Here is a 144,179-nt window from a genome sequence, read left to right as displayed (position 1 = left end):
CCATGGTCACAGTCATGCAAAGGGCCCTTTCCCATGGTCACAGAAATGCATAGGACACTTCCCAAGAGTCACAGTCATGCACAGACCTTTCCACATAGCCACAGTCATGCATATGGCCCTTACACAAAGTCACAGTCATGCAAAGGGCCCTTTCTCATGTTCACAGTTTCAATGAATCTCTGGGGTTTTCCCTAACTCTCAATGGAATTCTGGGAGTTCCCCAGGGTCACAATCATGCACAGTACCTTTGCCATGGTTGAAATAATGTATAATATCTTCCCCAGGGTCACAGTCACACATAGGCCCTTCCTCAGGATCACAGCCAAGCATTGCCCTTCCCCAGGGTCACAGTCATGCAAACATCCATCCTCAGGGTCACAATAAAGCATAGACCCTTCCTCATTGTCAGTCATACACAGGACATTCCTCAGGGTCAAATCATGCATAGGGCCTTTGTGCAGGGTCACAGTCATGGATAGGCCCTTTTCCATGGTCACAGTCATGCATTGGGCTCATCCCCATGGTAATAGAAATAATAGAAATGCATTCAGCCTTCCCCATGGTCACAGTCATGCATAGGGTTCTTCTGCATGGTCACAGTCACATTAGGGCCTCCCCAGGGTCACAGTCTTGCAGAGAACCTTTCCCCATAATGACAGTCATGCTTAGGGCCCTTCAACAGGGTAAGAGTCAGGCATAGGCACTTCCCCATGAACAGTGTCGTGGATAGGGACCTTCTCCAGGGTCATAGTCATGCATTGGTACCTTCCCCAGGTCACAGTTATGCATATGGACATTCCCTTGGGCACAGTCATGCATAGTTCCCTTCCCCAGGGTCACAGTCATGCACAGGCACTTCAGCAGAGTCACAGTCATGCACAGGCACATTTCCAGGATAGCAATCATGCATATGTGCTTCCTCAAGTCCAAGTCACGCATACAACCTTCCCCATTGTCACAGTCATGCATAGGCACTTTCTCATGGTCACTGTTATGCTTAGGCCCTACCTCAGATTCACAGTCATGCATAGGACCTTTCTGTAGGGTCACAATCATTCACCATACCATTCTGCAAGGTCAGTCTTCTGCAAGGAAGTATAGTGCCTCCCCAATGACACCGTCATGCATAGGCCCTTCCCCAGGGTCACAGTCTTGCTAAGGCCTTTCCTCATGGTCACAGTCATGCATAGCCCTTCCACAGGGTCACAGTCATGCATAGAACCTCATGGTAACAGTCATGCATAGGCCTTTCCTCAGGGTCATAGTCATGCATAGGCCCTTCTCCAAGGTCACAGCCATGCATAGGCCCATCCCCACAACTCAGTCATACAAATGGCCATTCCCTGGGGTCACAGAAGCATAGGGCTCTTCCCGAGGGTCATAGTCAGTCATAGGTCCTTCCACATTGTCATAGTAAAGCACAGAGGCCTTCACCAGGCTCACAGTCATGCACCAAAATTCCAGGGTTCACAGTCATGTATACGCCCTTCTACAAGGTCACAGTCATGCATAGGATATTCCTGAGAATCACAGTCTTGTTTAGGGCTCTTCTGCAGTGTCACAGTCATGCATAGGCCTTTCCCCAGAGTCATAGTCATGCACAGGCCCTACTTCGGGGTCACAGTCATGCACAGGAACTTCCCCTTGATCACAGTCATTCATAGGCCTTCCCCATGGTCACTGTCATGCATAGGCCATTCCTCAAGACCACAGTCATGCATACATTCTTCCACACACTCAGGGTCATGCATATGGCCTAATATGCCATGGTAATAGTCATGTATCGAGACCTTCTGCAGGGACACAGTCATAGTTCATTAATCAGGGTCACAGTCATGCAGGCCCTACATTAGGGTCACAGTCATGCATAAGCCCTACATCAGAGTCATGGTCTTGCATAGGCTCTTTTCCATGGTCACAGCCATACACAGGGTCCTTCCACAGGGTTACAGTCATGAATAGAACACTTCCCATGGGTCACAGTCATGCGTACAGCCCTCCAAATAAAGACAGTCATGCTTATGGCTATTCCCCAGGGTCACAATCCTGCATAGACTCTTCACCAGAGTCACAGGCATATATAGACCCTTACCCAGGGTTACAGTCATACATAGAGCCCTTCTCCAGTGTCACAGTCATGCATAACCCTTCCACATGGTCACAGTCTTCCATAGGGCCTTTGTGCAGGGTGACAGACACACACACAACTCTTCCCCGGGGTCACAGTCATGCTTAGGCCTCTTCCTCAGGGACACAGTTATGCTTATGACCTGTCCCAGGGTCACAGTCATGCACAGGGCCATTCCCCAGAGTAACAGTCATGCATAGATATCTCTCCAGGATCACAGTTTTAGTCCCTTTCTTAGGGTCACAATCACACATAGACCCTTCCTTAGGGACACAGTAACTCATAGGGCCTTTCTGCAGGGTCACATTCATGGTTAGGGCCTTTAGAGGGGCACAGTTATCCACAGACCCTTGCTCAGTGTCACAGTCATGCATACGGCCCTTCTGCAGGGACACAGGAATGTATAAACCCTTTTCCATGACCACAGTCATGCATAGGCTCTTCCCCAGGGTCACAGTCATACATAGAACCCTTCTGAAGGGTCAAGTCATATATAGGCCTTTTCCCATGATAATAGTCATGCATAGGCTCATCCTCAGTCTCACTTTCATGTATGGGGCTATTCTGCAGGGTCACAGCCATTCATAGGTTCTTTTTAAAGGTGACAGTCATGCATAGACCTTTCCCCATGGTCACAGTCATGCATAGGCCCATCCTAAGGATACACTCATTCATAGGTCCCTTCTGCATGGTCACAGTCATGTTTAGGCCCTTCCTCAGCATCATGGTCATTCATAGGAACTTCCCTATGGTCAGTCATGCATACGGCCTTCCCCAGGGTCACAGTCATGGTTAGGTCCATCTGCAGTGTCATAGTCATGCATAGGCCCTACCCTAGGCTTACAATCATGCATAGGTCTCTTCTCCAGGATCACAGTCATGCATAGGGAACTTCCTTAAGGTCACAGTCATGCATAGCCCCTTTCGCATGGTCACAGTCATACATAGGATTTTCCTCAGGTTTACCATCATTCATAGGGACATTCCACAGGGTCGCAGTCATGGATAGACCATTCCAATGGTCACAATCATTCATAATGCCATTACTCGGGGTCTCAGTCATGCTGAGGGCCCTTCTGCAGAGTCTCAGTCATGCACAAGGCCCTTCTGCAAAGTCATAGTCATGCATACAACCTTCCCAGGTGTCAGTCATACATAGGGCCATACCTGGGAACAGTCATGCACGGGACCTTTCCCCATGATCACAGTCATGCATAGGTCCTTCCCCATGGTCACAGCCATGCATAGGTCCTTCCCCATGGTCACAGCCATGCATAGGCACTTCCTCAGGTTCACAGTCAAGCATAGGGCAGTTTCCAGGCTCAAAGTCATGAATAGAATCTTCCTCCTGGTCACAGTCATGAATATGCCATTCCTGAGTGTCACAGTCATGCATATGACTTACCTCAAGACACAGTCATGCATAGGCCCTTCCTTAGTGTCACAGTCATGAATAGGGCCCTTCCTCAGGGTCACAACATGCATAGAACCTTCCCCAGTTTCAGAGTAATGTACACACTTTTCCTCAGGGTAACAGTCATGCATAGGGACCTTCTACAGTGTCGCAGTCATGCATGGGCCTTTCCTCAGGGTCACAGTCATGCATGGAGCTCTTCCACAAGGGTGGCAGTAATAGATAGGTTCTTCTGCAGGCTTACAGTCATGCATAGGGTCCTTCTCCATGGTCACAGTCGTGCATAGGCCCTTTCTCAGGGTCACAGTCATGCGTAGGTCCTTCCCCAGTCAGGATCATGAATTTGGCACTTTCACAGTGTCACAGTAATGCATAGGCCCTTCCCCAGGTTCACAGTCATGCCTACCACCTTCCGCAGGGTTAAAATCATGCAGAGACTTGTACCCATGGACCCTGTCATGCATGGGGCCTTTCCCCAGGGTCAGAGTCATGCACAGGCATTTCCACAGGGTCACATTCATACAGGCTGCCTTCACCTGTGTCAAGTCAAGCATAGGCCCTTCCTCAGGGTGACAGTCATAAGTAGGGCCCTTCCTCTGGGTCAGAGTCATGCATAGGACCCTTTCCCTGTATCACAGTAATGCATTGGCCTTTCCTCAGGGTGACACTCATGCATAGGCACTTCACCATGCTCTCAGTCAGCATAGGCCCTTCCCCAATGTCAAAGTCATACATATGCCCTTTTCCAGGGTCACAGTCATGCAGAGGCCCTTAATCAGCATCAGAGTCATGAATAGCATCCTTCCTCCAAGTCACAGTCGTCCATAGGGCCCATCCTCTGGGTCACTGTCATGCATAAGGCCCTTCTACCATATCAAAGTCATGCATATCACCTTCCCCAGTGTGACAGTCCTCCATAGGCCCTTCCTTAGCATCACAGTCATGTATAGGGCTCTTCCTCAGGGTCACTGTCAGGCATAGGCCCTTCCTCTGTGTCACAGTCATTCATAGGTCCTTCCTCAGCATCAGTCATGAATAGGGCCCTTCCTCAGGGTCAGAGTCATGCATAGGCCCTTTCCCAGTGTCCCAGTGATGCATAGGCCCTATCTATGATCACAGTCATGCATAGGGCACTTCCCCAGGGTAACAGTCAAGCAAAGGGACCTTCTGCAGGTTCACAGTCATTGTCCCTTCCTCAGCATCACACTCATGCATTCGCCCATCCCCAGAGTTGCAGTCATGCATTGGCCCTTCCTCAGGGTCACCATCACGTGTAACCCTTCCTCAAGGTCACAGTAATGCATAGTAGATTTTTCAGGGACACAGTCATGCATAGTGATTTCTGCAGAGTCACAGTCATGCATATACCTTCCCGAGGGTCACAGTAATACATAGGCAATTTCTCAGGGTCACAGTCAGGCATAGGCCCCTTTCCATGGTCACAATCATGCCTATGGCATTTTCCAGCGTCACAGTCCTTCTTAGGGCCTTCCCCAGCATCACACGCATACATAGGCTCTTCCCCAGGTCAGGGCCATGCATAGAACCCTTCCCCAGGGATACATTCATGCATAGAGCCATTTCCCAGGGTAACAGTCAAGCATGGGGACTTTCTCTAGGGTCACAGTCATAGTCACTTCCCATGGTCACAGTCATAGTCCCTTCCAATGGTTACAGTCATGCATAGGCCCTTCCTTAGGGTCACAATCATTCATATTACCCTTCTCCTGGGTAACCATCAAGGATAGGCACTTCCACAAGGTCACAGTCATGTATAGATCTTCCCCATTGTCATAGTCATTTGTAGGCCATGCCCCATGCTCACAGTCTAACATAGATTCTTCCCCAGGGAAACAGTCATGCATAGGGACCTCCTCCAGAGTCACAGTCATAGTTCCCTTTTGCAGGGGCACACTCATGCATAGGCACTTCCCCAGGGTAAGAGTCATGCATAGGCCCTTCCCCATTGTCACAGTCATGCATAGGCTCTTCCTCAGTCTCACAGTCATGCATAAGGCCTCTCTGCAAGGTCAAAGTTATGCATAGGACACTTTCTGTCATGCAGTCATGCATAGGGCCCTTCCCCATGGTCACAGTCATACATACAGCCTTTTACAGGGTTACAGAACTGAATAGGGATTTTCCTAAGGTCACAGTCATGCATACCCCTTCCCTAGTCAGGGTCATGCATTCAGCCCTTCCGCCTTGTCAAGTTAATGCATAGGTCCCTGCCCCAGGTTAATAATCATGTGTAGGGACCTTCTCCAGATCACAGTTGCATAGGACCTTCTACATGTTCACAGTCATGCATAGGATTTTCCTCATTCATAGGGTTGTTGGATCTCATTGGGACTAGATTTGCCCAAATATCTGTGAAAATCAGGGCCTTCACGAGGGTACCTGAGGGACTCAGAGCATTCAACAAGGTCTCATTACTTCCACAAATCTCTCAATTCTCAGTGGGTCTTTCAACCTTTCTGAGGGTCTCTTTCAAGTTGAAGGTCTTTTTTCAGGATTTCATTGCAGCTCAGGGTCTTTCCCAGAGTCTCAGTGGGACTCAGAGACTTCCCCAAGTGCATGCTTCATGATCTTTGTGGGTGTCTAACTTGTATCAGGACCTTCCTAGTGTCTCACTGGGCTCAGTGCTATATCCACAGTTTCAGTGAGGCCTAGAGGTTCCCAGTTGGGATAAGGTACAAGTCCAGAGTCTCAATGGAGGCTCAAGGACTTCCCCAGATTCTCACTGAGGCTCAGGGGCTACATAATTTTCTCACTGGGCTGAGGGCCCTCGGGTCTCAGGGCTTCCCCAGAGTTGCCTTGGGGTACTGGTGCCTTCCCAAGGTCCAACTGGGTTCAGAGCCTTTTCCAGAGTTTCAGTGGGGCACACAGTTTTTCAGATTTTCTCAGTGGTACTCAGGAAAATGTCTATAATCTCAGTGGGGAATGGGGACTTCCACAAGTATCCAAAGGGATGAGTATTTTGCCCAAGTCTCACTGAGTTGCAGGTCCTTGCCCAGATTGTCAGTGGGGCTTAAGATCTTCCCAGTGTGTTACTGTGGCTGAGGACCTACCCTAGGTTTTCAGAGGGATCTGAGGCTTCCCAAGGGTGAAAGTGGTGTTCAGGGTCTTTGCCAGAATTGTACTGATCTCATTGACCTCCCCAGACCCTCAGTGTGGCTCAGGTGGAGTACAGGACATTACCCAGTTTCTCAATGCAGATTGATCCTTTCCCAGTCTCAGTGGAAATCAAGACCTTAGCCAGAGATTCAATAGAGCTCAATACCATCTCTGGGGTTCTCATTGAGGCTCAGTGTTTCCCAGCAACTCACTGGAACTCAATATCTTTCCCAGAATCTCATTGAGGCCCACAGACTTACCAAAGTTCTCTGTGTGTCTCATGAACTTTGCAGGTTTATAACATGTATCAGGACCTTCACTAGCATTTCACTGGGGCTCAGTGGTTTATCCAGAGTTTTGGTGGAACATAGATCATTTCACACATTTTCTGAGGGGCTCAAGAACTTCTCCAGGGTCTTAATAGAGCTTAAGTACTTCCCCAACCAAATGGATTCAGGGCCTTCCTTAGAGTCTTAGTAAAACTCAGGGCTTTCTTCAGAATCTCATTGAGCCTCAGACTCTCTGAGGTACTTAATGGGGCTGAGGGCCTTCCTCAGGTTCTCAGTGGGACTCAGATCATTCCCCATTGTCTCCATGAGGTTCAGGACCTTACCCAGCATCTTAGTAGAGCTCATTTACTATGCCAGTATTTTATTGTTTTCACAGTCTTTCCCAGAGTTTTAGTGGGACTCAGAGTCTTTCAGAATTCTCAGAGGGGCTCCCGAAATGCCTAGGTTCTCAGGGACATTACAGAGTTCCCCAAGAATCCAGAGGGATCAGAGATTTTACCAAAATCTCAGGGAATCCCAGGTTTTGCCAAGGCTCTCAGTGGGACTCAGTGCCTTACCTCAGAGTGGTAGTGTTGCTCAGGGACTTTGACAGGGTTTAAGAGGGAATAGGAGCCTTCCTCAGAGTCAAAGTACTTTTAAGAACTTTCCACAGATTCTCAGTGGAGTTAAGTCTACACTAGGGAAAGTGGGCTCAGAGTTTTCCCCAATATCTCTGTAGTCATCATGGATTTTGTGGGTGTCTCACAGGACCTTCCCTAGAGTTTCACTCGACCTTGGCTCCATTCCCATATTCCCACTGCATTCAGGGTCTTCACAAGGACTCAGTGGCTCTCAAAATTCTCCAGGGTTTCAGTGGGACCTACAGTCTTCCCCACAGTCTGAGTGGGACTCAGGACTGTTCACAGGTTCTCAGTAAGGCTAAGATTTTTACCTAGAGTCTCTGTGGTGATTAGGGCCATTTGTCAAGTCTCAGTCCAAGCTTAGGGCCTTGTCCTAGGTCCCACCACATTCAGGGCATTTTATATGATCTCAGTGGAGTTCCAACTTTCCCCAGATTCTCACTGGGTCTCAGGACATTCCCCAGGTTCTCTGTTGGGCTAAATGCCTTGTTCTGGGTCCCAATGTTGCTCAGGTTCTTCCCCAGGATTTCATGGGGGAGAGGGCCTTCTCTACATTTGCAATCGTGTTCACAGCTTTTCCCAAGAACTCTGTGATGTTCAGGGTCATCCCCAAGTCTCAGTGAAGATGATACTCTTTCTAGGATGTGACTGTGTGTCCTAGTCTTCCTGGGGGACTTATGGGGCTCATGGCCTTTCTCATGATCTCAGTGGGTCTTGGGACCTTCCTTGAGGTCTTCGAAGCTCTCAGAGCCTTCTCCAGGTTCTAATTGGTTTCTATGTCCTTCCATAAGGACCTATCACTTTACTGTTTCTCACCTGGGTTCATGAACTTCCCCAGAAATCAGTGGAGCTGGTAACAATTGTAAGTCTCATTGTTTCTCAATGGTTATCCCTGATTGTTGGTCAGGACCTTCCCTAGTACCACAGTGTCCCTCAGGGCCTTCCCAAGTGTCTTAGTGAGGCTTATGGCTATCCCACTTTCAGTGGACCTCAGGGTGTAAAAAATTGAGGTGCCACAAGAAATGAAACTTGTGCTTGAAAATGAGAGTGTGCAGAAGCTTTACTTCTGCCTGAAAGTCATTCTATAAAACCCAGCTAGGAAAACACTTATCATTTATTCCTATTGTGGCACTATGCCTGGCCCGACTGGGGGACCTCAGGGTCACAATCTATATTATTGGTGAATTTTAAATTTGTGGCAAAGAATGGGGAAGGCTATAAATAAAATGACTACAGCTTGCTCTTACAACTCAATTAAGGCTAAATACTATGTTTTGAAAATGCACCATTTCTCACAAATTCCCCCTTTAGCTTTTAAACATTTAATTTCATTTTCATTTTGCTGATGTCCCCATTGGAGGTATCATCCATTCAAGATATATAAATTTTCTAATGTGGAAATCCTCCACCATAATGAGTTCTCCCCACGTTAGCCATCCCGGTAGCCATCCCAGTGATTGCTAGCACTTGTTCAGGTCTTTTGCAGTCAAGTTGAAGTTTGTGTCTTTTCTAGGTTTTGATTAAAATCAAATCCCCAGGCTGGAAGTGATGAATGGCAAGCTCTTGAAGGGGTGTCTGAGCAACTATTCATCTGAAGATAATGAAAAAGCAAAGCACTGATAAATCTTTAATTGAATCATGCAGCAAATCTCTTCCTGTATAATTTCTCAGTTTTACTTACTTTTGGGAGCACTGACACTAATGAACTCCTCTGGTTACATGAAAAGAAACATTGCATGTATTTTAATTGCCCTTGTGTGCCTGTACTTTGGTTACGTCCTCCTGCCAGGTGTTTAAGGACAAGTTGACAAAATTGACTTGTTTCTATGTACTGTTAGAGTCAGATCAGATTTGTCATGGATCATTCATAGGAACATGTGAGAGGCTTTTGGCTATATTAGCTATTCTTCTAGCAGTTGTACCATCTGTCATGGTGGACCAGGGTCTTGCAGACCATATTTGACTTCCCTTGGAAGCATTAGAGATATTTCCTTCTCCAGAGATCCTCCTCCTTGCAGACTGTGCACTGGTTGCCTCCTGCTCTCTAGGGTCCCCTTGAAGCCCCTGATTGGGAGACCATGAAACCCAGAATTGGAAAGCCCTTAGAGAAGCCCCAGTGTTCCTGGGTCCTAGCTGACCTCAGAGGGCAAGGGCCAAATACTTGTCACTTTTCCTTGGCAGTTTCACTTCCTTGCCTTTGGTTTCCAAGTTTTGGGTTTAAACATCCATCAACTCAGTTTTATTAGTAAATTTGATGTATATAATCTTATACTTACTCCTTCCATTGAAATGGGGTTTTATATTAGTACTGGAAGTCAGTCTTTTATCCTATTCTATGCTATATGTAATGTCTTATTATCTCAAATTAACTCAGGTTGCTGTGTTAGGAGGAAAACTTCTTCAAAACCCTAACATCGAAAAATTACAAAGTTCCATGTGGAAAATACAAAATGAAATTTAAAAGAATAAAAATGTATTCAGTTTTCATAATAGCTTTAAACTAAGCAACGTAATATCTATAGTACACTGGTATATCTTGGTGTCCATATTGCCTCCTCAGAGACACATGAATGTATCAACTCAATGACATACAAAACCCTTTACAAATTTCAAATTCTTTTAAAACTCTCTTACAACCTGACATACCTTTTATAATTTATCCAAATCTTTACTTAGTTTTGTGTGATATTCCTTGATAATTTTAGGATCATAGTAATTTTCTTTATACAGGTGATCAAACCCAGGGGCAATTAACATCTGAGCCACATCCCCAGTCATTTTTTGTATTTTATTTAGAATCAGCATCTCACTAAGTTCCTTACAGCCTCACTAAGTCGCTGAGGCTGGTTTTGAATCTCACAATCTTCCTGCCTGAGCCTCCCAAGCTGCTGGGTTTACAGGTATGAGCCACCAGGCCCAGTAGGATTACAGTAATCTTTCAACAAAAATCTCTCTTTTGAATATAATTTAAAATGAGTGGAAGTCTAACTTTCTTTGTAGTCAGTCTAACACAGGGTGAGAGGCTGAGTCTTATTTCAATAAGGCAGGGCTCTTGACAAATAACACAATGCAACCTTTCATCTGAAAGATAATCAATAAACTAAGAGAGATCTGAACTTACTCTGTGTAGAAAAAGTGGCCAAAAGTTTCCCTATTTCACCATGTCAGCTTTTAAAGGAATCGGGCTCTCATTATTTTTTAAGACACATTTAAATTTCCACCCTCGTGTAAAAATTCACAAAAAAGTTTATGCCTATCTTATTGAAAAACAGGTAATCAGAACATGAAATGAAATAAATAACTCTCCAATTAAATTTGCTTTTTCATACAAATCTGAAGGCCATTACCACTACAGAAATCTTTGGTTTGGAGAACACTACCGTGGTAAAGTGCTCCCCTAAACTGATTCAATTCATCTTTTAAAGAGTCATCCAGGAAATTATGGGTCACCATTAATGCCTCTCTCTTAAGGTGTTATGTCTATACTTTTTGTGGCAAGTTATTTTTTGGTTGAACAATATCTTGGTTAATATAATTTGATCAGGGGCTAGGGTTGTGGCTCAGTGGTCCAGCACCTCGTAGCATGTGTTAGACACTGGGTTCAATTCTCAGCACCACATTCAAATAAAGATTCCTTGACAGCTAAAAATATATTTTTTTAAAAAAGATAACATGATACTCTTTCTCAAGAACCCTTTAACCCAAATGAACTTATTAACTCCATGTACACCACCACTCAGCAGAATTTGTTTCCCTTTCCTGGGAGACCCTTTCCAATAAAGTTGTTACTCTATGTATGAGAATGTCATCTGTACATTTCATTTACATACAAACTTATCACAGAAGAGAGATCCAGCGTTAGATAATATGGCACTCAAAAAATAAAATATGTGCCTTAAGAATTCCCCCAGCTTATAATGTAATAGTGCTGGAACCATTCTTTGTGACTGGCAGTTTTCACAGCTTGGATAACATAGGACAGTTAATAGTCTGGCACTCAGAGTAATGGGACCCAATTAAGGTTTTAAATTTTAATGTAAAGGCCAACCCCATGATATTAAACACTCCAGCCAACACCTTTATCCCAGAGAGGTAGAGGGGGGCAGATGGAAATGAGGATTTATCCATATGGAGATTACTAAAAAATTCCAATCGGGGACTAAAAGCATAGTCAATTAAAAAAGCATGAGTGAAGCAATAACCACAGTATCCTCCCAATGCCTGTACAACATAGATTTCAACCTTAGGTCCAAAGCTTTTGAATTTCTGTTCAGCACAGACTTTGATCAATGCCTTCATCCAGAAATCATAAAATATTTCTTAGGTTGTCCCTTCCATTACAGGAGTTCCTTCTTCTCTCATTCACACAAGTCTTACTCCCTTATAATAAGATATAATACTTCGATCCTTTACAGTACTTTAATTAAAACACAGCTGAAACTTTTTTGTATGCATACAAATTTACAACTGTTAGAATTTTAACCCATATAATCTTGCTCATAGTTAGGACCCAGAAATGCACAATCATAATTCCTTTTTAAAATAAACTGATTTAAAACACATTTAGTAGACCCAGATACATGTTACTGTGAAAGTGGTGACTTGAACCATGACTTCTGATAGTCTCATCACTGTCTTTGGCCTGGGAACTTCCTGTGCAAAATTGCAGGTCAATATGGCCCAGTTGCTGTGGTGAAAATCAGCCAAACAAGGCTCTGTGCAAAGGCACCGAGGTTCATCAGTTGGGGCCTTGAGATCAGGCACCATGTCCTAGAGACAGATCATTCTGGGCATAACAAGATAACCCCAATGTCTCCCAAGTTTCACTGTGATCTTCAGGTCTGTCTGCTTTGCTGAAACTTTCTCACAAATAAATTTTTGATGAAAAAACCTATATAATAAACATGCTGACCTTGCTCTGAGTCATTCATCTTCCATCAGAAAATAAATCACCCCCTGGTCCCAGCTTTTTTGCCCTCTGTGGGTCTGTCTATCTTTCCTCCATCCCACATCACTCCTCTCTGGTTTCTAAATTAACTGCCAAGCTGCTCTTGGCATGTTACCTTATGGAATTCAAGAAGCCAAGAGTCCTTGAATTTATATTTAGTCAATGTGTTAGCATTTTATTTTTGTTATTTTTTAAGCATATTAAGCAGGTTTTATTTAAAGGTTACAATACAGACTTCTCCTGGCAGGAAGAAGGGGGACATGGCTGATGTTCTAAATTCCCAAGAAGTGAGCACACCCTACATCTTTTATAGGTTAAAGTCTCTTTTGTTCTCCAGTTCTCTCCCCCCTTATCTCTCCTTCCTGCCTACATGACTAGGTCTGGTTTTGCATTATGTGAGAAGCCATGGGCAGGGGTAGGTCCAAGGTGATTCAGGTGGTAAGAGTCCAGGGGGCATTAACTAGCAGCTCCATGCTTGCAGTCCTTGATAAAGACAGATAAATTTGGTAACCAATGGGTTCTGGAGGTCCTTGACATTCCATTCTTCCAGGAACAATCTCCAACTTCCAGAGGCACATGGCTTCATGACTTCATTTCCTCCATTTGACTGATCCCCCTATTACTACACTAACTACCTGTCCTTAATTCTGGCTTCATTCCACCCTTTTGCTTTAGTAACTCCTAACTACTGTAAGGAAAACAAATGGGGTGCCGATTGTCCTGGCTGCTTTGAAACTGAAAGGGGGCAGTGAGGGGCAAGCAGTTTGGAGTTTCTTTTTTTTAAAAATTGGGTCAATCGAGGGGTCCAAGGTAGAAGTCTGGTTGGGGAAGAGCAGGTTTTAAAGCCATTGGAGGTGGGTGTTTCTATGATAGAAGAACAAAAAGACCTGAGTACTGACATGAGATTAATATAATACAAATGTTGCAGAATCTGGAACATGTCAATGAATATCATAAAGATGAGAGAAGTCAATAATTACTCACCAGGGGGTGGAAGAACTGAGAAGTTGTTCCCATAACAAGGCCTAGCAAATGCTGGAGAGAACAAGGCCTTTATTTGGGAACTTTAACATTGTCTAGGTTATCAGGAATATAAACACAACATTTAGTAGAGATCTCTGTACTTCTGTTACTTAGGGCTAGATAATCATACGAGCAAACACAGATTAAGTCTATCTGTGTAGCTTAGGAAGGTCTGCAGGCCTTAAACTGACTAAAAACTTCTGACTCTGGCAGTTTCTCTTGATAGTTATCAGACACATTTGCCTAAGAATCTCTCTTTTGTATCTTTTAGTCTTTATTCTAGTGGACTAACACAAGTGTACATCTTAATTTATGTTTAACTACTATTTCTTTTAAATGCCCAAGAATGGCTATATTTTGATTTAAATGTTTTTTCTGGGAGTCTAAGATCAAGCTGGTCAAACTGGCTTGTTCCTGTCTTGTTAAAGAGTCAACTGAGTTCCCACAGGGGTCACTTGTAGAGAACTTAAGAGCAGCTTCTTAGCTCCATTAGTGCCATTGGCTAGGCAAGGTCTCCTTGATGAGGTGGCTTCCTTTGGAAGCATCAAGGGATATCTCACTTTTTCCATGACACTCCTCTGCAGCAGATGCACTGAGTGATTTTTCATCCTCTAGTGATCTCAACAATCTCCTTGATCAGGAGGTTGTGTGACCCAGAGTTGCAATGCTCCTTAGAGAAGTCACTTGTTCCCTGGGTTCAGGCTTACTGAGGGCAAAAGATTAAAATACTGGTCTATCTTGCCCTCTGCATTTAATCTCAATCTCTAAATTTGATCTTAATCATCCAGCAAGCCAGTCTCACAAGTCATAAATTAAGAGTACTGGACTTTAACTTCAATGTCTATAACTTTACAGTTATCTACCCTTTTATCTAACTGGAGTCTGTATTAGTACTGGAAATTACCACTATCTGTTCTATAGGTGATGGCTTATTATCAAAAAGTTACCTAGGTTGTGTGTTCTTGAAGCAGCTCTGTCTGTAAAACATTAACAGTTTTAGCAAGAGTAAAACTATATATTCAACTTGTATAATAGTTATCTTAAATTTTGACTGAGAACCACATTATATCCCCTGTTTGAGATTACTGTATTTTACAACAAAAATCAATCTTTTGACTATAACTATAAAGAAGCTGGAGTCTGGCTTATTTTGGAGCCATTCTACATGCAGTGAGGTGGGAGGCAGAGCCGTATCTCAGGTAAGGCGTGACTCTTTACAGATCTTAAGTGTTCTAATTCTGATGTTGATCTTTGCTTTCTTCCTTAAATATCATTTTAAGAAGTTTACACATACTGTTTCCTGAGTCTATATAAGCTTTATAATTAACACAATTTAACATTGTATCTAAAACATGAATCAAAGAAAGGCTGAGAGAGCTCTTAACTTTCCTTTTGTGTGTCAACGTGGCAAAATGTTTTCATGTTTCACAATATTAACCATTAAACAAGTCAGGCTCTAACTTTTATAAATACATTTATATTTGAAATTCTTTATCTCAGTGTAAAAAGTAAAAAATTTTACATATACCCTATTGATAAAAGGTCCTATAATAGAACATTAAATGATAGAAATAAATCCCCATTTAAATTGTACTCTTTATAAGTTTACAATTACCATTACAGACACGTTTAATCTGGAGAATAGTAGCTTGATAAATTCCCTGCTTTAAAAACTAGAATACCTGGAAAATATGAACACATTTAATATACAAAGAGTGACCATTTCACAATTACCTTCACACCTTTATATTACCAAATTTAGTGTTTAAAGAAAAATGTAGACTCTTCAACATAGTACAATACTCTAACAGTCGTTTAACCATAATTTGAATAAACCCCAATTTTTAGCATTAATTGTTCTAAAGAATAAAATTTAATAGACACAAAGTTAAGAGTAAATTAGTGTTTCTAAGAAATCCTTGTCATTTTACCATATAGATTGAACTTTGGTTTATATCAGAACATTAGTATTTCATCTTAGGAAAAACCTTAAATAGCTTTAGCTGTCTCACATACATACAACCAACTTAGTTATCCACAAACTTGTTGAAACTCGCCCTTTACTTACACACAGACTTTCTTAGACTTAGACCCTGATGTATTTCATCACACAAGCACTTTCTTACCCAGAAACATTTCCTTTTCCCTTTTACTAAATATATTTCCATACCCAGAATCTTTTATTTTCTCTTTCCTATCTGTTGACCCCTTTTTGTTCACATTCTGAAACAACTCTTATGAAATTTCTGAATTTAGATAAATTATTCTATTTTAATAAGATTAAATATTTTGCTATTTATAGTACTCTAATTGAAGCACAGTTGAAACTTTTGGGACCCTTTGTATATAGAATTGCACTTGTTAGGACATAACTCTTAGTAACCTTGTTTTTAGTTTAGTGATGACACAAAGCAAGTTTAAACCCTTTTATTTACCAACCTATGAAAACACCAATAATGTTTAAGTATGATACCCCATGGAATTTAAGGAGTTAAGAGCACTTGATGTTATTTAACAATTAGCATTTTAACTTTATAAATTAATCAAATGTCTCCACAAACACATTTGAGTAATCCCATACATGTCAACTTTAATTCACTTATTTTGTAAAAACCAAGATATCAGCAAGTGTACTGAACAGTATTTGCTGTCTCTTTCCTGTTGAAGGAAAGTCCTAGAAACAATTGATATTAGACATTTTATTAACATCAATATTTTATTAGCTTGACCACCTAAAGATTGGCGAGTTACTTTCAAAGACATTTTACTTTTATTAGTTTACCCAATTTGAATTGAACCTTTTTAAATCATGTGAATTGGAAGTATCTGGATCCATTTTTAAATTTTAATTTTAGGAGTGCTCAGTTTTGATACAGACACAACATGACATCAGACAGCATGACATACAAATAACACAAAATCAAAGGACTTGTAACTTTATAGGTGAATCTCCATTACAATGTAACAGATGTTCAAAAACTCTGGTTGAATAAAAAATAGAACTGATCAAAAAGGTCATGAGCCATATAATGGGGAGTGGGAGGGGTTAGCATTAGGGTTAGTGTTAGGTTTAGGATTAGGTTTAAGGAGGTTGGTAAGAATGGAGGAAGGAAGGACTGTATAGAGGGAAAAGAGGGGTGGGAGGGGTGGGGGGGAAGGGAAAAAAACAGAATGAATCAAACAACATTACCCTATGTAAATTTATGATTACACAAAATGGTATGCCTTGACTGCATGTACAAATAAAGAAACAACATGTATCCCATTTGTTTACAATATAAATAAAATAAAATAAAATAAAAAACATATGAAAAAATGTTCCACATCTCTAGTAATAAGAAAAATGCAAATCAAAACCACCCTAAGATTCCATCTCACCCTAATTAGAATGGCGATTATCAAGAATGCAAGCAACAACAGGTGTTGGCGAGGATATGGGGACAAAGATATACTCATACTTTGTTGCTGGGGCTGCAAATTAGTGCAGCCACACTGGAAAGCAGTGTGGAGATTCCTTAGAACACTTGGAATGAAAACACCATTTGAGCCAGCTATCCCACTCCTCGGCCTATACCCAAAGGACTTAAAATCAGCATACTACAGAGATACAGCCACATCAATGTTCATTGCTGCTCAATTCACAATAGCCAGATTGTGGAACCAACCTAGATGCCCTTCAATTGATGAATGGATAAAGAAACTGTGGTGTATATATATACAATGGAATACTACTCAGCCATAAAGAATGATAAAATTATGGCATTTGCAGGCAAATGGATGCAACTGGAGAATATCATGCTAAGTGAGATAAGCCAATCTCAAAAAAACAAAGGTCAAATGATCTCTCTGATAAGCGGATGATGACACATAATGGGGGGTGGGAGGGGTTAGTGTTAGGGTTAGAGTTAGGGTTAGGGAGGGGGGCAAGAATGGAGGAAGAAAGGACTATATAGAGGGAAAATAAGGGTGGGAGGGGTGGGGGGAAGGGAAAAAAAACAGAATGAATCAAACAACATTATCCTGTGTAAATTTATGATTACACAAATGGCATGCCTTTACTCCATGTACAGAGAAACAACAAGTATCCCATTTGTTTACAATAATAAAAAAGAGGAAGATAAATGCATTTGTTAAAAAAAATAAAATAAAATAAAAAAATAAAAAAATGTATTTTTCTGTAAAAAAAAGTCATGAGCTCAAAAAAAAATATAGAATTAAAAAAAAAAGAGTCTTGGAAAATTTATATGGCCATTAATTACTTCAGTAAAGCACCATAAAATTTACTTTTGCTGGAGTTTAGGTAACACTCTTTTTACCTTTTTTTCTTGGGTTTGAGACCAGTCTCCTACCTAGCCTTTAGGCTTCCTCTATTTACATCTCAATGTAAGCCTTGACTGAGATCTGGAAGGATCTAACAGGTTTTAACAGAAACCTTGTGCCTAGGGCATTTTAGTCATCTCTTATCAGGACAGGTTGGATGTCAAAGAAAATCATGAGACCGTATTTTCCATTATTTTTGAGAATGAAGCTACTTTGCTAAGTTCCTCACTGAGATATGCCATTGGTTATTGAGCTGCATATAGTTGCGTATCTGGGATTTATTTTCCCCTCAGTGACAAACAGGTTAAATCTTGCTTCATAGGTAAGCTGAGGACAGGAGCTTGAAGTAAGTCCCCCTTCTTGATATTCTTGGGGCAGAATATTGTCCTATGGTGGCTATTTTCTGTAGTATTGAACCTGTTGATGACATAATTAAGCTTTATCTTTGAGATCTTATAAATACTATTAGCTAAGAAGTGTAGGAACTCCATAATGACCTTTTGATATTCCTCCTGGGTGGAGGCACATAAAGGATGTCATTTACTTACTGGAGAACAATCACAGATGTTTTAACTCTGAATTTTGTTAAGTCCTTAGCTAAGGTTTGTCTAGAACATGTGAGGGCCATCTAAATCCTGAGGCAACACTGTCTAGGTTAGTTGAGATACAGTATCTGGTTCCTCAAAGGCAAACAGAAATTGCCATTCAGAATCTAGCATAGACAGGAAAAGTCATCTTTTAAATCTAACTTAGAAAACCAAGCAGCAGTTGGAATCCAAGATAAAAGTGTATGGATTAAGAAGTATGAGGTGGGAGAAATTACTGCTTCATCTTTTTAAGGTTTTGAACTAGGCAGTTTGCTTTTTAACTCCTAAAATGGGTGAATTGCATGGGTTGCAAGGCATTAAAAGTTTCTGTCATTTTGAGTGATCTTTAATAAGTCCTTTTTCTTGTCTTTATGTTCCCTTTTCTTTCCTTTTGATCTCTATTAAAAATGGAAGGCCCAAGCTGGAGAAGATCATCTAAGGATTGATCAGGGCCACGTGCCAATTTTTGAAATGTCCTCTAAATATTTGGAGCTGACTAAATGATAAATTTGTACCTTAAAAGTAGGTGGCCCTTTATGGATTCAGGATTCAGGGTGGTGTGTTTTCTTATTGCCTTCCTGAGTCTTTCTGTGAAAATAGCAAGACTTTCCTCCTATTCCTGTTTAGGCATACTACTCATTATTTGAATCCCAGTTAGAATGGTTTCTGGGAACTGCCTGTGCTCTAGATGGTTAATAGCATAATTTGTCAGGTGAAGTCAAATACCTGGCATAAGTTTTGAAACATCTCAATATTTATTAGGATTCTCCAAAAGCCTCTTTAAATTTATTTTTGTCTGTCTTAAGTTGGGAGGGTCCCCTCAATTTTCCTCCCTTAGTAGGTAATTCCTCAAGGCTTTCTCCTCTCATGGTAGAGATTATTGATGGCAAGCATGGTAACACATGAAAGGCACTTTTCTTGATCATTTGCAATTTAGCAGTATGCAGGCTAGTGGTGAACCTGGCAATACTGTTGAGAGAGAAGCTCCCTTCTGAGTTAGAAGTATTAGGGACATCTCCCTAACTTTGAGTTTCCTTATGGTCCAGAAAAACCCATCTCTCACTACCTGGCTTTGCCAAAGTTATTTCTGGCTTTCTTTGGCAAAGTGCTAGGGTCCTAGTTTGTCCTGTGCTAGAGACCCTGGGAGGATTCAGACTTAAGGGCATTACTGCTTTCCTCCTGCCACTATAAACTCCTAATTATGAAAAATTATGACAAGAGTAAAAAGTGTGCCTTTTGCTTATCTTTTTGCCCTGTAGACTAAAGGAAACTCTGGAGGGTGAGGGGACATCTATTGGTTGTTAGGCATCTTTGCTTGGAGGGTCTCACAGGAGGGGTTTTTAAATGCATCCCTCTTGCAGCTTAAAGAGAACACAGTGAGCACATTTAAGCACAGGAACAGTAATGGGGAGACTCTAGATGTCTAGACTAGTGAAGGCTAACTATTCAAACAAAGGGAACCTGGGCATTTTCATACTGATCATCCCAGGCATTAATCCTACAGTTTGAATTCCTAATGTCTGACAAGGGAAGGGGAGAATCCAGGAGGAATTGGATGTGCAGAGTGTTGTGAACTGCACGGCCCATACTGAGGCAAAGGTAATTGCCGCTTTCCCTCAGTGCCATTCATCTACCGATCACACTGGATACCCCTCAGGGCGGTCAGCACGGGGAGTCCGGAGAAGGAACCTTTGGGGTCCACCTGACAGTAGCCCGGGCCCAGAACCCTGCATTTGTTCCAACCCTTCCTCCACCTCCATGCATCCTGGGCAGATCAGGACATGGTGTACGGGGGGCAATTGAGCTCATGACCTGGACAGAAAAGTAGGAAATGGCTTCAGCAGAGTCCAACATGCCTACAGAGCAGGAGATTGGAAACTTGCCTGAGCCAGGAAACCTCTCACCCAAGTCTTAAGAATGGCGACTGCACTAACTGCATTTAAGTAGCCAAGGGGTGCCCATTTTGCCCTCCAAAAATAAAGAGACAGAAAGATGCACCTCAAACAGATGTGGGGTGTGTGTAGAGAGAAGCTTTCTTACCTTAGTGGAAATCACAGTGGGACCTCCAAATCTGATACTGTCGTTTACTGGTGACGAGTTCTTCTCCTTCTAATGTTGAAGATTGAACACTAGAGAAGCACGCCAAGGCAAGCATATTAAGCAGGTTTTATTTAAAGGTTATAATACAGACTTCTCCCAGCAGGAAGAAGGGGGCCATGGCTGAGGTTCTAAATTCCCCTGTGTTAGTATTTTAACACTGCTTATAAATCAGATGTCTCCTCTAACAAACCCATTTATGAAGGTTAATCACACTTATGTAAAAACTCATTTGCTCATTTGTAACTTAGGATACCCCTAGAAAGCAAGGTATGAAACAAGTCTAATTAACTTTAAGTCAGTTATTACTGTGAAAGAAAAATCCTTAGAAACAATGGCCATTGCACTTTAAACATTTTATAGGAACGAACAATCTGGCTAGGCACCTGGAAAAATGCATGGTTTAGTAGAATCAAAGTCACCTTTGTTCTTACCAATTTAGATGGACCCTTTTTGTTAAAGTTTTATTTAAATCATGTGAATTAAAATTCATTTGTATCCAATCATGACATTTATGAGTACATATCAATCGATCAGCCAATTATGATGACATGCACATAATATAGACAAGCATGTACACAGACACAGAATACAACACATGGGTTAAAATAAAGCCTGTTGCACATTTTTACAGGATGACCGTGACTTGAAAGGGCCTGTGTAGTGGGAAAAATTAGGAATATAGTGTGCCAGCCATGGTGGACACCAAAAATAAAGGTTCAGGTGGCCATGTGTCCTCCACAGAGGCAGATTTACTCCCACCACCAACACTGTTTTTTCCCTGCTCTTCAGTGGAAAAGAAAATTTACACATATGAGATCTTCCATTATTCTTCCCAATTCCTAGGCCTAGAATTTTTATTCCCCAATCTTGGAATTAAGCTTCCCACTGTGCTGAACCCCACCTCATTGAGGTTTCTTGCACACCTGGGCCCCCTGTAGGCTCAGTCTTCCTTACTGGGGATTTCATTCACACACCACTCCTGCTTTCCTGGGTATTGGTTTGTGTTTCTGAATAGAGCCTCAATGACCCTGCTCTTTTGGGAAGTTTGATGAACTCTTGTCTCAGTCACACTCACACCACCTCTGGGATGTCCCAACCACCATAGTGGTACTTGTTTATCAAGGTGAACAATAGAATTTCCTCCCTGGGTCTTTACTTGGAGTTACCTGGTTGCCATGGTGCTTGCATGGCCCTCTCTGTGTGGTGCCAATCAACTTTCTATTTTGGGTCCACTGTCAACCTCAGTGATCACAGATTTCTCCCATGCTCTGCAGCCAAGCAACAAGGAAGTAGAAGGATTCTGCTCTAATGTGGGGCATCCTCACAACCCTGAGGTAGTTTGTGGAACCCTGGAGCTGGTGCAGAAATTGTTAGCAATACCAAAAAAAAAAAAAAAAAAAAAATCAAACCTCTTCTAGGATCTGGGTGTTGAAGGTCAACTTTCCTTCTGCCAGAAGGGCATGCTACAGAATCTGGGTAGCAAGTATGCTTGGGTGAGCAGTCAGGAAGATTTAACTTTAATGCATGCTCCCTCCTGCTCTGATAAGAAGATTGGGTATAAAATCTAGTACATTAGACAATTTTAAAATTGTGGCAGGGAAATGCAAAAGTTATCATAAAAATGGATAACTGGATTTTTTTTTTGAGAGAGAGATCAATTGAATTTTTTTTTCAAGGTCTGGGGATTGAACTTAGGGACATATATCCACTGACATATCCTGTGCACCTCTTATGTTTTGAGGCGGGATTTCATGAAGTCACAGAGGGTCTTTCACATTGCTGAGGCTGCTTTTGCATTCCCAATCCTCTTGCCTCAGTTTCCTGAGCAGCTGGGAGTATAGCAGTGTGCCATTGTACCTGGCTACAATTGGGGTTCACATGAAAAATAAGACTAAATGCTATATTATTAAAATGGACCATCAAACATTCTGTTTATCACACCCAGATTCTTATTATTGCCCCGTATTGAACTAGGGCCTTCAGAGTGATGCTAAAAAAAACCTTCCTCAAAATCTATGTGGTCTCACTGTCTTCCCAGGCACTCAGTGGAGCTGGGAGTATTTACAAGGGGTCACATGGTGCTCAGGTCATCTCCCAGAGTCTCAGTGAAACTCAGGGCTTTCTATAGAGCCTCAGTAGGGCTCAGTGACTGACCCAGTATGTCAGTGGGACTTAGGGCCATTCCCATTGTCATAGGGGTGCTTAGGGCCTTCTAAAGAGAGCTAAAGGAACTGAGGATATTCCAAGTTTTGTAGTGTAGCATGGTTCTCCTTAGTATTTAATTCTGTCTCATTACTTTCTCTAATAAATCATAGGGCCATACCCTAGGTTTTTATGAAGATCATAACTGTTCCCTTAGTATGACAGGTCCTTCCATAGAATGTCAATGAGTCTTGGAGTGTGCACAGTTGTATGGGGCTAAGATATTTACTGCATATTTATTTAAAGTTAAAGGCTTTGCTATCTTCTCAGTGGGGTTCAGGACCTCTGCCAGGGTATAATGGAGATGGAGACCATTCCCAGGGTTGCATTTGGTATCAGGGATTTTCCAGGACATCAGTGGAACTCATGGCTTTTCCAAGTCTTGTGGGCTCAGTGCCTTCCAATGAATATCATTAGGTCTCAAGATTTTTCCTTATATTTGAGTGTGGCTCAGGGCTGTCCATAGTACTCTATTAGGGATTGGATACTTTCCCAGTGTTTGTGGGATCCAAAGTCTTTTAAAAGTATCTCAGGGGGGTCAGGGACTTCACAGGGATCTGATAGAGATTTAGGAATTTCCCACTATATTATTATGTTTTTGTGCTTTTCAATAGGACACATGGCCTTTCCTAGTCAAAAATGGGGATCAGGGCCTTGCCCAGAGTTTCAGTGGGTTTCACAGCTTTCTCCAGGCTCACAGTCAGAGTTTGTTCTTCCAGAGGCATTGTGGTCTGATTACATCCCCAGGCACTCAGTGGGACACGTAGATGTTGCTAGGGTCTATATGGTTGAGGACATTCCCTAAATTATCAGTGGGACACAGTCTTTCAACAGGTTCTCAGCAGGACTCACAGACTTACCTCAATGTCAGCTATTCTCATGACTTTTTGCAGTATCTTAGTGGTGCTGTTATTCCCAGAGCTCCATGTGGCTCAGAAACTTCCCAAGGACACATTGGGCTCAGGGGCATCACCAGGGTTCCAGTGAATATTAGGACCTTATCCAGGTTCCTAGTAACACTAATAGTAATTCTCAGGGTCACAGTGGGGCTCAGGACATTGCCTGGGGTCTCGTTGATGTTCATTTCCTTCCCCATTCTTTCAGAGGAAGTCGGTCATCCTCAGCATCTCACTGTGTCTCAGGGCCTCTTACAAAACCTCAGTGGGGCTCAGTGCTATCCCCAATGCGTGAATGAGGCTCAGTGCTGATCTCAGACTCTCAGTGAGGTTCTGAGTGTTCCCCACACACAGCCCACTGGGGTCAGGGCATTCATGAGAGTCTCAGCAAATGTAGGGCCTTATACAGCTTCTCCGTGGAGCTCAGCATCAGTGTCAGAGTCACAGTGGTGTTCTTGCTCCTCCCTAGATTCTTAGGCAGGTCAACCCTATGCCAGGATTTTAATAGGGCTCAATGCCTTCCTCAAACCCTCTGTGACCTCATGACCTTCCCTAGAATCTCAGTGTCATTTGGAGTTGCACACCTAATTTATTGGGGCTCAGACTTCCCCAGTGTTTCTGTTACACTAAAGGCCTTTAGTAGAATATAAGTGGAGTTGATGGCCTTCAGTGGAGTCCAAATATTGTTGGACTCAACATAAGGCTTCAGGGCCTTATGTAGAGTCTTAGGGAAGCTCAGGTCTTCCCCAGGGTCACAGTCACATGCAGAGCCTTCCCAAGAGTCTTATTTCCATTGCCTTTCCTGAGAGTTATGAAGCTCACTGCCATTCTGAAGGTCAGAGTCATACTTAGGGCCTTCCTATTTTCTCACTGGGGGTCGTAGCCTTGCCCAGAGAGTCAGTGGTACTCAAGATCATCACCAGAGTTTCAGTGATGTTTGGAGCACTCCTATAATTTTTGTGGGGTCAGATTTTTCTGAACTCTTTCTGAGAAGTTAAAGGTCCTAAATATAGTCTCAGTGTGGTTCAGCACATTCAGTGTGGTCTTAATGAGATTAAGAGTCCTTCACAGTCTCTCACTGGGTCTCAAGACTGCAGGTCATGACATTGCTTAAAGCCTTTCCAAGTTTTTCTGTGGCACTCAGTTCTTCCCAAGGTTATCATGGAGCTAAGGCTTTCCTCAGGGTCACAGTCCTGTGTAGGCCCTTCCTCAGAATCCTAGTAGTCTCATTGCCTTCCCCAGAAACATGGTCCGTCCCTGGGATTCAGTGGGATAGGGATATTCCCCTGATTTTCCCCAGGTTCTCAGTTGGTCTCATAGATTTTCTGAAGTTCTCAATGGGACTAATTGCTATTCCCAGTGTTGAAGTGAGGCTCAGAAACTTCCCTAAGAATAACTGATTTCAGACTTTGCTAGGGTCTCAGTGGATCCCAGGTCCTTGTCCAGGTTCTCAGTGGAGGTCATTGCTTTCTCGGGATCACAGTGCTACTCAGCGTCTTCTCCAGAGTCTTATTGAGGCCCAGAACAATCTCCAGTGTATTCTCTAGAGTCTTATTGAGCCTCAGGGCATTCTCCAATGTCACATTGGTGAATGGAATCTTCCCAAGAGTCTTACTGAAGCTCGGGTCTACTCCAGTATTTCCATGGCCTCAGAGTACTCCACAAGACTTTTATTGGATTTAGACGCTTCCCCAGGTTTCTGGGAGGCCTTCACTAGTATCTTAGTGGGTTTCTGGGCCTTCAATATGTTCTGGATGGCTCTCAGGCCTTTCCCAATGGCAGTGTTTTCAGGATTTTCTAGGTCATAAATGGGGCTCATGCCCACCCAAGGGTTTCAGTGGGACTGAGAGCCTTCCTTAGCATATCAGTGGAGCCTGTCCTTCTCCAGTGTCTCATTGTTGCTCATGGCCTTCCCCAGAGTCTTAGTGGTCTACTTGCCTTCCCCAGACATTCAGTGGGGCTCTTGGATATTCCCATATTCTCAATTCAGGATATTTATGAAGTTCTCAGTGGGGCAAAGGCCTGATCCAGGATCTCAGTGGAATTCATGGCCATTACCAGCACCTTTTGCAGTGTATGGGTTTTGCTCAGTAATATTCCCAGACTCTCAGTGGGGCTCAGTGCCATTCCCACGGACAGAGTACTCCTCAAAGTCTTCCCCACACTCTTATTGAACTCAAGGCTACTTCCTCAGGTCACAGTGGTGCTCAGGGCCTTCTCCAGTGTGTTGATGGTGCTCAGGTCTATCTCAAGCTTCTTAGGGGACCTTAGGATCTCAGTCTTGCTCAGCACCCTTCCCACAGTTAAACAGGGGCCTAAGGCTTTCTGCAGACAAGAATCTTTTGGAATTCTAACCTTCATTGTAACATCACTGGGTCACAGATCTTCCCCCAAATTTCAGTGGCATTTGGGGTTTTCCACAGAATCTTAGTGATAATGAGATTCTTCTTCACTGGTGCTTTTATTGAGGCTAAAGTGTTTCACTAGACTCTCATTAGGGTTTAGCCATTTTGAGCTGTTATGGGTGCCATTTTCTAATCAACAAACCTTCCCAGTCACTCCTCCCCTTTTGGCATCTTACTTACCCTATCTCACACTTTTGCACAAGCTGCTAAGTGAGCTCATGGACTGTTGTCTCCCTGTGCCATTCAAAGCCTCATCTCCAGCTGAACCACCACCCAAATCAAACATCCTTCCATTGCAACTGGGCAATGTGACTTTGCTCTGGGAATTACATCCTCAGTCACTGCAACGTCACTGGACAGGACCTCATATGGTTTTTCTTACCATCCCAACCACAGCCAAACTTCTAAGACTCTCCTCCTTGTACCATGTCTCCTGCCTTTAAAAAGTCCCCATCCCAGATACCCAGTCCTGGGCCTCCACTACACTGGGACCCACCAAACTCAAAATCTCTTGCCTAGCATCTATGATTCCTCCTACTCATGAATCTCTCTCAGGACTCTGTTCCAGCCTACAGGTGGTGTTTCTGTGTCGAGGAGACTTGACACCAGGATGAGACCTCCCAATCTTAGATCAGAGTGGAGAAAGATTGTTCCCCCACAGAACGTGACTGGAAGCTCATCTTCCATCTCATAGATTTTAACTCTATATGTAACTCCCCTCACAGTCCCCCTGCTATGGCTTGCTTTCTGTTTGACCAGACCAAAACATACTGCAGAAAGTGACCCACAACCTATGGGGGCTACCCCTACCACCAGTGTGAAAGGCACCTCGTTGACCCTGCGAAGAACCCAAATGGAAACTTACCAATTGGCCCAAATGGTGAATTGAACCTCACAAACATCAATATCAGAGGCCCCTGGGCCCCCAAATGGTCATCAGGTTTGATGGAAGCTCTACATGTGCATTGAGACAAACTTTCCATAGTTCCGCTTACAATCCTGTGGGCCTCTACTCAGGTGATTCCACATGTTCATATAACCATCCAAGAGCAGAAAGAAGAAATTCAATGACAACTCAAGAAGGCAGCTCATCCCAGTGTTGACCACTTCTCATGGCTTCCCCTGATACGTCAAGGCCTTCAGCTTCTCAATTTGTCCAGGGTCAATAACAGCATGCATTGCTTTCTATACCCAGGTTTAGATCGGACCCTCTACCAGCCATTCCTATCAATTCCCTCCTTAACTCTTCCTCAGCACCTCACAGGAACCTCTCTCCTCCTTTGGAGGGGGATTCCCTTTTTCACAACTCCTCAACTTTAACTATGATTACACTTCCTTTACCTCAGTACCTTGCACCCTACTGTTCAGGTCTCTTCCTGGATGTTTGCTCCTCCGGGATTCTTTTTCTGGTGCAATGGAACCATAACAAAGAAATTAGATTACAATATGCCCTCCGCATTCACTGTGCCTCTGCTTTAGTTCCTCAGCTGACACTATAGAGTGAAGCTGAATTAACCTGCTTGCTAAGAATCCCATCCTGAGGGTGCGACAGGCCTTATTCTTACCAGTGGAGGTCGGGCTCTCCAGACCCTCTCACTCGCAGCCTCTGGGTTGGGGGCAGGAGGACTTGGTTATGCAGTCACTGCCACCAGAAGCTAGAACAGCAACTCCAAGGGCAAAATAAGTATCTGCTGCCTCCCTGGCATCATTACAAAGACAAACTACTCCTAATGCCCAAGTTTCCTCAGAGAACCATCAGGTGCTAGATCTGCTGACAGCAGTCAAAGGAGGAACATGTCTTTTCCTAAAGAAGAAAGTTGTTACTACATCAATGAAACTGGGCTGGTTGTGAAAAATGTCAAGGCTCCAGAAATCTCAATGAAAGGCTGAAGCAACAATAGTCACATGGCCCCTGGTCAGGATGGCTAGATTCCACAGTTGTCCCCTGGCTGACCACTGGTCTTACCACCACATTAGTGATAAGACTCCTACTAATGATTTATACCTATCTTCTCAGGTCAGTCTGGAGTCACATAAGTGAGGTGGCCAGAGTAATATATAACCACATGCTCTTGCACCCTTACACTCACCTCCCTACGGAATCCACATCCAAGTGTCCTCTCCTGATGCCCCCTATTAGGCAGGAAGTAGCCAGATGGACTCCAGTTCCCTATATCATCAAAAAGACTGAAATGTTGGGGAAGTCAGAAGTGACTGAATGGGGGCAGGCATCAGCAGCTGTGCATGCAAAAGAGCAACCGGAGGCTGACACATAAACCCTAATGGCATCTCACACCTGCCTGTCACTCAGTGGGATCACCAGACAATCCCACAAGGACATGGGTCCCAACAGGGTTTCCAGCCTACCCCAGGAAGACACATCCACCCCTGAGCTTACGCTGCCTACCCCAGGGTACAGAAACACCACCCCATTGGAGACCTAGTAAGACTTCCCTGGCCCTTTACTGTGGTGGAATGCTGAATCTTGCCTGAAAGCTGATCCCAATAATGTTTTCCTGACATGCCTGTTGTCTGATACCTTTCTGGTCAATATCAGACCTTACACTAATCTTCTGTGGAACATCATTGGGTCACAGGGTCTTCCCCCAAATTTCAGTGGCACTTGGAATTTTCAACGGGATCTTAGTGAGAATGAGACTCTTCTTCCCTGATGCTTCTTTGAGGATAAATGCCTTTGCTATACTCCTATTGGGGTTTGAGGCTCCGCTGGAGTCTGCATTGTGTTGAGGGACTTTGGAAGTGTCTGGTGTGTCTCAGGACCTTTCCATCTCATCAGTGGGGCTCATGACTCTTCCAAGGCATCATTGGTCTCAGTGCCTTTCATCAGGTGTCAGTTGGCCTCAGGACCTTTTCCAGAATTCCAGTGGGGTTCAGAGTTGTCCATAGTATTTTGCTGGGACTCAGATCCTTTCCCAGTGTGTACGTTATGTAAAGGCTTTCAAAAATGTGTTAATGGGGTTCAGGGCCTTAAGTGAGGTCTAAATATATTTTCAGAGTTTTCTACTCTGTATCATTGAATTCAGGGATTTTCAGCTGGTCAGTGAGGCTAATGGCCTTTTCCAGTGATTCAGAGGAGGTCAGGGCCTTGCTCAGGGTATCAGTAGGTTTTATGGATGCCATGTGGTGGCTCAGATCCTGGGAAACAGATGTGGGAGCCTAGCAGGTGGAAGAAAATACAAGAGAGTTGGGAGAGTTACATTCTTTATTCAGATATCACAATAGTGTCTCACCTGTCCCCATCTCTACTTCATTTCCTAACCAGTTCCATTTAGCCCCCTGAGTCTTTTCCATATGACTTTTTTACATGTTAGTCAGACAAAAATGCACACTACCATCAGGTTCCATTGTAGGTGCAGTTCACAAACAAATATTTATACCCTGAGTACATGCACTGAATCAGAGTTGATGACTTTGGCCACACAGGAAAAACCCAGTCCACTGGAAGCCTCAGCCAGAGGCCTTACTATGGCCACTTGGGGACTATACTACTAACCACCCCTTTAAAATTACATGCCTTACATTTTACACATCTGAACCTCTGAAGGCTTCCATAATGATCCCTAGTGAGGAGGACAGAGCTCTGAATCACAGACCACAACACCAATACAAGCCACAACAACACACAGTCAGAAAGCAGTCCCCATCACCTAGGATCATTAAACCCATTGCCAGCCTCACCCATAGTGAGGTGGCAGCTCAAGGTTTCCCCTGCAAGTCCAGTCATCCATAATCGTATTCTGGATTCACCAGGGTATCCCAGCAAAGCTCAGGGCACTTCACTGCACACTCGGCTGCAGAGGTTTGGCTACACTGGCATATGCATGTGCTACTTCACTATGGTGTGGGTGACTACACATCCATGGATGGAAGGACACAGCAGTTACAGGCACTAGCACAGGAAACCACATCATGTGGGAGGATGCATGCCACCTGAGTCCTAGGAAGGCACAGTGACAGTCGTGGCAGCTTACCTGGGTGGTGATACTACAGAAGCACACCTAGGTCCTGAACATTGGCTGGCTCTATGTACACTAACACCAGAGGACACATAAATGGACAGGGAAAAAAATGTTTCCTTATAACCAGTGTCCCCACTGCAGGGCCTAGCCATGTCACATGCACCTGGGGGAGGGTGGTTCACTAGCCATCCATGGTGTCACAAGGCAATCACACTCCAAACCTTCTCTCATGGGGATGACGGGCTACCTAACAAGACCGGGGACTTTAATTCCCAGGGCCATGTATGTTGCAGTTTGCACCCTATTGAATGCAGTGAGAATAGGGAAAACAACATTCCATGCTTCCCTGACCCAGGCTTAAGAACGACACGCTTGTAACCACCTGAACTGCTTTGGGGTTGCTGGGCAGTGCAGCAAGACCTCCACAGGAGCTGGTCCCTCTCCAGGATGCTCATTCAGAGCTCTTGCAACTAACCACAGGCACTGTGCCCACCCCTTCATGGAAGGCAGGTGGACTGCAGTCCTGTGTCCTTGCTCAAGCAGGCATTATGTCTATCAGGCCTGCAACCTATGAGATGTGTAGCCACCATGGAATCTGTAACCCAACTGCCATTGCTGCCATCATGACCTGTGAAATCATTCCTGTTGGCTCTACTGTGATGGGAAGTGCATACAAGGTTATCAACACTGTCAGGGCACAGGACATAGCATGCTGACCTGGTTGACCACAAGGACATCAACAAGCATGTAGTCATATCTACTGTCATCAAGGCAAACATGGCCCCTTCTCACCCCTGTAAAGAGCAAGTGGACTCAACCTGACTTAATATCAAAGGGACGTGTCATGCCCTGCACTATCTGGTCATCTGTGACTCCAAGGTGTCAGGGATGTGGTTACTCCTGAGCCCAAGCCACAATGGCATGGCAGGCCCCTATGTGCATCTGACATTGAAGGCAGAGCCCCCTGTTTCCCTGCATTCTACATGGTTTCACCCCTGCAGCTCAGGCAGCCTTGTAGCCAAGACAGAAGGTTGGGGAAGCGCCCACTGGAAACTCCACACCCCAGTCAGAGCATTGCCTCCATCCTTCCCTGGGCTTCGCCAGGGCCTGAACAGGATATGTACTGGTCATCTGCATTTCCTGGCTCATGGCCCAAAGGTCCTCTCAGTTGCTGAATCCCACAAAGGTGATGTCCTCCCACAACATTGTCTACTTTCCATGTAGTAACCCTGAGTTGACCCCTAAACATGGCCCAGCTGTCGGTACAGAAGATCAGAGGTACTGGTTCATGCTGTGCCACCATCACTAAGGCATGCAACTCAGCCCATGGGCTGCTTTGCCCATTCCCACATCATACCACAAGGTGTCAGCAGAGAGCTGTTTAGCAGCAGCAGTGGAAGGAGACCAGGGCCTTCTATTGGATCCTTAGGGCACCAAGCACAGGCAGCCAAGGGGCTGCTCCCACCTTGAAGAGCCCTGGCTCCTTATCTCATATGTATCAGCCCTACCTGGTGCTTCCTCTTTGGACACTGCATGGGACTTAGAATGTGTAGGAGCTCAAGGGACATGGAATAGTAGACAAGGCTCTCCTTTGTCAGAAGTATGCCCCCATTTTCCTAGGGTAGGTGTCTAACCTTTCCCTGTCCTTGGGGTAAGAGGCAAACCCCAATTCCTTCTGCCACAGACACTTGGCATGCACCAAAACTTAAGCAGCTCTCTAAAGACTCTGAGGTCACACGGGCTGCATACACAGCTGCCAGCCGCTTCTCTATCGGTGTAGTGAACCTCTGCACCCTCCACCACTGTGACCTGAAGCTTACTGGTCTCCCCGGATGCTCATGCACTGACACAGTCCTCCTCCAAGCCCATTCAGCTCAATGGGGCAAGCTGGGTGTGCTGCAGGCAAGGCCTGAGCTTGCTGAACAGTGTCTTAGAGCATCTGTTCAATGGCCGCAGTCCAGTCCCACCAAACCCCTTTCTTCACTAGGGCAACAGGGCTGACACAACTGGACCAAATGGGAACCACCAATGTCACAATAATCAAACTAGGTCTGCAACTATACAAGAACTGTTGGTCACAGGTCTACCAGAATTTATCAATAACAACCTCAGGCAAACTTTTGTCCTACCCAATGGAAACTTATCCAAGAACTTGAATGACAAGCCAGGTCTTGGCAACTTGGGCTCCTTTACTGCCCAGCTGTGTGCCTCAAAATGGGCCACTAAGATCAAGACTGCAAACTTTCCATCTGTAAGACAGTCGGAGGTCAACAACACATCATCTGGGGAGAAAACATGTACTGAGGGTGGCTGAGTCCACTGGGCCAAGTCACTGGCCACCAATCATGGCATAGTGTCAGGCTCTGCAAATAACCCTGGCACAACACTTGAAATGTCCACTGCAGGCCTTGCCCTGTGAAGGCAGACTGCTCCTGGCTCTTCATCAAAAGAGAAGAAAGCACTAGCCACGTCCATCACATAGTGCTATGAGGCCAGCTGGTCCCTGAGGTTGTGCCCATGATGGCAACTGCAGGGAAGGCAGTGCTGTGTCAGCTCTCCATGGCACTCATCTTGTGCAGGTGCCTCAGGCTTCTCCACTGGCCCTAAGGAGACTTAGAGGAGCACCTGCTCCAGCTGCAGGATGGAAGTTGATTCCTGAATGTCCCCCTGGAAGGCAAAGCTGCTTCACTACACAGTCCTCCAGGGTTGTGGCGGGACCTGGGATCGCTGTCTTGCATGTCCTGTCATAAGCATCTTCACAATTGCCCCTCTACTGTGGCCTGTAGACACAACCCTGGGAGCAAATCTACACCTAAGATGTATTCCAGCATAAAAGGCAAAGGCACCAGGTGTGTTTGTGGGGTATAGCCTCTCCCCAGCAGGGGGGACACTGCCTTCATCTGGATTGTTGGGTCTTGTGGCCATCGACATGGCATATGGAACTGGGAACTTACCTGTTTGCTAAATCCCATGCTGCAGTCAGCCCCAGTGTCCACCAGGGCCAGCACATTTTTTGGGGACCAGAAGGTGGCCAGCTTCACATGTGGCCTTTAGCACCCAGCCATTCCTTCAGGGTGGGTGCCTTGGCTGGATTCCTAGTCATGCTGAAACACAGTCCCCTCACTCCTCCTAGAAGCAGCCAGGTCGACTTTCAGTTGCACAGTTCAGGTTTCTCAGGATGCTTGTCTACCTCTGTCTCTTTCAGGTACTGCTGGTGGACATATCTGTTCCCACAGCTCAAGAAGGACCAAAGTAGCCTGGGTGCTAACTCCTGGCATCTACTCCTTCTGTCAGGAGATCAGCCCTCATTTGCATGTGAGTGATTGTGATGGGCAATTTCTTTTTCTGTCTCACCTCCAGTACTCTCTCTGTGCACCTTTTGAATGGCCATCTGCTAGGCCTTCTCCCAGGCCAGCCATCATGCTAGTAACTTCACTAAAGGGGCACCCAACATAGGGGTGAACATAGCCATCAGAGACCCAAATGTGGTGGGCTGAGCAGGCTAAAGAACAAAGTCTCTCATGCCACTAGTAAATCTTCCATCATGTGGTCCACATGTATTTGAATTAAACATTAGCTGACAGAGATATATAATAATCTCAAAAAATGTAACACCAGAATAATAAAAATAAAAGAAACCAATAACAATAAATAAATGGACAAAGGACCTGAACAGATATTTCCCATGATTATGAATAGTGAACAAATATAATGAAAAATGTTCCACATCTCTAGCAATTAGATACATGCAAACTAAAACTACACTGAGATTTCTTCTCACTCTAATCACCATAGCAATTATCAACAATAGAAGCAACAATGTTGTAGGGGAGGACGTTGGGGGAAAGGTATACTTATATATTGCTGGTAGGATTCCAAATTGATGCTACCACTCTGGAAAGGATTATGGAGATTCTTCAGAAAACTTGGAATGAAACCACAATTTGACCAGTTATGCCACCACTTGGTATATAACCCAAAGGAATTAAAATCAGCATACAACAGTGACATGGCCACATCAATGCACCCTACATGTCTTCAGTTACTGCTCAGGTAATCCCTATCAGGGGAGTAATTCACTCATTAAGTTAAGGCTGTATTAAACCATTGTTTAGGCTCTGAATATTCTTGAATTGTCTCACCCATGAACTTTTGGGGGAGACCTAATGTCTAAACCATAACAGGTTCAGTGCTATTGTGGGAAAAAGACTGACCAAGAAAGAGCAAGCAGAACTCAGATTGGAGAACTCCAAATAAATTATTTTATACCAGGAGCCCAGAGAAAAATAAAACCCAAAATCCTGAGCACCCATCCACAGTTTCTCACAATATTTATAGGTTATGTGTGATGGCTTGACAGATTTGGCTCCTTGGAAATGTTACAGGCCAGTCTATACAGGCAATGACCATACAGATTTCACGTCACTCTGAGACTCCATGTTATATAGTAAATGAGCTTCTCCTATGGGAACACCCTGCCTCCATACCCATCATCAGTTACTTAGTGTGACATGTTTAGCAATACAAAATGGCAATTCTTATGTAATGAAAAATTGCTCTCTTTTGATGCCTATTGCTCCTAAAAAATGTACCATCTGAACGGTGATTGTGTGGATGTTAGTAACCATTCTTTAGTTTGTACCTAGGTTAGGGTCATTTTTACCCACTTTCCCCTCTGTTGATAATCTCATGATGTTAGCTTGTAATTTGAAATCATAGCAACAGACACTTATGATTGATATGATTTTTGATATAAGAACCCCAAAAACTCTATGGTTGGGGCTCTTCTGCCAATAACCATTTTTGGGGCATTGTGTGAGCCAGTCAGCCAGCCAGCTTACTAAAGACTGTCAAACTTGGTTACTTCTCAGTAGCAACCAATTTGTTCTTAAGTTGCCCCTCACACTATGTAGTGTCATAAATTTCTAGTCTACTGGATATATGGTTTTGCATGGGCTCTAGTAGGAAGTATGTTCACAGAAGCAGACTACAGTAAGGGGAAGAATTGGCTCCTCTTAGAAGACCTTCAGGAAATCTCCAACCTTGGGCCCTGAGCCCCTACAGGCACATTTACACTTCAAAGGGAAGGAGTCCGACTCCCTGTGGAAGTTATCTACACTCCAGAAGATAGGGGTCCATGGCTAATCAGACTTCATGGGAAAAGGCTGAGAGAGGGGAGGGGAACTGACCACTTCCCCAGGGATAGGTGTCTTACCATAATATTTTTACAATCTTTTTCACCACCAGCTCTGGGTTTGCAGTCACACTATTCCCAGAGTCTCAAAGACGTTCAGTGGTATTACCAGAGTCTAAGTAAGGCTCAGAATCTTCCTTCAGAGTCCACTGGTTCAGGGCCTCCATGAGGTTCTCAGTGAATCCCAGGACCTTGCCCAGGTGCTCAGTGAAGTTCAGCCATTAGCAGGGTCACAGTGGTGATCAATGCTTTGTCCAGTGTCTTAGTGAGGTTCAGGGTCCTTTCAAGGATCTCAGTGGGGCTCAATCTCTTGCCCAGGATCTCAGTGGGATGCAGCCTAATTCAGTGTGTCATGGGCTCTCAGTTTTTTGTAGGATATAAGTGGTGCTCATGGTCTTTCCAAGTTTCTCAGTGGGCTCACGCCTCTCTCCATGGTATCAGTTGTATCCTGTTTTGATAAAACCATGTTGCTAGATTGGAAATGATGAATTGCACACTCCAAAGCGGGAGGGATCTGAGCAGTAGCTCAGAGTAATGATACCAGTAAAAAATGGCAAGAGACACAGATCAAGTTCATGTAGGGGGAAGATTAAGAAGATTTCTAAGGTTTCAAATTTACTTGGCACAAACTTGTGACTCTGACAGAGTTTTTTGTGATAGTTATCAGGCCTCCAGCATGAAAACCATTCCTGTATTTAAAAAAAAAAAATTATTGCATTTGTTCTAATTAGTTGTACATCATGGTAAAATGCAATTATACATTTTGATAGGTCATACATAAATGGAGTGTAATCTCTCATTTTTCTGATTATACATGTTGCAGGTCATGCAGTCAAATATGTACATGTGGTGATAATGTCTGTTTCACTCTACTATCATTCCTTCCTCCACACCCCTTCCCTGGCTTCATTCCCCTCTACCTATTATAAAGTAACTCTATTCTTCCCTCTCCCCTCCTTATTGTGGATTAACTTCTGCATATCAGAGGAAAAAATTGACCTTTTGTGTTTTGGGTCTGGCTTATTTCACTTAGCAGGATATGTTCTAACTCCGTCCATCTACCAGCAAATGCCAGAATTTCATTCTTCTTTAAAGGTGAGTAATATTCCATTGCAGAGTTGCTTCTTTGAGAACTGACAAAAAGTATAGCTCAATTGACAATAAAAGAATCATTGTTCAATCTTTTAAATGTCAATGCATAGTGTAATTTGGGTGTATTTTCTTGCTAGGTGTTTTAAGACCAACTTTGCCAAAACTGACCTTTTTCTTCTCTACTCTTAGAGTCAGTAGAGGTTTATCAGGGATCAATCTTGGGACTCATGACAAGCCTCTTGGCTCCTTTAGCTTATCCTCTAGCAGTTGTGCCATCTACCAGGATGGATCAAGGTCTTGGTGATCCCATGTGGCTTTCCTTGGTTTCCCTTTATGGCCCCAGGTGGTTTGCCATTATCCACTCCAATGACCTTGCTCTTTGCAGAGTGTGCACTGGTTCACTTCCTGTTCTCTAGGGTACTCTCAACACCCCTGATCAACAGGTCAGGTGACTCCCCAGAGTTGCAGGGCTCTCAGAGGTGTCCTGTTGCTCCCTTGATCCTGGTTCACCGTAGAGGATGAGGGCCAAAATATCGGTGACTGTTTTCTTGTCCCTTTGACTTACTTGACTTTGATCTCCACATTTTGGTTTTAAACATCGAGCAGGTCAGTTTTGTTAGTCTTGAAGTAAGGGTTCTGGGTTTTAACTTTAATGTCTATAATTATTTGGGATATGTATTAGAACTGGAAGTCAGAATTACAGGCTGTCTGTCCTATAGGTGATGGACTATTTTCTCAAATTACCTCAGGTTGTTCTATCAGAACACTGTGTCTGCAAAACACTAACAGGCATTAGTTATAACAGTTAAGGAAATTTTAAAAAGCTAACAAGAGCAAAAATATTCAGTTTGTATAATAGCTATGAACCAAGAAGCATAATTTTGATACTCCCAAAACTTTACTAAGTTACGTATTATATCTCCTGTTTATTTTGAGATCTCAATAACATTTACAAAAAAAAAAAAAGAAAGAAAGAAAAAGCTACTTTTGAACAAACTTTAAATCAGCTTAATTCTAAAGTACATTGGAGCCAACTAATATGAAATGTGATAGGCAGAATCTTATTTCAGGTGAAGATTCTTGACAAATTTGAGGTAAATTACTCTATTTCTGAAGATGACCTTTGCCCCTTTCTGAAATATCATTTTACAGTGTTCTCATGTATTATTTCCTTAATCTATCTGAATATCAGTTAACAAAATACAACATTAAATCTGAAGCATGAATTAAATATAAAGGCCAAGTGAGCTCTTAACTTAAACAATTCATTTTCCTTAATACTGTAAAATTGGGGGCATGGCTAGTGGACAAATATAATTGGACAGAAAGTGCCCAAAGCAAGTTTTATTGGAATTCAGCTCTTGGGTGAAATTCCCAGCCCTGAGGGTATAAGTCAGGGTACAGATTTGGAGAAAATTGCCCGTGGCACAGGTTGACCAGGGTCTTTATAGGATGGAATGGCCTGGGGTACTGCTGAGTGACAGGTGGAGGTAAGAGTCATTGGAGTTTTCCTGCCCCTTTGATTGGTCACTGTGTGGTTCACTGTCCTTTGCCTCAGTTGCTCCGCTCTCCGTCATATAGTCACCCAAATTCTGACTTAACAAATACCTTCAAAAAATACACTTAAATTCCCATCTCACTATAAAGAGTAACACAAAATTATTTATATAACTTATAATCATGTTACATTAATCCAGTTACAAAATGTAAAATGTCATATATACCCACCAACTTGGTTACTTCTATATAAATCTGAAGGAGAGTTTTGGGAGAACATCAACTTAGTAAACTGCACTCCTAAGCTTTACATTTTGAAAGATTGTATACTTGAAGAACATGAAGTCATCTGATATACAGAGATATCAGTGATGGCTATGGTCACATTTACACACTTGTCCTCATTAACTAAGTTTAACTTTCACGTTGAAACTTAGACAAGGCTCAAACAGTTCTCAGATATACACATAACAGTTGTTTATTTATCAGCTACAAAGTAATCATTTAAAAGACTTTATTTAATTTTTTAAAGACTTTAAAACAGGCACACTGTTTATCCCTTTAAGACTTGGTTTCACTAAGTAATAAAAACTTTAAAAACAATAAATTATATTGACAAATAAGACCAGATTAATGTTTTAAGAAATTCTTGCTTTTTCTAAACATAGCAAATTAGCATATTAAAGCTTAACCTTAGAAAAAAGCCCTTCAATAACTGACTGATTATAACCAACTTAATCACATACATGAACTTTTTGAGACTTACCTTCTTGAAACTTTTTGAAACTTACTTCAGTTTCTTACAATTAGTTTATTATAAAAAACAGAAACATTTCTTTTTCCTTTTTAATTTTCATACTCCAATATCTTTCCATACTTATAATTTTCTTGTATCTCTCTTTGTCCAGTTGCTGACTGTCAGAATTGCACTCACCTGTCCAAGCCCAAAGAATGGACTAAGAGATACTAGGTAGAGGAAAAAGTGAGGCTTTAGTTAAAGATGGTCTTGAAAGACTGGGTACCTATGGTCAGGAACACACAGATTGGGTACAACCAGCATTTTATCCCCTAAATCACAAGAGCCCTCCCCAGGTTCCTCATTGAGTGAGTACTATGAGGTGTACAATCATCCAGAATGTCACCTAGGTTTACTGTTTCCTATTGGTTATGTAAAGAAACAAAATTTATTCATTCCCACATCCATTTGTTTACTTGTGGTTGGACAGTCTCCTGCATTGGGTGCATTGTGGCCCTCTTCTCACAAATACCTTTATGAAGTTGAATTCCACTTAGGTAAAAATAAATTTACCCACTTCTGATTTGTGTTACCCTTGAAATCCAAAATATCAAACAAGACTAGTTAATACTCTAAGTCCCTTATTCCTATCAAAGAAAAATACTTAGAAGCAATGGACATTGCACTTTATATAAATTATAGATTGATTTGTGACCTAGAAACCTGTAGATTAGTAATCCTGAAGATATTTTTACTCCTAACAAATTTAACTTACGTGAACAGAAAGGCATTTGGATCCATTTGGGTGACATTTACGTAGTTTACAAGTGTTCATTTATCTATTTCTAATCTTCAAACCACATATAAAATACAGACACAAGCATATATAGAGACAACAAATATAGGCAAAGTAATCAATAATTTTGTAACTTTTTTCTGAGTATAAAATTTCTACAGATACGGGGCAAAGTAGCTATTAAATTTAGTGCTTTAGAAATTAAGATAGAACCTGTCACAGATTTTTACAGTATGACTCAGACCTGGGAAAGGCCTGTGCCTTCCATTTTCCCTCCCTGTGTGTAGGCCTATAATTTTTCCTGGAGATCCTTGCACATCCCAAACTCCCTGCACACACAATGAGTGCTAAAAAAAAAAAAAAAAAAAAAAAATAGCATTTTATCACCTTTGGTATCTTTTTCCCTTTTGTCCTAAGACTCTCTTTCCAATATTTTAACATAAGGCCCCAAGGTCTATCTGGGGGAATTTTAGTGTCTTTCCCTCTACTGGCCTCCCCTTCTCGAGAGTTTTTTTGGTTAGAGGCTCAACACCCCAATGGTGGTCTCTTGTTCCCACATGCCATCCCATTCCCTGACTGTGGTCTCAATTTCTGAAAAAGGGTTCAACTGTCCTTTTGGGAGGTTCCTTGCATTGCATCTCAATCACACTCACACAGCCTACAGGATGTCCTGACCCCAAGAAAAACTTCTTTCTTTAGAACAGACTTTCCTATCTTCCTCTGTGCATGATGCTACCTGGGTGCTGCTGCACTTACCAGGGCGCTCTCTCTCTCTCTCTCTCTCTCTCTCTCTCTCTCTCTCTCTCTCTCTCTCTCTCTCTCCAATTAATTTTTGATTTGGGAACTGTTTTCAGTCCCAGGGATCAAGGTATTATCTCTCACACCAAGTTCATGGCAATAAGACAGTGGGATGCATCTCCTCTAAAGTGAATTCCCCATGAGCCCCTAGGTGATGAATGAATCCCCAGGTTGGGTGTCAACACTTTAGAGATATCACGGTGCCCCATGGAATCAAGCATGTTCTCAGAAGTAACTTGGAAAGGCAAACTTTACCTTAGCAGAGGTGTGGGCTACCAAAATCTGCAAGCAAGCACAAGTTAACAGGCAGTCTGCCTATTTTTATCCCCATTGCAAAACTGTTCCCTTCTATGATAAGAGGAGTTTGGGGTTAAAATTATGTGAATGGTTCATTTTAAAGTTGGAAAAGTAACCAGGCATATTGGCACATGACTAATCCCAGTGGCTCAGAAGTCTGAGGCATGAGGATCACAAGTTCAAAGCCAGCCTCTTCCAATGTGAGGTGCTAAGCAAATCAGTGAGACCCTGTTCCTGAATTAAATACAGAGTAGGTCTGGGGATGAGGCTCAGTGCCACTCAGATCATTTCACAGCACAAACAAAAATTGGGGAGGGCAACAGAGGGGCCATAGTTAAAATGGCTGTGCTTGGATACATGTTGGGAATGTCAAAATGAATAAGTATGAATCTTATATTCCATATAAGGCTAAATACTATATTCTATATACTCAGTGTCATTCTGGTGATCACAGTGGTGCTCAGGGCCTTCCACAGGGTCTCAATGGGAATCAGTGCTGGCCCAAAGTCTCAGTGTTACTCAGATCATCCCCAAACACAGTAGCTTTTGGGGTCGTCTCAAGTGTATAAGCAGGTCTCTGGCCTTCCCCAGGTCAAAGCAGTGTGCAGGTATTTTGCCAGAGTCTCAGTGGATTCTTCCCTTTCCAGAGGAACTCACTTGGGCTCTTGGACCTCCTCAGGGTCTCTGTGGATTTCAGAATATTCCATGGTTTTTCATGGGACTCAGGCCCTTAGCAGGACTCATGTCCATACCCAGAATTTCAGATTGTGTCTGGGAATTTCTCAGAGTCTCAGTGGTGTTCCCAGATCTCAGTGTGGCTGAAAAACTTCCTCCATGGCACACTGGGTTCAGGACCCTCACAGGGACTTAGTGCATCCCAGGGCCTTACCTATGTTCTCACTGAAGTTCAGCACCATTCTCAGTCAGGTTCAGTGTCTTCCCCAAGTGTGCATAGGGACTTGGAGCATTTTCTAGGGTCTCATGAAGGATCAGAACATTTCCCAGAGTATCACTGGGACTCAGGACCTTCCCCAGAATGTCAATAGAACTCAGGGCTGTCTACAAGTTCTTAGCAATTCTTCCCCAGTGTTTCTGTGTTTAGCATTCACTATTCTCAGTGGTGTTCAGAGCCTCCTCTGTGGTGGTGTAAATGGGGTGCAGGGCCTTTCTCAGTGTCTCATTTGTTCTCAAAGTTCTTTCAGGACATCAGTGGGGCTCATGTCATTTCTATGTGTTTCAGCAGGTTTCTGGACATTGCCCTGATTCTTAGTGGAATTCTGGGTTTTCCTCAGATTCACAGTCATGCACTGACCATTCCCCAGTGTCACAGTCATGCCTAGAATATTCCCCAGGTCACACTCATGCATATGCCATTTTCCAGGGTCATAGTCATGCATAGCCCTTTCTCAGGGTCACAGTTATACATGTTTCTTCAGTATCACAGTCATGCATAGGGTCCTTTCCCATTGTCACAGTCATGCATATTCTCTACATCAGGTCACAGTCAAGCATAGGCCCATCCTCAGGCTCAAAGTCATGCATAGGCCCTTTATCATTGTCAAAGACATGCATAGGTCCTTCCCCTGAGTAACGGTCATGCATGGGGCCATCCCCAATATCACAGTCATGCACAGGGCCCTTCCCCATGATCACAGTCATGCATAGACCATTCTCCAGGGTCACAGTCATGCATAGCCCTTCCACAGAGTCACAGTCATGCATAGGTCCTTCCTAAGGGTCACAGTCATTCATCAGAAACTTCTGCAGGTCACAGTTATGGATAGGTGCTACCTCAGGGTCACAGTCATGAATAAGCCCTTCTACAGAGTCACAGTCATGCATAGGCCCTTCCCCACTTCTCAGTCATGCAAATGCCTGTTCCCTAGGGTCACAGATATGCATAAGGCCCTTCCTGAGGGTCATAGTCAGTCATGGGTCCTTAACATTGTCACAGTCCTACACAGGGTCCTTCCCCAGGCTCAGAGTGATGCACAAAACTTCCAGGATTCACAGTCATGCATCCACCCTTCTGCAGGGTCACAGTCATGCATAAGACATTCCTGAGAATCCGTCTTGCTTAGGGCTCTTCTGCATGTCACAGTCATGCATAGGCCCTGCCTCAGGGTCACAGTCATGCACAGGACCTTCCCCTTGATCACAGTAATTCATAGGCCTTCCCCATTGTCACCATCATGCATAGGCCATTCCTCAAGACCTCAGTCATGCATACGTTCTTCCACACACTCAGGGTCATGTATAGGGCCCTTCCCCAGGGTAACTGTCATGCATCAGGACCTTTTGCTGGGTCAGAGTCATAGTGCATTAATCAGGGTCACAGTCATGCATAAGCCCTACATCAGTGTCACAGTCTTGCACAGGCTCTTTTCCATAATCACAGTCATACATAGGGTTCTTCCACAGGGTCAGTCATGAATAGAACCCTTCCCAACGGTTACAGTCATTCACATGGCCCTCTGAATGATGACAGTCATGCTTACAGTCATTCCCCATAGTCACAATCCTGAATAGACTCTTTCCAGAGTCACTGTCATGCCTAGCCTTTTCCTTAGGGTTGTAGTCATGCATAGGGCCCTTCTGCAGGGTCACAGTCTGTTTGTTTTTTTTTTTTTTTTTTTTTTTGCAGTGCTGGGGATTGAACTGTGCTGGGGATTGAACTCAGGGTCTTGTGCTCGTGAGGCAGGCACCCTAGCAACTAAGCCACATCCCCAGCCCCTGGTCACAGTCTTTCATAGGGCCTTTGTGCAGGGTGACAGACATACACACACCCTTTTCCCAGGGTCCCAGTCTTACATCCAGCCTGTCCCAGGGTCACAGTCATACATAGGGCCATTCCCCAGAGTAACAGTCATGCATAGAGATCTTCTCATAGGTAGAAGTTATAGTCCCTTCCTCAGGTCACTGTCATACAAAGGGCCTTTTCCCTTGGTCACAATCATGCATAGGCCCTTCCTTAGGGACACAGCTATTCATAGGGCCTTTCTTCAGGGTCACATTCATAGTTAGGCACTTTCTCAGCATTACAGTCATGCATATGGCCCTACCCATGGTCAGTCATGTATAGACCATTCCTCATTGTCACAGTACTGCATAGGCCCATTTTCATGGTCACAGTATGGCATAGAGCCTTTCCCCAGGGTCACAGTCATGCGGGGGGTCTTCCACAGGGTCACAGTCATGCATAGGCCTTTCCCTGGGGTCACAGTCATCTCTATGCCATTTCCCATTCACACTTATGTATAGGCCCTTTTTCATTTTCACAGACATGCATAGGGCCATTCTCCAGGGTAAGAGTCATGCATAGGGACCCTCTCCAGGGTCACAGTCATAGTCCCTTCCTCAGGGACACAGTCATACATACAGCCCTTCCCCAAGGTCACAATCATGCATAGGCACTTCCTCAGGGACATAGTCATTCACAGGGCCTTTCCATATGGTCACATTCATGATTAGGCCTTTCCACAGGGTAGCAGTCATGCACAGCCCCTTCCCCAGTGTCACAGTCATGCATAGGCCCTTTCTAAGGATCATAGTCATGCATAGGCCCTTCCACATGGTCACAGTCATGCATAGGAGTTTCCTCAGCTCTCAGTCATACACAAGGCCCTTTTGAAAGGTCACCATCATGCATAAAACCTTTCACACTGTCACAGTCATATATAGGACTATCACCTTGGAACAGTCATGCACAGGGCCCTTCCCCAGTCACAATCATGCATAGGTCCTTCCACATGGTCACAGTTAAGCATAGGATTTTTCTCAGGCTCACCATCATTCATAGGGAAGTTCCACAGGGTCAGAGTGATTGGTGGGCCCTTCTTCATGGTCACCGTCATTCATAGGGTCAATTCTCAGGGTCACAGTCAAGCTTAGGGCTTTTCCACAGGGTTACAGACATGCATAGGTGTTTTCTCAGGGTCTTAGTCATGCATAACACCCTTCTTTAATGTCACAGTCATGCATACAACCTTTCCCATTGTCACAGTCATACATAGGGCCTTCATCTAGTAGCTGTCATGCACAGGGCCCTTCCCCAGGGTCACATTCATGCATAGGGTCTTCTCCACGGTCACAGTCATGGATAGAGACCTTCTCAAGTATCACAGTCATGCATAGGCCCTTCCACATGGTCGCAGTCATGCATAGAAATTTTCTCAGGCTCAACTCATTCATATGGACATTCTTCAGGGTCACAGTGACAAATAGACCCTTCCCCATGGTCACAGTCATTCATAGGGCCATTCCTCAGGGTCACATTCATGATTAGGGTCCTTCCACAGGGTCACATCATGCATAGGTGTTTCCTCAGGGTCTAGGTCATTCATAATGCCCTTCTGTAATGTCACAGTTATGCATAGAATCTTCCGCAGTGTCAGTCATACATAGGACCATCACCTGGGAACAGTCAAGCACAGGGCCCTTCCCCAAAGTCACAGTTATTTATAGGGCCCTTCCACAGGGTCACAGTCATTCATAGGGCCCTTCCCCAGAGTCACAGTCATGCATAGAGACCTTCTCCATGGTCACAGTCATACATAAGTCTTTCCCCAGGGTCACAGTCTTGCATAAGGCCCTTCCACAAGTGAGTCATGCAAAGGGGCCTTCTCCAGAGTCACAGTCATGCATAGGCCTCTTTCTGTGGTCACAATCATGCCTACAGCATTGTCCAGGGTCACAGTCCTGCTTAGGGTCTTCCCCAGTGTCACATTCATGCATAGGCTCTTCACCAGGCTCAGGGCCATGCATAGGGCACTTCCCCAGGGACACAGTTATGCACAGGTAACTTCTCCAGGGTCACAGTCATAGTCCATTTCCATGGTCACAGTCATGCATAGGCTCTTCTTCAGGGTCACAGTCATTCATATTGCCCTTCTGCTGGGTCAGTCAAGGATAGGCCCTTCCACAAGGTCACAGTCATGCAAAGGACACTTCAGCAGTGTCACACACATGTGTACATCCTTCAACAGCGTCACAGTCATGCATAGGACTCTTCCCCAGTGTCACAGTCATGCATTGGGTTTTCCTCAGGGTTGAAGCCATGCATAGGGCCCTTGCAATTTCACAGTCATGCATAGACCACTCCCCAGTGTCACAGTCATATGTAGGCCCTGTCCAATGCACACATCTTACATAGAGCCTTCTGCAGGATCAGTCATGCATAGGGACCATCTCTAGGGTCACAGTCATAGTCTCTTTCTCAGGGTAACAGTCATGCATAGGCCCCTTCCCCAAGGTAACAGTCAAATGTAGGTACCTTCCCCAGAGTCACAGTCACAGTCCCTTTCATAGGGTCACCATCATGCATAGGCCCTTCTCCAGGCTCAGGGTCATGCATAGGCCCTTCCTTATGGTCACAGTCATGAATAGGCCTTTCCCCAAGGTCACAGTCATTCAGAGGGCCCTTGTGCAGTGTCACAGTCATGCATAGGGCCCTTCCCATGGTCATAGTCATGCGTAGGCTCTTCCTCATGGTCACAGTCAAGCATAGTGATTTTCCTATGGTCACAGTCATGCATAGGCCTTTCCCCATGGACACAGTTATGCATAGATGCATCTGCAATGTCACAGTAATGCATATGACCTACCTCAGGTCACAGTCATGCATACAGTCTTTCTGCAATGTGATAGTTATGCATAGGACCCTTTCTGTGGTACAGTCATGTATAAGGTCCTTCCCCATGGTCACAGTGATACATGTGGCCTTTTCCAGGGTTGAAGTACTGATTACAGTTTTCCCAAGTGTCACAGTCATGTGTAGACACTTCTCCAGTCAGGCTCATGCATTCGGTCCTTCCCCTGTGTCAAGTTAATGCATAGGTCTCTTGCCCAGAGTAATAGACATGCATAGGGAACTTCTCCAGGATAACAGTTGCATAGGTCCTCCCACATGGTCACACTCAAGCATAGGATTTTCCTGAGGCTTATAGACATTCATAGGGATGTTGGATCTCATTGGAAGTAGATTTACCCCACATATCTGTGAAAATCAGGGCCCTCACCAGGATCTCTGAGGAGCTCAGAGCATTCAACAAGGTCTCATTATTTCTACAAATCTTCCTCAATCCTTAGTGGGTCTTTGTGCCTTTCCCAGGGTCTCTTTCTGGCTCAAGGTCTTTTTTCAGGGGTTTGTTAGAATTCAGAGTCTTTCCCAGAGTCTCAGGGGGCACAGAGACTTCCCCAAGTGCAGGTCTCATGATCTTTGTGAGTGTTTAATTTGTATCAGGACCTTCCTAGTGTCTCACTGGGCTCAGTGCAATATCCACAGTTTGGGTGAGGCTTAGAGATCCTCATTGGGGCTCAGGTACAAATCCAGAGTCTCAATGGAGGCTCAAGGACTTCCCCAGATTATCACTGAGATTCAGGGGTTACACAATTGTCTCATTGGACTGAAGTCCCTGGAGTCTCAGGAAATTTTCCAGAGTTACCCTGGGGCACTGGTGCCTTCCCAATGTTCAACTGAGTTCAGAGCCCTTTCTAGAGATTCAGTGGAGTTCAAGTTTTTGTCAGATATTCTCAGTGGGGTCAGGAAAATGTCTACAATATCAGTGGGGAGGAGGGACTGCCACAAAAATCCACAGGGCTGAGATATTTTGCCCAATTCTCACTGAGTTGCAGGGCCTTGCCCAGATTGTCAGTGTGGCTTAGGGTCTTCCCAGTGTGTTACTGTGGCTCAGGACTTCCCTAGGTTCTCAGAGGTATGCTGAGTCTTCCCAACGGTGAAACTGGTGTTCAGGGCTTTTGGCAGAATTGTACTGATCTCATTGACTTCCCCAGACCCTCAGTGGGACTGATGTAGAGTTTGGGACATTCCCCAGTTTCTCCATGCAGATTGATTCTTTCCCCAGTCTCAGTGGAAATCACGACCTTTACCAGAGATTCAATAGAGCTCATGACCTTCTCTGGGGACTCACTGAGGCTCAGGGTGTTTCCCAGCAGCTCAGTGGAACTCAATATCTTTCCCAGAGTCTCACAGAGGCTCACAGACTTACTAATGCACTCTGTGTGTCTCATAAATTTGCAGGTTTATAACATGTATCAGGAACTTCACTAGCATCTTGCTGGGGCTCATTGGCATATCCAGAGTTAGGTGGAACATAGATACTTTCACACATTCTGTGTGGGCCTAAGAATTTGTCCAGAGTCTCAATAGAGCTTAAGAACTTCCCCAACCAAATGGATTCAGGGCCTTCCTCAGAGTCTTAGTGAAACTCAGGGCCTTCCCCAGGGTCTCATTGAGCCTCAGACTATCTGAGGTACTTAATGGGGCTGAGGATTTTCCTCAGGTTCTCAGTGGGACTCAGATCATTCCCCAGTGTTTTCATGTGTTTCAGGACCTTGCCCATTATCTCAGTAGAGCTCATGTTCTTTGCCAGAATTCTATTGTATTCACGGTTTTTCCCAGGGTCTCAGTGGGACTCCGATTCTTTCAGAATTCCAAGTGGGGCTCCTGGACATCCTAGGATCTCAGGGGCATCACAGTGTTCCCCAAGAATCCAGAGGAATCAGAGATTTTACCAAAATTTTAGTGAATCCCAGATTTTTCCAAGATTCTCAGTGGAGCTCAGTGCCTTTCCTCAGAATGGTAGTGTTGTTTAGGGGTTTGACAGGGTGTCAGAGGGACTGGGAGCCTTCCCCAGGGTCAAAGTAGTTTTCAGGGTCTTCCACAGGGTCTCAGTGGAGTGCAGCCTACACTAGGGTTTCAGGGAGCTCAGAGTTTGCCCACTATCTCTATGGGCATCATGGATTTTGTGGGTGTCTCACAGGACCTTCCCTAGAGTTTCACTGGGCCTTGGCTCCATCCCCCAAATCCCACTGCATTCAGGGCCTTCACAAGGACTCAGTAGCTCACAAAATTCTCCAGGGTTTCAGTGAAACTTACAGTCTTCCCCAGAGTCTCAGTGGGACTCAGGGATATCCACAGATTCTCAGTGGGGCTCAGAATTTTACCTAGAGTCTCTGTGGTGATTAGGGCCCTTTGTCAAGTCTCAGTACAAGCTTAGGGCCTTTTCCTAGGTCCCATCACATTCAGGGCATTTTATATGGTCTCAGTGGAGTTCCAACTTCCCCCAGATTCTCACTGGGTCTCAGGACATTCCCCAGGTTCTCTGTTGGGCTTAAGGCCTTGCTCTGGGTCTCAATGTTGCTCAAGTTCTAACCAAGGAATTCATTGGGGGAGAGGGCTTCTCCCCATTTGCAATATTGTTCACAGCCTTTTCCCAGGAACCCACTGGTGTTCAGGGTCATCCCCAGGTTTCAGTGGAGATGATCCTCTTTCTAGGATGTGTGTCTCCTAGTCTTCCTGGGGAACTCTGGGGCTCAGGGCCTTTCCCATGATCTCAGTGTGGTTTGGGCCTCTCTTGGTGTCTTTGGAGCTCTCAGAGCCTTCTCCATGTTCTAATTGGGTTTTATGCCCTTCCACAATTTTCATTGGAACCTATCACTTTACAGTTTGTCACCTGCATTCATGACCTTCCCCAGAAATTCAGTGTAGCTGGTAACAAATTGTGAGTCTCATTGGTTCTCAATGGGTACCCCAGGGTGACCATGGGTCTTAAACCATTTCCATGATCTCAGTGAGACTTAGTACCCTCCCCAGTATGTCAGTAGTATTCAGAGCCATCCCAAGTTTCTTTTGTGTAGGACAGGACATTCTCTAGAGTCTCAGTTTGGCTCAGCACCTTCCCCAATGGCTTATAAAGGCACTCCACTGAATTGTCAGGTCTAAGGTCCTTCTCCAGAATTTCAGTGGATCTTACAGGTGTCTAAAGGTTCATAGGTGATTTCGGTTTTTCACCACGTTTCTTTGAGGCTAATGGTTTTCACTAGTTTCTCAGTAGGTTTTTAATCATTTAGGGGCCTTTCACAGTATTGCATTGTGTCTCATTGATTTTCCATCACCTCAAATGTGCTCATGGCTTTTCCAAGGGATTCAGTGTTGTGCAGCACCTTCCACAATGTAGCAGTAGGTCGAAGGACCTTCTCCAGTACTTCAGTGGATCTCAGAGACCTTTATAATACTTCAGTGGATTTCAAGTCCTTTCATAGAATTTGTGTGACCTAAAGGCCTTCTAAACTATCTCAGTAGAGTTCAGTGTCCTCACTGGGGATTCAGTAATTTTCCTTTTATATCATTTGATTTCTGTGCTTTTCCATGGCTTTAATGAGGCTCATTGATTTTCATAGTGATTCAGTAAATCATAGGGCCTTATCCATGGATTGTGAGTGGGCTTCCTGGTCTTTTAAAATTTCACAGTTGTGTTCTGGGTGTTTTGAATATTCTTAGTGGTCTCATTCCCTTCACCGGGCAGTGGGTGAACTCCTTGAATATTCCCAGCTTCCCACTGTGGTTCAGATGTTTCCTAGGTTCTCAATGGACTACATATCTTGGAAGTTTCTCAGATAAACTCCTGGTCTTTACCAGGCTCTCTTATTCTCAGGGTCTTTGCAGTGTCTCAGTCATGCTCAGTGATCTTCTCAGACTCTCACTGGGTCTCAGATTCTTCCCCAATTGCACACATGGCTGAGTTCTTTGCTAGGGTCTCAGTGAATCTCAGAGCATTGCCCAGGGTCTCAAAGAAACTCAGTGCCATTCCCAATATCAGAGTTGTGCTTATGGCCTTCTCCAGCATCTATGTGACACTCAGAGCTTTGTTCTGGGTACCAGAGGAGTTCAAGCCCTTTCCCCATATCAGTGGGGACTCAGGGCCAACCCTGGCATCTAAGCAGATCTCAGCGCCTTTTTATAGTTCCACTGGAACTCTGGGTCCTCCCAGGAATTATATTTGAACTTAGAAATATTCACATGATCTTTTCGAGACTCACATAATTCCCCTTGTATTTTGAAGAGTCCAAGGCCATCACAAGAATCTTAAAGGGATCCAATGCCTTCACTGTTTTCTCAGTGTGTTCATGATCTTCTACAAAGTCTTAATGAGGCTGACAGCCTTCCCCAGCATCACAGTTGTATATACAACTTTTACAGGAGACTTAGTGGTCTCACAGCCTTGCCAGGCTTTAAGTGGATCTCAGGACCATTCCCAAGGGTACAGTGGTGCTTAGGGCCTTCCAAGGGTCTCAGTAGGGTTTCATCATCTTGCTTGGGGGCTCAGTACAAGTGAGAACGTTTTTCAACATCTTTTTCAACTTCACTGAGTTGGGCTCAGTGCTATTCCCAGTCTCATTGAGTCTCAGTGGTATTTGTAACCTCTCAATGAAGGTACAAATCTTCCCCAAGAAAACACTGGATTTCAGAGTCATCCTGGGGTTCTTAGTAAATCCCAGGGACTTTCCCAGGTTTTCCATGGAGTTCAATGTCACAGCCATGGTCACAATGGTGTTCAGGATCTTTCCCAGTTCTGATTGTTGGTCAGGACCTTCCCTAGTACCAAAGTGTTCCTCAGGGTTTCTCCAAGTGTCTTAGTGAGGCTCATGGCTATCCCAGTATTTCAGTGGACCTCAGGGTGTGAAACTATTGAGGTTCCACAAGAAATCAAACATGTGCTTGAAAATGAGTGGGCAAGGGAAGTTTTACTTCTGCCAGAAAGTCATTCTATAAAACCTATCTAAGTCATTCTATAAAACCTATCTAGGAAACACACTTGGGCATGCAGTCTACATCTTTTGTTCCTATTGTGGCACTACCCCTGGCCTGACTGGAGGACCTCAAGGTTACAATCTATATGGTTCATTTTAAATTTGGGGCAAAGAATGGATAAGGCTCTAAATAAAATGACTACAATATACTCTGACATCTCAATTAAAGCTAAATATTGTATTTTGAAAATGGACCACTGGGCTTTCCATTTCTCAGAAATCTGACTTTTAGCTTTTAAACATTTAATTTCATTTTCATTTTGCTCAAGTACCCATAAGTGTTGTCATCCATTCGAGATATATTAAATTTCTAATGTGGAAATCATCCACCATAATGAGTTCTCCCCCTTTTAGCCATCCCTGTAGCCATTCCAGTCATTACTAGCACTTGTTCTGGTCCTATCCAGCCAAGTTGAACCTTGTGTGTTTTCAAGGTCTTCAATAAAATCAAATCTCCAGGCTGGAAGTGATGAATGGCAACCTCTTGAAGTGGAGCCTGAGAAACAATTCATTTGATCATGATGAAAAAGAAAAGCACAGATTATCTCTTTGAATAAGAACAAACTTTTGTATCAGGCAGCAAATCTCTTCCTGTGTAACTTCAGAGTTTTGTTTTTGGGAGCACTGACCCTAATGTACTTCTCTAGTTACATGAAAAGAACCATTGTGTTTTAATTTCAATGTCAATGTGTGCCTGTACTTTGGTTCCAATCTCCTGTCAGGTGTTTAAGAACAAGTTGGCAAAATTGACTTGTTCCTATGGACTGTTAGAGTCAGCCGAGATTTGTCATGGATCATTCATGGGAACATGTGAGAGGTTTTGGCTCCATTAGCTATTCTTCTAGCAGTTGTTGCAATGCCAGCGTGGACCAGGGTCTTGCAGACCATATTTGACTTCCCTTGGAAGCATTAGAGATATTTCCTTCTCCAGAGATCCTCCTCTTTGCAGACTGTGCACTTATTGCTTTCCTGCTCTCTAGGGTCCCCTTGAAACCCCTGATTGGGGCAATTTGTAGATTGCAAAGCCCTTAGAGAAGTCCCAGTGTTCCTGGGTCCTAGCTGATCTTAGAGGGCAAGGGTCAAATATTGACCACTTTCCCCTTAGGGCTTTCACTTCCTTTCCTATGGTTTTGAGTTTGGGATTTAATCATCCAGCTGCTCAGTTTCATCAGTAAATTTAATGTATATAATCTTATAGTTACCCCTTCCATTTAATTGGGGTTTACGTTAGTACTGGAAGTCAGCCTTATATCCTATTCTGTGCTATAGGTGATGGTTTATTATCTCAAATTAACTCAGGGTGTTCTGTTACAAGGAGTACTTCTTCAAAACACTAATATTCCAAAGTTATAAGTTCCATGTCAAAAATAGAAAATAAAATTTAAAAGACCAAAAATGTGTTCAGTTTGAATAATAGCTTTAAAACAAGCAACATAATACCTATATTACACTAGTATGTTGGGGGCTGTGCCATGTGGGCTGCTCCGGGATGGTTCCTGGTGGCCAGCCAGAGGTTGTTTTGATCACATTGGCAGTGAGGAGGTTAATTAACATAAGCACACTCAGGTGATTTATCATTGCCCATATTCAATTAAGTCCACTCACAGAATGCCTGCACAGGTGTTCCCGAGTGCTCCTGCTTGGGTCTGCTTATTTTAACCTTTCCCTAGGGCAGCTGGCTCCTCGCCTGATCTCAACTGGTGTGGCCCCACCCTCTGCCTCCTGGAGGGAATATAAGCGGGCAGTAGGTAGAAGGAAAGGAGAAGCAGTAAGCAGAAGCAGCTAGCAGAGAAAAGAAGCAGCTAGCAGAGAGAAGAAGCAGCTAGCAGAAAGAAGCAGTAGACAGTGACAGTAGGCAGATCATAGAGCAGAGAACTGAGAACACACCTCTATGTTGCACCCTTTAGTTCACAGGATGCAGGACACACCTCTAAGAAGAAGCAGTAGAACTCTAAGAAGAAATAGATCTCTGATAAGCAAAGAAGCCTGTCTTTCTCTAAAACTCTCTCTATAAGGGAAGCATATCTTTCTCTCAAAGCCTCTCTTTCTCTAAAATCAAGCAAACCTCTCTTTTCCTCATTATCTAGGGAATAAGAAAACAAGCCAGGAAGCAGCACAGGAATATTAGTGGTTTATTTACAGTCCACCTCCAATAAATACCCGCGCAATTGTTGCCGCAGGCAGTGACACTGGTACATCTTGGTGCCCATTTTGCATCCTCAGAGACACATGAATATATCAACTCAATCAAATATGAGACCCTTTACAAATTTTAATTTATTTTAATACACATTTACAACCTGACATACTTTTTATAATTTACCCAAATCTTAGTTTTGTATGATATTCCTTGTTAATTTTGGATCATAGTAATTTCTTTTGTACAGGTGATCAAACCCAGGGGTAATTAACTATTGAGCCTTATCCCCAACTATTCTTTGTATTTTTTTAGAAACAGAATCTCCTTGTGTTCCATATGCCCTCACTAAGTTGCTTAAGCTAGCTTTGAATCTCACAATGTTCCTGCCTCAGCCTCCCAAACTGCTGGGATTACAGGTATGAGCCACCAGGCCCAGTGGGATTAGGGCAAACTTTTCAACAAAAAACTCTCTTTTGATTATAATTTAAAATGGGTGGAAGTCTAACTTTCTTTGTAGTCAGTCGAACACAGGGTGAGAAACTGATCCTTATCTCAATAAGGCAGGGCTCTTGACAAATAACAGAATGCAACATTACATCTGAAAAATAATCAATAAACTGAGGTCCTAACTTACTCTATGTAGAAAAAGTGACCAAATGCTTCCCTGTTTCACCAGGTAAGCTTTTAAAGGAATCAGGCTCCATTACTTTTTTAGATACATTTAAATTTCCACCCTAGTGTAAAAATTCACACAAAAGTTCATGTCTATCTTATTGAAAAACAGGTTACCAGAACATGAAATGACATAAATAACTCTCCAATTAAATTTGCTTTTTCATACAAATCTGAAGGTAATTACCACTACAGATGGCTTTGGTTTGGAGAACACTACCGTGGTAAAGTGCTCCTCTAAATGGATTCAATTCATGTTTTAAAGAGCTATCCAAAAAATAATGGTCCCCATGAAAGCCTCTCCTTTAAGGAGGATAAGCTGATACTTTTTTTGGTAAGTTGTTTCCTGATTGAACAAAATCTTGGTTAAGATTACTTGATCAGGGATGGGATTGTGGTTCAGTGGTCCAGCTTCTCCCTGGCATGTTTTAGGCACTGGGTTCAATTCTCAGCACCAAATATAAATAAATAAAGGTCTCTTGACAAAGAAAAATAATTTCTAAAAAAGGTAACTTGAAACTTTTTCTCAAGATTCCATTGGCCCAAATGAGCTTATTAACTCCTAGGACACCCCCAGCAGAGCAGGCTTCGTACCTTTTCCTGGGAGACAATTTCCAATGAAGTTGTTACTCTTTGGGTGAGAATGTCATCTGTACATTTAATTTACATAACACAGCTTCTCACAGAAGAGATGGGAAGGGTTAAACAATATGGCACACAAAAAATCAAACTAGGGGCCTTAATGTTTCCCCAAGCTTATAATATAAGAGTGCTGGAACCCATTGCTATGTTCTTTGTGACTGAGAGTTTTCATACCTTGGATTAGATAGGAGAGTTAATAGTCTGGCACTCAGGAAATGGGCCCCAAAATGGTTTTATTTTTTAAGGTAAAGGCCAACCCCATGATGTTAAACACTCTAGCCAACACCTTTGTCCCAGAGAGGTGGAGGGGGCAAATGGAACTGGGGATGGACCCATGTGAAGGTTACTGAAAAATGCCAATCAAGGACTAACAGGACATAGTCAATTAGAAAAGCCTGGGTGAAGCAATAACCTCGGCACCCTCCCAATGCCTGTACAACATAGATTTCAACATTAACTCCAAAGCTTTTGGATGTCTGTTCAAAACAGTCTTTGATCAATGCCTTCATCCAGACCATAATATCTCTCTTAGTTTGTCCCTTGCATTACAAGAGTTCCTTCTTCCCTCATTCACACAAGTCTTACTCCTTTTTATTAAGATGTAATACTTCAATCTTTTGCAGTACTTTAATTAAAACACAGCTGAAACTTTTTTGTATGCATATAAACTTACAGCTGTTAGAATTTTAACCCATATAATATTGCTCTTAGTTAGGACCCAGAAATGCACAATGTTAATTCCTTTTTTAAAATAAACTAATTTAAAACACACATTTAGTAGGCCAAATATATGTTACTGTGAAAGTGGTGACTTGAATCATGGCTTCTGGTAGTCTCATCACTGTCTTTGAGCTGGGAACTTCCTGTGCAAGAGTGCAGGTCAATATGGCCCAGTTGCTATGGTGAAAATCAGCCAAACAAGGCTCTGTGCAAAGGCACCGAGGTTCATCAGTTGGAACCTTGGGTTCAGGCTCCATGTCCTAGGAATAGAAAATTCTGGGCATAACAAGATATCCTCAATGTCTCCCAAGTTTCACTGTGGTCTTCAGGTCTGTCTGATTTGCTGAAACTTTCTCACTAATTTCTTTTCAATGACAAAACCTATATAATAAACATATTAACCTTGCTCTGAGTCATTCATCTTACATCAGAAAGTAAATCCCACCTTGGCCACAGCTTTTACGCTCTATGTGTGTTTGTCAATCTTTTCTCCATCCCACATCACTCCTCACTGGTTTCTGAATTAACTACCAAGCCACACACAGCATTTTACCTTATGGAATTCAAGAAGCCTAGAGTACTTGAATTTATATTTAGTTGATGTGTTAGTATTTTAACACTGCTTATAATCAGATGTCTCCTCTAACAAACACATTTATGAAGATTAAGCCCACTTATGTAAAAACTCATTTGCTCATTTGTAACATAGGATACCCCTAGAAAGCAAGGTATGAAACAAGTCTAATTAACTTTAAGTCAGTTATTAATACCGAAGAAAAATCCTTAGAAGCAAAGGACATTGCACTTTATTTTTTTGTTGTTTTTTTTCTGTTTTTAAAGGTATAATTTCTGCCTAAAGATAGATGTAAGAATTTTAAATCCATCAAAACAACTTTTAATCAGTCAATTTATCAGAGAGAGATTCTGTGAAACAATGTTTCTCTCTCTGGAACACAGAGGACAGGCTCAGAGCATAATTTACATTTCTACATTCCCAAGTATATGATTCTTCTTAGGCATTTATATAATACAAACTAAGCCTGATTTAATTAGCTCTTTTCTGTGACAACTGATATTGTATAGGTAGCTAATATCCATGAATAATTCATAATTTATCATTTCTAATTCTGTATAATCAAAAAGAATGCATACTGTTGGTACTTAGTTTATGTACCACATTGATTATTCCTTTTTAAAAAATTCAAAACTTAAAAAACATCATTATAACACTAATGAAGGAATGAGTATTTAGGTTTAAAATTATCTATATGCTTTACCATTTACTATCACAAATTTATATTAATTATTTTTTTTATTATTGTAAACAAATGGGATACATGTTGTTTCTCTATTTGTACATGGAGTCAAGGCATACCATTTGTGTAATCATAAATTTACATAGGGCAATGTTGTTTGATTCATTCTGTTATTTTTCCCTTCCCACCCACCCCTCCCACCCCTCTTTTCCCTCTATACAGTCCTTCCTTCCTCCATTCTTACCACCCTCCTTATCCATAATCCTAAACCTAACCCTAACCCTAATGCTAACCCCTCCCACCACCCATTATATGTCCTCATCCGCTTATCACCGAGATCATTTGTCCTTTAGTTTTTGAGACTGGCTTATCTCACTTAGTATGATATTCTCCAATTTAATCCATTTGCCTGCAAATGCCATAATTTTATCATTCTTCATGCCTGAGTAATATTCCATTGTATACATATGTCACAGTTTCTTTATCCATTCATCAACTGAAGGGCATCTAGGTTGGTTCCACAATCTGGCTATGTTGAATTGAGCAGCTATGAACATTCATGTGGCTGTATTTCTGTACTATGCTGATTTTAAGTCTTTTGGGTATAGGCCAAGGAGTGGGACAGCTGGGTCAAATGGTGGTTCCATTCCAAGCTTTCTGAGGAATCTCCATACTGCTTTCCAGAGTGGCTGCACTAATTGGCAACCCCACCAGCAATGTATCATTGTACCTTTTCCCCACATCCTCGCCAACACCTATTGTTGCTTGTATTTTTGATAATTGCCATTCTAATTGGGGTGAGATGAAATCTTAGGGTAGTTTTGATTTGCATTTCTCTTATTACTAGAGATGTTGAACATTTTTTCATATATCTGTTGATTGCTTGTATATCTTCTTCTGTGAAGTGTCTGTCATTTCCTTAGCCCATTTGTTGATTGGATTATTTGTATTCTTGGTGTAGAGTTTTTCTGAGTTCTTTATATATTCTGGAAATTAGTGCTCTATCTGAAGTATGATTGGCAAAGATTTTATCCCACTCTGTAGGCTCTTTCTTCACATTGCTGATAGTTTCCTTTGCTGAGAGAAAGATTTTAGTTTGAATCTATCCCAGTTGTTGATTCTTGCTTTTATTTCTTGTGCTATGGGAGTCCTGTTAAGGAAGTCTGATCCTAAGCCATCAAGTTGAAGGTTTGGATCTACTTTTTCTTCTGTAAGATGCAGGGTCTCTGGTCTGATTCCGAGGTACTTGATTCATTTTGAGATGAGTTTTGTACAGGGTGAGAGATAGGGGTTTATTTTCATTCTGTTGCATATGGTTTTCCAGTTTTCCCAGCACCATTTGTTGAAGAGGCTATCTTTTCTCCATTGCATATTTTTGGCCCCTTTGTCTAGTATGAGAAAATTGTATTTATTTGGGTTTGTGTCCATGTCCTCTATTCTGTACCATTGATCTAACTGTCTATTTTGGTACCAATACCATGCTTTTTTTGTTACTATTGCTTTGTAGTAGAGTTGAAGATCTGGTATTTTGATACCCCCTGCTTTGCTGTTTATACTGAGGATCGCTTTAGCTATTCTGGGTTTTTTATTCTTCCAGATGAATTTCATAATTGCTTGCTCTATTTCTGTAAGGTACATCATTGGGATTTTAATTGGAATTGCATTGAATCTGTATAGCACTTTAGGTAGTATGGCCATTTTGACAATATTAATTCTTCCTATCCAGGAACATGGGAGATCTTTACATCTTCTAAGGTTTTCTTTAATTTCTTTCTTTAGTGTTCTGTAGTTCTCATTGTAGAGGACTTTCACCTCTTTTGTGAGATGGATTCCCAAGTATTTTATTTTTTTTGATGTTATTGTGAAGGGGTAGTTTTCCTAATTTCTCTTTCTGAAGATTCATCATTAAGTATAAAAATGCATTGGATATATGAGCATTGATCTTGTAACCTGCTACTTTACTGAATTCACTGATGAGTTCTAAAAGTTTTCTGGTGGAATTTCCAGGTTCCTCTAAATATATAATCATGTCATCAGCAAACAGGGATAGTTTGAGTTCTTCTTTTCCAATTCGTATCTCTTTAATTTCTTTGGTTTGTCTAATTGCTCTGGCTAGAGCTTCAAGGACGATGTTGAATAGAAGTGGTGAAAGAGGGCATCCCTGCCTTGTTCCAGTTTTTAGGGGGAATGCTTTCAGTTTTTCACCATTTAGAATGATATTGGCCATGGACTTAGCGTAGATGGCCTTTACAATGTTAATGAATGTTCCCACTACCCCAGTTTTCTCTAGTGTTTTGAGCATGAAGGGATGCTGTATTTTATCAAATGCTTTTTCTACATCTATTGAAATAATCATGTGATTATTAACTTTAAGTCTGTTGGTATGGTGAATGACATTTACTGATTTCGGATGTTGAACCAACCTTGCATCCCTGGGATAAAACCCACTTGATCGTGGTGCACTATCTTTTTAATATATTTTTTATGCGATTTGCTAAAATTTTGTTGAGAATTTTTGGGTCGATGTTCATTAAGGATATTGGTCTAAAATTTTCTTTCCTCTATGTGTCTCTGTCTGGTTTAGGTATCAGGGTGATATTGACTTCATAGAACGAGTTTGGGAGGGTTCCCTCCTCTTCTACTTCATGGAATACTTTGAGGAGTATTGGAATGACTCTTTAAAAGTTTTGTAGAAGTTGACTGAGAACCCATCTGGTCCCAGACTTTTCTTTGTTGATAGGCTTTTGATGACCTCTTCTATTTCATTGCTTGAAATTGATTTATTTAAGTTATGTATGTCCTCCTGGTTCACTTTAGGTAATTCATATGTCTCTAGAAACTTCTTGATGTCTTTGAGGTTTTCTGTTTTGTTGGAGTATAGATTTTCAAAATAGCTTCTAATTATGTTTTGTATTTCACTCGTGTCTGTTATGATATTTCCTTGTTCATTCTGAATTTTAGTAGTTTGAGTTTTCTCCCTCTTTCTCTTTGTTAGTGTGGCTAATGGTTTATCAATTTTGTTTATTTTTTCAAAGAGCCAACTATTTATTTTGTTAATTTCTCTGATTGTTTCTTTTCTTTCAATTTCATTGATTTCGGCTCTGATTTTAACTATTTCCTGTCTTATACTACTTTTGGTGTTGGTCTGCTCTTCTTTTTCTAGGGCTTTGAGCTGTAGTGTTAAGTCATTTATTTGTTGATTTCTACTTCTTTTGTTGAATGTGCCCCATGAAATAAATCTTCCTCTAAGTACTGCTTTCATAGTGTCCCATAGATTTGATAAGATGTGTCTTTGTTCTCATTTATTCTAAGAATTTTTTTATTTCCCTCCTGCTGTCTTCTGTTATCCATTCATCATATAATAGTGTATTATTTAATCTCCAGTTATTGGAGAAGTTTCTGTTTTTAATTCTGTCATTTATTTCTAACTTCAATCCATTATGATCTGATAGAGTACAAGGTAGTATCTCTATCTTCTTGTATTTGCTAACAGTAGCTTTGTGGCATAAAATGTGGTCTATTTTAGAGAAGGATCCATGTGCTGCTGAGAAGAATGTGTATTCGTTCTTCGTTGGATGGTATATTCTATATATGTCAGTTAAGTCTAAATTATTGATTGTGTTATTGAGATCTATGGTTTCTTTTTTCAATTTTTGTTTGGAAGATCTATCCAGTGGTCAGAGAGGTGTCTTAAAATCGCCTAGTATTATTGTGTTGTGGTCTATTTGATTTCTGGAATTGAGAAGGATTTGTTTGACGTACATGGATGAGCCAAAGTTTGGGGCATAGATATTTATGATTGTTATGTCTTGCTGATTTATGCTTCCCTTAAGCAGCATGTAATGTCCTTCTTTATCCCTTCTGACAAGTTTTGGCTTGAAGTCCACAGTATCTGAAATGAGGATGGATACTCCAGCTTTTCGCTGTGTCTGTGTGCATGGTATGTTTTTTCCCATCTTTTCACCTTTAGTCTATGGGTATCTCTTTCTATGAGATGAGTCTCTTGCAGGTAGCATATTGTTGGATTTTTCTTTTTAATCCAATCTGCCAGTCTATGTCTTTTGATTGATAAGTTCAGGCCATTAACATTCAGGGTTATTATTGTTATATGATTTGTATTCCCAGTCACCTGACTCATTTTTTATTTTGACATGATTTGGTTACTCCTTTATTTGGCTATTCCTTTAGGCTAGTTCCTCCCGTTGCTGATTTGCATCATTGTTTTTCATCTCTTCCTCATGGAATATTTTGCTGAGAATGTTCTGTAATGCTGGCTTTCTTTTTATAAATTCCTTTAGCTTTTGTTTATCATGGAAGGATCTTATTTCATCGTCAAATCTGAATGTAAGTTTTGCCGGGTATAAGATTCTTGGTTGGCATCCATTTTCTTTCAGGGCTTGGTAAATGTTGTTCCAGGCCCTTCTAGCTTTTAGGGTCTGGATTGAAAAATCTGCTGATATTCTTATTGGTTTCTCCCTGAATGTAATTTGATTATTTTCTCTCGCAGCCTTTTAAATTCTGTCTTTATTTTGTATGTTAAGTATTTTCATAATAATATGCCTTGGTGTGGGTCTGTTGTAATTTTGTATATTTGGAGTCCTATAAGCCTCTTGTACTGGGTTTTCCATTTCATTCTTCAGATTTGGGAAATTTTCTGATATTATTTCATTGAATAGATTGTTCATTCCTTTGGTTCATTACTCTAAGCCTTCCTCAATCCCAATGATTCTTAAATTTGGCCTTTTTATGATATTGCATAATTCTTGTAGATTCTGTTCATGATTTCTTACCATCTTTTCTGTTTGGTCTATTTTGTTTTCAAGATTAAATATTTTGTCTTTGTCTGAGGTTCTGTCTTCCAGGTGTTCTATCCTATTGGTTATGCTTTCTATGGAGTTTTTAACTTGGTTTATTGTTTCCTTCATTTCAAGGATTTATGTTTGTTTGTTTTTTTTCAGTATCTCTAACTCTTTATTGAAATGATCTCTTGCTTCCCGTATTTGCTCTTTTAACTGTTGATTGGTGCGATCATTTAATGCCTGCATTTGCTCTTTCATCTCCTCCTTCAATGCCTGCATTTGCTCTTTCATCTCCTCATTTGCTTCCCTGATTGTTTTAATTATGTACATTCTGAACTCCCTTTCTTACATTTCTTCTGCTGTGCTGTCATTGGGTTTTATTGATATAGTATCTAGGTTTGTTTGGGACATTTTCTTCCCTTGTTTTCTCATATTGGTCAGATGTCAGTGGGACTCTAAGATATTGCAGATTTCCTCTATTGGCTTATAGTGTCCCTGTAGATTTCCAGTGTATCACCTCCCAGCCTTCAGTAGCCTGAAGTCTTGGAGGAACTGGATAATGCAGTGCTTAATTAGCTGCCCCTAGCCTGCTACTGGTTCCAGGGCTTGGAGCTGGCTCTGTGGGGAAAGGCTGTCACTGGGGGGCCTGCTCCGAGAAGCTGGCCATGTGGGAGGAGCCCCCTGCCGGAATGTGCAGGGCTACCTGGGGAAGACTCTAGCTGCCCTGCCCTGCTCTGATAAGCCGCCCCTATCCATGCGTTCCACCCAAGCCGATCTTCACCCGGTGGGGGAGACTCACCCAAGGCTCTATTTTAGTCGGAGTCTCTCAATGCCTCCCCTTCTGAATCCTGGGTTCTGGAGGTACTGGAGATGCAGTCACCCTCTAGTCTGCCATCTTGGATCACCTCCGCCATTGCACTTTAAACATGTTATAGGAATGAACAATCAGGCCAGCTGCCTGAAAAAAATGCATGGTTTAGTAGTATCAATAACATCTTGGTTCTTACCAATTTAGATGGACCCTTTTTGTTAAAGTTTTATTTAAATCATGTGAATTGAAATTCATTTGTATCCAATCATGACATGTATGAGTACTTATCAATCTATCAGTCAATGTTGATGATATGCACATAATACAGACAAGCATGTACATAGACACAGAATAAAACACATGGGTTAAAATAAAGCCTCTTGCATATTTTTACAGGATGACCATGACATGAAGGGTCTGTGCACTTGGAAAACTTAGTAATAAAGTGTGCCAGCCATGATGGACACCAAAAATAATGGTTCAGGTGGCCACTTGTCCTCCACAGGGGCAGAATTACTCCCACCACCAAAACTGATTGTTTTTCCTGCTCTTCAAAGGAAAAGAAGATTTACACATATGAGATCTTACATTGTTCTTCCCCATTCCTAGGCCTAGAATTTTCATTCCCCATTCTGGAATTAAGCTTTCCCCTGTCCTGAACCCCTCCTCATTGAGGTTTCTTGCACATCTGGGCCCCCTGTGTGCTCAGTCCTCCTTACTGGTGATTTCTTGCACACACCCCTCCTTCTTTCCTGGGTGTTGGCTTGTGTTTCTGAGTATAGCCTCAATAACCCCACACTTCTGAGAAGTTTCTTGAACTCTTGTCTCAGTCACATTCACACCACCTTTGGGATGTCCCAACCACCAAGGTGGTACTTGTTTCTCATGCTGGACAATAGAGTTCCTGCATGATTATACATATTATTATAATATAATAGTGCTGGAACCCATTTCCTGGGTCTGTGAACGGGGTCTGTGCACAGGGTTATGTGGTTCCCATGGTGCTTGCTTGGCTCTCCCTGGGGTTACCTGGTTGCCACAGTGCTTGCTTGGCCCTCTCTTTGTGGTGCCAATCCACCTTCTATTTTGGGTCCACTGTCAACCTCAGTGATCACAGATTTCTCCCATGTACTGCAACCAAGCAAAAAGGCAGTGAAGGTTTCTGCTCTAACGTGGGGCTTCCCAACAACCCTTAGATAGTTATGGAACCCTGGAGCTGGTGCAGAAATTGTTAGAAATAAGAAAAAAAATTCAGATCTCTGCTAGGAGCTGGGTGTCAAAGGCGAACTTTACTTCTGCCAAAAGGGCATTCTACAGAATTTGACTAGCAAGTATGCTTGGGTGGGCAGTCAGCATGCTTTATATTTAATGAATGCTCCCTCCTGCTCTGATAAGAAGATTGGGTTTAAAATCTACAACATTAGCTAATTTTGAAATTGTGACAGGCAAATGCAAAGGTTATCATAAAAATGGGTATAACTGGATTGTTTTTAAGAGAGAAATCAATTGACTCTTTTTTTTTTTTCTGGAACTGGGGATTGAATGTAGGGCCACATATCCACTGACAACATCCTCCACATTTTATGTGTTGTTTTGAGACAGGATCTCATGAAGTCACAGAGGGCTTTGCACATTGCTGAGGCTGATTTTGCACTCACAATCCTCCTTCCTCAGTTTCCTGAGTAGCAGGGAGTACAGGAGCATTCCATTTCACCTGGCTACAATTGGGGCTCACATCCCAAATAAGGCTACATGCTATATTCTTAAAATGGAGAATCCGACATTCTGTTTATCACACCCAGAGTCTGATTATTGACTGGTATTGAACAAAGGCCTTCACAGTGATGCTCAAAAACATTCCACAGAATCTACATTGTCTCACTGTCTTCAAAGGCACTCAGTGGAGTTGGGAGTATTTACAAGGGGACACAGTGGTGCTCAGAGCATCTCCCAGAGTCTTAGTGAAACTCAGGGCATTCTGTAGAGTAGCAAAGGGGCTCAGTGGCTTGCCCAGTGTCTCAGTAGGACTTAGGGTCATTCCCATTGTCACACAGGTGCCCAGGGCCTTCTGCACATAGCTAATGGAACCCAGGATATTCCAAGTTTCTTAGTGTAGCTCAGGGTTTTCCCCAGTATTTCATTCTGGTTCTCAACATTCTCTAATAAATCATAGGTGTTGGGCCATACCCTAGGTTTATTATGAAGATCATAACTGTTCCCTGAGAATTACAGGTCATTCCACAGACTGTCAATGCATCTTCGGGTGTGCACAGAATTATGGGGCTCAGATACTTCCCAAGTGTTTATTTGAAGCTAAAGTCTTTGCTATCTTCTCAGTGGGGTTCAGGACCTCTGCCAGGGTATAATGGAAATGCAGAATTTTCCCCAGGTTGCATTTGGTCTCAGGGATTTTTCAGGTCTTCAATGGAACTTATGGCTTTTCCAAGTCTTGTGGACTCAGTGCCTTCCATTGAATATCATTAGGTCTCAGGATTCCTCCTCACATTTGATTGTGGCTCAGGACTGTCCATGGTACTTTATTAAGGCTTGAATATTTTCCCAGTGTTTGTAGGAGCCAAAGGCTTTAAAAAGTATCTCAGGGGGTCAGGGACTTCACTGGGATCTGAATGAGATTCAGAAATTTCCCACTATATCATTGTGTCTTGGTGATTTTCAATAGGACACATGGCCTTTCCACTCAAAAATGGGGATCAGGGACTTGTCCAGAGTTTCAGTGGGTTTCACAGCCTTCTCCAGTCTCACAGTCAGAGTTTCTTCTTCCACAGGCATAGTGGTCTGCTTACATCCCCAAGTACTCCGTGGGACACATAGATATTGCTATGGTCTGTATGGTTGAGGACATTCCCTAAATTCTCAGTGGGACACATTCTTTCAACTGGTTCTCAGCAGGACTCACAGACTTACCTCCATGTCAGCTATTCTCATGGCCTTTTGCAGTGTCTCTGTGGTGATAACTGTATTTCCAGTTCTTCCATGTGACTCAGAAACTTCCCAAGGACACACTGGGTTCAAGGCCATCACCAGGGTTCCAGTGAAATCGCGGACCTTATCCAGGTTCCTAGTACCACTAACAGCAATTCCCAGGGTCACAGTGGAACTCAGGGCATTCCCAGAGGTCTCATTGAGGTTCATTTCCTTCCCCATTCCTTCAGAGGAACTTGGGCCATCCTCAGCCTCTCACTGTGCCTCAGGGCCTCTTAGAAAATCTCAGTGGAGCTCAGTGCCATTCCCAATACCTGAGTGAGGCTCAGTGCTGTTCATTCTTGGAGTCTTAGAGGGGCTCTGAGTGTCCCAACATACAGCTCACTGGTATCAGGGCCTTCCTGAGGGTATCAGTGAATTGTAGGTCCTTACACAGGTTCTCAGTGGAGCTCAGCACCAATCCTACAGTCACAGTGGTGCTCATGATCCTCCCTAGATTCTTAGCACAGTTCAATCCTACTCCAAGATTTCCATAAATCTCAAGGCCTTGTTCTGTGAACTCTTGGCCTTCCCAGAATTTCAATGTCATTTGGAGTTGCCCACATTATCTTTCTGGGGCTCAGACTTTTTCCCCATGTTTCTGTTACACTATAGGCCTTCAGTAGAATTGAAGTGAAGTTGATGGGCTCCAGTGGAGTCCAGATTGTGTTCAAGGCCTTATACAGAGTCCTAGTGAAGCTCTGCGTCTTCCCCAGGGTCACAGTCATATGCAGACTCTCTCCAAGGGTGTTATTATTGTCATTTCCTTTCCTGAAAATCATGAAGCTCACTTCCAATCTCAATGTCTCAGTGGTAACCAGGACCTTTACTGGGGTCTCAATGGACTCATTGCCTTGCCCAGGGAATCAGTAGTACACATGCTCATTCCCAGAATTTCCATGATGTTTGGAGCAGTCCATGTGTTGTTTGTGAGTATCAGATCTTTCTGAACTGTTTCTGAGAAGCCAAAGACCTTAACTAGAGTCTCAGTGGTTCAGCCCGTTTTATGTGGCCTTAATGAGGTTCACAGTCCTTCCCAGTCTCTCATTGAGTCTCAAGGCTCTTGAAGTTCATGACATTGTTTAAAGCCTTTCCAAGTATTTCTGTATCACTCAGATCCTTTCAAAAGGTATCAATGGGGTTAGGGTTTACTCAGAGTCACAGTCCTGTGTACGGCCTTCCCCAGAAACTTGATCCTTCCCCGGGAATCAGTGAGGTAAGGACATTCCCCAGATTTTCCCCAGGATCTCAGTTAGTCTCATGGACTTTCTCAAGTTTTCAATGGGACTCAGTGCTATTCCCAGTGTTGAAGTGAGGCTCAGAAACTTCCCTAAGACTCACTGATTTCACACTTTGCTTTGGTCTCAGTGGATCCCAGGGTCTTGCCTAGTTCTCAGTGGAGGTCATTGCTTTCCCAGGATCACAGTTCCACTCAGGTTCTTCCTCAGAATCTTGTCTAGGTTCAGGGCCTTCTCCAGTGTCAGACTGGTGTCCAGGGTCTTCCCAAGAGTTTTTTGAAGCTCAGGTATTCTCCAGTATTTCCATGGGCCTCAGAGTACTCCACAAGATATTAGTTGGATTTAGATGTTCCCCAGTTTCATGAGAGGCCTTCACTAGTGTCTTACTGGGTTTCTGTGTCTTCATTGTGTTCTGGATGTCTCTCAGACCTTTCCCGGTGTCAGCATTCTCAGGATTTTCAGGTCATCAGTGGGGCTCATGCCCTCCCAAGTGTTTCAGTGTGGCTGGGGGCCTTCCTTAGCATATCATTGGAGCCTGTCCTTCTTCAGTGTCTTAGTAGTCTCCTTACCTTCCCCAGGAAGTCAGTTGGAGCTCCTGGACATTTTCAGTGTGGTTCAGGATATTCATGATGATTTCAAATAGGCAAAGGCCTAACTCAGGATCTCAGTGGGACTCATGGTCATTACCAGGTCTGTTTTTCTCAGCACATTTTGCAATGTCTCAATTTTGTTCAGTGCTATTCCCATACACTCAGTGGGGCTCAGTGCCATTCCGAGGCATAGAGTGCTACTCAAATTTTTCCCCACACTCATACTGAACTCCAGAGGCCTTCCTTCCTCATGTCACAATGCTGCTCAGGTCCATCTCAAAAGAATCATACTGGACCTTAGGATCTCAGTGTGGCTCAGTACCATTCCCAAGGTTACAGGCACTTAGGGCATTCCCTGGAGAGGGGGTATTTCTGAAACCTAACTATTGGGACAGTTGAAAATGACTGAATGGGTGCAGGGCATCAGGCACACTGTATGCCAAACAGCAACCAATCAGACAATGACAGATAAACCCTATTGGCCTCTTGCAACCTCCTGTCACTCAGTGGGATCCCTAGCCAATCCCAGAGAACACAGGTCCCAACAAGGTTTCTGACCAACTGCAGGAAAAACATTCACTGTAGAGCCTACCCCCTGCCTACCCCAGGGTACCACAACTCTGCCCTTTCAAAGACCCAGCATGACTTTGCTAACCCTTTACCTTGGTGGACCAGTGAATCTCACCTGACAGCTGATCACAATAAAGCTTTGTTGAGATGCTTGTTGTCTCATTACTTTTTGCTCAGCATCTGATCTTACATTTGGGAGAAGGTCCTCGCCCCCCCCCGATCAGGGTGGAGGTCTACCCTCTCCTTCAAATGCACCAGGGAATTCCTGCACCACTTCCTTTCTCTTTACCTGGGTCGACAAAAGTGGGGTAAGTTCCTTGAATTCCCTCGGCCTTTCAGTTAAACCTTCCAAAAAGGTGATCTGCCCGTAAGTCGTGTGCTCACACCAGACTCCCATCCATTTCATTTGGGCCCCGGTAGATTGTGGAGAAGTCCAGTCTCTGATTGGCACCACTCTGCCCATTTTGGGCACCCAAAGCCTAAGGAGATGTCCTAGCCTCTGGCCCGCCTGCCTCCATTTCACAGGTGACCACGATCAGAATTTGGGATGCTTCTTTCTGTTCCTGTTCACCCTCTAGGTGATACTGAAAGGTCATGGGAAACTTCCTTAGACCCCAAAACTCCTTTGGGCTGTGTTAGGTATAAAGCCACCTTTTTCTCTCCCGCTACAGGCATCACCTGTCAATCTGTGTTAAGTCCGCCTCTCCCGTTACAGGAATTTCCAGCTTACGTCGCTGTAACCTTCCTGCCCCCCCCCACATTACGTTCCAATATGTCATTGGTCCATCAGTCAGTCTGTAATAATTCTCCTCTGTGATTGGTTCCTCCCAGCCCACGAAATTCCAATACAAGGAACCCTGAGCCATCTTCTTTCTCTTTCCCTTTCCCCTTTACCCCGAGCGGACACGTTTTGTCCGCTTGAATAAAAGTTCCTCGTGTGAGACCTGTATCTGTGGAGCGTCTTTTCTGGGAGTTATCAACGAACCAAAACTGCCCCCCTTTACATCTAACTAACATCTGGTGCCGAGAAACCCGGGATGTTTTTTTTTTCCGCTGAAGCAAGCGGAACCCCATCCAATTGCTCCTGCGCCCGCAGATTCAGGCTCACCTTCCATTTACCTGGATGCCCAATTTTCTGCATACAACACCGGACTCCAAAATTTGTGAGTTCCCCTTAGGCAGGCCCCTGACCATTTAAACACATCTCAGCTGCCCGCAGCTCCACCTGCAGTCCGCTGCAGCCCCCCTCCTTATTAAAAAGCGGCCAGCCCAAGCTCCCTCCGCCAGCTTGCAGCTTTCGCTGTTCACCCTGCATCTTCACCCCTCGTGGCTCCTGCCACTCAACTGCTGAGGTGTGGGGGTACCTCCTTGGTCCTCATAATTGGTCTTAGTTGTTGGGTGGATGTCTGAACTTTATGGTGCTGTGATTCTTTCTCAGGGTTTGAAGTTCACTCACTTCTGCCACTGCTAGTCGCTCTCGCTGCCCTGCGGCTTTCCCCCCCCCCCCTTTCACGGCTCTAGCTCGAAACCCTGGCCAGGTCTTCAAACCCTCTCTCAGCTCTTTTGCCCGGTTAAACAGTGATTTCGGGTGACGACCTAATCATTGTTTTTAACCTCTCGTTGCCTGGCACCATGGATTCTGGGACGCCAAATCCACTACCCAGGTGGGTCTCAGATTACCATGAAATTCAAAACATCCAACCCAGCAAACTCACCCCTGAGATGCTTATTAAACCATCTCAAACCCCTTCACATATTCCCTGAATCAGAGCTAAATTGTCCTTTAGATAGTAAGTCAGAATGGTCTATTTATGTCATCCTAAATTCTAGCTTTATACTAGGTAAAATTGTATGTCTAATTATGCTAGTTATAATTAAGTACATATATGAGCAACCTGGTGAATGGAAAGGAGCTTTTCCCCTTCTTGTTTTTCCTTTCTTTCTTGCTAAACCTCTCTTGGCTTCTCCCCCACCTTTTAACCCTTCTTTCCATTCCAAGTTCACCTCATTCTGTTTCTCCTTCCGCTCCTCCATTCAGTCCACCAAGTTCCCCAGTCATGCGGTCTTGTACACACATTCTAGCTCCTTTACTGGAGGTGGCTGACATGGACGGGAATAAAACCTGAACACATTCTCTTGGCTAATTCCTTACTTTCAAATCTTTTCTTATCTTAGCTCTCCCTACAGACTCAAGAAATTAAGCATCAAGTCTCTGCTAGAACATATTAGCCCCTTTCAGATTCAGATCTCAGTTAAGGGTTACATTGAAATGTAAATGAAGAAAGGCTCAGTAGGAGACCAGTTTTAAACCCAAGGAAAAAAGTGTCCATTTTAAATTTCTCCTGGGCTACAACTCAGAATACTTTTCTCCCTTTCAACTTTTCTCTCCTTATTTTCTCATGCTTTAATTAATAACCATTATCATTTTTCTTCCAGGACTTTATTTTTCTTAAGTGCTGTATTTATAAGCTCACAATTTTGATCCTACAGACCTAGGTTAATGATTTTTGAACAGTTCTTTTTATCCAACTCGAGTTATTTTTGAACATCTGCTACATTGCAATGGAGATAAATACTACAAGGCCTTTGCTTTTGTGTTAAATATAAGTGTGCATAAAAATTAAATTTTTAAAAATGGATCCAAATATTTTTAATTCACATGATTTAATGAGGTTCAATTTAAATTGGGTATACTAATAAAAGTAAAATGTCCTTAAAATAAGCTCACAAGTCTCTAAGTGGTCAAACTAATAAAATATTAATGTTTATAAAATGTCAAACATCAACTTTTCTAGGAATTTTCTTCAACAGAAAAGAGACAGCAAATACTATTGGTACACTTGTCTAATATCTTGGTTTTTCTACAATAAGATGAGTGAATTGGAGTCAACATGTATGGGATTACTCAAATGTGTTTGTTAGAGACATCTAATTAATTTATAAGGTTGTTCCATGGAGTAACATACTTAAAAACATTATTCTTTGTATATTAAATGTGTTCATATTTTCCAGGTATGCAAGCCTTTAAAGCAGAAAATTTATCAAGCTGCTGTTCTCCAAATTAAACTTGTCTGTAATGGTAACCCTATCATTTAATATTCTGTTATAGGACCTGTCATCAATAGGGTATATGTAAAATAACATTTAAGAAAGAGTGTAATATGCAGTAGCAAAAATGGAACTCAGCCAAAATTCAAGATAGCTATTGCACAAACTGAATGTTTTACTGTTGGTAATTCAATTTTGTATTTTCCTTGTAAACTCTAATTGTTGCCTGATCAATATTTTTCAGAAGTACTGCTTCAAGAGTGAACACCATAAATTAACTTGGAATAGTAAGCCATCACCTATAGAACAGATAATGTAAACCCCAATTAGATAAAAGGGGGTAAATAACTGTAAAGTTATAGACATTAAAGCTAAAGCCCAGTACTCTTACTTTATGACTGGTGAAACTGACTTGCTTGATGGTTAAGATCAAACTTAAAGATAGAAATTAAATACAGAGGCCAAGAAAAACTCCATATTTGGGTCTTGCCCTCAAAGTCAGCCTGAACCCAGGAAACAAGAGGACTTCTCCAAAGATCTTTGCAACTCTGGGTCACACAACCTCCTGAGCAAGGAGATTGATGAGACTGCTAGAGAAAAAGCGACTCAGTGCATCTGCTGCAGAGGAGGATCACAGAGAAAGGGAGACATCCCTGGCGCTTTCAAGGAAAGTCACGTCATCGAAAAGACCCTGCCTGACCAATTGCACTAATGGAGCTAAGAAACTGCTCTTAAGTTCTCTATGAGTGACCCCTGTGGAAACTCAGCTGACTCTTTAACAGACAGGAACAGGTCACTTTGACCAGTTTGATCTTAAACACCTAGCAAATCAGTTACAACCAAAGTATAGCCATTCTTGGGCATTAAAAATAATAGTAACTATCAAGAGAAACTGCTAGAGTCAGAATTTCTGTTTTTAGTCAGTTTAAGGCCTACAGACACAAATAGGCTTAATCTATGTTTGCTAGTACTAAATGTGTTCACATTCCTGATGACCTAAACAATGTTGAAACTCCCAAATGAAGGCCTGTCCTCTCCAGCCTTTGCTAGGCCTTGTTATGGGAACAACTTCTCAGTTCTTCCACCCCCTGTCTTTACTTCCATGTCAATTAATCAACTTGTATTGCAGAAATATCAGGATCTCACAAAAATTGGAGCCTGGCTGCAAATGTGCCTCCAGAGAAACTATCAAGTCTCCAGTTCTTCCTGTCACAATGATACCAGCTCTACGTCCACACCCCAGCAGAAAGTAATTACAGAAGACTGACCTTCATCCATGTACTCAAAAATAATTTTTTTTATAAAAAAGGAAATGGGGGAATGTTAGGTATAAAGCCACCTTTTTCTCTCCCGCTACAGGCATCACCTGTCAATCTGTGTTAAGTCCGCCTCTCCCGTTACAGGAATTTCCGGCTTACGTCGCTGTAACCTTCCTGCCACCCCCTACATTACGTTCCAATATGTCATTGGTCCATCAGTCAGTCTGTAATAATTCTCCTCTGTGATTGGTTCCTCCCAGCCCACGAAATTCCAATACAAGGAACCCTGCACCATTTTCTTTCTCTTTCCCTTTCCCCTTTCCCCCGAGAGGACACGTTTTGTCCGCTTGAATAAAAGTTCCTCATGTGAGACCTGTATCTGCGGAGCGTCTTTTCTGGGAGTTATCGACGAACCAAAACTGCCCCCCTTTACATATAACTAACAGGCTGTCTATATTTTAATTTTGCCAAATTAGGACACACCCAAGTCTTACACTGTTAGCTGCTGGTCTTTTAGTCAACTGAGGCCTGGCCTCATTATGTCTTGGACAATGGCTCAAAATGGCCACCAGAGGAAACTTCTGACTTTCAAATCTTCACTGATTTGGCAATTTCTGTCACAGGACAGAGAAATGTTCAGAATTGCCTTACATTCAAACTTTTTGGGACTTACATGCTCACCACTCACTTTGTCCTACCTGCTCCAATGCCCAAGTTTTCCTCATCAGTGATGGTCCCATGCCTCTCCCCATTTCTTCTGTACCTTCTTCCTTGCTTTCAGATCCACTGGAACTGCATTCAGCCCCCTCATGTGCCCCACCCTCCCCCTCCTTACACAGGCCATACTTCCTCCTCTTCTTTTCCCCCAGCTCCTCCTCCACCTACCATGCCACTCTCAGGCCCCCCTGATTCCACTCCTCCTTCTTTTCTACTGGAAGATCCCTCCTCCTCTCTTCATTCTTCTCCTCTTAGAGGTCCCTCCTCCCCTTATCTCTCTTCTCCTCTTACAGTCACACCTCCACCCCCTTCTTTCCAGAAGGTCCTTCCACCTCTTCCCCATCTCTCTCCTCCTCTGTTAGTGCTCACACTAGATCTCATCAAGTCCTCTGACCACCCAACACAGACCTCCTTTGTCCTCTCTGGGAAGTGGCTGGAGCAGAGGGCATTGTGTGTGTCCACATCCCATTCTCATTCCAGGATCTTTCCCTGGAAAGTGCCTAGGATCTTTCTCTGCTGACTCATCTACTTTTATTAAGGAATTTAGAAATCTTTCTCAGGTTTATGATCTCACCTGGCATGATGTTTATGTCATTCTTTTTCCCACCCTCACCCCAGATGAATGGAGCCCTCATCCAGCAGGCATCACAGGATGATGATGACCAAGTCCACATAACAAACATAATGCTACAGGTGCAGCAGCAGTCCCGACAATGGACCAAATTGGACTACCAGAAAGGTCAGCAGGGTTGCTGCCATTGTTCTTGCATGGTTCAACATCTCAGAGCAGGCAAGCAGGCAGTCTCCAATACAGTGGTAAACTTTGATAAACTGAGGGAAATTACCCAGGATCTGGATGAAAATCCAGCCTTTTCCTTATCTACCTTATAGAGGCCTTTTCCATATATACTAAACTGGGCCCTGAATCTCCCTCTGGGGCTACAGTGCTAGCAAACCACTTCATTTCTCAGTGAGCCCCTGTTATTAGAAAACTGCTCAAACAAGCTGAGGAGGGCCCTCAGACTCCTCTCTGAGATCTGGTACCAATGGCCTTCAAAGCATATAATGCCCAAGAGGAAGCAGCTGAATTGGCTAGGCAAGCTAGTTTACAGGAAAAGGCATAGCTCCAATCCCAAGCTTTGGTAGCTGCTGTGCAGCCTGTGACTCCAGAAAGAGTTTCAAATGGGGACAAGCAATCCTTTCCACCAGGGGTTTGCTTCAGATGTGGATGTGGAGGTCACTGGGCTTGTCAGTGCCCAAACCCATGGCCCCATTCTAAGCTGTGTCCCAACTGAAAACAAGCAGGACACTGAAAGAGAGACTGCCCTATGGCATGTCCCTCCCCAGTGCGTCCACGTGGAGATGTGACTGGTCACACAGTCCCTTCTCTCAAGCTGTTGGGATTTGCAGAAGACTAAAGGAGCCCGGGCTCAAGGACCCTTATCTCACTTGCTTAGCCCAGGGTAACGCTCCAGGTGGCAGGTAAGTGCATAACATTTCTTCTGGACATGGGGGCTCCCTACTCTGTCTTGCCTGCCCATTCTGGGCATTTGTTTCCATCCCAGATTTTGATTATGGGAATTGATGTGAAACCCTCCTATCCAAACAGAACTGCTAACCTAACCTGTGCCCTGGAGGGGCATCTTTTTTCACACTCTTGGTCAATCCCTCCTGTCCAGTTCCCCTCCAATGTAGAGATGTTATTCAACTCCTGGGAACCACCCCACATCTTCTCCCCAGGGACACTATTACTACTCACCTCCTTCTACCTCTAGTTCTTACACTTTTTAACACCTTCACACCACCTACCCTACCACTTCCTCCAGACCTGGTAGATCCCCAAGTCTGGGGACACCTCCAAGCCAGTCATAGCATCCCACCACAAGCCAACCCTATCTGACTGAAACTTCAAACTAAATTTTCTTCATATCCTCAATTTCTTATTTACCCCAGCCACCAGGAAGGACTTAAATCCATCAAAGACCAATTGCTTACTCAGGGACTCCTCATCACTGAGATTCTTCCTGTAAAACCCCCATATTGCCAGTACACAAACACTCAGAGACCTACTGCTTAGCCCAGGACCTCCACCTGATCCAGTAGGAGTTGTTCCCATCTGCCCAGGGGTTCCTAATCCTTACCCTCACCTTACCCACATTCCTCCACCTACCACTCATTTCACAACCTGGATCTCAAATATGTGTTCTTCACAGTTTCCCTTCACCCTGACTTCTAATACCACTTTGCCTCCACATGGGAGGATCCTACATCCCTTAGGTCTCAACAGTCAACATGGACAGGTTTACCCAAAGATTCCAGGACAGCCACAATCTCTTTGGGCAAGCCCTATATCAGGGCTTGGCTTGTTGTGGTGTATGAGATAGCACCCTCCTACAGTATGTGGATGAATTTGTCCCATTCCTCAAAGTTCTCATACTCACACTGCTCAGCTCCTTAACTACCTGGGGTGTCAGGGCTATTTGGTGTCTCTAGCCAAGGCCCAACTCACCACCAATTCAGTCACAAATTCATGCATACTCCTCAGTCCTACATCTAAGAGTCTCACAACACACAGGATCCAGGCCCTCAGTGACCTTCAGTCACCTAAAATGGCAGATTACATTCTCTCCTTCCTGGGTCTTGCTGGCTTCTTCAGGTACTGGGTCCCTACCTTTGCACTCCTCACCAAACCCCTGTACCAGGCAGCAAAGGTGACCCCTCATGGACCCCTTGCATCCCCCAAAATGATAGCTAACTCTTTTTACAAGCTCAGGGATGCTCTTACATCCTCCCATACTCTGTCTCTCCCTAACCCTAACCATGCTTGCCACCTCTTAATGATGAAATATATGGTGTTGCCAGAGGCTCCTTGCTCAGCCAACTGGACTTTCCTATAGACCAGTGGCATATCTCTCCAAGCAGATTGATTCTATGGTTTGTGTGTGGCTACTATGGCTCTGGACATTGGTGGCAGCTTCTGAACTAATGAAAACTAAAAGCCATCTTGCTCTGGTCAGTAACTATTCTCTACCCATCGACTCCACAACCTCTTAAACCATAAATATATTCCCATCCTGAACCCATTAACAATTCAAGAATTTCATCTCCTCTTCATAGAAAACTCCACCATCACTCTCTGCTCTTCCTCTTCCCTCAACCCTGCTACACTTCCTCCACTGACCCCATCTCCCTCAACAGTCAGTCATTCCTGTCCACAGGAACAGAAGGCACATGAGGACACTCACCACATGAGGACCTTTTTGATTACCCACTCCCCTCACCTGACTTAAACATTTTTGTAGATGGCAGTTCTGTGCTAGATCCCAAAGGACGCTGTAGAGCAGTGCTTACCACTGATTCAGTTCTGGAAGGCAGCTGCCTTCCAGATGGACAACCTCCCAGAAAGTTGAACTCTTTGTACTCACTAGGGCCCTCATTCTACCCAAAGGCAAACAAGTTAACATTAACACAGACTTCAGAGATTTCTTCTTGATTGCTCATTCACATTTGGCTATTTGGAAGGAGCGTGGGTTTCTAACAACAAAGGGGTCACCAGGGGTCTATGACTTCCTGATTTGCAAACATTTGGAAGCACTTCAGCTGCCATTCCAAGTTGCCCTCATACACTACCTAGGACATCAAAATTTCTCAGACACTGTACCATGGGTAACAAGAAGGCAGACTATAGTGTGGGGTTGGGGATTGGCAACGAAGTCTGCAACAGCCCCCATTCTACACTTATCCATTGCAATAAAACATGAATATTCTGCACAGGCCTAGAAAGACCTAAAAACCAGGCCAGCCACCTTGGGGATAACAACTGGGTCTTTCTGGGAAACCAGATGGCTCTTCCTAAGCAGCAAGCTATCAACTTGCTCATGGACATTCATAACTCTCTTCATATTGACCCAGGCCTCTTCTGAACTTTTGCCCACACCTCTTTTCCCTCTTTTATCACCCAGGATTGAGATCTATTCGGTTAGCAGTTCCACTTCACTTTCTCTGGCTGCTCCACAGTATCCCCACAAGGAGGCATCAAACCCAAATTCCCAACACACCACATAGAGGCCAACAGCCAGGTGAAGACTGGCAGGTTGACTTCACCCACATGCCTAGACACAAAAAGCTCCTTTACTTACTTACTTTGGCTGATACTTTTTCAGGCTGATAGAAGCCTTCTTCACCTCCAGGAAAACTGCAAACTCTGTTGCCTCCATCCTCATCAGCAGATCATCCAGTGATTCGAACTTCCTGCATCCATCCAGTCAGACAACTCTCCTGCCTTCACCTCTCAGGTTGTTCAACTAGTGTCCAAAGCCTCAATGTCACCTGGAAGCTCCACATGCCCTACTGACCCCAGTCCTCAGGTGAGGTTGAAAGGACTAACAGCACCCTCAAGGATCATTTGACTAAACTCACCATTGAAGTCAAACTCTCCTGGCCCAATCTCCTTCCATTGGCCCTTACCTGCATTCAGGCAGTCCCCAGAGTCCCCACAGGACTTAGCCCTTTTGAGTTGCTCTATGGGCACCCTTTCCCAATCAACCAAAATTTCCCAGACACCCCTCCCCCTTTGGCATTTACTTACCCTATTTCACACTCTTGCACAAGCTGTTGAGGGAGCACACACACTTCTGTAGTCCTGGACCATTCACAGCCTCATTTCCATCTGAACCACCACCTGAATCAACCATCCTTCCATTGGAACCAGGCAATGTGATTTTTTTTCTGGAAATTACATCCTCAGTCACTGCAACCTCACTGGACTGGACCTCATATGGTTATACTTACACCCAAACCCTGGCCAAACTTCTAGGCCTCTTCTTCTGGTACCATGTCTCCCACCTAAAGAAAGCACCCATCCCAGATACCCAGTCCTAGGCCCCCACTATTCTGGGACTCACCAAACTCAAAATCTCTCACCAATCCTCTGTGACTTCTCCTACTTATGAATCTCTCTCAGGCCTCTGGCCCAGCCTACAGGTGGCATTTCTATGTCCAGGACACATGGCAATATGATGGGACTTCCACTCTCAGATCAGAGTGGAGAAGAACTGTTCCCCCACAGAACGTAACCGGAAGTTCATACTCCCTCTCATAGATTTTAACTCTATATGCATCTCCCCTCAGAGCCGCACTACTATGGCTTGCTTTCTGTTTTACCAGACCAAAACATACTGCAGAAATTGGCCCACCACCTATGGGGGTGCCCCTACCACCAGTGAAAGGCACCTCATTGATCCTGCAGAGAACATAGAGGACAACCTTCTGAAGGGCCCAAATGGTGAATGGAACCTTCTAACCATCAATATCATAGACCCCTGACCCCCATATGATCCTCAGGTTTGATGCCAAGCTCTACATGTGTACAGAGCCAAACTTCCCACAGCTTGCCTTACAATCCTGACGGATTCTACACGGGTGGCTCCACAGGTTCACATAACTATCCAAGAATAGGAAGAAGAAATTTAATGCCAAATCAAGAAGGCAGCACATCCAAGGGTTGATCCCTTCTCATACCTTCTTCTGATACGTCAAGGCCTTCAGCTTCTCAATTTGTCCAGGGTCAACAACAGCATGGTCTGCTTTCTGTACCCAGGTTTGAATTGGACCCCCTACCAGCCGTCCCTATCCATTCCCCCCTTAACTCTTCCTCAGCACCTCACAGGAACCCCTCTCCACCTTTGGATGGGGATCCCCTATTTCACAACTCCTCAACAAACTTTACCTGCTGTTACACTTCCTCTACCTCAGTACCTCGCAACCCTACTATTCTGTTCTTTTTCTTGATGTTTGCTCCTCTGGGATTCTTTTTCTGGTGCAATGGCACCATAACAAAGAAATTAGATTACTATATGCCCTCCACGTTCTCTGTGCCTCCGCTTTAGTTCCTCAGCTGGCTCTATAGAGTGAAGCTGACTCTATAGAGTGAAGTGAATTGCTCAGAATCCCATCCCTAGGGTGGGATGGGCCTTATTCTTACCGATGAAGGTCGGGCTTTCCAGACCCTCTCACTCGCAGCCTCTATGTTGGGGGTAGGAGGACTTCATTATGCAGTCACTACCACACAAAAGGTAGAACAGCAGCTCCAAGGGGCAGGAGAGGTCTCTGCTGCCTCCCTGGCATGATTACAGAGACAAATAACTCTGAATGCCCAAGTTTACTCACAGAACCATCAAGAACTAGATCTCCTGATGGCAAAGGAGGAGGTTGCCTTTTCTAAGGAAGAAAGTTGTTACTACATCAATGAAACTGGGTTGGTTGATAAAAATATCGAGGCTCTCAGACATCTGAATGAAAGGTTGAAGGAAAAACAGACACATGGCCCCTGGCCAGGATGGCTAGATTCCACTCTTGTCCCCTAACTGACCCCTATTCTTACGCCCACATTAGTGATAAGACTCCTACTAATGATTGTTCCCTTTTTCTTCAGATCTGTGTGGAAACGCAAGAGTGAGGTCACCAGAGTAACATACAACGAAATGCTCTTGCACCCTTACAATCACCTCCTTAGGGAACTCACATTCTAGCGTTCTCCCCATGACACCCCCTCTTAAGCAAGAAGTAACCAGATGGACTCCACTATCCTATATCACCAAAGAGACCAAAATGTTGGGAAAGTTGGAAGTTACTGAATAGGTGCAGGACATCAGGCAGCTATTCCTGACAAAGAGCAACCAGATGCTGACACATAAACCCTAATGGCATCTCGTACCTGCCTGTCACTCATTCCTATGTCCACACAACCCCAGAATGACATGAGTCCCAGCAGGGTCTGCAACCATACCTAGGAAAACACATACACCCCTGAGCTTACCACTACTACACATGCCAGGGTACAAAAACAGCACCCCATCTGGGACTCAGCAAGATTTCCTCAGTCCTTTACCTTTGTGAACCACTAAATCTTGCCTGAGAGCTGATCACAATAATGCTTTGCTGAGATGTCTGTGTCTGATCTCTTTGTGGCCAACATCTGCTCTTACACTAACCTTCTTTGGAACATCATTGGGTCATAGGATCTTACCCCAAATTTCAGGGGCACTTGGGGTTTTCCACAGGATATTAGTGAGAATGAGATGCTTCTTCCCTGGTGCTTTTTGGAGGCTAAAGGCCTTCACTACACTCTCATTGGGGTCCGGGGCTCCACTGGACTCTATATTGTGTTGAGGGTCTTTTGCAGTGTCTGGTGTGTCTGAAGACTTTTCCGGCTCATCAGTGGGGCTCATGGCTCTTCCAAGGCATCATTGGTCTCAGTGCCTTCCATCAGGTGTCAGTTGGCCTCAGGAATTTTTCCAGAATTCCAGTGGGGTTCAGAGCTGTCCATAGTTTTTGATTGGGATTCAGATTCTTTTGCAGTATGTGTGTGATCTAAAACTTTTCAAAAATGTTTTAGTGGGATTCAGGGCTTTCACTGGGTCTAAATATATTTTCAGAGTTTTCCACCATGTATCATTGAATTCAGGGATTTTCAGCTGATCAGTGAGGCTAATGGCCTTTTCCAGTGATTCAATGGAGGTCAAGGCCTTTCTCAGGGGATCAGAAGGTTTCATGGCTTCCATGTGGAGGCTCAGATCCTGGGAAACAGATGTGGGAGCCTAGCAGGTGGAGGAAAATAAAAGAGAGTTGGGAGAGTAACATTCCTTCATTCAGATGTCACAGTAGCCTCTCACCAGTACCCATCTCTACTTCATCGCCCTGCCAATTCCATTTAGCCCCCTGAGTCTTTTCCATATGACTATTTTACAAGTTGGTCAGACAAAAATGCACACTTCCATCAGGTTGCATTGTAGGTGCAGCTCACAAACATTTATGGCCTGAGTATATGCACTGAATCAGAGTTCATGACATTGACCACACAGGAAACCCTAGCCCACTGGAAGTCTCAGCCAGAGACCTAACTATGGTCATTTGGGGCCTATACAGGTATCCACCCTTTAGAATTACATGCCTTACATTTTACACATCTGAACCTCTGAATGCTTCCATAATGATCCTTAGTGAGGAGGGCAGAGCTCTGAATCACAGACCATAACACCAATACAAGCCACAACAACACACAGTCAGAAAGCAGTCCCCATCACCTAGGATCACTAAACCCATTACCATCCTTGCCCATACTGAGGTGGCAGCTCATGGCTTTCCCTGCAAGTCCAGTCATCCATAATCATATTCTGTATTCACCAGGGTCTCCCAGCAAAGCTCAGGACACTTCAGTGCACACTCGACTGCAGATGTTTGACTACACTGGTATACGCGTGTGCTGGTTCACAATTGTGTGGGTGACGACACATTCATGGATGAAAGGACACAGCAGTTGCAGCAACTAGCACAGGAAATAACATCATGTGGGAGAATGCATGCCAGCTGAGTCCCAGGAAGGCACAGTGACAGCCCGTGGCAGCTTAGCTGGGTGGATATCACACGTGCACAGCTTGGTCCTGAACCTCGGCTGGCTCTATGTACACCAACACCAGGGGACACATAAATGCACAGGGGGAAAATACATGTTGCCTTATACCCTGTGTCCCATCTGCAGGGCCTAGCCATGTCACATGCACCTGGGGGAGGGTGGTTCACTAGCCATCCATGGTGTCACAAGGCAATCACACTCCAAACCTTATCTCATGGTGCTAATGGAAGCCCAACAAGACCAGGGGACTTTTCTGTCCAGCACCATGTTCACTACAGTTTGCACCCTATTGAATGCAGTGGGAGCAGGGAAAAGAACATTCTGTGCTTCCCTGACCCAGGATTAAGTACAATACCCTTGTAACCACCTGAACTGCATTGGGGCTGCTGGGTGTTGCAGCAAGACCTCCACAGGAGCTGGTCCCCCTCTCCAGGATGCTCATTCAGAGCTCTCACAAATACCCACAGGCACCATGCCTGTTAGGGGTTGCTGGCTCAGTTGTGGCTCACCAATAGCTCCCAGAAAAAATGCTCCGCAGACACGAGATCTCACACAAGAGACTTTATTTATGCGGACGATTCACGTTCGCTTGGGAAGAAAAGAAGGGAATGCTGGTGGACTGCAGTCCTGCATCCTTGCTCAAGCAGGCCATTATGTCTATTATGCCTGCAGCCTGTGGGTGGTGTGGATGTGCAGCCACCATGGAATCTGTAGCCCAGTTGCCATTGCTGCCACCCTGACCTGTGAAATGGTGTCTGGTGGCTCTTCTGTGATGGGAAGTGCATACAAGGCTATCAACACTGTCAGGACACAGATAATAGCATGCTGACCTGCTTGAGCACAAGGCCATCAAGAAGCATGTAACCATTTCCACTGCCATCAAGGCAAACATGGCCCCTTCTCACCCCTGAAAAGGGCCAGTGGAGTCAACCTAACTTAGTGTCAAAGGGACATGTCATGACCTGCACTACCTGCCATTCCATGACTCCAAGGCATCAGGCTTGTGGATACTCCTGAGCACAAGCCACACTGGCCTGGCAGGCCCCTATGTGCATCTGACATTGAAGGCAGGGCCCCCTGTTTCCCTATGTTCCACATGGTTTCACCCCTGCAGCTGAGGCAACCATATGGCCAAACCAGCACCCACTGGAAGCTCCACCCCAGCCAGAGCATTGCCTCCATCCTTCCCTGGGCTTTGCTGGGCCTGGACAGGAACAAGTACTGGGCATCTGCTTTGCATGACTAATGACTCAAAAGTCCTGCCAATTGCTGAACCCCACAAAGGCAATGTCCTACCTTGATATTGTCTACTTTCCATGTAGTAACCCCATGTTGACCCCTAAACACGGCCCAGCTTTGGTACAGAAGATCAGAGGTTCTGGTTCATGCCATGCCACCATCCCTAAGGCATGAGACTCAGCCCAGGAACTGCTCTGCCCATTCCCACATCATACCACAAGGTGTCAGCAGAGGGCTGTTTAGCAGCAGCAGTGGAAGGAGACCAGGGCCCTCTACTACATCCTTCAGAGCACCAAGCACAGGCACCCAAGAGGCCGCTCCCACCTTGAAGAGCCCTGGCTCCTTGACCCATAATTATCAGCACTGCCTGGTGCTTCCTCGGTGCATATTACACAGGCCCTAGAATCTGTTGGAGCTTACGGGACACAGAATAGTAGATGAGGCATTCCTTTGTCAGAAGTATGGTCCCCAATTTGCTGGGGATGGTGTCTGAGCTCCCCCTGTCCTTGTGGTAAGTGTCCCAATCTCAACCACTCTTGACAAACAAACTGGGATGCACCAAAACTTCAGCATCCCCTGTGAAGGACTGAAGGCCATCAGGGCTGCATACACAGGTGCCAGCTGCTTCTCTATCAGTGTAGAGAACCTCTGCAGCCCCCAGCACAGTGACCAGAAGCTTACTAGTCACCCCAGCTGCTCATGCACTGCCACAGACTCCCAAAAAATCTTTCTGGGTGACCTGAATATCCACCTCAAAGGGGCAACTTGGTTGTACTACAAGCAAGGCCTGAGCCTGCTGAATTTTGTCTTACAGTGGCTGTTGATTGGCTGCTGTCCAGTGACACCCCATCCCTCCTCTTCACCAGGGCATGCAGGGCTGACACAATGGGCAAAGGGGGAAAACACCAAGGTCCCAACAAGACATCTAAAGCAGTTAAACAACATTGTAAGTTGTGGATCTACCTGAATTTTATCAATAACAGCCTCAGGCAAACTTTTGTCCTATCCAATGAAAACTTACCCAAGAACTTGACTGACAAACCAGGTCCTGGCACCTTGGGTTCCTTTACTGCCCAGTCATGTGTCTACAGATGGACCACTAAGGTCAAGGATGCAAGCTTTCAAACTGCAAGAGAGTCAGAGGTCAACAACACAACGTCAGTGGGAGGAAGCATGTACAGTGAGTGGCTGAGACCACTGGGCCAAGTCACTGGCCACTGAACATGGCATAGAGTCAGGCTATGCAAATAACCCTGGGGAAACACTTGAAATGCTCACTGCAGGCCTTCCCCTGTGAAGGCAGACTGCTCCTGGCTCTCCAGAAAAAGAGAAGAAAGCACTAGCCAGGTCCAGCACATAGTGCTATGTGGGCAGCTACAAGGCCAGCTGGTCTGTGAGGTTGTGCCCAGGATGGTGGCTACAGGGAAGGAAACACTGTGTCAGCTCTCCATGACACCCAGTCATGTGCAGGTGCCTCAGGCATCTCCACTGACCCAAAGGAGACCTAGAGGAGCACCTGCTCCAGTTGCAGAATGGAAGCCAATTCAGGTCCCCTGGAAGGTGGAGCTGCTTCACTCTACAGTCCTCCAGGGCTGCAGTTGGGCCAGCTGTCTTGCATGTCTTGAAATGACCACCTTCACAACTGCCCCTCTGCTGTGGCCCTTAGACACAGCCCTGGGAGTGAATCCATACCTAAGATGTACTCCAGCATAAAAGGCACAGGCACCCTGTGTGCTTGTGGGGTTTGATCTGTCCCCAGCAGGAGGGACACTGCCTTCATCTTGATTGTTGGGGCCTGTGGCCATCATCCTGGCATATGGTCTTGGGAACTTACCAGTTTGCCAAATCCCAGGATGCACTGAGCCACAGTGTCCACAAGGGCCAGTATCTTCTGCACATTGTTTGGGGACCAGTAGGTGGCCAGCTGCACATGTGGCCTTTAGCAACCAGTGATTCCTTCAGGGTGGGCACCTTGGCTGGATTCCTAGTCATGCTGAAGGACAGCCTCCTCACTCCTACTAAAAGCAACCAGGTCGCCTTTCAGTTGCACAGGTCAGCCTTCTCAGGATGTTTGTGTACCTCTGCCTCTTTCAGGTACTACTGGTGGCATATCTGTACCCACAGCTCAAGAAGGACCAAAGTAGGCTGGATGCTATCTCCTGGCAATCCACCCCTGCTGCCAGGAGATCAGCCATCATTTTAATGTGAGTGATTGTGATGGGCACTTCCTTTCTTTTTGTGTGTCACCTCCAGGACTCATTCTGTGCACCTTTTGGACAGCCATCTCCTTGGGCTTCTCCCAGGCCAACCTTCATGCTAGTAACTTCATTTAAGTGCATATCAGAGACACAAATGTGGTGGACTGAGAATGCTAAAGAACAAAGTCTCTCATGCCACTAGTAAATCTTCCATCATGTGGTCCCCATGTATTCAGATTAAACATCAACTGACACAGATATAAAACAATCTCAAAAAATTAGAAAAAAAAAAGGAAACAGATAACAATCAATAAATGGGAAAAGAAACTGAACAGACATTGCCTAGGATTATGAATAGTCAACAAATATGTGGACAAATGTTCCACATCTCTAGCAATTAGATACATGCAAACTAAAACTACATTGAGATTTCTTCTCACTCTAGTCACAATAGCAATTATCAAGAATAGAAGCAACAATGGTGTAGGGGAGGATGCAGTGGATAGGTACACTTATATACTGCTGGTAGGATTGCAAATTGGTGCCACCACTCTGGAAAGGAGTGTGGAGATTCTTCAGAAAACTTGGAATGAAACAACCATTTGACCTGGTTATTTCACCACTTGGTACATAACTCAAAGTAATTAAAATCAGCATACAACAGTGACATGGCCACATCAATGCATCCTACATGTCTTCAGTTACTGCTCAGTTAATCCCTATCAGGGGAGTAATTCACTGATTGGGTTAAGGCAATAATAAACCAGTCATTAGCCTCTGAATATTCTTGCATGGTCTCATTCATGAGCTTTTGGGGGATACCTAATGTCTAAACCACAGCAGGCTCAGGGCTGTTGTGGGAAAAAGACTGATCAAGAAATAGCACTCAGAGAGGAGAACTCCAAATAAATTATTTTACACCAGGGGCCCAGAGAAAAACCAAACTCCAAATTATTGCACCCATCCACAGTTTCTCATAATTTTTATAGATTATGTGTGATGGGCTGGCAGATTTGGCTCCTTGGAAATGTTACAGGCCAGTCTATATGGGCAATGACCAAACAGACTCCATGTTACTCTGAGACTCCATGAGGTGATAATGTCTGTTTCACTCTGCTATCATTCCTTCCTCCACACCCCTTTCCCTTGCTTCACTCCTCTCTACCTTAAAGTAACTCTATTCTTCCCTATCCTCCGGCACCTTATTGTGAAATAACTTCAGCATATTAAAAAACATTTTGGCATATTGTGTTTTGGGTTTGGCTTATTTCACTTAGCAGGATATATTCTAATTCCATCCATTTACCAGCAATGCCAGAATATCATTCTTCTTTAAAGGTGAGTAATATTCCATTGTATAGTTATACTTGCTTCTGGGAGAACTGACAGAAAAGAACATTTCAAATGACAATAAAAGAACCATTATCCTATTGTTTAAATGCCCATGTGTGGAGCAATTTGGGTATTTTCTCTTGCCAGGTGTTTTAAGACCAACTTCTTCAAAATTGACCTTTTTCCTCTCTAGTACTAGAGTCAGCTGAGATTTATCAGGGATCAATCTTGGGACTCATGAGAAGTCTCTTGGCTCCTTTAGCTTTTCCTCTAAAGTTGTGCCATCTGCCAGGATGGATCAAGGTCTTGCTGATCCCATGTGGCTTTCCTTGGTTTCCCTTTCTGGCCCCAGGTGGTTTGCCATTATCCACTCCAATGACCCTGCTCTTTGCAGAGTATGCACTGGTTCACTTCCTGTTCTCTAGGGTACTCTCAACACCCCTGATCAACAGGTCAGGTGACTCTCCAGATTTGCAGGACCCTCAGGGGTGTCCTGTTGTTCCCTGGATCCTGGATGACCTTAGAGGACAAGGGCCAAATATTGGTGACTTTTTCCTTGACCCATTTACTTACTTGACTTTGGTTCTCCACATTTTGATTTTAAACATTTTGCAGGTCAGTTTTGCCAGTCTTGAAGTAAGAGTCCTGGGTTTTAACTTCAATGTCTATAATTAATTGGGGCATGTATTAGAATCGGAAGTCAGAATTACATCCTCTCTGTTCTATAGGTGATGGATTATTATCTCAAATTAAGTCAGGTTGTTCTGTCACAAGGAGCACTTCTTCAAAACACTAACAAGTCCAAATAATGAGCTAAGAAATACAAGGTAGAGTAAAAAAGTGAGGCTTTACTTAAAGATGTTCTTGAAAGACTGGGCACCTATTGTTCAGGAACACACAGATTGGGTACAACCCTACATTTTATCCCCGAAAGCAAAAGAGCCCTCCCCAGGTTCCTCATTGGTGGAGTACTATGGGGTGTACAACTTCCAGAATGTGACCTAGGTTTACTCTCTCCTATTTGGTTATTTAAAGAAATAAAAATTATTTGTCCCCACATCCTTTTGTTTACTTGTGGTTGGAAAGTCTCCTGGGTTGAGTGCATTGTGACACTCTTCTCACAAATACATTTGTGAAGTTGAATTCCATTTAGTAAAAAGAAATTTACCCACTTCTAATTTGTGTTACCCTTGAAATTCAAGATAGCAAACAAGTCTAGTTAATATTCTAAGTCCATCATTCCTGTCAAAAAAAAATACTTAGATGCAATGGTCATTGCATTTTATATAACTTATAGATTGATTTGTGACCTAGAAACATGTAGATTATTAATCTTGAAGCTATCTTTACTCCCTACCAATTTAACTTATGTGAACTGAAAGGCATTTGGATCCATTTGGGTGACAGTTTACATAGTTTATAAGTGTTCATTTATCTATTTCTAATTTTCACACCATATAAACAATAGAGGCACAAGCATATATGGAGACAACAGATATAGGCACAGATAAAGTTAGAACAGACTGGAAACAAGAATTTTGTAACTATTTTCTGAGTTTTAAATTTCTACAGGTAGGGGCCAAAGTAACTATTAGATTTATTGCTTTAGAAATTAAAATAGAGCCTGTCACAGATTTTTACAGTATGACTCAAACCTGGGAAGGGCCTGTGCTTTCCATTTTCCTTCCCTGTGTCTAGGCCTATAATTGTTCCTGGGGATTCCGTGTACGCTCCAAACTGCCTGTGCACCCAATGAGTGCTAAAAACACAATACCATTTTATCAACTTTGGTATCTTTTCCCTTTTCTCCTAAGACTCTCTTTCCAAAATTTTAACATAAGGCCCCCAGGACTATCTGGGGAAATTTCAGTGTCTTTTCCCCTGCTGGCCTCCCCTTCTCTAGAGGTTTTTTTCATTAGATGCTCAAATTTCCCACTGGTGGTCTCTTCCCCCACACAGGATGCCACTCCCTGGCTGTGGGCTTATGTTTATGAAAAGGGGTTCAACTATCCTTTTGGAAGATTTCTCACACTCACATCTCAATCACACTCACACAGCCTCCAGGATGTCCTGACCCCAAGGAAGAACTTCTTTCTTTAGAACAGACGTTCCTACCTCATCTGTTTGTGGAGCTTCCTGGGTGCTGCTGCACTTACTGGGGTTTGCTCTCTCTCTGTTGCTGATCACCTTTTGATTTGAGACCTGTTTATAGTCCCAGGTATCATAGGTATCATCCCACAACCCGAGTCCATGGCAACAAGGCACTGGGATGCTTCTCCTCTAAAGAGAAGTCCCCATGAACCCCTAGGTGATGAATGAATCCCCAGGTTGGGTGGCAACATTTTAGAGATACCAAGGTGCCTCATAAAATCAAGCATGTTCTCAGAAGTTGCTTGGCAAGGCAAATTTTACTTCTGCAGAAGGGTTGGCTACCAAAGTCAGCAAGCAAGCACATGTTGACAGGCAGTCTGCCTATTTTAATCCCCAATTCAAAACTGTCCCCTTCTATAATAGGAGGAGTTTGGGGTTACAATTATATGAATCACTAATGTTAAAATTGGGGAGGGAAGCCAAGTTTTGTATCACATGACTAATCTCAGTAGCTCAGAAGTCTGAGGCATGAGGATCACAAGTTTTAAAGCCAGCCTAACCAGATGTGAGGTGCTAAGCAACTCAGTGAGACCCTGTTCCTAAATAAAATACAAAGTAGGACTGGGGATGTGGCTCAGTGGTCGAGTGCCACTGAGATCATTTCCCAGTACAAACAAAACTTTGGGAGGGGAAAGGAAGGGCTATATATACATGGTTATGCTTGGATACATGTCAGAAATCCAAAATGAATAAGATTGAGTCTTATATCCCAGATAAGGCTAAATATTATATTTTATATACTCAGTGTCATTCTTGAGGTCACAGTGGTGCTCAGAGCCTTCCACAGGGTCTCAATGGAAATCAGTGCCTTGCCCAGGGTCTCAGTGTTCCTCAGATTATCCCCAGAATCACAGTAGCTCTTGGGTCTTCTCCAGTGTCTAAGTAGAACTCTAGGCCTTCCCCAGGTCAAAGCAGTGTTCAGGGATTTTGCCAGAGTCTCAGTGGTTTTTCCAGAGTAACTCACTTGGGATCTTGGACCTCCTCAGGGTCTCTGTGGATTTCAGAATATTCCCAAGGTTTTTCGTGGACCTCAGGCCCTTGCCTAGGGACTTAATGGGACTCATGGCCATACCCACAATTTCAGATTGTGTCTGGGACTTTCTCAGAATCTCAGTAGTATTCCCAGACCTCAGTGCAGCTGAGAAACTTCCTCCAGGGCACATTGGATTCAGGGCCCACACAGGGACTTAGTGCATCCCAGGGCCTTACCTATGTCCTCAGCAGAGCTCAGCACCATTCTAGGGTTTCACAGGTGCTAATTGCTTTCCCTGGTGTTGGAATGGGGCTCAGCACCTTCCCCAGTTTCTCAGCATATCTCACAGCCTTCTACAGAGTCTCAGTCAGATTGAGTGCCTTCTCCAAGTGTGCATAGGAGCTTGGAGCATTTTCTAGGATCTCATGAGGAATCAGAACATTTCCCAGAGTATCACTGGGACACAGGACCTTCCCAGAATGTCAGTAGAACTCAGGACTGTCTAAAAGTTCTTAGCAATTCTTCCCCATTGTTTCTGTGTTAGCGTTCACTCTTCTCAATGGTGTTCAGAGCCTCTACCCAGGTCATGTAAATGGGCCTTTCTCAGTGTCTCATTGGTTCTCAAGACTTTTCCAGGACATCAGTGGGGTCATGGTCTTTCTAAGTGTTTCAGTGAGTCTCTGGGCATTGCCCTTGGTCTCAATGGATTCAGGGAATTCCCCAGGGTCACAGTCATGCATAAAGCTCTTCCCATGTTCACAGTCATGCATAGGTCCATTCACCAGGGTCACAGTCATCCATAGACCCTTCTCCCATATCAGTCATGAAGAGGCCCTTCCTCAGAGTCACAGTTATGCACAGGCTCTTCCCATGGTCACAGTCATGCATAGGCCCTCCCTCAGGGTCACCTTGTGCATTGACGTTTCCCCAGGGTCACACTCCTGCATGGGCCCTTCCCCATCTCACACTCATGCATAGGCCCTTTTTCCATTGCCACAGTCAAGTTTAGGGCCCACCTCCAGAGTACATGCATGCATAGGGCCTTCCCCAGATCCCCAGTCATGTATATGATCTTCCCCAGAATCACAGTCATGCATGGACTTTTCCCAGGATCACAGTCATGCATAGGTCCTTTGCCATGGTCACAGTCATGCTTAGTTCCCTTCCCCAAGGTTACAGTCATGCATAGGGCTCTTCCCCATGGTCACAGTCTTCCATAGAGCCATTCCCCATGGTCACAGAAATGCACAGGACCCTTCCTGAGTATCATAGTCATGCACAGGCCTTTCCACATTACCACAGTCACACATAGGACCCTTATACAAGGTCACATTCATACAAAGGGCCCTTTCCCATGCTCACAGTTTCAGTGGGCCTCTGGTCTTTGCCCTGCCTCTCAATGGGATTCTGGGATTTCTCCAGTGTCACAGTCATGCACAGACACTTCCCCATGGTCACAGTCATGTATAGTCCTTTCCTTAGGGTCACAGTCATGTATAGGCCCTTACCCAGATCACAGTCATGCACAGGCCATTCCTCAGGGTCAAAGTCATGCATAGAGCCTTTCTGCAGGGTCACAGTAATAGATAGGCCCTTTTCCATGGTCACAGTCTTGCATAGGCCCCATCCCCACAATAATAGTCACGCATTCAGCCTTCCACAAAGTTACAGTCATGTTTAGGGCCATTCCCGAGGGTCACATTTATGCATCGGTCCTACTGATACTGCCATTTACCGGTGTCAAGTTCTGCTCCCTCTAATGTTGAAGTTTGAACACTAGAGAAGCACGCCAAGGCAAGCATATTAAGCAGTTTTTCGGTAAAAGTAGTAATAATACAGACTTCTCCCGGGAAGGAGAAGGGGCCCATGGCTGATGCTCTAGAGTCCCCAGAAGTGAGCCCACCCTACATATTTTATAGGCTAAGGTCTCTTTTGTCCTCCAGTTCTCTCCCTCCTTATCTCTCCTTCCTGCCTATGTGACAAGGCCTGGGTTTGCAGATGAGATGCATAAAGTGAGAATCAGATGGGGCAGGGGGAGGGCCAAACTGATTCAGCCAGGCAAGGGCCCAGGGGGCACTAATTAGTAGTTCCTTGCTTTCAGTCCTTGATAAGGGCAGGTAAATTTGGTAATCAATGGGCTCTGAGAGATCCTTGACATTCCATTCTCCCAGGGGCAGTCTCCAACTTCCAGAGGCAGATGGCTTTCATGACCTTCATTTCCTTGATTTGACCCAATCCCCTATTTCTACACTAACTGCCTGTCCCCAATTCTGGCTTCACTACCTCTGGGTCACAGTCATGCTTAGGTTCTTCACCAGGTACAAAGTCATGCATAGGCCCTTTTCCATGGTCACAATCATACATAAGCCCTTCCACAGGGTCACAGTCATGCATAGAACACTTTCCAAGGATCATAGTCATGTGTACGGATCTCTCCATGGTCACAGTCATGCTTATGGTCATTCCCCAGGGTCAAAATCATGCATAGATGCTTCCCCTCACTCACAGGCATGCATAGAGCATTCCCCAGGGTCACAGTCATGCATAGGGCTCTTCTGCATGCTCGCAGTTGTTGACGACAGGGTGACATCTGTAAAACCCCCCACAGGAGAGGGCGCATAAACACTAGGAATGAGAGACTATCTTAATCACCAGGATGCAGGTGGTTGCAACAGCACCCTCAAGAGCCAATACAGGACAAATAGGACGTGCTGGGTCCCTGGGCTTATCAAGACTTTAAGAGATACCTGTCCGAGGAATGTGCAGCTGCCCAGGAACCTTTTCTATCAAGGACAGGTGGGCCTAGCCCTGACTCATCTCCTGCATAATTTACCCCTTCCCTCCTCCCTTCTTCCTCCAGGACTGTTCAGTTCTGGTGGGACCCAATGAGAATCAAATAGACTGGTGGGACCCAATGAAAGAGGACAAAAGTTTAGCTGTTCAAATGTTAACCAATAATGTACAGGACTTTGTGTGTGAATGCTTGAAAAATCTCTTAAATAGAGTGCTTTCTCACCCCTTGGGGCCACTCCCCACTCAGCCATTGTAGAGGTCTGAGAGGCTGGTTGCGGTCCAAGCTCAAGCTTGCAATAAAATCTCATTGTGTGTCCTGCATTATTGTGTGTACACTTTGACTCTCTGGGGATCAGTCGATTTTGATCACCAACATTTGGGGGCTCGCCCGGGAGAGGCCCGTCCGACTCCACTCCAGGAGACAAACGGCCCACGGTACTGAGGTTTCTAAGGAGATTTGCAGTGGAAGGAGGATTGGTCACCTCCATTTGCTGGGACACAAATCCCCATTTGAGTTTAGTTGAGAATTCTTGTTTGGCGGAAGGAAAGAGTTGTGAGCGACCCTAGAGGTTCCACTGTTGAAAGTCGTGGGAGATGTCCCCAATAATCAGGAGTCACATCGATGTTCCCCAGTGAATGCTGTCTGGGTGGCTATTAATAAAAGATTCTTTGTCTGATTTTGATAGTGTAAATTTGAAAAGGCATTGTGCCTGTGAGAGTGGTATGGTTGACTGGCCGGTGAATGTTACAGAGTCCTGTGAAAATTTGTTTTACTGTGTGGAATGCCTTCATCATTCTTTTCTGTCTGCTTAGTTCTTTTCTCCTCATTATTATGGGACAGGCTCAGGTAACTCCTAAGACTTTCCTCCTGAGTCACTTCTCAGAGGTCCAGGACAGAGGATGGAACGTTGGTGTGGACCACCTAAAGAAGGGTAAGTTTACTACACTCTGCTCCGCGGAGTGGCCAACCTTTACCGAGATCACACTGAGCGAGGTAGATAAGCTTCTCTCTCCATGCACCCCACAACTGTTTGAGGTGCAGCTTTCTGTCTCTTTAATTTTGGAGGGTAAAATGGGCACCCACTGGCTACTTAAAGTCAGTTAGTGCAGTCGCCATTCTTCAAGACTCATGTGAGAGGTTTCTGGCCTAGGCAAGTTCCAATCACCTGCTCTGTGCAGACCAGGCATGTTGGAATCTGCCAAAGTCATTTCTCACTTTTCTGCCCAGGACCAGAGCACAATTGCCACCAGTACACAGTGTTCCTAGTCCTGACTTACCCAGGATGCATGGAGGTGGAGGAATGGTTGGAACAACTGCAGGGTTCTCTGGCCTGGGCATCTCTCAGGTGGACCCCAAAGGCTCTTTCTCTGGCCTCCCCTTCCCAACCACTCTACATGGTATCCAGTGTGTTTGGTAGACAAATGGCACTAAGGGAAAGTGCCAATTACCTTTGCCTCTGTACAGGCCATACAGCACACCCCCCCACATCCACTCCCTCCACAATGCTTCCCCTTTTCTCTCTGATCAGGCATTAAGCATTCAGATGGTAGGATCAAGAGAAAGACATAGGACAATTAGTATGAAAATGCTCAGGTTCCCTTTGTTTGCATAGTTAGCCTTCACTAGTCTTTCTAGAGTCTCCCCATTACTGGTCCTGTGCTTAAATGTGCTCACTTTGTTCTCTTTAAGCTGCAAGAGGGAGGCATTTAAAAACCCCTCCTGTGAGACCTCCAAGCAAAGGGCGTTAAATGCCTAAGAATCAATAGATGTCCCCTCACCCTCCAGAGATTCCTTTAGTCTACCACGCTTGACATTAATAATCTCTACCATGAGAGGAGAAAGCCTTCAGTAATTGCCCACTAAGGGAGGAAGATCAAGGGAATCCTCCCAACTTAAGACAGACAAAAACAAATTTAGGGAGGTTTTTGGAGAAATCTAAAAAGTATTGAAATGTTTCAAAACTTACACCAGGTATTTGACTTCACCTGCAAAATTATGCTATTAAACATCTAGAGCACAGGCAGTTCCCAGAAACCATCCTAACTGGGATTTTAGTGAGTTAGATATAAACTCGGTGGGTTCGGAGGCGGGACCAAATGTAATCTCAGAGGGCTCTGCGGGCTCAGCAGGCACAGGTAATGGCCAAATTAAATCGGACAGAAATTGGCCAGAGCAAGCTTCATTGGAGTTTGGTTCTCAGGTGATGTTCCCAGACCCCCAGGGTATAGGGACCTGGAGAAAATTGCAAGTGGTCCTGGTTGCCCAGGGATTTTATATGCTGGGATGGTAGGGGGTCCTGTTAGTGACAGGTGGACGTGAAGAGTCAGTGGAACTTTCTAGCCCACTTGATGGTCACATTTGGCGGACTGGCCTTTGTTCCAGCTGCTCAGCTCTGCCACCTACAGTCGCCTAAATTTCCGACCTAACATCGCAACCTTTTTGGTGATATAGGGCACCTGAGTCCATCTGGCTACTTCCTGCATGTTACAGGGTGTCATGGGGAGAAACAGTTTCTGGTTTTAGGTTGGCAGGGAGGTGGCTATAGGAGTGTAGGAGCATCTGGTTGTAGGTCACCCTGGCAACCTCACTTACACAGTTCTGGGCAAACCTGAGAAGACAGGGAGCAATCATTAGCAGAAATCCTATCACAGATAGGGGAGTAAGGGTAGGGGTCAGCCAGGTGACAAGAGTGGAGTTCAGCCATCCTGGCCAGGGGTCATTTGTTTCTTCTTGCTTCAGCCTTTTATTTAGACATCTGAGAGCTTTGACGTTGCTTCCATTAGATCGGTTTCAATGATGCAGCAACAACATTCTTTCAGGAAGAGGCGTGTTCCCCTTTTGTCTGCTGTCAGATCTAGTGCTCAACTGTTCTGCAAGGAAACTTGAGCAATAAATGTTATTTATCTTTGCAGGGATATCAGGGGGCAGCAGATTCCTCTACTGCCTTCTGGAGTTGCTGTTCTAGCTTTTGGTTGGCAGTGACTGCATAACCAAGTCCTCTTGTTGGTATAACCTGTGTTTAGTAGAGATCTCTATATTTCTGTGACTTAGGGCTAGATAATCATACTAACAAGCACAGATTAAGCCTACCTATGTAGCTTCACAGGATCTGTAGGCCTTAAACTGACTAAAAATCTCCTGGTTTTGGAAGTTTCTCTTGATAGTCAGCAGGTACATCTGCCTAAGAATCTCCATGTAGCTTCCAGCCTTTATTTACTCTAGGGGTGTTAACACAGTGTAAATCTTAGGTTGCATTTAACTATTGTTTCTTTTAAAAGCCCAGGAATGGCTATATTTCAGTTTTAACTCTTTTATTAGGTGTCCAAGGTCAAGCTGGTCAAATTGACCTGCTACTGATTTTCTTGGCCTCTGTATTTAATCTCAGTCTCTAAATTTGATCTTAACTGCCAGCAAGCTAGTCTCACCAGTCATAAAGTAAAAGTGCTGGGCTTTAACTTCAATGTCTATGACTTTACAGTTATTCACCCTCTTTTATCTAATTGAGGTTTACATTATCTGTCCTACTGGTGATGTCTTACTATTTCAAGTTAATTTACAGTGTTTGCTTTTGAAGCAGTACTTCTGCAAAAATTAATCAGGCAACAGTTACAGAGTTTACAAGGAAATTACAAAATGGAATCACCAACAGTAGAACATTCAGTTTGTGCAATAGGTATCCTGAATTTTAGCTGAGTCTGAGTTATGCATTATATCCCCTCTTTGAGATCACAGTAATCTTTACAACAGACATCAAACCTTTGAACACAAATTTAAATGAATTAAAGTCTGACTTTCTTTGGAGCCATTCTAATATGCAGCCGGGTGAGGCAGAGCCTTATCTCAGGTAAGGTGGATCTTTTCACAAAAGAGATTTTGAAGATTAAGCTGAGATCAGATGGAGCTTTGTTCTCTGATGGAAATGCAGTTCTAACGAGTTACATCAGTAATCTTTATATATATCTTATTATCAGGTTAAGAATTATGTAAGTATTATTCTTTGTTTTCAGGAAGGTTACAGAGACTAGGACATCTATGTAACATTTTCACAGCTGCAAAGTGCAATGTTAGGAGCTCTGTGTAGCTCTCAAGAAACTCCACTGTCCCAAGTTAATGTAAGGCAGGCAGGAACCAGAGAAGGGAACTGAGGAAACACTGGTTATCTGGCAAAGGAATTCCTTCCTGCCTGAGAGTTGTGTGTCTGAGAACAATGTCAGAGCTGATAAGATTCTTGCACAGAGCCTCCCCAGCAAGGGTACTGCCACAGCAGCCAGGCATTTTGTGCCCCTGCACAGGAATATTCCTAGGTACTAGGCCATAGCCTGTCTCACGTACATATAACCAACTTAGTTATATGCAAACTTGTTGAAATTTGCCCTTTACTTACACAGACTTTCTTAGCACTTACTTTGATCCTCATATATTCCATCACACGAAAACTTTCTGTCTTAGAAACATTCTTTTACTTCCTACTGAATACGTTCCCATACTTAGAACCTTCTGTTTTTCTTTCCCATCTGGTGAGAAATTCGTAGTGAAAAATTCACATTCCTTCCATATAGGCCAATGTGTGTGAGCTATCAAGAAGGCATATTTCGAATCTGTATGGATGTTCACCTGTTTACCTTTGGATAAAATTAGAGCCCTGATCAGAGCAAAGAGTTCTGCCTTTTGGGAAGTGGTCCCTTCTGGAAGGCAATTGACTTCCAGGACTGAGGTGGTGGTGACAACTGTGTAAAGCAGGCTCTACAGCGTCCATCAGGACCCAGCACAGAACTGCCATGTACAAAAATTGTTAGGTCAGGTGAGAGGAGTGGGTAATTGAAGAGGTCCTCATGAGGTGAATGTAGCACCTCTAGCACCTGTGGGAGTGAAAGGGATTTATGGCTTAAGAGGCCCTGCAGTTGGTGGGTAGAAAACACAGTTATTGGTTGAAGTAGGATGAGTTTTAGAGCTTCCTTAGTTAATTCAGCATCTGTCGCCAGTGCTCCAAGACATGGTAGCCACCCATGAACTGTGGAATCAAGCTGCTTGGAGAGGTATGCCACAGGTCTGTGAGAAGATCCAGGTGGTTGCATGAGGAGGCCAGTGGCAACACCCTGCTTTTTGCCCAGGAAGAGGGGGAAAGGACATTTAGGGTTGGGGAGAGAGAGCAGGGGAGGATAAGAGCATCCTTGAGCTTGTAAACAGAGTCAGCTATCACCTTGGGGGTGGTAAGGGGCCCATGTGGAGTCTCTTTTGCTGCCTGATATAGGGGTTTGGCAAGGAGTGCAAAATTAGGGACCCAGTGTCTAAAAAGGACAGCTAAACCCAGAAAGGAGATAATGTAATCTGCCATTTCTGGTGGCTGTAAGTCATGCAGGGCTTGGATTCTGTCTGTTGTGAGACTCTTAGAGATAGGAGTGAGGAGTATGTCCAAATATGTGACTGAAGGGGTGGTGAGTTGGGCTTTGGCTGGAGAGACCCCATAGCCTCAAGACCTCAGGAAGTTAAGGAGCTGGGCACTGTGAGTCTGGGAGGCCTTGAGGGATAGGCTGCATAGGAGGAGGTCATCCACATATTGTAGGAGTGTGCTATTTCCCAAGTCACAAGTAGCCAAATCCTGAGCTAAGGCTTGCCCAAAAAGGTGAGGACTGTCCCAGAAGCCTTGGGCTAAAACTGTCCATGTCAGCTGTTGAGACCTAAGGGACGTAGGATCCTCCCATGTGAAGACAAAGAGGTAATAGGAGTCACGGTGAAGGGGAACAGTAAAGAAGGTGTCTTTGAGATCCAGGACTGTGAAGTGGGTGGTAGAAGGGGGATGTGGGAAAGAAGGGTGTAAGGGTTAGGAACGGCGGGGTGATTGGGAATAACTGCCTCATTAATTAGATGGAGGTCCTGAACCAAGCGATAGGTTCCTGAGGGTTTATGTACTGGCAGTATGGGGGCATTACAAGGGGAATCAGTAGGGATAAGGAGTCCCTGAGTAAGCAACAGGTCTATAATGGGTTTAAGTTCTTCCCTGTGAGTACAGGGAAAAAGGAAATTGGGGACATGAAGGAAACTTAGCTTGAGGTTTCAGTTGGAAAAGGACTGGCTTGAGGTGGGAGGCCATGACTGGCTTGGAAGTGTCCCAGACTTGGGAGTCGACCAGGTCTAGGGACAATGGTAGGGTAGGTGGTGTGGGGGTGTTAGAGAATATATGAAACAGATGTAGAAGAAGGTGAGCACTAGCAGTATGCCTGGGAAGAAGCTGTAAGGTGGATCCTAGGAGTTGGAGAACATCTCTTCCTAGGAGGGGGACTGGACAGGAGGGAATAACTAGGAACGAAGTGTGAACAAGGATGTCCCTCCAGGGCACAGGCTAATCTAGCTGTTCTGCTTGGGAAGGAGGGTTTTCCATCAATTCCCATAACTGAAACCTGGAAGGAAATAAATACCCAGAGTAGGCAAGCAAGACAGAATATGTGGTCTCCATGTCTAAAAGGAAAATTATGGATTTACCCACTACCTGGAGCTTTTACCCTGGACCTGGCTAGGGTTATAAGGGTCCTTGAGTCCAGGCTCCTTCATGTAAGCTTGGGAACGCTCAGTGGGCTCAACAGTGGGTCCAAATGTAAGCTTGGCGGGCTTGGTGGGCACAGATAGCGGCCAACTAAAATGGGACGGAAAGTGGTCGAAGCAAGCTTTATTGGAATTTGGCTCTCAGGGTGAAATTCCCAGACCTCCAGGGTTATAGGGACCCGGAGAAAATCGCAAGTGGCCCTGGCTGCCCAGGGTTTTTATAGACTAGGATGGGAGGGGGTCCTGTTGAGTGACAGGTGGGTGTGAAAGGTCAGTGGAACTTTCCATCCACCTTGCTGTGAGCTTTCTGGTCACCTTGGGTGGGCTGGTCTTAGTTCTAGCTGCTCAGCTTTGCCCCCTACAGTCACCTAATTTCTGACCTAACTCTTCAGTCTTCTGCAAATTCCAAGGCTCATGGGAAAGAATTGCATGGCTGGCCACATCTCTGTGTAGAGACACTGGGCAGTCACTCTTCTAGTGTCCTGATTGTTTGCAAGTGGGACACAGCCTGGTGGGGGGCCATGGGTTTGGACATTGAGCCCAGTGACCTTCACATTTGCACTTGAAACAAGCCCCTGGAGGAGACCATTGTTGGCTCCCCTTTGAAGCTCTCACTGGAGCCACAGGGCAGCTACCAAGGCTTGGGTTTGGAGTGTCATCTTTATCTGTAAACAAGCTTGCCTGACCAATTCAGTTGATTTTCTGGGAGGAGCATTATAGACTTTAAAGGTCATTTTTACCAGATCTCGGATAGGGGTTTGAGGGTCCTCCTTAGCTCATTTGAGCTTTTTTCTTATATCAGGGCCTGATTGAAAAATGAAGTAGGTTCGCTAGCACTGTAGCCCCAGAGGGAGATTCAGGGTCCAGTTTAGTATATTTCTAAGGGCCTCTATATGGCAGTTAAGAAACAGAGCTGGATTCTCATCTTGATTCTGGGTAATTTCCCTCAATTTATCAAAGTTTACCACCTTATTGGAGACTGCTTGCATGCCTGCAAGGAGGTATTGGACCATGCAAGCACAGTAACGGTGGCTTTGCTGGCCTTTCTGATAGTTCCAGCTTGGATTGGTTATTGGAACCTGCCCCTGTGGGTGAAGTTATGTCTGATAAATGGGCTTGGTCAGTGTGGTCCTGTGCTGCCTGTGGGATACTGGGAGTGGATGAAAGGATATTAAGACTATAAGTTTGGGAAAGATACTTAAATTCCTTAATATAAGTAGAGGAATCAGCAGAGAAAGACCCTAAATGAGAATGGAACTTAGATTCACATAACCCCTTTGCACCAGCTACCTCTTGGAGAGGATAAAGAAGCTCTGAGTTAGGGAGTGGGAGAGTCTTATAAAGTAGCCTGTCAGTGCTGACAGGGGAGGATGGAGCAGACTGGGTGGAGAGGCATTCTGAAGGAGGAGGTGGGAAGGGAAGTGGGAGGGCTCCAAGGAGGAAAGGGGGAGGAGGAGTTAAATCTGCAGGAGGAGGGGACAGGTTTGCAGGAGGAGGACAGGAAGAGGCAGCAGAGTTTTGGCCAGAGCATGGGGGTAGGCCGAGTTTGGGACCACTCCAGGGAGGAGAATGTGGGTGGTGAAGCAGGTAGAAGGAGGAGTGGGACAAGCGTCAAATTCCAAAAAGAAAGCTTGCAAATGACTGTGAGTACTTCTCGGGGGCCATCTAAAACATTGAGGCTTGACCAATGTCAAATAAAAAACTAACCACTTTTCTGCCTTAAAAGGATGGCTGCCCAAGTCTGTGAGAATTTAAAAGTCAAGAGTGCCCTCTGGTGGCCGTCTTGAGCCATTATCTAGAATATACTCAGGCCAGATCATGGTCAAATAAAAAATTAGCTGTTTATGGCTTAATTATTTGGGAACTCCCAATTTGGTAAAATTACAGTGGATACACCCCAAAGGAGTTTTGGGGTCTGATGAGCTCCCGGTATTTTGCATTAGGTGTCCAATTTTACCCAGAGAGAGATGTACAAAAGCAGAAGAGGTGCCCAAGTTCTGACTTGTGTACACTGGACAAAGGCAGGCGAGCCAAAAGCTGAGACATCTCTCAAGTCTTGGGGCCCAAGATGGACACGGAGGCTAACTGGAAGCCCAAACGACTCTGCTGTAACCAGAGATGGATGGGCAGGGGAGTCCATGGCCTGCCAAGGGCACAGAACCCTCGTCAGAATGGAAGAGAAATTGGAACTGCAAATGGGGAAAAAAAAAAAAAAAGCAGGGAACTTACTGTGCTTTGAAGTGGGATGGAGCAAACCGAGCAGAGCTGAGCGGGACGGGATGGAACCTCCTGGTTCTTCTGAGGAGGGGGTGGGTCTCAACCCCAAGGTGGGGGAGCCTGAAAAACACCTCCCAGGTCTTGGCACCAAATGTAAACTCGGTGGGCTCTGCGGGCTCAGCTGGCACAGTTGGCGGCCAAATAAAATTGGACAGAAAGTGGCCAGAGCAAGGTTTATAGGAATTTGGCTCTTGGGTGAAGTTCCCAGACCCCCGGGGTATAAGGACCCGGAGAAAATCGCAAGTGGCCCTGGCTGCCCAGGGTTTTTATAGGCTGGGATGGGAGAGGGTCCTGTTGAGTGACATGAAGAATGAAGGTGGACACGAAGAGTCAATGGAACTTTCTAGCCCAGTTGATGGTCACCTTTGATGGGCTGGCCTTTGTTCCAGCTCCTCAGCTCTGCCACCTACAGTCACCTAAGTTTCCAACCTAACATATGATGCCTAGAAATCTATTATGAGGCCTTCAGGAAAATCCTGCTATTTTCATGGAGAGACTCAGGAAGGCAATAAGAAGACACACCACCCTGAATCCTGAATCCATAGAAGGTCACCTACTTTTAAAGTATAAATTTATCATTCAGTCAGCCCCAAATATTTAGAGGAAATTACAAAAATTGGCACGTGGCCCTGATGAATCCTTAGATGAAGATTGCATCTTCTATTTTTTTATAGAGATCAAAAAGAAAGAAAAGGGAGCATAAAGACAAGAAAAAGGGCTTATTAAATATCATTCAAAATGACAGAAATGTTTAATACCTTGCAATAGCCCATGCAATTCACCCATTTTAGGAGTGAAAGCAAACTTCCTAGTCCAAAACCTTAGAATAATGAAGCAGTAATTTCCCCCACCCTGTAGTTCTTACTCTGTTATCTGAAATTCCAGCTGCTGCTTGGTTTACTAAGTTAGATTTAAAAGATGCCTTTTCTGTGTATGCTAGACTCAGAATAACAATTTCTGATTACCTTTGAGGAACCAGATAATATGTCTCAAGTAACCTAGACAGTGTTGCCTCAGGATTTAGAGATGGCCCTCATCTGTTTGAACAAACTTTAGCTAAGGACTTAACAAAGTTCCGAGATAAAACATCTGTAATTGTCCTCCAGTATGTAAACTCCTAAACTTCTTAGCTGATACGAATGATAAGATCTCAAAAAAATAAAGCTTAATTATGCCATCAACAGGTTCAATACTACAGGAAAATAGCCACCATGGGACAATATTCTGTCCCTGGAATATCAAAAATTGGCCTTAGTTCAAGCGCCTGTCCTCAGCTTACCTATGAAGCAAGATTTAACCTGTTTGTCACAAAGGGGAAAATAAAACCTGGATAGGGGGTCAGAGGCATCTCAATAGCCAATGGCATCTCAGTGAGGAGCTTAGCATAGTAGCTTCATTCTCAAAAGTAATGGAAAATAAGGTGTCATGTTTTTTCTTTGACATCCAAGCCTGTCCTGATAGAAAAGGCTAAAATGCCCTAGGCACAAAGTTTCTGCTAAAACCTGTTAGCTCAGCTCCTTCCAGATCTCAGTCAAGGTTTACATTGAATGTAAACAAAGAAAGCCTGAAGGCTCATTAGGAGACCAGTCTCAAACCCAAGAAACAAAAGAGAAAAGCAAAAGTTTTATCTGAACTCCAGCAAAAGTATATTTTATGGTACTTCAATAAAGTAATTAACGGACATTTTTCCAGAATTTTTTCAAGAATTCTTGTTGTTTTTAATTGAATATTTTTTTGAGCTCATGACTTTTTGATCAGTTCTAGTTTTTAATTCAACTAGAGTTTTTGGACCTCTGTTACATTGCAATGGAGATTCACCTATGAAGTTACAAGGCCTTTGATTTTGTATTATTTGTATGTTGTGCTGTCTGACGTCATGTTTTGTCTGTATCAAAATTGAAGTCTCCTAAAATTAATTTTTTTAATGGATCCACATACTTTTAATTCATGTGATTTAAAGGGTTCAATTTAAATTGGGTAAACTAATAAAAAGTAAAATGTCTTTGAAAATAACTCAAGTCTCTAGGTGGTCAAACTAATGAAATGTTGATGTTAATAAAATGTCTAATATCAATTGTTTCTAGTACTTTTCTTCAACAGGAAAGAGATGGCAAATATTGTACAGGACACTTGTCTGATATCTTGATTTTTACAAAATAAGTGAATTAGAGTAGACATGTATGGGATTACTCAAATGTGTTAGAGACATCTGATTAATTTACAAAGTTAAAATGCTAATTGTTAAATAACATCAAGTACACTTTAACTCCTTAAATTTCATGGGGTAACATACTTAAACATTATTGGTGTTTTCATAGGTTGGTAAATAAAAAGGGTTTAAAATTGCTTTGGGTCACCACTAAACTAAAAACAAGGTTACTAAGAGTTATGTCCTAACAGGTACAATTCTATATACAAAGGGTTCCAAAAGTTTCAGCTGTTTCAATTAGAGCACTATAAATAACAAAATATGTAATTTATTAACATGGAGTAACTATCTAAATTCAGAAATTTCTTAAGAGTTGTTTCAGAATGTAAACCAAAAGGGTCAACAAATAATAAAGAGAAAATAAAAGGTGATAGATATGGAAATTTAGTGAATAACAAAATCTTTCTGGGAAAAAAGTATTTATGTGATAAAATACATGGGAGTCTAAGTAAGTGTTAAGAAAGTCTGTGTAAGTAAAGGGCAAATTTCAACAAGTTTGCGTGTAACTAAGGTGGCTGTATGTATGTGAGACAGTTAAAACTATTTAAGGTTTTTTCTAAGGTGAAATACTAATGTTCAGATATAAACCAAAGTTTAATCTATATGGTAAAATGACAAGGATTTCTAAGAAACACTAATTTACTCTTAACTTACTGTCTATTAAGCTTTATTCTTTAAAACAATTAGTCTTAAAAAATTGGGGTTTATAGAATTATGGTTAAACAACAGTTAGAGTATTGTACTATGTTACCGATTCTAAATTTTTCTTTAAAACCTAAATTTGGTACTATAAAAGTGTCAAGGTAATTGTGAAATGGTCACTCTTTGTATATTAAATGTGTACATATTTTCTAGGTATACAAGTTTTAAAGCAGGGAATTTATCAAGCTGCTATTCTCCAAATTTAACTTGTCTATAATGGTAATTTTAAACTTATAAAGAGTAAATTTTATTGGGGATTTATTTCTATCATCTAATGTTCTATTATAGGATCTGTTATCAATAGGGTATATGTAAAATTTGTTACTACTTACACTGAGATAAAATATATTAAATGTAAATGTATTTCTAAAAGTTAGAGCCTGATTTGTTTAAAGGTTAATATTGTGAAACATGAAAACATTTTGCTACTTTGACACACAAAAGGAAAGTTAAAAGCTCTCTCAGGCTTTCCTTAATTCATTTTTTAGATATAATGTTAAATTGTGTTAACTAGTGTTCATATAGACTCAGGAATTAATATATGTAAACTCCTTAAAATGACATTTAAGAAAGAAGCAAAGATCAACATCAGAATTGGAACACTTCACTTAATATTTGTAAAAAGCCACCCCTTACCTGAGATAAGGCTCTACCTCCCACCTCACTGCATGTTAGAATGGCTCCAAAATAAGTCAGACAGCATGTTCTTTAAAGGTATATTCAAAAGATTGTTTTTTGTTGTAAAATGACTGTAATCTCAAACAGGGGATATAATGTATAGCTCAGCCAAAATTTAAGATAGCTATTATACAAGCCAAATAATTTTTTTTTACTCTTGCTAAATTCATTTTGCAAAACTGTTACCAGTTAATGTTTTGCAGAAGTAGCTGCTTCAAGAACACACAACCTAGTTAACTTGTGGTAATAAGACATCACCTATAGAACAGATAGTAGTAACTTCCAGTACTAATACAGACTCCAGTTAAATAAAAGGGTAAATGACTGCAAACTTATAGACATTGAAGTTAAAACTCAGTACTCTTAATTTATGACTGGTGAGACTGGCTTGATGGATGGTTAAGATCAAATTTAGAGATTGAAATTAAATACAGAGGTCAAGAAAAAAAGAAACTGTATCTTGTCCTCAAAGTCAACCTGGACATAGGGAACAAAAGGAATTCTCTAAAGAGTTTTGCAACTCTGGGTGGGTCACACAAAATCCTGATCAAGGAGATTGATGAGACCACTAGATGATGAAAAGCCAGTCATTGCACCTGCTGCAGAGGAGGGTCATGGAAAAGGGAGACACCCCTGATGCTTCCAAAGGAAGCCACCTCATCGAGGATACCCTGCCTAATCAATGGCCTCAATGCAGCTAAGAAGCTGCTTTTAAGTTCTTTACGAGTGACCCCTGTGGGAACTCAGCTGACTCTTTAACAAGACAGGAACAGGCCAATTTGACCAGCTTGATCTTAGAAACCCAGCAAAACAGTTAAAACCAAAATATAGTCATTCGTGGGCATTTAAAAGAAATGATAGTTGAATGTAACTTAAGATGTACACTTGTGTTAGCCCACTAGAATAAAGACTGGGAGCTACAAATAAAAGAGTCTTGGGCAAATGTGCCTGATAACTATCAAGAGAAACTGCCAGAGTCAGAAATTTTTAGTCAGTTTACACAAGTAAGCTTAATTCTATTTGTTGCTAGTATGATTATCTAGCCCTAAGTAACAGAAGTATAGATCTCTACCAATAAAGGGATATTTTACAAACATCAGATGACATTAACTAGCTTAACTATATTTTCTGGGGACATCATTGACATTAAGCATTAAATGTTGTGTTTACATTCCTGATAACCTGGACAATATTAAAGTTCCCAAATTTGTACTCTTCAGCCTTTGTTAGACCTTGTTATGGGAACAATTTCTCAGTTCTCCTGGTGACAGATTGACTTCTGTCAGCTTCACGATATTCATTGGCATGTTCCAGATGCTGCAACATTTACCTCGTACTATCTCATTTCAGTACTCATGTATTTTGTTCTTCTATCATAGAAGCACCCAACCCCAGATGACTTTACAACCTGCTCTTTCCAACGAGACTCCTACCGTGGATCTGAATAAGCCCTTCCCCAGGATCACAGTCATGCTTGGGGTCTTTCCACAAGGTTGCAGTCATGCAAAGGCCCTTCCACATGGTCACATTCATACAGACTGCATTCCCCTGGGTCACAGTCATGCTTATGGCCTTCCCCAGGGGCACAGCCATGCATAGGCCTCTCCATGTGGTCACAGTCATGCATAGGTTTCTCCTCACACTCACACTCATTCCTAGGGATGTTTTGAAGGGTCACAGTGATGAAAAGGCCATTTCCCCATGGTTACAATCATGCATCGGCCTTTCCTCAGGGTCACAGTCATGTGTAGGCCCTTCCCCAGTGTCACAGTCATGCACATTCCCTACCTCATGTCAGAAACATGCATAGGGCAATTCCCCAGGGTCACCCTTATGCATAGGCTCATTAGCAGGGTCACAGTCATTCATAGGACCATTCCACAGAGTGACAGTAATGGATAGGCCCTTCTCCAGGCTTACACTCATGCAAAGGGCCCTTCCCAGGATCACAGTCATGCATATGGCACTCTTCCAGGGTCACAGTCATGCATAAGGACTTTCTCCATGGTCACAGGTCACAGTCATGCCTAGGCCTTTCCACAGGGTCACAGTCATGCATAGGACACTTAGGCAATGTCAGAGACATGTATACATCCTTCAACAGGGTCACAGTCATGGTTAGGATTCTTCCCCAGTTTGTCAGTAATGCATCGGATTTTCCTCAGGATTGAAGTCATGCATACAGGCCTTCCAAGATAACAGTAATGTATAAACTATTACCCAGTGTAAGAGTCATGCATAGGCCCTGCTCCATGCTCACAGTCTTAAATTGAGCCTTCTACAGGGTCACAGTCATGCATAGGGACCTTATCCAGGGTCACAGTCATAGTCCTTCTAGTAGGGTCACAGTCATGCATATGCCCTTCCTCAGGGTCAGGGTTATGCACAGGCTCTTCTCCATGGTCACAGTCATGAATAGGCCTTTTCCAATGGTTGCAGTCATTCATAGGGCCCTTCTGAAGTCACAGTCATGGATAGGTCCTTCCTCAGGGTCACAGTCTTGCATAGGGCTTTTCCCCATGGTCACAGTCATGCATAGGCCCTTCCTCATTGTCACAGTCATGCATAGGGCCTTTCTGAAGAGGAAAGTTATGCATAGAAACCTTTCTGTGGTACAGTCATGAATAGGACCCTTCCCCACAGTCACAGTCATACATACAGCCTTTTCCAGGGTCAAAGTACTGCTTAGGGAATTCCAAAGGGTCACAGTAATGCATAGACACTGAACCAGTCAGGGTCAGTTCAGGCATTAGGCACTTGCCCTGTGTCAAGTTAATGCATAGGCCCCTGACCCAGGGTAATAGTAATGCATTGGGACCTTCTCCAGGATCACAGTTGCATAGGACATTCCACATGGTCACACTCATGCATAGGATTTGCCTCAGGTTCATACACATTCAGAGGGATGTTAGATCTCATTTGAACTAGATTTTCCCCAGATATCTGTGAAAATCAGGGCCTTCACCAGGTTACCTGAGGGTCTCAGAGCACTCAACAACATCTCATTATTTCTACAAATCTTTCCCAATTCTTAGTGGGTCTTTGGACCTTTCCCAGGGTCTCTTTCTGGCTCAAGATCTTTTTTCAGGGTTTCATTAGAATTCAGGGTCTTTCCCAGAGTTTCAGTGAGGCTCAGAGACTTCCCCAAGTGCAGGTCTTATAATCTTTGTGGTTTTCAAATTTATATCAGGATGGTCCTACTGTCTCACTGGGCTCAGTGCTATATCCACAGTTTCAGTGAGGCCTAGAGGTTCTCAGTGGGGATCAAGTACAAGTCCACACCTCAATGGATGCTCAAGGACTTCCCCATATTATCACTGAAGATCAGGGGCTACATAATTTTCTCATTGGGCTGAAGGCTCTTGAGTCTCAGGGCTTCCCAGATTTGCCTTGGTGCACTGGTGCCTTCCCAAGGTCCAACTGGGTACAGAGCATTTTCCAGAGTTTCAGTGGGACTAAAATTGTTTCCGATATTCTCAGTGGTGCTCAGGGAAATGTCTACAATCTCAGTGGGGAGCAGGGCCCTCCACAAGGATCCACAGGTAAGAGACATTTTGCCCAAATCTCACTGAGTTGCAGGGCCTTGCCTAGATCATCCGTGGAGCTTAGGGTATTCCCACTGTGTTATTTTGGCTCAGGGACTTCCTTAGGTTTTCAGAGAGATCTGAGGCTTCCCCAGGGTGAAAGTGGTGTTTAGGTTTATGCCACAATTGTACTCATCTCATTGTCTTCCCCAGACACTCAGTGGGACTCATGTGGATTCAGGACATTCCCCAGTTACTCCATGCAGATTCATCCTTTCCCCAGTCTCAGTGGAAATCAAGACGTTAACCAGAGATTCAATATAGCTCAAGACATTCTCTGGGGGGTCTCATTGAGGCTCAGGGTGTTTCCCAGCATCTCAGTGGAACTCAATATCTTTTCCAGAGTATCACTGAGGCTCACTGTCTTACTAATGCTCTCTGTGTGTCTCATGAACTTTGCAGGTTTATAACATGTATCAGGACATTCACTAGCATCTTACTGGGGCTCATTGGCATATCCAGAGTTTTGGTGGAACATAGATCCCTTCACACATTCTCTGAGGGGCTGAAGAACTTGTCCAGAGCCTCAATAGAGCTTAAGAACTTCCCCAACCAAATGGATTCAGGGCCTTCCTCAGAGTCTTAGTGAAACTCAGGGACTTCCCCAGGGTCTCATTGATCCTCAGAATATCTGATGTACTTAATGGGGCTGAGGGTTATCCTCAAGTTCTCCATGGGACTCAGATCATTACCCAGCATTTCAATGAGGTTCAAGAACTTGCCCAGTGTCTTAGTAGAGCTCATTTACTTTGCCAGAATTTTATTGGGTTCACACTCTTTCCCAGGGTCCCAGGGGAACTCAGATCCTTTCAGAATTCTCAGAGGGAGTTGCAAAATACAGAGATTCTCAGGGACATCACAGTATTCTCCAAGAATCCAGAGGGATCAGAAATTTTACCAAAATTTCAGTGAATCCCAGGTTTTTCCAAGGTTCTCAGTGGTGCGCAGTGCCTTACCTCAGAGTGGTAGTTTTGCTCAGGAACTTTGACAGGGTATCAGAAGGTCTAGAGCTTTCTCCAGGATCAAAGTAGTTTTCAGAGCCTTCCACAAGGTTTCAGTGAAGCTCAATCTACACTAGGATCTCAGTGGGCTATCACTGTGTGCATCTTGGATTTTGTGGGTGTCTCACAGACCTTTCCTAGAGTTTCAGTGGGCCTTGGCTCCATCCCCACAATTCCACTGCATTGAGAGCTTTCCCAAGGACTCAGTTGCTCACAACATTCTCCAGGGTATCAGGGGACTTACAGTCTTCCCCACAGTCTCAGTGGAACTCAGGATTGTCCACAGATTCTCAGTGGGACTCATATTTTTACCTAGAGTCTCTGTGGTGATTAGGGCTCTTTGTAAATTCTCAGTCCAAGCTTAGGACCTTGTACCAGGTCAGTGGTACTCAGAGCCATCCCAAGATTCTACATGTAAAACTGAACTTTCTCCAGGGTCTCAGTCTGGATCAGCACCTTCTCTGATGGCTTAAAAAGGATCAGGGCAATCCACTGAGTTGTCATGTCTAAGGTCCTTCTGCAGAATTTCAGTAGAACATTGAGGTGTCCACGGGTTCATAGGGGATTTAGATTCTTCACCAGTATTTCTTCGAGGCTAATTGTTTTCATTACTTTCTCAGTAGACTCCAAGGGGCCCTTTTACAGTATTGCATTGTGTCTCCGGGCACATTCTGCACATAAAGGGGCTCATGACTTTTCCAAGGGTTTCAGTGGGATGTAGTGCCTTCCACAAGGTAGCAGAACTTCAAAGGAGCTTCTCCAGTACTTCAAAGGATCTTTCTCCAGAGATCTTTACATTACTTCAGTGGAATTCAAGTACTTTCCCAGAGTGTGTGTGATCTAAAGGCCTTCTAAAGTACCTCAGTAGAGTTCAGGGTCCTCACTGGAGTCTGAATAAAATTCAGGTTTTTCCTATTACATCACTGGACTTCTGGCTTTTTCCAGGTCTCTAATGTGGCTCATTCCCTTTCATGGTAATTCAGTGGATTGCAGGACCTCGTCCAGGACTTGAGAGTGGACTTCCTGGATTTTACACTCTCACAGTCATGTTCATGGTGTTTTGCATATTCTAAGTGGTCTTTTTCCTTCACCAGTCACTGGTGAACTTCTTGAATATTCCCAGCCTCTCAATGTGGTTCAGGAGCGTTCCTAGGTTCTCAGTGGACCACATATCTTGGCCAGTATTTCAGATGAACTCGTTCTTTTCCTAGGGTTTCTTATTCTCAGGTCCTTTGTAGTATCTCAGTCATGCTCAGTGCTCTTCTCAAATTCTCACTGGGGCTCAGATTCCTCCCCAAGTGCACACATGGTTGATTTCTTTGCTAGGGTCTCAGTGAATCTCAGAGCATTTCTCAGGGTCTCAATGAAGCTGAGCGCCATTCCCAAAGTCAGAGTTGTGCTTATGTCCTTCTCTAGCATCTAAGTAACACTCAGAGCTTTGTTCTGGGTACCAGAGTGGTTCAGGCCCTTTCCCCATGTCAGTGGGGACTCAGGGCCCACCCTAGCATCTAGCAGAACTCAGGACATTTTCATAGTTTCATTGGCTTTCTGGGTATTCCCAAGAATTTTGGTTTTGCTTAGAAATTTTCACATGAACTTTTGTGGATTCGAATAATTCCCCATGGTGTTTTGAAGAGTCTAAGGCCTTCAAAAGAATCTTAGAGGGGTTCAATGTTTCACTGTTTTCTTAGTGGTGTTCAAGATCTTCTACAGGGTCTTAATGAGGCTGACAAACTACCACAGGTTCACAGTTGTATGTAGAAATTTCCAAGAAATGTAGTGGTCTCATCTTCATGCCAGGCTTTAAGCAGAGCTAGGACCATTCCCAAAAATACAGTAGAACTTAGGTACTTCCCCAGGGGTCAGTAGGGCTCCATCATCTTGCTTATGGGTTCAGTAGAACACAGGACTTTTTTCAACATGTCAATAAGGGTCAGTGCTGTTCCCAGTCTAGGTTGGGCTCAGTGGTATTTCTAGCATCTCAGTGAGGGTCCAAATCTACCCCAAGAAAACACTGGGTTTCATAGTCTTCATGGGGTTCTCAGCAAATCCCAGGGTCTTTTCCAGGTTTTCCATGGAGTTCAGAGTCACACTCATGATCACAGTGGTGCTCAGGATCTTCCGCATGTATGATTGTTGGATAGGACCTTCCCTAGTACCATAGTGTTCCTCAGGGCTTTCCCAAGTGTACCAATGAGGCTCATGGCTATCCCAGTATTTCAGTGGACATTAGGGTGTGAAAATATTGAGGTTCCTCAAGAAATCAAACATATGCTTGGAAGTGAGTGAGCAAGGGAGACTTTACTTCTGCCAGAAAGTCATTCTGTAAAACCCAGCTAAGAAACACACTTGGGCATGCAGTGTACCTCCTTTATTCATATTGTGGCAGTACCCCTGTGGCCTACTGGAGGAATTCAGGGTTACAATCTATATGAATGGTTAATTTTAATTTGGGGCAAAGAATGGGAAAGGGTATAAATAAAATGACTCAATTTTTTCTTATATCTCAAAGAAGGTTAAATACTATATTTTGAAAATGAAACACCAGACTTTCCATTTCTCATGAATCCCCTTTTTAGCTTTTAAACATTTAATTTCATTTTCATTTTTCTCCAGTACGCATCAGTGGTGTCATCCATTTGAGATATATTAACTTTCTATTGTGGAAATCATCCACCATAATGAGTTCTCCCCCCATTAGTCATCCCTGTAGCCATTCCAGTCATTACTAGCACTTGTTCTGGTCCTATTCAGCCAACTTGAACCTTGAATGTTTTCAAGGTCTTCATTAAAATCAAATCTATAGACAGGAAGTGATGAATGGCAACCTCTTGAAGTGGAGCCTGAGCAACAATTCATTTGATCATGATGAAAAAGAAAAGCACAGATTATCTCTAATTGAATCAGAACAAACTTTTGTATAAGGCAGCAAATGTCTTCCTGTAGAACTTCTCAGTTTTAATTACTTTTGGGAGCACTGACCCTAATGTACCCCTCTAGTTACATGAAAAGAACCATTGTATTTTATTTTCAATGTCCATGTGTGCCTGTACTTTGGTTCCATTCTCCTGTCAGGTGTTTAAGAACAAGTTTGCAAAATTGACTTCTTCCTATGTACTGTTAGAGTCAGCTGAGATTTGTTATGAATCACTCATAAGAATATGTGAGAGGCTTTTGGCTCCTTTAGCTATTCTTCTAGCAGTTGTCCCCATCTGCCAGGAAGGACCAGGGTATTGCTGACCATATTTGACTTCAATTGGAAGCATTAGAGATATTTCCTTCACCAGAGATCCTCCTATTTGCAGAATGTGCACTGGTTGCCTCCTGCTCTCTAGGGTCTCCTTGAAGCCCCTGATTGGAGGGCCATGAGACCCAGAATTGCAAAGCCCTTAGAGAAGTCCCAGTGTTCCTGGGTCCTAGCTGACCTTAGAGGGCAAGGACCAAATAATGGTCACTTTTCCTGGGCACTTTTCCTTCCTTGCCTTTGGTTTCCAAGTTTTGAGTTTAAACATCCAGCAACTCAGTTTCATTTGTAAACATAATGTATATAATCTTAAACTTACTCCTTCCATTGAATTGGGGTTTTATTTAGTACTGGAAGTCAATCTTATATCCTATTCTGTGCTACTTGTGATGGCTGATTATCTCAAATTAACTCAGGTTGTTCTGTTACAAGGAGTACTTCTTCAAAACACTAACATCCAAAAATTATAAAGTTCTATGTGTAAAATATAAAATGAAATTTAACAGATCAAAAATATGCTCACTTTGCATAATAGCTTTAAACCAAGTAACATAATATCTATATTACACTGGTATATCTTGGTGTTTATTTTGCCTACTCAGAAACACATGAATTGATCAACTCAATCATATATGGGACCCTTTACAAATTTTAATTTCTTTCAAAACTCTCTTACAACCTGACATATCGTTTATAATTTACACAAATCATTACTTGGTTTTGTATGATATTCCTTGATAATTTTGGGATCATAGTAATTTCTTTTGTGCAGGTGACCCAACCCAGGGGCAATAAACTACTGAGCCACATCCCCAGTCATTTTTTATATTTTATTTAGGAACAGGGTCTCACTGAGTTCCTTAGGGCCTCACTAAGTTGCTGAGGCTTGTTTTGAATCTCACAATCTTCCTGTCTGAGCCTCTCAGGCTGCTGGGATTACAGATATATGCCACAAGGCCTTGTGGGATTACAGTAATATTTTTGACAAAAATCTCTCTATTAAATATAATTTAAAATGAGTGGAACTCTAACTTTCTTTGTAGTCAGTCTAACACAGGGGAGAGATTGAGCCTTATCTCAATAAGGCAGGGCTCTTGACAAATAACACAATGCAACATTTCATCTGAAAAATAATCAATAAACTGAGAGGTCCTAACTTACTCTGTGTAGAGAAAGTGCCCAAATGCTTCCCTATTTAACCATGTCAGCTTTTAAAGGAATTAGGCTCTTATTATTTTTTAAGATACATTTATATTTCCACACTAGTGTACAAATTCACACAAAAGTTCATGCCTATCTTATTGAAAAACAGGCTAGCAGAACATGAAATGACTTAAATAAATCTCCAATTAAATTTGCTTTTTCATACAAATCTGAAGGCCATTACCACTACAGACAACTTTGGTTTGGAGAACACCAACTTGGTAAAGTGCTCTCCTAAAGGGATTCAGTTCATGTTTTAAAGACGCATCCAGGAAATAATGGGTACCCATTAATGCCTCTCTCTTAAGGGGGATATGTCTATACTTTCTGTGACAAGTTATTTCTTGATTGAGCAAAATCTTGGTTGAGGTAACTTGATCAGGGACTAGGTTTGCAACTCAGTGGTCTAGACCTCCCTGGCATGTGTTAGGCACTGGTTTCAATTCTCAGCACCTCATATAAATAAATACAGAAAAGGTTCCTTGACAAATAAAAATAATTTTTAAAAAAGATAACTTGATCATTTTCTTAAGATTCCTTTGGCCCAAATGACCTTATTAACTTCTAGGACACCCCCACCAGAGCAGGCTTTGTTTTCTTTTCCTGGGAGACAATTTCCAATGAAGTTTTTACTCTTTGGATGAGAATGTCATCTGTACATTTAATTTACATAACTAAGTTTGTCACAGAAGAGAGATGGAGGGTTAGACAATAAGGCAGACAAAATATAAAATAGGAGAATTAATGTTTCCCCCAGCTTATAATGTAATAATGCTGGTACCCATTACCATGTTTTTTTGTGACTGGCAGTTTTCACAACTTGGATAAGATAGGACACTCAATTCTCTGGCACTCAGGTAATGGGCCCCAATTAAGGTTTTATTTTTTTAATGTAAAGGCTAACCACATGATGTTAAACACTCCATCCAACACCTTTGTCTCAGAGAGGTGGAGGGGGGCAGATGGAAGTGGGGATGAACTCATATGAAGGTTACTCAAAATTCCAATGAAGGACTAACAGGAAATAGTCAATTAGAAAAGCAAGGGTGAAGCAATAACCTTGGTAACCTCCTGATGCCTATACAACATAGATTTCAACCTTAACCCCAAAGCTTTTGGATGTCTATTGAGCACAGACTCTGATCAATGTCTTCATCCAGAATCCATAAAACCTGTGTTAGGTTGTCCCTTGAATTACAGGAGTTCCTTCTTCCCTTATTCACACAAGTCTTACTCCTTTTTAATAAGATTCAATACTTCAATCTTTTATAGTACTTTAATTTAAAAATTGCTGAAACTTTTTTGGATGCATATAAACTTATAACTGTTACAATTTTAACCCATGTAATCTTGCTCTTAGTTAGGACCCAGAAATGCACAATCTTAATTCCTTTTTGAAAATAAACTGATTTAAAACACACATTTAGTAGACCCAAATATATGTTACTGTGAACAGCAGTGACTTGAACCATGGCTTCTAATTGTCTCATCACTGTCTTTGGGCTGGGAACTTCCTGTGCAGAAGTGCAGGTCAATATGGCCCAGTTGCTATGGTGACAATCAGTCAAACAAGGCTCTGTGCAAAGGCACCAAGGATCATCATTGGGACCTTGAGCTCAGGCACCAAGTCCTAGGAATAGAGAGTTCTGGGCATAACAAGATAACCTCAATGTCTCCCAAGTATCACTGTGATCTTCAGGTCTGTCTGCTTTGCTGAAACTTTCTCACAAATAACTTTTTGATGACAAAACCTATATAATAAAAATGTTGAACTTGCTCTGAGTCATTCATCTTCCATCAGAAAGTAAATTCTCGCCGGCCCAAGCTTTTACACTCTATGTGTGTTTTCTATCTTTTCTCCATCCCACATCACTCCTCACTGGTTCTGAATTAACTGCCAAACCACACACAGCATTTTACCTTATGGAATTCAAGAAGCCGAGAGTACTTGAATTTATATTTAGTCGATGTGTTAGTATTTTAACACTGAAAATAATCAGATGTCTCCTCTGACAAATACATTTATGAAGATTAATCAAACTATATAAAAACTAATTTACTGATCTGTAACTTAGGATACTCCTGGAAAACAAGGTATGAAACAAGTCTAATTAACTTTAAGTCAGTTATTACTGCCAAAGAAAAATCCTTAGAAGCAATGGCCATTGCACTTTAAACATTTTATAGGAATGAACACTCTGGCCAGTCGCCTGGAAAACTGAGTGGTTTAGTAGAATCAAACACCTTTGTTCTTACCAATTTAGAATGACCCTTTTTGTTAAAGTTTTATTTAATCATGTGAATTGAAATTTATTTGTATTCAATCATGACACGTATAAGTACTTATCAATCTATCAGTCAATTTTGATGACATGCACATAATACAGACAAGAAAGTACGTAGACACAGCCTACAACACATGGGTTAAAATAAAGCCTGTTGCATATTTTTACAGGATGACCATGACGTGAAAGGGCCTGTGCACTTGGGAAAATTAGGAATAGAGTGTGCCAGCCATGGTGGACACCAAAAAAAAAGGTTCAGGTGACCACGTGTCCTCCACAGGGGCAGAATTACTCCCACCACCAACACTGATTGTTTTCCCTGCCCTTCAAAGAAAAAGAAGATTTACTCATATGAGATCTTACATTGTTCTTCCCCAGTCCTAGAACTAGAATTTTCATTCCCCATTTCTGGAATTAAGTTTCCCCCGGTCCTGAATCCCTCCTCATTGAAGTTTCTTGCACACCTGAGCCCCCTGTGTGCTCAGTCCTCCTTACTAGGGATTTCATTCACACACCCCTCCTGCTTTCCTAGGTGTTGGCTTGTGTTTCTGAATAGAGGATTGATGAGGACACTCTTTTGGGAAGGTTGTTGAACTCTTGTCTCAGTCACACTCACACCACATCTGGGATGTCCCAACCACCAAGGTGGTACTTATTTCTAAAGCTGGACAATAGAGTTACCTCCCTGGGTCTGTGCATGGCATCACCTGACTGCCACAGTACTTGCTTGGCCCTCTTTCTGTGGTGCCAATAATTTTCTATTTTGGGTCCACTGTTAACCTTAGTGATCACAGATTCCTTCCATGCTCTGCAGCCAAGCAAAAAGGGAGTAGAAAGTTTCTGCTCTAACGTGGGGCATCCTAACAACCCTGAGTTAGTTTATGGAACTCTGGAGCTGGTGCAGAAATTCTTAGCAATACCAAAAAAAAAAAAAAAAAAAAAAAAAAAAAAAAAAAAAATCAAACCTGTACTAGGAGTTGGGTGTTGAAGGAAAACCTCCCTTCTTCCAGAAGGACATGCTACAGAATCTGGCTAGCAAATATGCTTCAGTGAGCAGTCAGGATGATTTAACTTTAATTCATGCTCACTCCTGCTCTGATAAGAAGATTGGTTGTAAAAGCGGCAACATTAGCTAATTTTAAAATCATGGAAGGCAAATTCAAATGTTATCATAAAAGTGGGTATAACTGGATTTTTTTTTTTTTGAGCGAGATCAATTAAATTTTTTTTTTTTTTTCTGGTGCTGGGGATTGAAATTAGGACCACATATCTACTGACAACATCTTCTGCGCTTTTTATGTTTTATTTTGAAGCAAGATCTCATGAAGTCACAGAGGGCTTTTCACATTGTTGAAGCTGGTTTTTCACTCACAATCCTCCTGACTCAGTTTCCTGAGCAGCTGGGAATATAGGAGTGTGCCATTTCACCTGGCTATAATTGGGGCTCACATTCCTAATAAGGCCAAATGGTATATTCTTAAAATGGACCATCAGACTTTGTATTTATGACATCTAGAGTCTTATTATTGACCAGTATTGAACAAGGGCTTTCAGAGTGAGGCTCAAAAACCTTCCACAGAATCTATGTTGTCTCGCTGTCTTCCCAGGCACTCAGTGGAACTGACAGTATTTACAAGGGTTTACATGGTGCTCAGGGCGTCTCCCAGAGTCTTAGTGAAACTCAAGGCATTCAGTAGAGTATCAAAGGAACTCACTGACTTGCCCAGTGTGTCAGTGGGACTTAGGGCCATTCCCATTGTCAAGAGGTGCTCAGGGCCTTCTGCACAGAGTTAATGGGACTCAGGATATTCCAAGTTTCTTAGTGTAGCTCAGGGTTTTCCCTAGTATTTCATTCTGGCTCATCACTTTCTCTAATAAATCATAGGGCCATACCTTATGTTTTTTACAAAGATCATACCTGTTCCCTTAGTATTACAGGTCCTTCCACAGAATGTCAATGAGTCTTGGTGTGTGCACAGTTGTATGGGGCCAAGATATTTCCCATGTGTTTATTTGAAGCTAAAGTCTTTGCTATCTTCTCAGTGGGGTTCAGGACCTCTGTCAGGGTATAATGGAGATGCATACCTTCCCCAGGGTTTCATTTTTTCTCAGGGATTTTCCAGGTCATCAATGAAACTCTTGGCTTTTCCATATTTTGTGGGCTCAGTGCCTTCCACTGAATATTATTAGGTCTCAAGATTTTTCCTCATATTTTAGTGTGACTCAGAGCTGTCCATAGTACTTTGTTAGGGATTGGATAATTTCCCAGTGTTTGTGGGATCTAAGGTTTTAAAAGTATCTCAGGGAGGTCAGGGACTTCACTGGGATCTGAATGAGATTCAGGAATTTCCCACTATATAATTGTGTCTTGGTGATTTTCAATGGGACACATGGCCTTTCCTAGTCAAAATGGGGATCAGAGCCTTGCCCAGAGTTTCAGTGAGTTTCATAGCCTTCTCCAGTCTCACAGTCAGAGTTTGTTCTTACAGAGGCATCATGGTCGGCTTACATCCCCAAGCACTCCATGGTACACGTAGATATTGCTATGGTCTGTATGGTTGAGGACATTCCTAAATTCTCAGTGGGGCACAGTCTTTCAAAAGGTTCTCAGCAGGACTCACAGACTTACCTCCATGTCAGGTATTCTCATGGACTTTTGCAGTGTCTCTGTGGGCTAACTATATTTCCAGAGCTTCCATGTGGTTCAGAAACTTCCCAAGGACACACTGGGTTCAGGGACATCACCAGGGTTCCAGTGATTATTAGGACTTTATCCAGGTTCCTAGTACCAGTAATAGCAATTCTGAGGGTCACAGTGGGGCTCAGGACATTGCCTGGGGTCTCATTGAGGTTCATTTCCTTCCCCATCCCTTCAGAGGAACTTGGGCCATCCTCAGCATCTCACTGTGTCTCAGGGCCTCTTACAAAATCTTGGTGGGGCTCAGTGCCATTCCCAATGCCTGAGTGAGGTTCAGTGCTATTCTCAGACTCTCAGTCAGGTTCTGAGTGTCCCTCCACACAGCCCCTGAAGTCAGGGCCTTCATGAGGGTCTCTGTGAATTGTAGGTCCTTACACAGGTTCTCAGTGGAGCTGAGCTCCAATCCCAGAGTCACAGTGTTGCTCTTGCTCTTTCCCAGATTCTTAGTATAGTTCAGTCCTACACCAGGATTTCAATAAGGTTGAATGCCTTCCTCAAACCCTCTGTGACCTCATTACCTTTCCTAAAATTTCAGTCATTTGGAGTTGTCCACACAATTTTATTGGGACTCAGACACCCTCAGTGTTTCTGTTATACTTAAGGCCTTCAGTAGAATCTAACTGGTGTTGATGGCTTCTAATAGAGTCCAAGTGGTGTTCAGGGCCTTGTGCAGAGTCTTAGTGAAGCTCAGGATCTTCACCATGGTCACCATGATACACAGAGTCTTTCCAAGAGTCTTATTATTGTCATTGCCATCCCAAAAATCATGACAATTCCATACATTCTCAGTGTCACAGTGGTATGCAGGATCTTCCTGGGGTCTCACTGGGGTTCATTGCCTTGCACAGGGAATTAGTAGTACACATTGTCATTCCCAGAATTGTAGTGATGTTTGGAGCAGTCCACGTAATGTTTCTGGGCATCAGACCTTTCTGAAATGTTTCTGAGTAGCTAGACCTTAACTAGAGTCTCAGTGTGGTTCAGTCCATTCAGCGTGGTCTTAATGAGGTTCATAGTCCTTCCCAGTGTCATTGGGTTTCAAGGCTCTTGCAGGTCATGACATTGTTTAAAATTTTTCCAAGTTTTTATGTGGCAATCAGGTCCTTCCCAAGGTTATCATAAAGCTAAGATTTTCCTCAGGGTCACAGTCCTGTGTAGGCCCTTACTCAGAATCTTGTGTTCTCATTGTCTCCCCCAGAAACATGGTTTTCCTGGGATTTAGTGGGGTAAATTATTTCCTCTGATTTTCCCCAGGATCTTAATTGGTCTTATGGACTTTCTCAAGTTCTCAGTGGAACTCAGTGGTATTCCCATTGTTGAAATGAGGCTCAGAAAGTTTTCTAAGACTCACTGATTTCAGATGTTGCTAGGGTCTCAGTGGATCCCAGGGCCTTGTCCAGGTTCTCAGTGGAGGTCATTGCTTTCCCAGGGTCACAGTGGTACTCAGGTTATTCTTTAGAGTCTTATTGAGGCTCAGGGCCTTCCCCAGTGTCACATTGGTGTCCAGGGTCCTCCCAAGAGTCTTATTGGAGCTCAGGTCTACTCCAGTGTTTGCATGACCTCAGAGTACTCCACAAGATATTAGTTGGATTTAGATGATTCCCCAGTTTTCTGGGAGGCCTTTTCTAGTGTCTTAGTGGATTTCTGGACCTTCATTGTGTTCTGGATGACTCCCAGGATTTTCAGTGTCAGCATTCTCAGGATTTTCAAGGTCTTAAGTGGGCCTCATGCCCTCCCAAGTGTTTCAGTGTGGCTGAGGGCCTTCCTTAGCATTCAAATGGAGTCTGTCCTTCTTCAGTGTCCCAGTGGTGCTCATGGCCTTTCCTAGAGTCTTACTGGTCTCCTTTTCTTCCCCAGGCAGTTAGTGGGGTTCTTGGACATTCTCAGTGGGGTTCAGGATATTCATGACATTCTCAATGGGGCAATGACCTTATCCAGGATCTCAGTGGGACTCCGTGGCCATTTTTTCTCAAAATCTTTTGTAGTGTCTCAGTTTTCCTCAGTGCTATTCCCATAGACTCAGTGGGGTTCAGTTCCATTCCCAGGCATAGAGTGCTATTCAAAGTCTTCCCCACACTCATATTGATCTCCAGGCCTTCCTTCTACAGATCAGAGTGCTGCTCAGGGCCTTCCCCAGTGTGTTGATGGTGCTCAGGTCATCTCAAACTTCTTAGTGGACCTTTGGATCTCAGTCTGCCTCAGTACCATTTCCAAGGTTACAGGGCCTTAGGGTATTCCCAAGAGATGGGTTCTTTTTGAATGCTAGCTGTTGGGGTGGTCAGAAGTGACTGAATGGGTGCAAGGCACCAGGCAGCTTCTTTGTGCCAAAAAGCAACCAATCACACATCGACAGATAAACCCTCTTGGCATCTTGCAACTCCCTGTCTCTAACCAGAATCCTCAGCCAATCCCAGAAGGACATGGGTCCCAGCAGGGTCTCTGCCCAACCACAGGAAAAATATCCACCCCCTGCCTACCTGAGTCAACCCCCTGCCTACCCCAGGGTACAAAAACTCTGCTCTGTAGGAGGACCAGCACAATTTCCCTGGCCTTTACTTTGATGGACCAATGACTCTCACCAGAGAGCTGATTGCAAAAAAGCTTTATTGAGATGCTTGTGGTCTGATCCCTTTTTGTCCAGCATCCCATCATACATTTGTTAGAGGGTCCTCTGGTCCAATTTTCTTCAAATTAGCTAGGAAATTCCTGTACTACTTCCTTTTTCTTCAGCTGGGTCAACAGAAATCGGGTAAGTTCCTTCATTTCCCTCTGCCTTTTCGTTGCACATTCCAAAAAGGGGATCTGACCATAAGTCGTATGCTCACACCAGACCCCCACCCATTCCATTTAGAGTTAAGAGATGTCCTAGCCTCTGGATCACCTGCCTCCATTTCACAGGTGAGCACAATCAGAATTTGGGACACCTTTTTCTGTTCCTGTTCACCCTCTCGGTAATACTGAAAGGTCATGGGAAACTTCAAGTCTTCCTTAGACCCCCAAATTCATTTGGGCTGTCTATATTTTAATTTTGCTAAATTAGGACTCATCCAAGACTTATACCATAAGCGACTGGTCTTTTACTGAACTGAGGCTTGGCCTCAGTATGTCTTGGACAATGGCCCCAAATGGCCAGCAGAGGGAATTTTGACTTTCAAATCTTCAATGATTTGGGATAATTACTGTTGCAGGGCAGAGAAATGGTCAGAATTGCCTTACATTCAAGCTTTTTGGGACTTACATGCTCCCTTCTCCCTTTGTTCTACCTGCTCCACTGCCTAAGTTTTCCTCACCAGAGATGGTCCCAAGCCTCTCCCCCACTTCTTCTGCATCTTCTTCCTTCTTCTCAGATCCACTGGAACTGCTTTTAGCCCCCCATGTGGTCAGCCTCTCCCTCCTACTCAGGCCACATTTCCTCCTCTTCTAATACCCCAGTTCCTCCTCCACCTACCATGCCACTCTCAAGCCCGCTTGCTTCCACTCCTCCTTCTTCTCTACTGGAAGGTCCCTCCTCCTCTCTTCCCTCTTCTCCTCTTACAGGTCCCTCCTCCCCTTATCTCTCTTCCCCTCTTACAGCCACAACTCCACCCACTTCTTCTCCACAGCAAGTTCTTCCACCTCTTCCCCATCTCTCTCTTCTCCTGTTAGCACTCACATGCCATCTCATCAAGTCTTCCAACCACCCAACCAAGCCCTCCTTTGTCCTCTCTGGGAAGTGGCTGGTGCAGAGGGCATTGTGTGTGTCCACATCCCATTCTCACTCCAGGATCTTTCCCAGAGCAAAAAGTGCTTAGGATCTTTCTATTCTGACACTTCTACTGACATTAAGGAATATAGAGATCTTTCTCAGGCTTATGATCTCACCTGGCATGATGTTTATGTCATTCTTCCTTCCACCCTCACCCCAGATGAATGGGGCCCTCATCCAGCAGGCAGCACAAGATCATGATGACCAAGTCCACTTAACAGACATAACGCTACCCACAGGTACAGCAGCAGTCTCAACAATGGACCAAATTGGAACTACTAGGCAAGCCAGCAGGGTCGCCACTATTGTGCTTGCATGTTCCAATATCTCATAGCAGGCATACAGGCAGTCTCTAATAAGGTGGTAAACTTTCATAAACTGAGGAAAATTACCCAGGATCTGGATGAGAATCCAGCCTTTTCCTTAACTGTCTTACATAGGCCCTTTCCAAATACACAAAACTGGACCCTGAATCCCCCTCTGGGGCTACAGTGCTAGCAACGCACTTCATTTCTCAGTCGACCCCTAATGTTAGAAAACTGCTCAAATAAGCTGAGGAGGGCACTCAGATCCCTCTCTGAGAACTGGTAAAAATGGACTTCAAAGTATATAATGCCCAAGAGGAAGCAGCTGAACTGGCCAGGCAGGCTAGTTTACAGAAAAATGTAATGCTCCAATCCCAATCTGTGGTAGCTGCCTGTGGCCTGCAGCTCCACAGAGAGCTTCACATGGGGACAAGCAATCCTTTCCTCCAGGGGCTTGTTTCAGATGTGGATGTGGAGGTCACTGGGCTCATCAATGTCCAAACCCACAGCCCCATTCCAAGTCGTTTCCCACCTGAAAACAAGCAGGACATTGGAAGAGCAACTGCCCCTATAATATGTCACTCCCCAGTGCCTCCATGTGGAGGTGTGACTGGTCAAGCAGTCCCTTCTCTCGAGCTGTAGGGATTTGCAGAAGACTAAAGGAGCCTGGACTCAAGGATCCCATCACTCTCACTAAGTCCAGGGTCACTCTCCAGGTGGTGGGTAAGTTCATTACATTCCTTGTGGCCCTGGGGCTGCCTACTCTCTCTTGCCTGCCCACTCTGGGCATATGTTTCCTTCCCAGATTTTGGTTATAGGAATGGATGGAATACCATCCTTCCCAAACAGAAGAGCTAACCTAGCCTGTGCCGTGCAGGGACATCCTTTTCTACACTCCTGGTCAATCCCTCCTGTCCAGTTCCCCTCCTATGTAGAGATGTTCTTCAACTCCTGGGAGCCACCCCAAAACCTCTCCCCAGGGACACTACTATTACTCATCTTCTTCTACCTCTAGTGCTTACACTTTGTAATACCTTCACACCACGTACTCTACCACTGCCTCCAGATACGGTCAGTCCCCCAGTCTGGGGACACCTCAAAGCCAGTCATACCCCCACCACAAGCCAGTCCTTATCCAACTGAAACTTCAAACTAAATTTCCTTCAATTTCCTATTCATCCCACCCACAGGGAAGGACTGAATCCTATCATACACAAATTGCTTACTCAGGGACTCCTCATTCCTACAGATTCTCCCTGTAAATCCCCATATTGCCAGTCCACAAAAACTCAGGCACCTACCACTTAATCCAGTACATCCACCTAATTAAGAGTCAGTTGTTCCCATTCTCCCAGGGGTTCCTCACCCTACCCTCATCTTTCCCACATTCCACCATCTACCACTCATTTCACATTCCTGGATCTTAAAGATGCATTATTCACAGCTCCCATTTGCTCCTCTACCTTCACAAGGGAGGATCCTACATCCCTTAGATCTCAACAAACAACATGGACAGGCTTACCCAAGGATTCAGGACAGCCCCAAACTAATTGGGCAAGCCCTAGATCAGGACTTGGCTTGTGGTGATGTAGGGGATAGACACTCCAACAGTATGTGGATGAACTTCTCCCATACCTCAAAGCTCTCAAACACACACTGCTCAGATCCTTAACTTCCTGGTGTCTCAGGGCTACTGAGTGTCTCCAGCCAAGGCCCAGCTCACCAACAATTCAGTCACAAATTTAGGCATACTCCTTACTCCTACTTCTAAGAGCCTCACAACACACAGAATCCAGGCCCTCAGTGACCTCCAGTCTCCTAAAATGGCAGATTACATTCTCTCCTTCCTGGGTCTTCCTGGCTTCTTCAGGCACTGAAGAACTCCTCACCAAACCCCTGTACCAGGGAGGAAAGGAGACCTCTCATGGGCCCCTTGCCTCCCCCAATATGATAGCTAATTCCTTTTACAGGCTCAGGGATGCTCTTACATCCTCCCCTACTCTGTCTCTCCCTTACCCTAACCGTCCTTGCCACCTCTTAATAATGAAATATAGGGTGTTGCCACATCCTTCTTTCAAAACCAACTGCCTTCCAGACAGGACAACCTCCCAGAAAGTCCTCACTAGGGCCCTCATTCTACCCAAAGGCAAACAGGTTAACATTTACACAGACTCCAAAGATGCCTTCTTGATTGCTCACTCACATTTGGCTATTTGGAAGGAGCGTGGGTTTCTAACCACAAAGGGATCACCAGGGGTCCATTCCTCCCTGATTGCCAAACATTTGGAGGCACTTCAGCTGCTATCCCAACTTGCCATCATACACTACTAAGGACATCAAAATTTCTCAGACCTATATGAGTAAAAGAAGGCAGACTCCAAACTGTGGGAGGGAATTTGGAAACAAAGTCCTCAACAGTTTCCCATTCTTTTCATATCCACAATAATCAAACCTGAATATTCTCCACAGGACTAGGAAGACCTAAGAACCCATGGCAGCCATCTTCAGAATTACAGTAGGATCTTTCTGGGGAACCAGATTGCCCTTCCTAAGCAGCAAGCTATCAACTTGTTGATGGACATCATAACTCTCTTTATATTGACCCAGGCCTCTTCTGAACTTTTGTCAACTCCTCTTTTCCCTCTTTTTTCACCAAGATTGAGATCTATTCTGTAGCAGTTCCATTTCACTTTCTCTGGCTGCTCCACAGTATCCCCACAAGGAGGCATCAAACCCAAATTCCCAACACACCACATAAAGGCCAACAGCCAGGTGAAGACTGGCAGGTTGACTTCACCCACATGCCTAGACACAAAAAACTCCTTTAATTACTTACTTTGGCTGGTACTTTTTCAGGCTGATAGAAGTCTTCTTCACCTCCAGGAAAACTGCAGACACCGTTGCCTCCATCCTCATCAGCAGATTATCCAGTGATTCGAAGTTCCTGCATCCATCTAGTCACACAACTGTCCTGCCTTCACCTCTCAGGTTGTTCAACAAGTGTCCAAAGCCTCAATGTCACCTGGAAGCTCCACATGCCCTACTGACCCCAATCCTCAGGTGAGGTTGAAAGGACTAACAGCACCCTCAAGGATCTTTTGACTAAACTCACCATTGAAGTCAAACTCTCCTGGCCCAATCTCCTTCCATTGGCCCTTACCTGCATTCAGGCAGTCCCCAGAGTCCCCACAGGCCTTAGACCTTTTGAGTTGCTCTATGAGTGCCCTTTCCTAATCAACCAAAACTTCACAGGTACCCCTTCCCCTTTGGCATCTTACTTACCCTATCTCACACTCTTGCACAAACTGTTGAGGAAGTACACACACTTCTGTAGCCCTGGACCATTCACAGCCTCAATTCCAGCTGAACCACCACATGAATCCACCATTCTTCCACTGCAAATGATGCTGCTTTGGAAATTGCATCCTCAGTAACTGCAACTAGTGAGTTTGGACTGTACCTCATATGGTTATACTTACCACCCCAAGCATAGCTAAACTTCTAGGCCTCTTCTCCTGGTACCATATATCCCCCCTTAAAAAAGCACTCATCTCAGATACCCAGTCCTGGGCCTACACTATTCTGGGACTCACCAAACTCAAAATCTCTCACCAATCCACTATGACTCCTCCTACTCCTGAGTTTCTCTCAGGCAATGGTACTGTAACAAAGAAATTAGATTACAATATGCCTTCCACTATCTCTGTGACCTCCACTTTAGTTCCTCAGCTGACACTATAGAGGGAAGCTGATTCCACCTGCATGTTCACAATCCCTTCCCTAGGGTGCGATGGGCCTTATTCTTACCAGAGGAGATCAGGATATCCCGAGTCTCCCTAATAGTAGTCTCTGGGTTGGGTGCATGAGGACTTAAGTTATGGAGTTACTGCCACCCAGAAACTGAAACAGCAACTCCAAGGGGCAGGAGAAGCCTCTGCTGCCTTCCTGGCATCATTACAAAGACAAATAATCCTATTGCCCAAGTTTCCTCACAGAACCATCAGGCGTTAGATCTCCTGACTGCAGTCAGAGGAAGAACATGCCTTTTCCTAAAGAAAGTTGTTAGTACATCAGTGAAACTGGGCTTGTCAAGAAAAATGTCCAGGCTCCAGATGTCTGAATAAAAAGCAGAAGCAACAACAGTCACATGGCTCCTGGCCAGCATGGCTAGATTCCACTCTTGTTCCCTGGCTGACCCCTGTCCTTACCCCCATTATAGTGATAAGAGTCCTACAAATAATTGATTGCTGTCTTTTCAGGTCTGTCTGGAGTTGCATGAGTGAGGTTGCCAGAGGAACATACAACCAAATGCTCTTGCACCCTTACAGTCACATCCTTAGGGAACCCACATCCAAGCTTTCACCCCAGGATGACCCATATTAATCAGGAAGTAACCAGATGGACTCCAGTGCCCTATATCACCAAAGAGACCGAAATCTTGGGGAAGTCAAAAGTGATGGAATGGGGGCAGGGCATCGGGCAGCCCATGCATGCCAAAGAGCAACCAGATGATGACACATAAACCCTAATGGCATCTTGCACCCACCCATCACTCAGCGGATTGCCTTCTAATCCCAGAAGGACATGGGTCCCAGCAGGGTCTCCAGATACCCCAGGGAAGATACATCCACCCCTGAGCCTACACTCACCTACCCAGTGGGCAAAAATGCCACCCCATCAGAGACCTAGCGAGACTTCCCCCACCCTTTACCTTGGTGGACCAATGAATCTTGCCCTAGAACTGATCCCAGTAAAGCTTTACTGAGATGCCTGTGGTTTGATCTCTTTGTGGCCAACATCCAATCTTACACTAACCTTCTTCGGAACATCATTGGTTCACAGGGTCTTCCCCAAATTTCAGTGGCACTGGGGTTTTCAACAGAATATTAGTGAGAATGAGATTCTTCTTCCCTGGTGCTTTTGTGAGGCTAAAAGGCCTTCACTACACGCTCATTGGTGTTTGGGGCTCCACTGGACTCTACATTGTGTTGAGGGTCTTTTACAGTGTCTGGTGTGTCTCAGGACTTTTCCAGCTCGTCAGAGGGGCTCATGGCTCTTCCAAGGCATCATTGGTCTCAGTGCCTTCCACCAGTTATCAGTTGGCCTCAGGACCTTTCCCAGAATTCCAGTGGTGTTCAGAGCTGTTCATAGTATTTTATTGGGCCTCAGATCCTTTTCCAGTGTGCCTGTGATATAAAGGACTTCAAAAATGTTTTAGTGGGGTTTAGTGTTGTTGGAACTAATGACACGTTAACTAAATCAGGCTGACTTCTTATTCCCTGGTGAGTGAGAAAGATCAAGACCTCAAAGGCGGTTTCAATGGTTAATGACGATAAATTGGACCACCATCAGGGATTGGTTAGCAACAGCTCCGCAAAAGTGATCAGCCCATGCTTGCCATAGAGTCCTATGGGACTCTCACCTGCATGAACCTCCCATGCCTTGCTGACATTTAGGCTGATTGGTTCCTGCCTAGCCCCCACCCTACATAAAAGTTGGGTGGTTTCCTCAATAAATGAGTTTCTGCTGTGACTGGTCTCCCTGACACCTCTGATTGTCCTCCGCCTGGAGGGCTGGGAGCGGGTGGTCAGGCGGCCCTACCTATCCAGGTCTGACCTTGTTGGGGAGTGTCCCCTTCCCTTGTTGCTGGTCAAGAAGAGCAAGGTTTATATATTTAAGCCTATACTACTAAGCACCCCTTTAGAATTACATGCCTTATGTTTTATGCATCTGAACCTCTGAAAGCTTCTGTAATCATCCTTTAGTGAGAAGGGCAGAGCTCTGAATCAGAGGCCACAACACCAATACAAGCCGCAAAAACACACAGTCAGAAAGCAGTCCCCATCACCTAGGATCACTGAACCCATTGCCAGCCTCGCCCATAGGGAGGTGACAGCTCAAGGCTTTCCCTGAAAGTCCAGTCATCCATAATCATATTCTGGATTCACCAGGGTCTTCCAGCAAACCTCAAGTTACTTCAGTGCACACTCAGCTGCAGAGGTTTGGCTACACTAGTGTAAGCATATGCCTCTTTACAAGGATGTGGGTGATGACACACCATGGATGAAGAGACACAGAACTTAAAGAAACTAGGAAATTATGTAGGAGGATGAATGGCAGCTCTGAGTTCCAGGAAGAAAGAGTGGCAGCCTGTGGAAACTTACCAGGGTGGTGATACCACACCATGGTTAGGTCCTAAATCTCAGCTAGCTCTATGTACATCAATGCCAGGGGACACATAAATGGACAGGGGGAAAATAAATGTTGCCTTATACCCCATGTCCCATCTGTAGGGCCTAGCCATGTCACATGCACCTGGGCGAGGGTGGTTCATTAGCCATCCATGGTGTCACCAGGCAATCACACTCCAAACCTTTTCTCATGGGGCTATCAGACTACCCAACAAGGCCAATGGACTTTCCTGTCCAGGGCCATGTATGCTACAGTTTGCACCCTATTGAATGCAGAGGGAGCAGGGAAATGAATATTCATGTGCTTCCCTGACCCAGGCTTAAGTACAACACCCTTGTAACCACCTGAACTGCATTGGGACTGCTGGGTGGTGCAGCAAGATCTCCACAGGAACTTGATCCCCTCTCCAGAATGCTCATTCAGAGCTCTAGCAACAACCCACAGGCACTGTGCCCACCCCTTCATGGAAGGCAGGTGGACTGTAGTCCTGAGTCCTCGCTCAAGCAGGCCATTATGTCTATCAGGCCTGCAGCCTGTGGGTGATGTGGGATATGCAGCCACCATGGAATCCTTACCTCAGCTGCCACTGCTGTGCACTCTGACCCGTGAAATTGTTCCTGGTGGCTCTACTGTGATGGGTGTTAGGGGCAGTTTGGGTTCGTGGATAACTCCCAGAAAAATGCTCCGCAACACAGGTCTCATATGAGGAACTTTTATGCGGTAGATTCACATCTGCTCGGGGGAAAAAGAAAGAAGAAAAGAAGAAGATGGCGCAGGGTTTCTCCTCAGATATCGGAATTTCATGGGGTGGGAGGAACCAATCGCGGAGTAGAATTATTACAGACTGACTGATGGACCAATGACATATTAGAACATAATGTGGGAGGTAGGAAGGTTAAGGCAACGTAAGTCAGAAATTCCTGTAATGGGAGGGGTGGGCATATCGCAGATTGACAGGTGGTTGGGAGGCCAGATTCCTTACAATGGGAAGTGCATACAAGGCTATCAACCCTGTTAGGGCACAGGACATAGCATTCTGGCCTGCTTGACCACAAGGACACCAATAAGCATATAGCCATATCCACTGCCATCAAGGCAAACATGGCCCCATCTCACCCCTGAAAAGGGTCAGTGGAGTCAACCTGACTTAGTGTCAAAGGCACATGTCATGCCCTGCACTACCTGACCATCCATGACTTCAAGGTGTCAGGGCTGTGGATACTACTGAGCACAAGCCCCACTGGCCTGGCAGACCCCTATGTGCATCTGACATTGAAGGCAAGGCCTCCTGTTTCCCTATGTTTCACAAGGTTTCACCCCTGCAGCTCAGGCAGCCATGCATCCAAGACAGCAGGTCACGGGAAGCACCACACCCCAGCCAGAGCATTGCCTCCATCCTTCCCTGGGCTTTTCAGGGGCCTGGACAGGAAGAAATACTGGTTATCTGCTTTGCATGGCTTATGGCCCAAGGTTCTGCCAATTCCTCAACCCCAAAAAGGTGAAGTCCTACCATAACATTGTCTATTTTCCATGTAGTAATCCTGAGTTGACCCCTTAAACATGGCCCAGTTGTCAGTTTAGAAGATCGGAGATACTGATTCATGCAGTACCACCATCCCTAAGGCATAAGACTCAAACCAGGAGCTGATCTGCCCATTCCCACATCATACCACAAGGTGTCGACAGAGGGCTGTTTGGCAGCAGCAGTGGAAGGAGACCAGGGCCCTCTACTGGATCCTTAGGGCACCAAGCACAGGCACCCAAGGGGCTGCTCCCACCTTCAGGAGCCCTGGCTCTTTGCCCCATATTTAACAGCACTGCCTGGTGCTTCCTCAGTGCATATTGCACAGGCCCTAGAATCTATTGAAGCTCAAGGGACAGGGAATAGTAGACAAGTCATTCCTTTGTCACAAGTATGCTTCCAATTTTTCTAGGGTAGGAGTCTGAGCTACCCCAGTCTTTGGGGTAAGTGTCAAACCACAACCATTCCTACCACACAAAATTGCCATGCACCAAAACTTCAGCAGCACCTGTTAAAGACTCTGAGGTCACAGGGCTGCATACACAGCTGCCAGCTGCTTCTCTATCAGTGTAGTCAACCTCTGCAACCTCCACCACTGTGACCTGAAGCTTACTGGTCTCCCTGGATGCTCATGCACTGCCACAGACCTCCTCCAAACCCATTCAGCTCAACATGGCAAGCTGGGTGTGCTGCAGGCAAGGCCTGAGCTTGCTAAACAGTGTCTTAGAGCATCGGTTCAGTGACCTCAGTTCAGTCCCACAAAATCTCTTTATTCACTAGGGCAACAGGGCTGACAAAACTGGACCAAATGGGAACCAACAATGTCACAATTAGCCAACTAGGTCTGCAACATAACCAGAGTTGTTGGTCACAGATCTTCCTGAATTTTATCAATAACAGCCTCAGGCAAATTATTGTCCTACCCGATGGAAACTTACCAAGAACTTGACTGGCAAGCCAGATCCTGGCACCATGGGTTTGTTTACTACCCGACCATGGTTCTCAAAATGTGTCACTAACGTCAAGGCTACAAGCTTTCTATCAGCAAGACAGTCAGAAGTTAACACACATCATTTGGGGAGGAAACATATACTGAGGGTGGCTGAGTCAAGTGGGTCAAATCACTGGTCAGTAAACATGGCATAGGGTCAGGCTATGCAAATAACCCTGTGGCAACACTTGAAGTGTCCACTGCAGGCCTTCCCGTGTGAAGGCAGACTGCTCCTGGCTCTCCAGAAAAAGAGAGGAAAGCAATAGCCAGGTCCAATGCATAGTGCTATGTGGGCAACTGCAAGGCCAGCTGGTCCCTGAGGTTGTGCCCCGGATGGAGGCTGCAGGGAAGATAGCACTGCGTCAGCTCTCCATGGTGCCTCAGGCTTATCCACTGGCCTGAAGGAGACTTAGAGGAGCACCTGGTCCAGCTGCAGGATGAAAGCTGATTCCTGCATGTCCCCCTGAAAGGTGGAGCTGCTTCACTACACAGTCCTCCAGGACTGTAATGGGACCTGGGCCTGCTGTCTTGCATGTCCTGTCATGACCAACTTCACAACTGCTCCTCTGCTGTGGCCTGTAGACACAGCCCTGGGAGCACATATACACCTAAGATGTACTTCAGCATAAAAGGCACAGGCACCATGTATGCCTGTGGGGCATGGCCTGTCCCCAGAAATAGGGACACTGACACTGCCTTCATCTTGACTGTTAGGGAGTACAGTCATCCACCTGTCATATGGACCTGGGAACTTACCTGTTTGCCAAACCCCATGCTGCACTCAGCTGCAGTGTCCACCAGGGCCAGAACATTGTTTGGGGACCAGTAGGTGGCCAGCTTCACATGTGGCCTTTAGCACCCAGCCATTTTTTCAGGGTGGGTGCCTTGGCTGGATTCCTAGTCATGCAGAAACACAGTCCCCTCACTCCTCCTAGAAGCAGCCAGATCGACTTTCAGTTGCACAGTTCAGGCTTCTCAGGATGCCTGTCTACCTCTGCCTCTTTCAGGTACTGCTGGTGAACATATGGTTCCCACAGCTCAAGAAGGACCAAAGTAGCCTGGGTGCTATCTCCTGGCATCTACCACTTCTGCCAGGAGATCAGCCCTCATTTGCAAGTGAGTGATTGTGATGGGCATTTTCTTTCTGTCTCACCTCCAGGCAGGACTCACTCTGTGCACATTTTGGACGGCCATCTGCTAGGCCTTCTCCCAGGTCAGCCATCATGCTAGTGACTTCACTAAAGGGGCGCCCAATATATGGGTGAACATAGCCATCAGAGACCCAAATGTGGTGGGCTGAGCAGGCTAAAGAACAAAGTCTCTCATGCCACTAGTAAATCTTCCATCATGTGGTCCCCATGTATTCGAATTAAACATTAGCTGACACAGATATATAGTGATCTCAAGAAACATAACACCAAAAATAATAAAAATAAAAGAGACCAATAACAATCAATAAATGGGCAAAGGAACTGAACAGGCATTTCCCAGAAGTGTGAATAGTGAAAAAATATAATCAAAAATGTTCCAATCTCTAGCAATTAGATACATGCAAATTAAAACTGCACTGAAATTTCTTCTCACTATAGTCATAATAACAATTATCAAGAACAGAAGCAACAATGGGTTTGGAGAGGATGTGGAGGAAAGGTATACTTATATAGTGCTGGTAGGATTGCAAGTTGGTACCACCACTCTGGAAAGGAGTTTGGAGATTCTTCAGAAAATTTGGAATGAAGCAACCATTTGACCTGGTTTTCCCACCACTTGGTATATAACCCAAAGTAATTAAAATCAGCATACTACAGTGACATGGCCACATCAATGCACCCTACATGTCTTCAGGTACTTCTCAGTTAATCCCTATAAGAGGAGTAATTCACTGATTGGGTTAAGGCTATAATAAACCAGTCATGTAGCCTCTGAATATTCTTGCATGGTCTCATTCATGAGCTTTTGGGGGATAGCTAATGTCTAAACCACAACAGGCTCAGGGCTATTGTGGGAAAAAGACTGATCAACAAATAGCACTCAGAGAGGAGAACTCCAAATAAATTATTTTACACCAGGGGCCCAGAGAAAAACCAAACTCTGAATTCTGAGCACCCATCCACAGTTTCTCACAATATTTATAGGTTAAGTGTGATGGGCTGGCAGATTTGACTCCTGGAAATGTTACAGGTCAGTATATATGGGCAATGACCAAACAGACTACATGTTGCTCTGAGACTCCATGTTACGTAGTAAATGAGCTTCTCCCATAAGAATCCCCCACCTCTATACCCATCATTAGTTAGCTAGCATGACATGGTTAGCAATACAGAATGACAATTCTTATGTAATGAAAAATTGCTCTGTTTTGATTCCTATTGCTCCTAAACAATGTACCATCTGAACGGTGATTGTGTAGATGTTAGTAACCATTCTTTAGTTTGTACCTAGGTAAGGATCATTTTGACCCACTTCCCCCTCTGCTGATGATCTCATGATGTTAGTTTGTAATTTTGAATCATAGCAACAGATACATATGATTGATGTGATTATTGTTATAAGAACCCCTAAAACCAATAGTCATTTTGGGGGCATTGTGTGAGACAGTCAGCGGACCAGCTTAATAAAGACTTTCAAATTTGGATTTCTAGTGGCAATCTATCTGTTCTTAACTTGCACCCCCACAACACTATGTAGTGCCCTAAGTTTCTATTTTACCAGACATAGGGTTGTGCATGGGCTCTAGTAGGAAGTATGTTACAGCAGCAGACTGAAGTAAGGGGAAGAACTTGCTCCTCTTACAAGGCCTTCAGGAAATCTCCAGCCTTGGGCCCTGAGTCTCTACGAGTACAAGCCTTCAGGAAATCTCCAGCCTTGGGCCCTGAGTCCCTACAGGTACATTTATACTTCAAAGGGGAGGAGTCAGACTCCCAGGTGAAGTTATCTGCAATCCAAAAGATAAGGACCCATGGCCAATCAGATTTCTTGGGAAAATGTTGAGAGAGGTGAGGGGAACTAACTCCTTCCCCAAGGATAGGTTTCTTACTGTGATGGACTGACAGATCTGGCTCCATGAGAATGTTGTAGGCCAGAATCTGAGGGAAATGACTAAACAGACTCCATTTTGCTCTGAAACTCCATGTTATGTAGGAAATAAGCTTCTCCCATGGGAACACCCCACCTCTGTGCCCATCATCAGTTACTTAGTGTGACATGTTTAACAATAAAGAATGATAATTCCTATGAAAAGAAAAATTGCTCTGTCTTGATTCCTATTGCTCCTAAACAATACACCATGTGAATGGTGATTGTGTGGATGTCAGTAGCAATTCTTTAGTTTGTACCTAGGTAAGGGTCATTTTGACCCACTTCCCACTGTCGGTGATCTCATGATGTTAATGTGTAATTTTGAATCATAGCAACAGACACTTATGATTAATGTACTTTTTAGTATAAGAACCCCAAGTTGGGGCTTTTCACCCAATAGTCATGTTTTGGGGCACTGTATGAGACAGCCAGCCGGCTTAATACAGACTCTCAAATTTGGACTTCTCAGTGGTTATTAGTCTGTTCTTTAGTTGCGCCAATTACATTACCATAACATTTCTACAATCTTATTTCACAACCAGGACTGGGTTTGCAATCACTCTATTCCCTGAGTCTCAAAGAGATTCAGTGGTATTACCAGAGAATAAGTGAGGCTCAGAGCCTTCCCTCAGAGCCCATGAGGTTCAGGGCCTCCATGAGGATCTCAGTGAATTCCAGGACCATGCCCAGGTGCTCAGTGAAGTTCAGCCATTTGCAGGGTAACAGTGGTGATCAATGCTTTGTTCAGTGTCTTAGTGAGGTTCAGGGCCCTTTCAAGGATCTCAGTGGGGCTCAATCTCTTGCCCAGGATCTCAGTGGGATGCAGCCTAATTCAGTGTGTCATGGGATCTCAGTTTTTTGTAGGATATCAGTGGTTCTCATGGTCTTTCCAAGTTTCTCAGTGGGCTCAGGCCTCTCTCCATGGTATCAGTTGTATCCTGTTTTGAAAAAACCATGTTGCCAGACTGGAAATGATGAATTGCAGACTCCAAAGGGGTAGGGGTCTGAGCAGCAGCTCAGAATATTGATGCCAGAAAAAAGAGGCAAGAGACACAGATCAAGTTCATATAGGCAGGAGGTTAAGAAAATTTGTAAGGTTTCAAATTCACTCAGCACAAACTTGTGACTCTGACAGAGCATTTTGTGATATTTATCAGGCCTCCTGCATAAAAACACTTCCTTTACTTTTTAAAATTTGTTATTATATTTGCTGTAATTGGTTCTACATGGCAGTAGAATGCAATTATACATTTTCCTAGAGCATACTTAAATGGAGTATAATCTCTCATTTTTCTGCTTACACATGTTGCAGATCATGCAGTCATACAGGTTCATGTGGTGATAATGTCTGTTTCACTCTATTATCATTCCTTCCTCCACACCCCTTCCCCTGGCTTCATTCCCCTCTACCTCATATAAAGTAACTCTATTCTTCCCTCTCCCCTCCTTATTGTGAATTAATTTCTGCATATCAGAGGAAAAAATGGCCTGTTGTGTTTGGGTCTGGCTTATTTCACTTAGCAGGATGTTTTCTAAATCCATGCATCCACCAGCAAATGCCAGAATTTTATTCTTTTTTAAAGCTGAGTAATATACCATTGCATAGTGGTACTTACTTCTGGGAGAACTGACAGAAAAGTACTTCTCAGTTGACAATGAAAGAACCATTGTCCTATCTTTTAAATGCCCATGTGTGGTGTGATTTGGGTATATTCTCTTGCCAGGTGTTTTAAGACCAAGTTTGTCAAAACTGACCTTTTTTCTCTCTATTATTAGAGTCAGCTGAGTGTTATCAAGGATTTATCTTGAGAACTCTGGAGGAGGCTTTTGGCTCCTTTAGCTTTTCCTCTAGCAGTTGTGCCATCTTCTAGGATGGATCAAAGTCTTGCTGACCCCATATGGCTTTCCCTTTCTGGCCCCATGTGGTTTGCCATTATCCACTCCAATGACCCTGCTCTTTTCAGCCTGTGCACTGGTTTACTTCCTGTTCCTTAGGGTACTCTCAACACCCCTGATCAATAGGTCAGGTGAGTCCTCAGAGTTGCAGGTCTCTCAGAGATGTCCTGTTGTTCCCTGGATCCTGGTTCACCTTAGAGGACAAGGACCAAATATTGGTGACTTTTCCTTTTCTCTTTGACTTACTTGACTTTGATCTCCACATTTTGGTTTTAAACTTCTAGGAAGTCAGTTTTGACAGCCTTGAAGTAAGAGTCCTGGGTTTTAATTTTAATGTCTATAATTATTTGGGGTGTGTATTAGAACTGGAAGTCAGAATTTCATTCTATCTGTTCTATAGGTGATGGAGTATTGTCTCAAATCAACTCAGGTTGTTCTATCAGAAGCAGTGTTTCTGCAAAACACTAACAGGCAACAGTTATAACACTTAAGGAAAATATAAAGTGTTAAAAGAGCAAAAACATTCAGTTTATATAACAGCTATGAACCAAGAAGAATATTTTTATAATCCCAAACCTTTACTTAGTTATGTGTTATATCTCCTGTTTATTTTGAGATCTCAGTAACATTTACAACAAAAAAGCTAACTTTTAAACAAACTTTAAATTAGCTTAATTCTAGAGTACATTGGAGTCAACTAAAATGAAATGAGAGAGGCAGAATCTTATTTCAGTTGACACTTCTTGAAAATTTTAGGTAAATTGCTCTTTTTCTGAAAATGATCTTTGTCCCTTTCTTAAGTATTATTTCACAGTGTTCTCGTGTATTATTTCCTTAATCTATCTGAATATCAGTTAACAAAATACAACATTAAATCTGAAGCATGAATTAAACACAAAGGCCAAGAGAGCTCTTAACTTCAACAATTCAGACTCTCCCTTAATACCTTCCAAAAATACACTTAAATTCCCATCTCTGTGTAAAGAGTAATACAAAATTATTCATATAACTTATAATAACATGTAACATTAATCCAGTTGCAAAACATTAAATGATATATGTATACATGAACTTGGTTATTTCTATGTAAGTCTGAAGGACAGTATTGTGAGAACATCAACTTGGTAAAATGATCTCCTAAGCTTTACATGTTAAAATATTGTATACTTGAAGAACATGAAGTCATATGATATACACAGAAGCCAGTCATTGATAGGGTCACATTTGCATATATTTCCTCATTAACTAAATTTAACCTTTACATTGAAACTTACACAAGGCTCAAACAGTTCCAGATGTACACATAGCAGTTGTTTGTTTACTCAGTCCCAAAGTAATCATTTTAAAAACTTTTTTTATTTTTGTAAAAGACTTTAAAACAGGCACACTGTTAATCCCTTTGAGACTTAGTTTTCCTAAGGAATAAAACTTAAAAAAAAATAAATTATATTTACAGATAAGACCACATCAATGTTTTAAGAATTTCTTGTTGTTTCTAAACATAGAAAATTAGCATATTAAAGGTTCACCTTAGTAAAAAAGCCGTTAAGTAACCTAGTGATTATAACCAACATAATCACATACATGAATTTTTTCAGATTTACTTTCCACAAACTTTTGAATCTTACTTAGGCTTTTTACAACTTGCTTACCATACAAAACATAGAACCTTTTTTTTCTTTTAAATTTCCATACCTATAACTTTCTTATATCTCTCTTTGTCCACTTGCTGATTGTCAGAAATGCACTCATGTGTCCAAGCCCAAAGAGCAGACTAAGAGATATAGATAGAGGAAAAAGTGAGGCTTTACTTAAAGATGGTCTTGAAAGACCCATTTACCTATGGGTCAGGAACACATAGATTGGGTACAACCTGCATTTTATTCCCTAGAGCACAAGTTTCTTCATTGGTTGAGTACTATGAGGTGTACAATCTTCCAGAATATCACCTAAGTTTACTGTCTCCTATTGGTTATGTAAAGAAATAAAATTTATTCATCCCCACATCCATTTGTTTACTTGTGGTTGGATAGTCTCCTGCATTGAGTGCATTGTCGTGCTCTTCTCACGAATACCTTTATGAAGTTGAATTCCATTTAGGTAAAAATAAATTTACCCACTTCTAATTTGTGTTACACTTGAAATCCAAGATATCAAACAAGTCTAGTTAATACAGTAAGTCAGTTATTCCTGTCAAAGAAAAATACTTAGATGCAAAGGACATTGCACTTTATATAACTTATAGATTGATTTGTGACCTAGAAACATGTAGTTTAGTAATCCTGAAGATATCTTTACTCATAACCAATTTAACTTATGTGAACTGAAAGGCATTTGGATTCATATGGGTGATTGATTACTTAGTTTGTAAGTGTTCATTTATCTATTTGTAATTTTCATAACGTGTAAACAGTACAGACACAAGCATATATGGAGGCAACAGATATAGGCACAGACAAACATACAACAGGCAGGAAACAAGAATTTTGTACCTTTTTCCTGAGTTTTAATTTCTACAGGTAGGGGGCAAAGTAACCATTAGATTTAGGGCTTTAGAAACTGAAATAGAGCCTGTCACAGATTTTTACAGAATGACTCAGACCTGGGAAAGTCCTGTGTTTTCCAATTTTCTACCCTGTGTTTTGGCCTATAATTTTTCCTGGGGATTCCTTGCACACCCCAAACTCCCTGAACACTCAGTGAGTGCTTATAAAATAATACCATTTTATCACCTTTGATATATTTTTTTCCTTTTGTCCTAAGACTCTCTTTCCAATGTTTTAGCCCCAAAGACTATCTGGGGGAATTTCAGTATCTTTTTCCTTGCTGGTGTCTCCTCCTCTAAAGGTTTTTTGTTAAAGATTCAAAAATCCTACAAGTGGTCTCTTGCTCCCACATGCCATCCTACACTCTAGCTGTGGGCTCATGTTCCTGAAAAAGGGTTCAACTGCCCTTTTGGGAGGTTCTTTGCCTCGCATCTCAATCACACTCACACAGCCTCCAGGATGTCCTGACCCCAAGGAAGAACTTCTTTCTTTAGAACAGACTTCCCTACCTTCATGTGTACATGGAGCTACCTCTGTGCTGCTGCCCTTACCAGGGCTCTCTCTCTCTCTCTCTTTCATTCTCTCTCTCTCTCTCTCTCTCCCTCTCTCTCTCTCTCTCTCGCTGATCACCTTTTGATTTGAGAACTCTTTTTAGTCCCATAAATCACAGGTATTATCTCTCATCCCAAGTTCATGGCAACAAGGCAGTGGGATGCATCTTCTATAAAGGGAAGTTCCCATGAACCCCTAGGTGATGAATGAATCCCCAGGCTGGGTGTCAACATTTTAGAGATATCAGCATGCCTCAAGGAATGAAGCATGTTCTCAGAAGTAGCTTGCAGAGGCCTACTTTACTACTGCAGAGGGTGGGCTACCGAAGTCTATAAGCAAGTACATGTTGACAGGCAGTCTACCTATTTTTATCCCCAATGCAGAACTGTCCTCTGCTCTGATAGAAGGAGTTTGGGGCTACAATTATGTGATTGGTTAATTTTAAAGTTGGAAAAGGAAGCCAGGCTTATTGGCACATGACTAATCCCAGTGGCTCAGAAGTCTGAGGCATGAGGATCACAAGTTCAAAGCCAGCCTCAGCCAATGTGAGGTGCTAAGTTAGAGATATGTTTACAACTGTTTGAGGAAGTATCCCTAAGATGGTGGCTGGCATATATAAGACAGCCTTATATATGCTAATTGACTGCCTTAGTGTATATAAGACATTCTCTTCTCCTTGGAGGAACGCAGCACCTCTAAGAAGCAGCAAACCTCTAAGAAGTAGCACCTCTGAAAGCATAGCCTCTCTGAAAGCATAGCCTCTCTGAAAGTGTAGCACCTCTAAAAGCAAGTAAGCCTCTCTTCCTCTAAAAGCAAGAAGTCCTCTCTTCCTCTATAAACTAGGGAGCAAGCAATTGAGCAAGGAAGCTGCCCAGACAAAGATAGGGGCTTGGAGCATTTTCTAGGGTCTCTTGAGGGATCAGAACATTTCCCAGAGTATCACTGGAACTCAGGGCCTTCCCCAGAATGTCAGTAGAACTCAGGGCTGTCTACAAGTTCTTAGCAATTCTTCCTCAGTGTTTCTGTGTTTAGCATTCACTATTCTCAGTGGTGTTCAGAGCCTCCTCTGTGGTGGTGTAAATGGTGTGCTGGGTCTTTCTCAGGTCTCATTGGTTCTCAAGGTTACTCCAAGGCATCAATATGGCTCATGGCATTTCTAAGTGTTTCAGTGGGGTTCTGGGCATTTCCCTGCCTCTTAGTGGAAATCTGAATTTCCCCCAGGGTCATAGTTATGTACAGACCATTCCCCAGTGTCACAGTCCTGTCTAGGACATTCCCCTGGGACATTCTCATGTATATGCCCTTCCCCATGGTCACAGTCATGCATAGGTACATTCAGGAGGATTACAGTGATTCATAGACCCTTCCTCAGGGTGACACTCATGCATAGACCCTTCCCCAGCATCACAGTCATGAAGAGGCCCTTCCTGGGGGTCACAGTTATGCACAGGTCATTCCCCGTGGTCACAGTCATGCATAGACTCCTCTTCAGAGTCACAGTGATGCATAGGCATTTCTACATGTTCACAGTCATGCATGGAATCCTTTCCCATGGTCACTGTATTGCATAGGCACTTCCCCAGGGTTACAGTCATGCATACGCCCTCCCTCAGGTTCATATCATGCATTGAACTTTCCCCAGGGTCACACTCATGCATAGGCCCTTCCACAGGGTTACAGTAATGGATATGCCCTTCCCGAGCATCACAGTCATGCATAGGACTCTTCCTCAGTATCACATTTATGCACAGGGCCTTCCCCAGATTCCCCAGATTCATACATAAGCACTTCCCCAGAGTCACAGTCATGCATGGACATTTCCCAGGATCGCAGTCATGCATAGGTCTTTCTCCAGGTTCACAGTCATGCATAGGCCATTCCCCATGGTCACACTCATGTAAAGGGCCCTTTACCATGGTCACAGAAATGCATAGGACCCTTCCCTAGAGTGACAGTCATGCACAGGCCTTTCCACATAGCTGCAGTCATGCATAGGGCCCTTACAAAAAGTCACAGTCATGCCAAGGGCCCTTTCCCACCTTCACAGTTTCAATGGATCTCTGGGGTTTTCCCTACCTCTCAACAGAATTCTGGGATTTCTCCAGTGTCACAATCATGCACAGTCCCTTTGCCATGGTGAAAGTCATGTATAATCCCTTCCTCAGGGTCACAGTAACACATAGGCCCTTACTCAGGATCACAGTCAAGCATATGGCCTTCCCCAGGATCACAGTCATGCAAACATCCATCCTCAGGGTCACAATAAAGCATAGGCCCTTCCTCATTGTCAGTCATACACAGGACATTCCTCAGGGTCAAAGTCATGCATAGGGCCTTTGTGCAGGGTCACAGTCATGGATAGGCCCTTTTCCATGGTCACAGTCATGCATAGGGCTCATCCCCATGGTAATAGAAATGCATTCATCCTTCCCCAGGGTCACAGTCACACATATGGTTCTTCTGCATGGTCACAGTCACATTAGGAAATTCCCAGGGTCACAGTCTTGCAGAGAAGCCTTCCCCATGATGACAGTCGTGCTTAGGGACCTTCAAAAGGGTAAGAGTCAGGCATAGGCATGTCGCCATGGACAGAGTCATGCATAGCGACCTTCTTCAGGGTCATAATTTTGCATTGGTACCTTCCGCAGGTCACAGTTATGCATATGGACATTCCTTTGGGCACAGTCATGCATAGGCCCTTCCCCAGGGTCACAGTCATGCACAGGCACTTCGGAAGGGTCACAGTCATGCACAGGCACATTTCCAGGATCAAAATCATGCATAAGTGCTTCCTCAAGTTCAAGTCATGCATACGGAATTCCCCATTGTCACAGTCATGCATAGGCACTTCCTCGTGGTCACTGTCATGCTTAGGCCCTACCTCAGATTCAGTCATACGTAGGGCCTTTCTGTAGGGTCACAATCATTCACCGGACCATTCTGCAAGGTCAGTCTTCTGCAAGGAAGTATAGTGCCTTCCTAATGACACTGTCATGCATAGGCCCTTCCCCAGGGTCACAGTCTTGCTAAGGCCTTTCCTCATGGTCACAGTCATGCATTGGCCCTTCCTCAGTTTCACAGTAATGCATAGGCCCTTTCCCAGGGTCTCGTTCTTGCATAGTCCCATCCCCATGGTCACAGTCTTACATAGGGTCCTTCTGCAGGGTCACAGATATGCATACAGCCGTCCCAAATGTCACAGGCATACACAGGATCCTTTTCCAGTGTCACACTCATGCATGGGGCTCTTTAGCATCATCACAGGCATACAGAGGGCCTTCCCAAGGGACAGAGTCATGCATCAGACCCTTCCCCATGGTCACAGTCATGCATAGGACCCTTGCCCAGTGTCACAGTCATGCATTGGCCCATCCTCATGGTCACAGTCATGCATAGGCCCATCCTAAGTATCTACTAATTCATAGGTCCCTTCTGCATGGTCACAGTCATGATTAGGCCCTTCCTCAACATCAGAGTCATGCATAGGAACTTCCCTATGGTCATAGTCATGCATACGGCCTTCCCCAGGGTCACAGTCATGGTTAGGTCCATCTGCAGTGTCATAGTCATGCATAGGCCCTACCCTAGGCTTACAATCATGCATAGGTCTCTTACCCAGGATCAGTCATGCATAGGGAACTTCCTTAAGGTCACAGTCATGCATAGGCCCTTCCACATGGTCACAGTCATACATGGGATTTTCCTCAGGTTTACCATCATTCATAGGGACGTTCCACAGGGTAGCAGTCATGGATAGACCATTCCAATGGTCACAGTCATTCATTATGCCATTACTCAGGGTCACAGTCATGCTAAGGGTCCTTCTGCAGAGTCTCAGTCATGCACAAGGCCCTTCTGCAAAGTCACAGTCATGCATACAACCTTCCCAGGTTTCAGTCATACAAAGGGCCATCACCTGGGAACAGTCATGCACCGGGCCCTTCCCCATGATCACAGTCATGCATAGTCCTTCCCCATGATCACAGCCATGCATAGGCACTTCCTCAGGTTCACAGTCAAGCATAGGGCAGTTTCCAGGCTCAGAGTCATGCATAAGATCTTCCTCCTGGTCACAGTCATAAATATGCCATTCCTGAGTGTCAAAGTCAAGCATATGACTTACCTCAGGTCACAGTCATGCATAGGCCCTTCCTCAGTGTCACAGTCATGAATAGGGCCATTCCTCAGGGTCACAGTCATTCACAGAACCTTCCCCAGTTTCAGAGTAATGTATACACTTTTCCTCAGGGTAACAGTCATGCATAGGGTCCTTCTCCAGTGTCACAGTCATGCATGGGCCTTTCCTCAGGGTCAGAGTCATGCATGGAGCTCTTCCACAAGAGTGGCAGTAATGGATAGGTCCTTCTCTAGGCTTACAGTCATGCATAGGGTCCTTCTCCATGGTCACAGTCATGCATAGGCCCTTTCTCAGGGTCACAGTCATGCGTAGGTCCTTCCCCAGTCATGGTCATGAATTTGGCACTTACACAGTGTCACAATAATGCATAGACCCTTCCCCAGGTTCACAGTCATGCCTACCACCTTCCCCAGGGTTAAAATCATGTAGAGACTCGTACCCACAGTCCCAGTCACGCATGGGGCCTTTCAGCGTCAGAGTCATGCACAGGCATTTCCACAGGGTCACATTCATACAGGCTGCCTTCCCCTGTGTCAAGTCATGCATAGGTCCTTCCTCAGGGTGACAGTCATAAATAGGGCCCTTCCTCTGGGTCAGAGTCATGCATATGGCCCTTTCCCAGTAACACAGTCATGCATTGGCCTTTCCTCAGGATGACACTCATGCATAGGCACTTCACCATGCTCTCAGTCAGCATAGGCCCTTCCCGAATGTCAAAGTCATACATATGCCCTTTTCCAGGGTCACAGTCATGCATAGGCCCTTAATCAGCATCAGAGTCATGAATAGAATTCTTCCTCCAAGTCACAGTCATCCATAGGGCCCATCCTCTGGGTCACTGTCATGCATAAGGCCTTATACCGTATCATAGTCATGCATATTACCTTCCCCATTGTGACAGTCCTGCACAGGCCCTTCCTCAGCATCACAGTAATGTATAGGGTTCTTCCTCAGGGTCACTGTCAGGCATAGGCCCTTCCCCTGTGTCACAGTCATTCATAGGTCCTTTCTCAGCATCAGTCATGAATAGGGTCCTTCCTCAGGGTCAGAGTCATGCATAGGCCCTTTCCCAGTGATGCACAGGCCCTACCTATGGTCACAGTCATGCATAGAGCACTTCTCCAGGGTAAGAGTCATGCAAAAGGACCTTCTACAGGTTCACAGTCATTGTCCTTTCCTCAGCATCACACTCATGCAT

Source organism: Sciurus carolinensis, chromosome 11, assembly GCF_902686445.1.
Source record: "Sciurus carolinensis chromosome 11, mSciCar1.2, whole genome shotgun sequence".
Classification (NCBI taxonomy): Eukaryota; Metazoa; Chordata; class Mammalia; order Rodentia; family Sciuridae; genus Sciurus; species Sciurus carolinensis.
Note: the sequence above shows the minus strand (reverse complement) of the source record.